This window comes from Myxocyprinus asiaticus, chromosome 8 (assembly GCF_019703515.2).
Source record: "Myxocyprinus asiaticus isolate MX2 ecotype Aquarium Trade chromosome 8, UBuf_Myxa_2, whole genome shotgun sequence".
Taxonomy (NCBI): Eukaryota; Metazoa; Chordata; class Actinopteri; order Cypriniformes; family Catostomidae; genus Myxocyprinus; species Myxocyprinus asiaticus.
Window position 1 is genome coordinate 36,497,207 of NC_059351.1, and position 144,179 is coordinate 36,641,385.

The 144,179-nt window shown below is 38.0% G+C and overlaps 3 protein-coding genes and 1 long non-coding RNA gene across 7 annotated transcripts; 1 reads left to right on the top strand and 3 right to left on the bottom strand.

Annotated features, from left to right (window-relative positions):
- Window positions 1-23,207: 23,207 nt before the first annotated feature.
- Window positions 23,208-75,178, top strand: LOC127444863 (N-acetylgalactosaminyltransferase 7-like). 3 transcript variants are annotated; one of them, XM_051704452.1, is made up of 12 exons: window positions 23,208-23,278; window positions 25,585-26,033; window positions 44,935-45,101; window positions 61,737-61,867; window positions 61,954-62,033; window positions 63,954-64,136; window positions 65,189-65,306; window positions 73,139-73,261; window positions 73,400-73,618; window positions 73,705-73,803; window positions 73,882-74,010; window positions 74,232-75,178. In XM_051704452.1, the coding sequence occupies exons 1-12, from the start codon at window positions 23,222-23,224 to the stop codon at window positions 74,367-74,369; spliced, it is 1,893 nt and encodes a 630-aa protein (XP_051560412.1). In that variant the 5' UTR covers window positions 23,208-23,221; the 3' UTR covers window positions 74,370-75,178. The 3 variants fall into 3 exon arrangements, with proteins under 3 accessions (XP_051560412.1, XP_051560411.1, XP_051560410.1); XM_051704451.1 differs by lacking the exons at window positions 23,208-23,278; window positions 63,954-64,136 and adding exons at window positions 23,326-23,602; window positions 63,585-63,767; XM_051704450.1 differs by lacking the exon at window positions 23,208-23,278 and adding an exon at window positions 23,327-23,602.
- A 914-nt stretch (window positions 75,179-76,092) lies between these two features.
- LOC127444865 (high mobility group protein B2-like) lies at window positions 76,093-78,281 on the bottom strand. Its single transcript, XM_051704453.1, has 5 exons — window positions 78,127-78,281; window positions 77,347-77,505; window positions 77,024-77,172; window positions 76,757-76,931; window positions 76,093-76,671 (listed from the first exon to the last, which is right to left on the bottom strand). Exons 2-5 carry the CDS (start codon window positions 77,491-77,493, stop codon window positions 76,501-76,503), a joined length of 642 nt encoding a protein of 213 aa, XP_051560413.1. The 5' UTR covers window positions 77,494-77,505; window positions 78,127-78,281; the 3' UTR covers window positions 76,093-76,500.
- Window positions 78,282-81,370: 3,089 nt separating this feature from the next.
- Window positions 81,371-95,403, bottom strand: LOC127445105 (uncharacterized). 2 transcript variants are annotated; one of them, XR_007897930.1, is made up of 4 exons: window positions 95,105-95,403; window positions 91,564-91,650; window positions 82,281-82,399; window positions 81,371-82,111 (listed from the first exon to the last, which is right to left on the bottom strand). It is a non-coding gene; the product is annotated as an uncharacterized LOC127445105 (long non-coding RNA). The 2 variants fall into 2 exon arrangements; XR_007897931.1 differs by lacking the exon at window positions 91,564-91,650 and having other exon boundaries at window positions 81,372-82,111.
- Window positions 95,404-99,163: 3,760 nt separating this feature from the next.
- On the bottom strand, window positions 99,164-101,242 carry LOC127445089 (heart- and neural crest derivatives-expressed protein 2-like). Its single transcript, XM_051704857.1, has 2 exons — window positions 100,234-101,242; window positions 99,164-99,840 (listed from the first exon to the last, which is right to left on the bottom strand). The coding sequence occupies exons 1-2, from the start codon at window positions 100,759-100,761 to the stop codon at window positions 99,742-99,744; spliced, it is 627 nt and encodes a 208-aa protein (XP_051560817.1). The 5' UTR covers window positions 100,762-101,242; the 3' UTR covers window positions 99,164-99,741.
- Window positions 101,243-144,179: the final 42,937 nt, after the last annotated feature.

Here is a 144,179-nt window from a genome sequence, read left to right on the forward strand (position 1 = left end):
GGAACTTAACTTTTCCAATTAGTTTGATAGAGATGCTTTGTAATGGCGAAATAGGGGCAAGCACTTCTTGTTCAATAACAAACCAGGGAGGGGCTCTCTCAGGTGGAAGTGACCAATGAGCCAAATGTCTGAAACTGAACGTATAGTAATAAAACAAAATCTTGGGTAGGCCTAGCCCTCCTTTGTCAATCGGCCTATGTAACTTATTAAAATGCAATCTGGGACGTTTACTATTCCAAATGAAGCACTTTGCTATGCTATCAAATTGCTTGAAATAAGAGAGGGGGACATCTACAGGGAGAGATTGCAGCAGGTTGTTAAATTTTGGAATACAATTCATTTTAATAACATTAACCTTCCCAATCATCAATGAATGTAATGAAGACCACCTGCCCACATCGCTTGAAAATCTTTTTATTAAAGGGTCAAAATTAACACTAACTAAATCAGACAAATTTGCTGGGAATAAAATCCCCAAATACTTAATGCCCTGTTTGGGCAATTGGAAGGTGCCCGGCTGGAAAGCCGTTACTGGACAGTACACTGTCAGAGCCAAAGCTTCGGATTTAGACCAATTAACTTTGTATCCTGAGAACTTGGAAAAGGAGTTAATAATTCTGTGGAGGCAAGGCATAGATCTAGTAGGTTCAGAGACAAATAATAAAATATCATCTGCGTAAAGCAGAAGCTTATGCACCACACCTCCCGCCACCACCCCTGGAAAATCATCCTCCCCCCTTATCGTGGCTGCTAATGGTTCCAGGGCAAGACAGAACAATAAAGGGGAAAGAGGGCAGCCCTGCCGAGTGCCCCTATCCAGAGTAAAATAATCTGAAATTAATCCATTTGTTTGTACCGCTGCTACAGGGTGTCTATAAAGTAACTTAATCCAACCAATAAATGTACTCCCGAACCCATACATTTCCAAAATCTTAAAAAGATTCAAGTGAGATGGCAGTGACCAGAGATTGATCATTCGCTACTGACCAGATGATATTGATGAGACGCCTGATGTTATCAGAAGAGCTACGCTGCCCTACAAAGGCAAAAGACCTTAACTTGCTAGAGTGTGGAACTGAGAAAAATGACTTAAAAGTTTTTTAGTTGTCCAGCCAAATGTATTATAGGTAGGACACTGAAAATCTGGCAATTAGATGCTCCAATGCACAGCTCTCTGACTGGTGGACTGGACTGGCCAATCTCAAAGGCTATAATATAGAGTATGTGACTATATTTATTGTTTTTCTGAATCTGACCGTAACTGACATCCAGACAAAAAGTTGTACATGTGGTTGGATACCGTTTTGAAACCAATTTATTTATTGCAGTGTTCACTAACATAAAAGGATACAAGACATAAGTTAGCCTAAGTGCTTTTACATTGAATTGAATGAAAGTAGTCTAGCCTAAAAGATCGACTTGTGGATTGATGTGAATGCCAGCAAGTAGGAATAATGCTCAGAAATCAGAATGCTTGTGGATTGTTGTGGATTAAACATCTGCGATGACATTCATTGCCATGGATTTTATCGAGTTACTAGAAAAGGTAGGACAGATTTAATTGCGAACTGTTACTACTGATTTTATGTGTGATCATGCTACGCTGTCATGGCATTCGAGTCCACACTCGTGCAACTAGTGGGCAGCCCCAGACTCACTGACACTGATGCTGACAGCAGTCACTGATAGGCTGGCACTGACTGAATAATCTGCATTATGAAAAAAAAAACAAAAAAAAACTTTGAGAATATTTACAATTACTTATTGCTGGCAAGTTATCCAGTCTTTGCTTGTTTACAGTGCTTTGTTATATGGAGCAGTTTGGTAGCCTATTCATTGGATAGCCGAGTAGCCTATTTATGCTATAGGCTGCTAGCTAGCTAAATGAAGTAGATTGCGATCTATCTATCTAATTAGCTTGTCTAATGCATCTTTTGTGTTGCACACTTTCTTACCTTGACCTTTATGTCGGCATTTCAAAGCCATCTCAACCATCATTTTCCCTTAAACGCTATAGAAAAAACTCAACAATATTTGTTTACTACACTTTTATTCAGGTATTGTGTGTGTCAGATGACAGATGTATGACAGTACACAGGCTACATCGTAATTTAAACGTGGTAAACTTTAATGTAAAAACAAAGGCAGAGTACAGTAACTCCATGCCGGCACAGTAACTTAATTTTGACGCATGGCTAAACAAAGGCAGAGTACCCTAACTCAATTTGAGTGTTCCAAAACAAAGTCAAAAAGCGGTAATTGGAGTTACGGAGTTCTGCTTTGGTTTCTCTTGGGCTTTTGGAAGTTACTGTTAAGACAACCCATTATTTTCTCGAAAAAACAATGGAATTGACTCAAGATACTTATCCACATGATAAAGGAGGTCTTGAAAGTCTCAAAAATATCAAAAACTCATTTTTTGACCAAAAACGAAGTTACGGCCTTTTGCCTTTGCACGGTAGTACGGCCCCAAATAAACCCCACCTGATCTATACGTATAAGAGATGTCATAACCTTAATCGGTTAGCCAAAATTTTTGACAATATTTTTACATCGAGTTGGATCAGGGAGATTGGACGGTAACTTTTACACTCGCTTGGATCTTTTTAAGAATCAGACTGATCAGGGCTTGTGTCATGGTTGGAGAAAGCTTTCCATTCTTTAATGATTCAGGATAAACTTCTAACAAAAGTGGAGCCAGTTCTGTAGCATAGGATCTAAAAAATTCTGCGGCAAAACTATCTGTCCCCGGAGCCTTGCCAGTAGGTAGGGACTGGTAATTACCTCGTCAAGCTCCTCCAAGTTTATCTGAGAATCAAGAGAGGTTTTTTGCTCAATCATCAGTTTAGGAAGATCTAATGGTTCCACAAAGTTTCTAATATCTTCTTCAGTAGACGAAGACGTGGAACTATAAAGATCAAGATAGAACTCTTTAAAGGCATTATTAATATCATTGGCTGAGATAAAAATTTCACCACCAGCAGATTCCACTGAGGGAATGATAGAAAGAGGCTCTCCCTGCTTTGTCCCCCAACTCAAAGTATGACTGTCTTGCCCTGAATAACCAAAACTCCACTTTCCGTGACAAAATAATATTATATCTATATTTCAGTCGGGTCAATTCTCTGAGGTCATCAGCTGACATACGGAGCTTCAGCTCTGCCTCTGCACTTTTAAAATTCTCTTCCAACTCCACGAGTTCTCGTACTTTGGATACATACTGAGGCATACTGTATAATCCAACCCCTAAGAACCGCTTAAGTGCCTCCCAAGCCACGCCCACAGAGGATACTGAGGACCAGTTGGTCTCCATATAAACATTGATTTCAGTCTTTAACATTTGTTGGAAAACAGGATTTTGCAAAAGGGACACATTAAGGCGGCAACTATATGATTTCTTTTTCTCTGTATATGGCAACACCTCTAAACTCACCAGGGCATGATCTGAGACTAAGATATTTTCAACTGAGCAATCAACAACAGATGAAATGAGGGATTTGGATATTTAAAAAAAAATCTATTCTAGAATAAATCTTATGGACTGATGAAAAAAATGTATAGTCCCTACCAGATGGGCTCAGAAGTCTCCAAATATCCTTAAGACCAAGATTTTTACACATCCTGTGAAGTGTCAATGTTGCTCTAGGGGGTTTACACACTTTTGCTTTACTATGATCAAGAACTGAGTCCATCAAAAGATTAAAGTCTCCTCCCAATATTATATCATGTGGGGTGCCAGCGGTTTGCAGCATCCCTTCAAGATCTCTAAAAAAGCCCTGATCACAGCATTAGGTGCGTAAATATTAGCCAAAATCAACCTTTGCCCTTGAATTTCAGCTAAAACAATAATGACTCTCCCTAATTTATCTTTAGTCTGTTTGAGATGTTTGAATTGTAGATGTTTATTAATCAAAATAATGACTCCCTTGCTCTTGCTTGAGCCAGCACTAAAAAAACATGTCCACCCCATATCTTCCCAAATTTTTTCAGCTTCCTGCGGGGAGAGATGTGTTTCTTGAAGAAACACAATATCATTAAGGGGTGCACCAACCCATTTACATTCCATGTGGAGAGAGATAGTATACTCATATTAACATTTGACATTTTGATATAGTAGAAAAAATAAATTGTGTGTCAAAAACAAAATTATCCAGACCACATTCCCCATTAGTGAAAAAATCAAACCCCGAACTTCCCCCCGAACAAAACAAACAGAAAAAAGAAAACGTGCGTATTAACCCCGTGCACGAAAGTGCCAACCGGCGACAATCCCTCTAAACTCAAAAGGTCCATGAACGCCCACGAACCCCCACGATAACTTTGCCATCGGATTGCTCAATTTTGCCTCACAAATTTGTGAGGCAAAATTATATAACAGAAAATACTTTGTAAAATAAACCCCAGCCAATAGGAAGAATGAACACAAAAAACGTGTAGATTCATTAACAGAACTGTCTCAAAGGTGTGATCTTCCACAAAACAAATTCCAGCTGATATAAAACCGTTCAGATTCCTCGGACAGACAAACAAATATTCAGTGAGCCGGCTATTATGAGTTCAGCGGATGACGTAATCATTCCAATGTCCCGTAAAAATACTCAATAAAACAAACTCCAGCCAGCAGGAGGAATAAGCACGAAGAAGGAACAGATTAATCCACAGCTGTTCCAAATGAGTGTTATTCAATAGAACAAGCTCCAGCCACTAGGCAGAACCAACACAAAAAGAAACAAAACCGGCATCCCGGTTCCCCGGATGGTTGAGTCAATTCACTCGGAGGCCACATAAAAGTATATACCATGACTTACAAAATCCGTCAACTTTATAAAAGATATCCTTTGTGTGAGCTTGTAGATATTTTGCAGTCATCCATAGTGTCCACTCTCAAACTGGCCGGGAACTTCAATGCAAAAGTAATCTTGGCGGAGCCAACGCAAAAAGAACAAAGAAACCAAAATGACGACCAGCTTCCTCAAAAGCCAAAGTAAGTACAGCGAGTTGACCCACTCACATGAGAAACACCCAATGGTTTACTCACCCATTGATTCAATAAAAGACATTGCCTGATTGGGACATGTAAATACTTTGCGACCGTCCTTCATTTCTATTCTCAGTTTGGCCAGAAACATCAGAGCAAAAGTGATCTTTCGCTGATGTAAGAGTTTCTTACATTCCTTGAACCGATCGCATTTCTCTCTTGTCGAACTCGCAAAGTCCGGGAACAAGAAAATATTATGGTTCTTCCAAGAAAGCTTCCCTTTGCTCCTCGCCTGGTGCAACACAAGATCTTTATCGGATGATCTCAGAAATCTGGCCAGAATCGATCGGGGCCTATCTCCCTCAGCAAATCTGTGGCTGGGACTCTGTGAGTTCGCTTGATTTCCAGTTTATGGCCTGTTATGTCGAGCAGACTCGGGAAAAACTCGTCTAGGAATTTCTCCATATCTCTGCCCTCCTCATGCTCAGGAATTCCAACAATTTGAACGTTATTCCTGCAGCTTCTATTCTCAAGATCTTCAAGCTTTTCAGGAGATGTTCCAAATCAACTTTGGTCACGGGCGGATTAGTGGTTAATTCCCTCTCCGAAGATTCCAGACAATCGATTTGTCTCTCAACATCAGTCACTCTTGTAACTAATTCAGAGAATTTTATTTCCATCGCCGTAATCAATCGACGTATTACAGCGAGATCCTCCAAGTCAGCAAGAACCTTCATCAATATCACCGACATGTTGGACAACTGATGCTGGATCACCTCTCCCGCCACGCCATCCAAATCGAGTCCCAGGTCTGTAGGCCTGTCGGGGCTTTCATCCTGAACATGTAAGTGTCTTACGAAATGTCTCAAGAGCCTGAGGATTTTGACTTCTTTGCCATGTTTTGCCTCAAAGAGCAAATGTGTAACTGGGTGTATCAAATTTCACCAGATTATAACATGAAAATAATTAAAAATTATGTTGTGTGAATGTGCTCTAAATGGTATATGCACTGTATGTTTACTGTGCTCAGTTTTCATCAATAAAGGCATTTGTTTAAAACTGTTTAGTCTTTCTTTTAATGCACTTTTCCTTAGTCTCTTTACTTTGAAATACATCTAAGGTCTCTTCAGTATGTGTGTAGGTATACTGGCTGACACTATTGTACCGGGTAGGTCCATTGAGTCATTGAGTTCATTCCATACAGCATGGGCTCATACTGGTTCGGCATTGTGTTTGGGTGCTCTATACTGTAGCATGCTGGAGTACCCAGACAGTCAAAAGTGAAAGTTTTTTTTCTTTTTTTTTTTTTTTTTTGTCATCAAAAATACAAATAAGTGAATGTCTTTGGCGGTCTTCTTTCTCTTTTAGGCCAAATGTACGCCTGTTCTAATTTACTGTTATCTTCACCCAGGACTGCGTGCACATCTGCTATACCATCAGGTACTTCTGCAGGTTGTTCATCCTCAGTTTCGTTCTCTTCCTGTTGAAATACATCCTCCAGTCGACACTCTCTATTTTCCGTTAGGACTACAGGCTTATCATCATAAATGGTTATCTTGACCAAATTCATTTTCTTCATTTACAGGTTCCCTGGGCTGGACAACTGGTAAGTCTGTATGATCTAACTCACTGCTTTCTTCCACAGGTTGCTGAGGCTGGATAACAGGTAAGTAATAGTAACCATAGACTTCATCCTCTTCTTCTTCTTGACTTGAATGATCTTTGTCTACGAGTGTTGGTTTACTCACTTTTCACTTTGTCCTCAACTCTGTCCTGAGTTCAACTTCTAATGGTAGGTAGTCACAAGGCAACAAGAGATTATGGTGTAGGACTCTGGATCTTCCTCTTCCTTGTTCCAGTTTCACTTCGTAGATTGGGCCATCTTCTCCCACTTGACATCCTACAGTGTGTATGACATCTTCCCAGTGGTTGCAAAGCTTCCCTGTTCCACCTCTGGGTGTTAAGTTTTGCACAAGGAGACGGGCTCTTGGATGCAACACTGAGCTCCTCACGTTTCCATCATAGTTTCTCTTATTCTTTCTGCTGACTTCTTAGTGTTCTCTCTGGTGATTTCATGCACTGCATTTCTTGCCTCCATCTCTTTACATACTCCTTGTGGTCAGTGGTTCCTGTTGCTAAAGTCAAACCAAAGAGCAAGTCAACAGGTAACATTGGTGATCTTCCGAACAGAAGATAGAATGGTGAAAATCTTGTAACTTCACATCATGTGCTGTTAAATGCAAAGGTAAGTTTATTCAGTGACTCTTTCCAATTGGATTTCTGTTTTTCAGTCAAGGTCTTTAACATCTGGAGTAAAGTCCGGTTGAAACATTCGAGTTGTCTGTTTCCTTGGGGATGGTATGGTGTGGTTCTTGATCCAGCAATTCCACAACTCTTCTTCAACTGGGCGAATAGTTGGTTTTCAAACTCCGCTCCCTGATCCTGATCAGTTCTTTGAGGGGAATCTGAATTTTAGTGTATAGTCATTGAATATTCAATCAGCAACTGTTTTGGCAGATGTTGGTGTGGTGGCATAAACTTGTGCAAATCTTGTGAAGTGATCAACTATGACTAAGATATATTTGTACCCTCCTTTACATTTATCCAGAAGTAAGAAGTCGATGGAAACAATTTCGAATGGTGAGTGGTAACAATGTTTGTGAATGGTGCTCAGGTTTCTTTGCTTGGTTTCTTTTGTTTCAGACAATTGCAACTCTTTGTTACAATGTTCAATTTCATGTTGCATTTGTGACCAGAAAAATCTGTCTCTGATCAATGACAATGTCCTATCCACACCTTGATGTCCCATTTCATTGTGCAACTCTTTCAAGACGCATTGTTTGTATTTCTCAGGCAACACAAGTTGTGTTCTGGGGACTGTCTTTCTGCAAAGAATACCATCAAGACAAAGCTTATCCCAGTTGTGCAGTAAACATTTACTCTGTGCACTGAATGTCTTTAGCAGGTGCCCAGTGGGTTTTGTGTCTGTCAGCTTGCATTGTACTACTGGTCCAATGTGGGCATCATCACTTTGTGATTGTTGTATTTTGTTGACAGAAAATGACTCACATAACTTTGCACACTCTGTTGAATCATAGAGAGAGATCATTGCTGTCCATGACACATTCGAGTCTTGAGCTGCAACAGCCTGGATGGTCGCTTCAACACAATCAGATGACAGTTTTTGTACACTGCTTCATTATTGTCTCAAAGTCCATGGGCATTCTGGATAGACTGTCGGCATCTACATTCTCCTTACCAGGGCGGTAATCTGATGGTGAAATGAAAGTCTGCAAGTTCCGCTACCCATTTACATCTAGTCACGTTGAGCTTGGCACTTGTCAAGATGTAGGTGAGCGGGTTGTTGTCACTGTATACAGTGAATGTAGGTGCAAAGTACAGATAATCACAAAATCTTTTGTGACAGCCCACTTCAAGGCTAAAATCTCCAATTTCCCTGAGTGGAGATAATTCTTTTCAGAAGCTGTCAGTGTTTGAGAACCTTAGGCAATTACTCTGAGCTTTCTATCCTGTTTCTGGTACAACACAGTGCCAAGTCCCTGGTTTGATGCATCCGTGTGAAGTATAAAAGGCTGAGAGAAGTCAGGGGACCCAAGTACTAGTGGCTCTACCAAACAGTCTATCAGTCTCTCCAGTATCCTTTGGTGCTTGTCTGTCCAGATTATCGACTTGTGAGAAGGCACTCCATTATTCTTCCCTTTAGAGTGTCTGACTCTAGTCTCCTTACATCCTTCTTTGTCAATCTCAGCTGTCCTTTTCAGCAGGTTATAAAGCGGACCAGCAATACATGATAAATCTTTGATGTATTGTCGGTAGTAACTTAACAGACTGAAGATTGCTCTCAACTGTCCAAGAGTGCATGGTCTTTTGTCTTTCAGAGCTATTACTGAAGCAGTATCAGCAGGGTCCATCTTACTTAATTCGGCGGATACAATCCTTCCCAGGTAACACACTTCACTTTTAAACAGCTCACATTTACTAGGTTTTAGTTTGATTCTATATCATCTCAAATTTTGCAGCACATTTCTTACATCATTGACATGATCTTCAAAGGACTTTCTAAACACTAATGTGTCATCAAGGTATGGGACACAGATATTGTCTCTGAGGTCCTCCAGGTACTCTTTCATACAGTGTTGAAAGGCTGCGGGAGCATTCATTAATCCAGAGGGTACACAAATCCACTCATATAATTCCCATGGCTTTACAAAGGCTGTCAAGGGTCTGCTCTCTTTGGCCATGAACCCTGATGGTATGCTTTTCCTTGGTCGAGTAGTGAGAAACAGGAGTTGCCTCCAAGACTGTCCATAATATCTTGTACATGGGGAATGGGTTGCTGGTCAGGATTTGTTTTCCGGTTCAGTTCTCTCTAGTCGATGCACAGACGCAAGCTGCCATCCTTTTTACAAACACATACCACAGGTGAGGCATAAGGTGAGTTTGACTTTTGCACCCATCCTTGTGCAATGAGATCATGCAGGTAGTCCTTCATTTCTTTGTAAAAGGGGATTAGGTACTGACTGGTACATGTGTGCAACAGGAGTAGTGTCTTTTAGTGAAATGGTCAACTGCAGTTTATCTGTGCAACCAATGTCATCATCAGATTTTGAGAATGAATCTGCTTCCTCTTTCAGCATTTGTTGTACAATTTGTTTTTCAGACTCACTGAGATGGTTCAAGTTCACTGGCAGATCCCAAGCAGTGTTTGGGTTTGGTTGGTTTCATTTGTAATTTGATTGATTTTTACAGGTGTGAGGCATGTTTCCTCAAAAGCAGTAGTTGGATACACAGCATGAACTGGGTGCACTGGGTGCACTGTGCCTATGACTGTCTTGCCTGCTAACATTATGTCATGGTTAGTGGTGTTTTGGACAATGACAATGATGTGTTGCGAAGTTTGTTGCAGCAGTTTCACAAGAGTCTCACAGAACTCCAATTCCTCAGTCCCTATGTAAGACCGTTTCTTCAGGTGCATCAATTGCCTCTGAAACATCTCTCAGTCTTTCATTTGGTAAATGCTAATTTTTTCACAGTTCATCTAAAATGCACACTTAAGATCCTGTATCCCATAATGCATCTACAAACAAGCCTTGAATGTAGCACTGCACAAGACTCTGTTTCCCTACAAGTGCAGCACAAGTAGGTTTGTTTGATTTCAGTTTCTTTTTAGATGATGCAGAATTTACGTTTGTATTTGAATACTGTTTGCATTGTTTTCTATGGTTAGTCCAGTGGTCAGCTTGACACGCTTTTGAGCAGTACAATGTTTGCTTACAGGTTGTACATTGTCTCAACATGAAGTCAGGATTTGTGATGCCACAATATGCACAGCTTTGAGGGGACATTTTTGAATGACTGGTCACTCCATGTCCCGCGGTCGTGACCCTGTCTCATTTAAAGAACTGTCTCTGTATGTTGTTGGCCCTCGCACTCTACAACCGGCCAGGAAATGGTCGCTGCTCCCACATCTATAACAATGAGTAAAGTACATATCCAATCCACTTTGCTGACATGCCAGGCATTTCCTTACACGATTTGAAGGAGGATGGTAGCGTTGTGCTGGGAGCCTTTTTTGCCATTGAACTGTCTCCTTTCTCTTGTTATAGGGCTGCCAATAACCTTAAGGTGGGTATTGAGGCTGGGGTGGCGACATACCAGTTTGATCTCTCACGTGGGTGGAACACTGTGCAGACATGAGCTGAGGTTATTTAATGGACTCTTTAATTTGAGAAACCTCTGCACTGAGATTGTCTAACAATGCCATGCCTGAGCACATTTCCTTTAAATCACTCAAAATGTCAGGTTCAAGTTTCTCTGTGTTTTTCTGACACTGTATCTTTCTTTTCGACAGCAACTTCACTGGACTGGACTGAATGTGTTTTGGTGGGATACTGTTGGACTAGGAGCTTGTTTTTGCTTGACGCTCTGTTTCATTTGCACAAGCAAATACTGACTTTGTCAAAGAGCAGTTCAACACTCACATCAGTTTGTCAGGTAAGGTTGCAGGTCACTTCTGATACTGTCATTTTGTAGGCCAGCAAGGACGGTGTGGAAAACATGCTCTGAACTAGAATTGGGTCATATTTCAAACTGGATTCAGCTTCCTGGGGTGCTAACAGTATTTTTTGCCTTAAATCTAGACAACAGACAAGAAAGCTTTGTGGAGTCTCTTTGCTGATCTGCAGCTCTGAAGTAGGGTTTTCACCAAGTAGTATCACTATACCACATGATAGTGTGTTAAAACACAGTTTATCATAGCAAAGGTGGTTCTTAGAAACTAGCCATTCCACTTGTTGCTCCAGAAGTGGTAAAAATAACTGATGGATGAACAGGAAGAAGACTCCAATGGACTAACTTGTTAACAATACATTCTTAGTTTGATGTAATATATATATATATATATATATATATATATACACACACACACACACACACACACACACACACACACACAGGATTGGGAGGGTTACTTTTGAAATGTATTCCACAACAGATTATAGAATACATGCTGTAAAATGTCATTTGTAACGTATTCCATTAGATTACTCAAGGTCAGTAACGTATTGTAAATACTTTGGATTACTTCTTCAGCACTGGTAGATTTTTTTCACTTGTCTGCAAGTACAGTAAGACAAAATACACTTTTTAAAAATACATTCTCTGAAAAACCTAAATATCTTATGCAGTGTTGTTTCTAAAACAAGATAAATCAAATTGATCTTGTTTTAAGGATTTTTAGATATTTTTACAGGAAAACAATAAAACAAATTATTTTAATTATAATAATTTTTACCCTAATATCAAAGGTCTTACTAGAAAAAAAGAAATTATGATCCAACGTGAATTTTCTTGATAAAAAAATATGATCGTGTCTGGTAACGTGCATGTAAAATGGCTAGAAATAGCATTTTAGCTTAGCATAAAGCTGACAATTTACACAAGGTTGATTTCTGTTTCTTGTGCTCCAAACTTACTTCAAACTTACTTCTCTGTCTGCTCGTATGAATGTAACACATCATAAGAAAGTGTTTCGCCACTGTTCAAATGCACTTTGGATCGCATCATTTACGTATATGTATAAATGTTTTCCATCTGAAAGAACTAAATATTAAATGAAACAAATGACAATAAAATGCAAAGTAATCTTTTCAGTGATCTAAATACTTTTTGAATGTAACTATTCTAAACACCAATGATTTAAATTGTAACTGTAGTGGAATACAGTTACTTATATTTTGTATTTTAAATACGTATTCCCGTTACATGTATTTCATTACTCCCAACCCTATATATATATATATACAGTGCATCTGGAAAGTATTCACAGCGCTTCACTTTTTCCACATTTTGTTATGTTACAGCCTTATTCCAAAACGGATTAAATTCATTATTTTCCTCAAAATTCTACAAACAATACCCTATAATGACAACATGAAAGAGTTTGTTTGAAATCTTTGCAAATTTATTACAAATAAAAAATGAAAAAATCACATGTACATAAGTATTCACAGCCTTTGCCATGACACTCAAAATTGAGCTCAGGTGCATCCTGTTTCCACTGATCATCCTTGAGATGTTTCTACAACTTGATTGGAGTCCACCAGTGGTAAATTCAGTTGACTGGACATGATTTGGAAAGGCACACACCTGTCTATATAAGGTCCCACAGTTAACAGTGCATGTCAGAGCACAAACCAAGCCATGAAGTCCAAGGAATTGTCTGTAGACCTCCGAGACAGGATTGTATCGAGGCACTGATCTGGGGAAGGGTACAGAAAAATTTCTGCAGCATTGAAGGTCCCAATGAGCACAGTGGCCTCCATCATCTGTAAATGGAAGAAGTTTGGAACCACCAGGACTCTTCCTAGAGCTGGCCGCCTGGCCAAACTGAGCGATCGGGGGAGAAGGGCCTTAGTTAGGGAGGTGACCAAGAACCCGATGGTCACTCTGACAGAGCTCCAGCATTTCTCTGTGGAGAGAGGAGAAACTTCCAGAAGAACAACCATCTCTGCAGCACTCTGCCAATCAGGCCTGTATGGTAGAGTGGCCAGACGGAAGCCACTCCTCAGTAAAAGGCACATGACAGCCTGCCTGGAGTTTGCCAAAAGGCACCTGAAGGACTCTCAGGCCATGAGAAACAAAGATTGAACTCTTTGGCCTGAATGGCAAGCGTCATGTCTGGAGGAAACCAGGCACTGCTCATCATCTGGCCAATACCATCCCTACAGTGAAGCATGGTGGTGGCAGCATCATGCTGTGGGGATGTTTTTCAGTGGCAGGAACTGGGAGACTAGTCAGGATCGAGGGAAAGATGAATGCAGCAATGTACAGAGACATCCTTGATGAAAACCTGCTCCTGAACGCTCTGGACCTCAGACTGGGGCAAAGGTTCATCTTCCAACAGGACAACGACCCTAAGCACACAGCCAAGATAACAAAGGAGTTGCTACAGGACAACTCTGTGAATGTCCTTGAGTGGTCCAGCCAGAGCCCAGACTTGAACCCGATTGAACATCTCTGGAGAGATCTGAAAATGGCTGTGCACCGACGCTCCTCATCCAACCTGATGGAGCTTGAGAGGTCCTGCAAAGAAGAATGGGAGAAACTGCCCAAAAATAGGTGTGCCAAGCTTGTAGCATCATACTCAAAAAGACTTGAGGCTGTAATTGGTGCCAAAGGTGCTTCAACAAAGTATTGAGCAAAGGCTGTGAATACTTATGTACATGTGATTTTTTTTTTTTTTTTTTTTTTTTAAATACATTTGCAAAGATTTCAAACAAACTTCTTTCAGGTTGTCATTATGGGGTATTGTTTGTAGAATTGAGGAAAATTATGAATTTAATCCATTTTGGAATAAGGCCAAAATGTGGAAAAAGTGAAGTGCTGTGAATACTTTCCAGATGCACTGCGTGTGTGTGTGTATGTGTGTGTGTGTGTGTATATATATATATATATATATTCTTCACTGCATCAAAACAGCCAGTTCAAACAGCATGGCTTTAAACTTTTATTCCATTATTTCTGTGATTTTTTTTTTTTTGAATGTTGGCAACATAAAAATAAAGATATTGTAACATTGAAAAGACTGTTTTGAGCAGCTGTTTCATTATTACAACCGCTTCAGCCCCTTATAGTAAACAGCAGCACAAGTGCAGATTACACACACACACAGGTTTGATTGCATGGCTCAGGGACATGATCTAATCATAAGTGCGAACGTGCAAAGTTACCACCACCATGCATTTGTAATTGGAAAAAAAGAGTGCAACGTTCGATTTTTCAGAGAAACGGTACATCTGTAAATGATAAGATAAAGCGTTTAGGTTAAATGAAGTGGCACTAACCCATGTGTATTCTGCAGAGGCAGTGGGATGTGTCCGAAGGTGTTTAATAATGTTGCTGGTGTTTCCCCCTTTGGCTTGAAATCTCTGTTGACATTCATGGCAGATGAGTCTCATCAGGCAAAACCCAAAATAATTTAAAATCTCGTTATGTGAATCGTATTTTTTTTTACGTTTCTCACTCTCCAAAGTTTTACTTAAATCCATATTATCCATAAGGAGACACGACCACCAAATTAACATGTTGGGATTCAGACGTGTGTTTTTGAAGCATGGGAAAACTCATTGAAAAATAAACAATCCCATGTAAGGGGCAATTAAATTCTAAACAGCATTTTGTGCTCTTAAAGGCCACTGCGTGAAGGGGAGGCCTAAATTTATGTTATTGCATATTTAGGTCTGATTCAAATGAAGGTTTTAGCGAAAATTATATTTACTGCCGCACATACTACCGTATTGATGGTACTAGCGTTTAAAAAATACTGTGGTACAGCCAGTATTTTGAAGCTTTAGTATCGCGATACTACCGTAGCACCCGTCTAGCGTGCAAACCCAATCTGAGGTAATTTTCTTAAACAATTCAGTTGCACCCCTTTCTTGATAAGAGCTCGTAGTATGCATCTTAACGTAGGCAGGGTTAGGTTTGTTTTTCTTTCCAGGTACCTATGCAGCTGCATGCCTGGTACTATTGTTCTTATTACCACATCTACTATTTCAAACTCAGAAAACCCTCTGTTCAGTCCATGTTCAAACCAATCTGGCCTGATATTTTGAACTCTTTGTTCCATGTTGGCATGACTGGTCGGGCTGGTGCTGGATGCAGATTTGAACTGGTGTTTTGCTGTGTGTTTGAATTTTGCTGTGTGTTAGGGCTTGGTTGTATGTTTAGGTGTTTCGGTGTACTAGTGTCTTGCTGCGTGCTATTCACTGTATTCTGTTTTTGCTCAATGAGCTTGTTCAGGGCTAACTGTAATGTCAGTTTCTTTTTGCAGTTTTTCCTGCTCTGCGGTCTCTGCTACTGGATCTAAAGTCACTTTCTTAAGGGTCTGTGTGTTCTTCTGAACCATTTTTTAAATTAGTCTGCTGAATTTCATAGATTTTGTCTTTTAGAGAAGTTCTGACATACCCTCTTTTTCAAGTTCCTCTAGCACTTCACTCATTAGATGTCTCACAATCGCAGAAATAATAAATGAGCGGCTTTTGCTGATGACATTTTCATACTCTACAATACTTAGAAATTCACACAATTCCACAAGATTTTCTTTTGACAGAGCATACAATGCTCCAATCACCTCAAGTTTCAAGTCCTCTAATTGATCCATGGTTTACTCAGACTTTGGATGTGCGCAGTGTGATACCGAAAATGTCCTTAGCTGGTTGGGATGTTGCAGCGCTCCTGGTATCAACGATCAACCTCAGACTGCATGCACTTTTCTCCCTGGCACAACATGGACACTGGATGTCCTCACTCTGCCACTCTCTTAAGCTGAGTTGTAGGCTGAATGACATTGGAGGTAGACTGTTGTCACTAGAGGCCAACCCTCACTGCATTCATCCTTGCTGGGCCTCCAAGATGTAGCACCCTCACTGCCTGATCAGAGGAGATATTCATATTAAATTAAAAAACAGGATATAGAGCTTATGCTTCACTGCCAGAGTCTCTGTAATGTCTCAAAATCATTAAAAGCATATTAAATATTTTTTTGGTTTACATGGATCAATATTGGTGAAACATGAGTGACAGAGTATTGTTTTTAACTTACATGACAACATTAGAATTACAAAATATTACATACATATTTGGCCTTCACTTTTACTTTGTAAACTAATACATTCCTTTTAATACATGTATTTTTAACGTATTACTCCCATTCGTCACTAGCTATATCTTTATACAGGGATGTGTAATGTTTAAGTGTGTTTTTGCTCATGTTTTGTTTTCATGTCTTTTATTTTATAATTAGTTTACCTCCTGTTTCTGGTCATGTGTGTTAGTCATGTGGTTTCCTGTTTCCCTCATGTTTTATGTGTCTTGTTCTTTTTGGTTCTTGGTTTATTAGTCTTGTCTTTTCATTGGTTCATATTTATTAGTCTTTATCTTGTTTATCATTTCAGTTCTGTCATTGGTGGTTTTGTTAACTTGTTAACCCTAGTCTAAACCCTCATGTTTGCCTTTGTCCTTTGTTGAGTATTGTGATTGTATTATCTTGTAATGTTGTGTCATAGTCTTTGTTTTCATTAGTCATGTTCAGTCAAGTCATAGTCTATTCCTGTTTGGTTCACATTTAGGTTCAGTTTTGTTTCTTTCACATTTTTTTTTTTTTTTTTTTTTTTTTGGATACCAGCAGTGTAAATAAAACTGCACTTGGGTTCTCATACATCTTCGTCTCGTCCTGTCTTCAGCCTGTCCTGCCTGCTCTGTAACGCTTCAGAAATGAGTTCATATTTCACTTATGTGCATTTAATACCTGATGAGGGGAGAGATTAATGTGAATATGTTCATGTTTAGGACACAGAGCTGCTGCTTCACTGCCAGAGTTTCTGTACTGTCTGAGCAGCAAACTGTGTGCCCCCTCCCCCTACACATGAACACTCCCAATGGAAAAGCAATCATTTCCTCCACTGGACAATTCTGAACAGGAATAATCAATTAAATGTTAATAAAACAAAAAGATTACTTTATACCCGTTTTTATCACCAACACATTTTAATCAGTATAATAAAGAAATGTTTTCCTCATCACTTTACTGTTTCGTCTTATTCTTTAATGACCACCACACTGACATGTTTAGGATGGGGCAATAGACACTTGCGGATAAATCTGTAAAGAGGGTGTCAATATATTGCGAACATACTGCACAGTCCTGTAGTGCGAATACAACTCTTGTAGACACCTGCTGAGAGCAATATACCTCTGTATATTCACCTATAGGTATGTGAGAAGCTGTAAAGATGGCTGCATGAACATCTGATAATTCCTTACATTTATATAGCATTTTTCTAGGCACACAAAGCACTACATTGTATAGGAGGAATCTCCTCAACCACCACCAATGTGCAGCATCCACCTGGATGATGCAAGGGCAGCCATAGTGCACCAGAACGCTCACCACACACTAGCTATTGGAGGAGAGTAGAGTGATGTAGCCAATTCAGGGATGGGGATTATAGGAGGCCATGATATATAATGGCCATTAGGAGGAATTTGGCCAGGACAACGGGGTACATCCCTACTCTTTACATGAGGTGCCATGGGATTTTTAATAACCACAGAGAGTCAGGACCTCGGTTTAACATCTCATCCAAAAGACAGTGCTTTTTTACAGTATAGTGTCCCTGTCACTATACTGGGGCATCAGGACCCACACAAACCACAGGGTGAGCACCCCCTGCTGGCCTCCCTAATACCACTTTCAGCAACCTTAGTTTTCCCCAGGATGTCTCCCATCCAGGTACTGGCTAAGTTCAACCGTGCTTAGCTTTAGTGGACAACCAGGCAAGTGCTGCCAGGTGATATGGCTGCTGACAAATCAGAGAGAAAAGTAGAACATTTTAGTGAATTGGGTTTAATGTTTATATTTCAGTACCAGCAGCAAACAGAAAGCGAAGTACGGGCTCAATACACCATTGAAGGACATAGTCATAAGGAACCTAAAAAGGAATCAAGCCTCTTCAAACAGTATTGACGCTGTATGGCACATTTGTTGCATTGATGGAGAGAGGAAATTGATCAGTGTACTGTCTGCTTATTTAGGAGTAAATAACGGGACCCTCAGAGGCCTGCCGGCCATATTGGGAATAGAACATTTAATACAGTTGTGTAACAGAATCTACATAAAGCAGCCACCATGGTGATCAGTAGGTCAAAGCAGACGAACAGATAGAGGCTTGTTTGCAGTGGAGCTATATTGTTCTCATCTCCTTACAATTAAGCATGGGCAGAGGTTGCAGAGGCAAAACATGAATTGATGTTTGCTGGATTAAATTTCTGGATATATTCTTAAATAAATTTAAATAATTTCTAAATTAAATAAATAATGTAATTATTCCAAGTGGGGCCCTTGGAGATGGTAAATGTTTGGATTTGGGGAGGTGGTTATATATAAGATTTTTTAATCACTTCATTATTTTAATTGCTTTTTTCGTTTCGTTTAAAGTGCATTTTGAATTTAGAAATGTCTTTTGTTTAAGTTTTTCATGTTTCAATAAATTAATTAAATTTTTAAAGCAAAATCAATAAAGCAAATAATATTCACTGACCCTTGGCGGGGGGTTGACCTTATAATCGGATATCGCGATATTTTAAAGGCGATTATCTTTAAAATATTTTTTACATATCGCCTAGCCCAAAAGGGAAGTAAAATTTTTCATGAACAATTGTAAAATGAAGTAATTTTATGGAGACCCCCACAAACACATGTACTCAATTCCAGATTGCAACATGTTACCTATTCATTTTTGCATATTTGTTTGTTTTTGTGTTTTTGAGTAGTCTATGGGCAATATAAACATTTCATTTTATTGAAAAACTTTGTTTTTGAAAATAGTACATTATTCGTTTGTGCTATGGCTCTTTCAAAAAAATGCATCAACCAAAAATTTTAAAATTGTCTCCTTAATGAAAAAAGTTCCTGACCCCTGCTCTAGTGGTTAAATCAGTCTTCAGAAGCAATAGGTGTGGGTAAGAAACACATCAGTATTTATGTCTTTTTTACTATAAATCTCCACTTTCACTTCCACATTCTTTTTTTGTTTCTTTTTTTTTTTTTTTTTGCCGATTTGCATTCTTAGTGCATATCGCCACCTACTGATCAGGGCTGGTCATAGGTGGCGATTTATAGTAAAAAAAAAAAAAATTCAATAAAAACGTAAATATTCATCTGTTTCTCACCTACACCTATCATACTGCTTCTGAAGACATAGATTGTATGGATTTACAGAGATTATATATTCTTCAAAAAAAAATCTTAATTTGTGTTCTGCAGAAGAAGGAAAATCATACACATCTGGGACAACATGAGGGTGAGTAAATGATGAGATACTTTTTATTTTTGTGGGAACTATCCCATTAAAAGTGTGGGAGAGAGCACATGTGTTTATACACAATGTGGTAAATCCCATCATGCAACCCTCCAAGAAGAGATTTTAAGGAATTAATAGAGTAGCCTATGTTGTTGGCAGTATGTACTGTGTGTGCTCAATGCACACAGGCAAGAACTATATACTTGAGCTCTGTACTTTTGCACTCAGGACTACATAAAATTGATTGATATGATCTTGATTCATAAGATCTTATAAAACAGATTTCACATTTTCAGTTCATATTTGCTTTCAATTACCTTCAGCGTGAACAATGGTTTAGCAATGTAACTAGATAAACAGCTATCAATTATTAACTGATAATGTTTGTGTGTGTGCAATATCATTATGGTACATCATAACTAGAGGACAGTGTTACACATAATCAGGGTAGTAACAGATTACATGTAATCTGGATTACATAATCAGATTACAAATATAAGTACTTGTAATTTGATTACATTTTAAAATACTCATAATCAGACCACATTTACTTTTTTATAGATGATTACATATTAACAAGGCAATGGCAGTTAATTGTTAATAATTTATTGATCATCCTAATCATTCCCTTTTTCAGTCTTTAACATTTTTCATTCTAAATCAGCACACCGCTGATATACGTTCAGTAAATCTTTAAGTGTTTTCGGAAGAGAGGGGTTGGGGGAGGGTTGTGAGTATTGCACTCAGAACTGATACTCGCTACTAGCCAGCCAGGTGAAGATGGAGCAGTCTACCTCAGCATTTAACCACTGGATCTATAGAGATAATTTCATTTTTAAGAATGAAATTACACCAATGGTGTGCAGCTCACACACTGAACTTAATTGCTTCTAAGGATCTAGTGTATGCCATCTCTAAGGGTCCTGCCTGCAGGGTACACAATAGTTCAACTGCAAAATGTGCAGCAATATGAAACAAAACCTATTGATCAGCTGTTGCTGCTGATGCAATGGAGTCCACTGCATGAAACTTGACATATAACTTGACACAATTGTTCCTTGTGTGACTCGGTAGAACTCTGCTGTTTTAAATATTCTGCTCTTTTAGATGTTCAAAAAGTGTTTCAGTGTTTTTAGATGAAAGCTTTGACCTAGCAATGTCATAAGGAGCTCTTTTTCATAAAAATGTCTTTAGGAGCTCTTTTCATGAGGCTCTTTTTGTTAGTAATAAAGAATGGAATACATTTTCTTCCTCTTTGTACTTTTATGTTAAAGGAGTACCCTACTCAAATGCATGTAACATAAAATAAAATAGAATTAGGTTGAAAGTAATACAAAAGTAATCAGATTAGATTACCCTAAAATGTAATGTACGAGATTACGTTACTGATTGCATATTTGTCATGTAATTTTTAATCATTACAGGATTACAATTGACAAGTAATCCGCCCAGTATAGCACATAATCCTGTTCTCTCACATACACACACAGCTCTCACACTCAGAAATTTTTTTTGCCACCTCAGCCTTAAAGGAATATTCCGGGTTCAATACACACTGTAAAAAATTACTGTAAATTTACAGCCAAATTCCTACAGCAATCTACTGTGATTCTTAAATACAGTAGTTTGCTGTTAAAAATGTTGCATTCTGGGAGATCAAGAGCAGGCTCACTGTGAAGTGACTAGTTTTACGATAAATAGCTGTTCTATGTAAGGCATTAAGGGAAAATGAACATTTAAAATCGTGATATCATCTTGGTGAAAGCTATAGTGACATTTTGAAAAGTATATTTTAACCCCCACCCCATGAAAATTTTAGTTTGTGGCACATGGTTACTGTTCATGATGTTTCTGACCAACTCCTCTGTTCTTTATCATCTCACATCAGCCTAATGAGAAGTCAAATAAAAAAATTTAAAAAATCAACCTTTGAAGCAATGTACATATTAAATGTACAATTTTGCCAGGATTGAACAGTGTGTTTTTTTTATGAAAAAACAAAAAACAACAACAACCTGTACACAGTAAAATAACAGTATAGCACTGCATTGTGGGTTATAATGGTGAAATACCCATAAGCCTTTGCGCTTGAATAAGTATGTATGCTTTGGCAATGCATTGGGGCAAAAAAATATATAAATAAAAATAAAATAAACATGTACAAAAGTTTTTATTCAGACTTAATAGAAGTCTTAGTTTAATTAGTTTTGTTTTGTTAACAATAGTTGTGTTTTGTTTGAAGTCACCATTATGGTGATTAGTGATCTCTTGAGCTGGCATGGACCTACATGGACTTTCATTATTATTATGTTATATTCTTCTAACCAGTCAGTTTGTGTTTAAGCGAAACACAAGTTGTTGCATTGTGCTACTTGGAAAACAAAATATAAGATCAGACTGTATGTCTGATCCAACCTAATAAATAGTACTATATGTGGCAATAGTGATGCATTATACATAAAAGCAAAAACACTAAAGGAATTTATAGCAAAATGATATCAGCATATTCAGTGTTGAGAGGTGTTGTACGGGACAAGGAGACCGATTGCGCCATCTTTAGTGAACTGCTGGCGGCCCCCTTTACATGGCACCCCTGTGCGTTGCATAACATGCATAAATAGTTTTTGCACTTCTGCAAGTCACACACAGAAATCAACTCTCGGCATACAAAACGCAACAATGTTGACAATTAACAAACACACTTTTACATAAAAAGTAAAAGCTGAACATTAAAATACAAGTAACTTAGACTACAACAAAAACAATGTCAAAATAAACCAGCAAATAGTAAAAAATTGAAGTAAATTCTTCATGCCGCAATGCATGCTGGGAACATAGCTGTTAATTTAAACAACAGTAGACCGTACGTAATTTAACAGTAATATGCTGCTAAATTGCAGTTGTTTACTGTAGCTGTCAAAAACAGTATCTTGCTGTTAATTTCAAGAATGGTAACACACCATATTTTTACAGTATAATGCTGGCAACCACAGCTGCCAGTAGTGTACTGTTTTTTTTTTACAGGATTATTTTTTACAGTGCAAGTTAAGCAAAATAATAATAATAATAATAATAATAATAATAATAATAATAATAATAATTTAAAAAATCTAGGTTACAGCAGGCACTTACAATGGAAGTAAATGGGGGCCAATTTTTGAACATTCAAATACTCACTTTTGAAGTATAGCCACAAGACATAAACAATATCTGTGTTAGCATGATTTTAATGTGATGAAATCGCTTACTAACCTTTTCTGTGTAAAGTTATAGACAATTTTACAACTTCGTTGCCATGACGATGTAATGTCAACAAACTCTAAAACCCTAAAATTACTGTGAAATGACGTTTTAAACAACTTTACAGCACAAATAATACATGAGTTTTAACAAAAGAATTAAGTGCTTTTATAAAACTATAAATATGAAGGACCTGACAGACAGCTGTGTGTCTTATGTATTAGGAAATGGACAAAATTTAACACCAGAATCAAGGTCATGCACAGACACTGATTTTTGACCCATGTTCATCTGGGTTAAGAAAAACATCGGGAATTTGCAAGTCTTCATGCATGCTTGCTTAAGAGAGGCAGACTACAGTGAACTCATTTGAAATAGCTGTCCACATTAATGTTTGTCTATGCACTTGTGGAAGTCTATTTTACACGTCACCACAAGCAATCGCGTGTTTTTCAACAGGGCATTTTCATTTGCTAATCAATCATGCTGCACGTCCGTGTGTGTTCATTCACATATCCGTGTGTGCTTTGACCTCATGGCTGCGTGGCGTGCGCGCGCGCACACACACACACACACACACACACACACACACACACACACAAAAACAAACGTTCCGCCCATGATTTTTGTCGGGCTGTCCTTTAACATCTTTCTTTTCGATCAGAAACAGAGGACGGTGAGAGTTTAATTGAATTAAATAAGGGGGCAGAGAGAGAGAGAGAGAGAGCGAGCGAGAGAGAGAGAGAGAGAGAGAGAGAGAGAGAGAGAGAGCGAGCGAGCGAGCGAGCGAGAGAGAGAGACTGGACGGCGCTAGCTCTGGTAGCTAGCCCCCTTTTCTTTCTTTTCTGCTTATTTTTCAACTGATTTATCCAAAATGAGGTTAAAAGTTGGATTTCTCCTTCGAAGTTTACTGGTCATCGGCACATTTTTGGGGCTGGTTTTGCTTTGGTCTTCCCTGACACCGAAAACAGGCGACGATGACACATTTGCAGGCGGACTGGTAAAGTATCGCATTGATGATTTTCAGTTATCGTGATAAGTGTTTGTTTTCACTACGATTGTCGTGTGGATAATGAAGTCCTGTGTTAGTATTCAGGGACACTCGGCTAGCATGATGATTAGCATGCTAACTGCTGCGGTTGTCATGGAGATGAGCAGCTAGATCGATTTACCACTGCATTTTTACAGCCCAGAAATCATTTATATTTGTCACACAGAGACGTGTCCATTTTAATCAAACATTAAAGACAGATCTGAGTGTAAGCTACTAGCATAGAGCTAAATGTCTCTTTACATCCTCATTGGCAGCAAATGTATCACAAACCCTGAAGGTCGTTACTGTAGTTACTGTTTGCTTATCGCGCATTATTATAGTCTGATCTGTCAATTTCTGTAAATCCATCTGTATTCAGTGTATCAAATATAGATATGAGTGACTCAAAAATGGGTCTTACATATTGAGTTGGGGGTCGTTATACTTAGCTTACTGCTAGCAGTGTGAATTAAAAGCCGACTGTTAGCCAGAGATAAGTTATTGGACAACAACACACTTTGTATCTCACAAGAGATTGTATATAGACATGTAAGTTACCGTACTCAGTGACACGTGGCACACTTGACAGCTTTCTGTCACTGCCAATAACAGAGAAAGTGGCATTAAACAGTATGTGGAACTTTTGGCTGGAAGGAATGTTCCTGGTTCAATACAAGTTAAGCTCAGTCGACAGCATTTGTGGCATAATATTGATTACCACAAAAAAAAAAAAAAAAAAACATTAAGGCATTTACCTGATTACAGGGTTTAGCAGCGTTAAGTTGTCATGTCAAGGAAGTTGTAAAATTGGGTATAACTTTACACAGATAAGGTATTATAACACGTATAAAGTTTACATCTTGTGGCTATACTTGTTAAACAGTGTGTATTTTAATGTTTATGAACCGGCCCCATTCATTTTTGTTTTTGTGGTAATTAGTGGTCGACTGATATGGGTATGGGACCGATACCAATATCAAGAGAGCAGGATGACTGATATAAATGCCGATACGTATTGCAATCAAATAACAAAATTTCTAAAATGAAACAAATGCATATTTATAGGAATATCTACTCAAATTTGCAAAAAGTTGAAAAGAAAAAACCTTGAAAAAAGAAAGTGTTGACAATCCATTGACAAACCTTTCAGTAGATTTTGGAATTGACACGAGGGAAAGATAGCACTTCTAATAGTTGGCAAAGCGAACACTGTTATCGGCTGATGCAGATAATCACAAAATGGCCAAATATCGGTGGATTAATCAGCCTTGCTGATATATTGGTCTGTCACTAGTGGTTATCAACTTTCAACATCTTGTACATTATCTCGTCTTTGTTTATTCATTACAGTAGGAAACATTAGTTTTCCTTTTGCATATTTAGTGCTTATATAAATGTTTACTTGTGAAATTGTTCAAACTGCCTCTTTTTCTCCCAATTTGGAAAGCCCAATTCCCAATGTGCTTTTAAGTCCTCGTGGTCACGTAGTGATTCGCCTCAATCCGGATGGCGGAGGACAAATCCCAGGTGCCTCCGCATCTGAGACCGTCAACCCATCAGTCTTATCACGTGGCTTGTTGAGCGCGTTGCCATGGAGACATAGCGCGTGTGGAGGCTTCACGCCATCCACCGCGGCATCCACGCTCAACTCACCACGCGCCCCACGGAGACCAAACCACATTATAGCGACCACGAGGAGGTTACCCCATGTGATTCTACCCTCCCTAGCAAACGGGCCAATTTGGTTGCTTAGGAGACCTGGCTGGAGTCACTCAGCATGCCCCGGGATTCGAACTAGCGAACTCCAGGGGTGGTAGCCAGCGTCTTAACCACTAGCTACCCAGGCCCCCCAAACTGCCTATTTTAATGTTTGTATATGGATGGACTTACTAGCAAATGCCACCACCACAGTTTCCTCTGTGTCTCATTGTTTTGTCATATCATTACAGGCAGGAAGAGATGCAGGTAAACCCTTGCAGCCCAACCCTCCTAATAATGACATGGCTGACCAGTTCAAGCCGGTCATTCCTTGGCCCCACGTCGAAGGAGTTGAGGTCGACCTAGAGTCCATTCGTCAGAAAAATGGTGACAAGCCAAACCCTGGATTCAAAGTCCAGAACCAGCAGAATGTCATCCAGAAGCAATACATCACCTTCAAGCCCCACACCAATGTGTACAGTGAACCTGTGTTGAAGACGGGGATTCTGGGTAACTTTGAGCTCAAAGAACCTGAGCCTCAGGGGGTTCAGGGTGGACCAGGGGAGGGCAGCAAACCGTTCGTGCTCGGACCAGAGTACAAAGATGCCGTCCAGGCCAGCATCAGGGAATTTGGCTTTAACATGGTAGTCAGCGACATGATCTCTCTGGATCGAACGGTGGGCGACTTGAGGCATGAAGAGTAAGTACAAGGATGCAAGTCACTCTAATTGCGAATGCATGTGGGTGTGGCGGTAACAAGTGTGTTAGGCAACTGAGCCTCATTTGTTTGTTTTGCATTGTTTTAAAAAGCTTTTTGCTTCATGAAGTATTCACCACATGATACTATTTTGGTTTAGGATGTGTTGGACTGATGGATTTGAATGCCTCTCATTTTACAAATGCTTTTTATGCTGCTCAGAACACACATAATAGAGACAGTCAGGTTTAACATGTTGGGTTTTTTTGTGTTTGTGTGGTCACACCTACACCGATAAAACGATAAGACCACTCCTTTCTAAGCAAGCAATTTTAATTTCAAAAATAGACAAACAATTTCCAATTTTAGTTTTTGGAGCTCCTTGGTGTACCATGTAAATACCATGTTATATGTATATGTCAGTTCAGTACTAGGTGTATTCAGTGCGCTACACTTGATAACTAACGTTCCAGATATTAAATAGGATCAGCAGCATTATCATCATAATTCAGCCACCCAAATGCTATTTGGCCACGTCACATGTGAATGATAAGCCACAGTCCCTCATTCACTCCCTCCCAGCTGGAAGGCTGGATTATCTGGCTTAAACTACCCGATGTATTATCAACAGGTTCAACCTCATCTTTGATTAGGGCATCCAGTTTGGTCACTCATTCCATTGCTTTGTAAGGTTTCTTTTATGACTTAATTACAATATGGTAGAGTTATATTCTGTGGCCTGATGCCAGACAGGTAGAAAGCCTGATCCCTTCAACCACATGCCCTCTCTCCAAAACCCCACCCACCACAGATATGTCAGCAAAACCGAATGCATAAAAAAATTAAGAGGTTTTCTTATTAGTTAAAACAGTGCAAGCCACTCCCCTTACTCTTTTTTTTAATTTTTTTTTTAATTATTATTATTATTATTAATTTTATTTTTTAGGCTAGAGCTATCACAGAGACGTGTGATTTCAGGACACCTATTTAAATGTGTCAGCTAGTAATGGCATTTTTTGCATTGTATTAAAAAAAATCACCTAAGCAGGGCCAAAAAACGAAATGTTTTAATCTGACCATGCTGGACAGCCGCCTTTGACTGTTGCACCGCATCTCACTTTTTTATTTCGTGTCATGTTTTTATTTGTATAGCACTTTTTACAACACATTTAGTTTCAAAGCAGCTTTACAGAAAAATATACCGTAATGTCTTTTTCAGTGTCTCGTGCCGCCACATTTTTAGGCACCATGTCAACTTAAAAATAACTTTTATAAATGCATCTCAAGACACCTGTGTTCTTTTTTCTGAACTGCATTCAGCAGTGTAACTTCACGCACATGACAATACTAGTGTTCGCTGTCTCATGGAACACTTTGACACTTAAAGGAATGTTCCGGGTTCAATTCAAGTTAAGCTCAATCGACAGCATTTGTGGCATAATGATGATTACCACAAAAATTAATTTCTTTAAAAAAAGCACAAATCAATGTTACAGTGGAACATACAACAGAAGCGAATGGGGCAATGAAAGTGCATGTGGCCCCTTTTTTGAGGGTTTAAACACAGAAATGTGAAGCACTTGCATTAATTATTCTGTTAACTTGTGGATTATTTGAGCTGTAAAGTTGTTTAAATTGTAATTTTACAGTCATTTTAGGGTTTGTTGACATTACATCATCATGGTAACGAAGTTGTAAAATTGGCTATAACTTTACACAGAAAAGGTTTGTAAGTGATTTTATCACACTAAAATCATGTTAACATGCATATCCATTTGTCGTCGCTATACTTTTGAAACGGCGAGTATTTTAACAGTAAAAAATTGGCCTTCATTCACTTCCATTGAAAGTGCCTCACTGTAACCTCGATTTTTGCTTTTTTTTAAAGAAAAAGAACGAGTTGAAATTAATTTTTGTGGTAATCAACATTATGCCACAAATGCTATCAATTGAGCTTAACATATATTGAACCTAGAGTATTCCTTTAAATGGCGTGTTTTCCGTTAGTTAATAATACTATGCAGGCTGTGACATTTTCTTTTGAATGTGAGTGATTTTATCATTTGAAGATCTACTTTATGTGTTGTCAGAGACAGTTTAGCAAAGATGGACCACTGGTCCCACATCACAGGTAAAAGAGCCAATCACATTTTAGATACAGACGTTAACTGTCAGTTAACTCAAGAACTCTGAACCAGTGAACCAGCCTGTAAAATGGTGTTTTTTAGCGTGATCTGAGCTAAAGAAGCTCAATTTATGAGACAATTGTTGTCAGATTTTACTGTTGAGTTGAAATATGTTCTTTGATCATAATCTTGACCAACCGTTTTGGAGATTTCAATCTTTCCCCATTCAAGTAGATAGGAGCTGCACTTTTATGCCGCTTGTATAGAAATAGCTGCCCAGGAGCGTTCCAAAGATGGCTGCTGAGTGGACTGACTTGCCTTGAAAGAGACTGTGGTACTGTGCCATTTAAGGTCATAGCTCACTGTGTACTTAATCCCCTGCTATTTTGAGTAGTGTTTTATGCATTTCCATTGCAATAAATTATCTTTATTCCCGACTCCCAACACATCACCAAATAACCTCGTGGTTAACCAAATATTGCGAATAGTTACATTGCACACCCCTATTGGGAACCTGTTAAAATGAAATAAAAGAATGGTAAATAATAAGGTTCTTTTTAAAATTACTGTGCTAAGGGTGGTTAATTGGTTAGCGGCATAGTTGCAGTGTTGCTAGATATCATGAGAAACAAGAGATGTGGTCTGGAAAAAACAAGCTAAAAAAAAGGGACTTGTGATTCAATTTTTCAAATGTTTGGTAACGTTTGGCAGAATACAAAATTTCATTCGTTATTTTTTTTTTTCTTTCCTTGAACTGTTTTTAGTCCCTGCCTACGTTTAAGGCAAGCAATGAGCACTTTGCATTGTGCAATAGCTGATGGTAAAAGTAGCGAGGAGAGTGATAAAAACAGCAACTTAATCATTGTTGTAGTTTTATAGTGCCTTTGTCAGTGTTGATCCCATTACAGGGCACTGGCTAGAGGAGCCTGAATGGTTGGCTTTGATAACTGTTTAATGATCAGCATGTGAACTTTTAAATAGAAACAAATTCACTTGTCAAAATGTACATGTCAAAGGTGCATTGTTATTTGGTTGTCTCTTGTTTTGATTTGGAGGTGTCAGAATGCTTTTAATACCCAGAATCACTAAAACTCACCTTTTCCAGCAAAACAAATACTTTTCTAATAGAGCAGTCTGAATAGTGTCTGGATCCAGGCCAGTGCTGAAACAATGGGCACCTCTGTTGAATGATTTTTTTTTTGGTAAAAGCAGGGGTGTAAACGTGTGCAACTGCATACAGACTTTGAGTATTGACACTAAACGTTAGTAGGAAAAGGAGACCACACACTCCCAGCACTCTATTTGGTGACATTATTACTGGTGTTGGTATACACCCCAGACAGGTGCTTGTGGGGATTCAGAGTTGAGTCAGATAGAGGTGTGGCATAGGGCTGTCAATTGGGCAGAGAAACTAAATTTGAATTTTTACCTTAAATATTTTCAAAATTTGAATAAAAATCGAATCCATCCATTTTTTTCTATGAACGTCTTTGTTTCCCTTTGTTTTTGTTTATTCAGCGTCTTGTGCAGGAGCGCTGTTCTTTAGATGCTGTGTCTAATTAAAAATAACTTTAAAAAGCAGACACCTGCTTCTATTAAACTCTATTTGTCTAGCCTTTTTTAGCGCAAGAATGCGATCGATCTGAAGTCATTTTGATGAATATTCGAATTTTAATTTGACAGCCCTAATGTGTCAGGTTGTTTTGCTTTTGACAAGCTCTGTACTTGAATAAACCCTTTGCTAAGCCCTGCCTTAAAATGTTACTGACCAATCATACCATCAACTACAGTATATTGTCAGACAAGCTTTTGCTCTTTTCTAATTAATTTTCGATTTAATTAATTATCACACATTATACATTTTTGCACATATACAGTGAAATTGTTTTTTTCACATATCCCAGCTAAGCTGGGGTTAGAGTGCAGGGTCAGCCATGATATGGTGCCCCTGGAGCAGATAAGGTCAAGGGCCCAACAGTGGCATCTTGGTAGTGTTGGGGCTTGAACCCCCAACCTTCTGATCAGTAACCCAGAGCCTTAACCGCTGAGCCATGCAGAAATTGTTTCTGAATCTTTGTCTTAAAGGTAGTTCACTCACAATTTACTCATCCTCATGCCAACTGTGTTTGACTTTCTTTCTTCTGCAGAACTTAAATGAAGATTTATAGAAGAATATCTCTGCTCCATACAATACAAGTGAATGGTGGCTAGATCTTTGAATCTTCAAAAGTTACAAAGTCAGCAAAAAAGTAATCCATACGACTCCAGTGGTTTAATCCATGTCTTCTCAAGCTATATTATAGGTGCGGATGAGAAACAGATAAATATGAATTGGTGCACTCAGTAATTGTTTTCCTCATTTAAAAAGTTGTACTTTTAAAGAAATGAATAGTAATTTTGAAACATATTTATAAAATCATGACCACTCATGTGTGAGGAAGAGTTCAGTCAAATCAGTAACCTTATAAAGCTCTTTTATTCTACATGGGGCAGGGTCCCCTCAGGGTCCAGCCATGTTAGAATCACATGAGCTGAATACAGCTTGCTTAATCTCAGTTAATGCCCTGTTATTGGACACTTTCATTCATGGATTAAATGAATCCTGGTTTACTGTGCATAATACATTTCTACAAGGGTAACTGAAAGCTACGGTGTTTGAATTATGCAGCATCATGCCACTAGGTGTCAGTGTAAGCCATTCTTTGACATACTTAAAAATACTGGTTTCACCTTTAAGTCCTTTTTTTACTTTTTTTATTTTTTTTTATTAACATTTTTTATTGATTCCAAGAAAGACAAAAATAAATACAACAAAATTATACATTTGAAATCAACTTATAATCCTTTAGAAAACCTTTTAATTAAAGGGTCAAAATTAACTCTAACTAAATCACATAAATTTGCTGGGAATAAAATGCCCAAATACTTAATGCCCTGTTTGGACCAATGAAAGGTGCCCGGTTGAAAAGCCGTTACTGGGCAGTACGCTGTCAGCACCAAAGCTTAGGATTTAGACCAATTAATTCTGTATCCAGAAAATTTAGAAAAGGAATGAATAATTCTGTGGAGGCAAGGCATAGATCTAGTAGGGTCGGAGACGAATAATAAAATATCATCTGCGTAAAGCAGAAGCTTATGTGCCACACCTCCTGGCATCACCCCTGGAAAATCATCCTCCTTTCTTATCATGGCTGCTAATGGTTCCAGGGCAAGACAGAACAATAATGGGGAAAGAGGGCAACCCTGCTGGGTGCCCCTATTCAGAGTAAAATTATCTGAAATTAATCCATTTGTTTGTACCGCTGCTACAGGGTGTCTATAAAGTAACTTAATCCATCCAATAAAAGTATTCCCAAACTAACCCATATATTTCCAAAATCTTAAAAAGATAACCCCATTCTACCATATCAAACGCATTTTCGGCATCAAGTGAAATGGCAGCAACCGGAGTCTGATCATTCGCTACTGACCACATAATATTGATTAGACGCCTGATGTTATCAGAAGAGTTGCGGCCCTGAATAAACCCCACCTGATCTATATGTCTAAGAGATGTCATAACTTTACTTAATCGGTTAGCCAGAATTTTTGGCAAAATGTTTACATCTAGCTGGATCAGGGAAATTGGACGGTAACTCTTACACTCGCTTGGATCTTTGTCCTTTTTAAGAGTCAGACTGATCCGGGCTTGTGTCATGGTTGGTGGAAGCTTCCCATTCTTTAATGATTCTGTATAAACTTCTAACAAAAGTGGAGCCAATTCTGTAGCATAAGATCTAAAAAATTCAGCGGCAATGCCATCTGTCCCCGGAGCCTTGCCTGTAGGTAAGGCCTTAATTACCTTGTCAATCTCCTCCAAGGTTATTTCAGAATCAAGAAAATTTTTTTGCTCAGTCGTCAGTTTAGGGAGTTCTAATGGTTCCACAAAGTTCCAAATATCTTCATCATTAGACGAAGATGTGGAACTATAGAGATCAAGATAGAATTCTTTAAAAGCATTATTAATATCAATGGCCGAGTTAAATATTTCACCACCAGCAGATTTCACTGAGGGAATGGTAGAAAAAGACTCTCTCTGTTTTATATATCTAGCCAAAAGTTTTCCTGCTTTGTACCCTGACTCAAAATATGACTGTCTTGCCCTGAATAACCAAAACTCCACTTTCCGCGCAAAATTGTATTATATCTGTATTTCAAACGGGTTAGTTCTCTGAGGCCATTAGACGACATTCGGCGCTTCAGCTCTGCCTCAACACTTTTAATATTCTCTTCCAATTCCATGAGTTCTCATGCTTTGGATTTTTTGATGAATGAGGCATACTGTATGATCCGACCCCTAAGAACTGCCTTAAGTGCCTCCCAAGCCACGCCTACAGAGGATACTGAGGACCAGCTGGTCTCCATATAAACATTGATTTCAGCCTTTAACATTTGTTGAAAATCAGGATTTTGCAAAAGGGATACATTAAAGCGGCAACTATATGATTTCTTTTCCTTCGTATGTGGCAACACCTCTAAACTCACCAGGGCGTGATCTGAGACTAAACTTTTTCCAATTGAGCAGTCAACAACAGATGAAATGAGGGATTTAGATATATAAAACAAAAAATCTATTCTAGAATAAATCTTATGGACTGATGAAAAAAATGTATAGTCCCTCCCAGATGGGTTCAAAAGTCTCCAAATATCTGTAAGACCAAGATTTTTACACATTCTGTGAAGCGTCAGTGTTGCTCTAGTGGGCTTACACACTTTTGCTTCACTATGATCAAGGACTGAGTCCATCAACAGATTAAAATCTCCTCCCAATATTATATCATGAGGTGTGCCAGCGGCTTGCAACATCCCATCAAGATCTATAAAAAAGCCCTGATCCTCAGCGTTAGGTGCGTAAATATTAGACAAAATCAAACTTTGCCCCTGAATTTCTGCTAAAACAATAATGACTCTTCCAGATTTATCTTTAATCTGTTTGAGAAATTTGAATTGTAGATGTTTATCAATATAATGACCCTCCTGCTCATAATTGATCCAGCGCTAAAGAAAACATGTCCACCCCATATCTTCCCATATTTTTCAGCTTCCTGCGGGAAAAGATGCGTTTCTTGAAGAAACACTATATCATATTTCTTACGTTTAAGAAAAGAAATAACTTTCCTTCTTTTTATGGGGTGCCCCAACCCATTCACATTCCATGTGGAGAGAGACAATCCACTCATATTAACATTTGACATTTTGATATAATAGAAAAAATAAATTGTGTGTCAAAAACAAGATTATACAGACCACATTCCAACATTATTGCAACAATCAAACCCGAACTTCCCCCGAACAAAACAAACAGAGAAAAGAAAAACGTGCGCATTAACCCCGCGCACGACAGCGCCAACCGCCGTCGATTCTTCTAAACTCAAAAGGTCCATGTACGCCTACGAGAACCCCCGTGACAACTTTGCCGTCGGATTATTCAAGTCCGGTGCTTCTGCACAAATTTTGTAAGGCAACACCACATAACAGAAAATACTTTATAAAACAGACCCCAGCCAACAGGCAGAATAAACTCAAAGAACATGTAGATTCATTCACAGAACTGTCTCAAAGGTGTGTTCCTTCACAAAATAAACTCCAGCTGATATAAAGCCGTTCAGTTTCCTTGGACAGACAGACAAGTGTTCAGTGAGCCAGCTGTTATGAGTTCAGCAGATAACGAAATCATTCTAATGTCCCTTAAAATTACTCCACATAACAAACTCCAGCCAACAGGAGGCATAAGCACAAAGAACGAACAGATTCATCCACAACTGTCCCGAAAGAGTGTTATTCCACAAAACAAGCTCCAGCCGCCAGGCGGAACTAACACAAAAAACAAAACAGACGCCCCGGTTTCTCGAATGGTCAAGTGTGTGTGTTGAGCGAGTCAAATTCACTCGGAGGCTGCATAAAAAAAATAATAATAATAAAATAAAAAAAATACACCATGACTTACTGAGTCCGTCAACTTTATAAAAGACATCCTTTGTGTAGGCATGATGATATTTTGCAGTCTTTCCTAGTGTCCATTCTCAATCTGGCCAGGAACTTCAGTGTAAAAGCGATCATCCGTCCATGCAAAAGTTTCTTGAAGGAATCATTCCACAAAACAATCTCCAGCCTCTAGACGGAGCCAGCGCAAAAAGAAACAAAAATGGCGCCCAGCTTCCTCAGACAGCCAGAGTAAGTACAGCAATCTGGAGCTCTGGAGCTACATGAAAAACCCCAAATGGCTTACTCGCTCATTGTTTTTACAAAAGACAGTGCTTGCTTTGGACACGTAAATACCCTGCGACCATCCTCGTTACTATTCTCAGTTTGGCCGGAAACATCAGTGCAAAAGCGATCTTCTGTTGATGTAAGAGTTTCTTACATTCCTTGAATTGATCGCGTTTCTCTTGTCGCATTCGCAAAGTCCGGGAAAAAGAAAATATTGTGATTCTTCCAAGAAAACTTTCCTTTTCTCCTCGCCTGGCGCAACACGAGATCTTTATCGGATGATCTCAGAAATTTGGCCAGAATTGATCGGGGCCTGTCTCCCTCAGCAGATCTGCAAGCCGGGACTCTGTGAGCTTGCTCGATTTCCAGTTTATGGCCTGTTATGTCGAGCAAACTCGGGAAGAGCTCGTCAAGGAATTTCACCATATCTCTGCCGTATTCATGCTTAGGAATTCCAACAATACGTATGTTATTCCTTCAGCTCCTATTTTCCAAATCTTCAAGTTTTTCCAAAGATTTTTCCACTACTATTTTGGACGCAGGCGGATTAGCGGATAATTCCCTTTCCGATTATTCCAGATAATCAATCCGTTTCTCAACTTCTGTCACTCTTGTGACCAACTCAGAGAATTTTGTTTCCATTGTCGTTATCGATCGACATATTACAGCGAGATCTTCCAAGTCAGCAACAACCTTCGTCAGCATCACTAAGATGTTGGACAGTTGACACTGGATTTCTTCTCCCATCGCGTTTTCCAAATTGAGTCCCTGGTCTGCAGGCCCAGAGGTTTCATCTTGAGCATGTAAGTGTCTTTTAATGTCTCCAGAGCCCGAGGATTTTGACTTCTTTGCCATGTTTACCTCAAAAAACAAATATGTACAGGGTGTATCGAATCTCACAGGATTATAACATGAAAATAATACTTCTGCTTCTCTCATGGCGTCACGTCCCTTTTTTTTTACTTTTACTATATATAGCCACATAATGGTCTGGGCTTGTCAAAGGTGGAACAGGGTTCCCACACGTCTTGGAAATCCTGGAAAACCTGGCATTTTGCAATGCAGTTTTCCAGTCATGGAAAAGTTATGGAAAATGAAAAAAAAAACAAATAAAAAAAAATGTCCTGGAAAATATTTGTTGGAATTTTGTTAAATTTTTTTATTATGATTGTGTCGTTGACAAGGTTTTTGTTACATGTACAAGTACTGATATAGTGCAGTTTTTTTTTTTTCTTCGTTCCAACACATTAGTGTATGCAAAACATTTGAGTTGTAAACTTTAGACAACAATGATGGTCGGACCACAGATTTTTTGAAAATGAATTCACACCCCGAGGTGGTAGCATGGTGATGTGGCCTTCAGTGTTTCCCACAAGATTTTGTGAGACTGTGGTGGGTCTCCCCATAAGAAAAGTGTTGTACATTTTAAAGTTATATGCATCAATCTGGTGCACTTTGAGAGCAGAATTAAGAGGCTAAACCTATGAAGAACTTTGTGCTCTTGTAAACAATGTTGTGCTCTAGTAGTAAGTTAATCATAAACACACTGGTTGTATAGATATGAATGGTGATGACACGGCAAAAACGTCACACCCACAAAGCATAAACGAGACGTTACACAGTTCACAAATGGTCAAAACACAAAGTTGAATAGAGCATACTTTTGAGCCAGGGCTCGACATTAAGCATTGTCATGTACTTGTCCGGAGAGAAAAAAAGGACATTTAAGTTACATGCTCAAGTAACGTCAAAAACACATTGTATATTTTTCTAAAATTATGACCGATGCCCAACCTAATAGTGTACCTATGCAATCAACTCAATTCTTTGACAGAAATGTAAACTGCACTGGGTAGGAGAGGAGGCTCTTGTCATATGGTAATTATTTTATGTTACATATGGAAGTCAAATAAAGAAAAGCCTCCATCGCCACCATTTACAGCAGGGGTGATCACACTTCTATGGAATGAGATCTACTTTTTCATCATGTTATTGCAGCAAGATCTACCATGTCCAATAAAGTCGTTGTGATAACAATACCAAGTATTGTTATCATAACACCAAAATTTCAGTAGTCTGTAGTGAAATTTGCCGATTCTCAATACCAGCTTCCAGATCACAACAAATAATAACAATAACTAATATGTTAATTATGGAAGAGTGGTGTCAAGTTCTTAAGTAATTTATTCAAGACTAGTAAACAGTCAGTAATTAAATAACAATAAAAACAGCAATGAATAGAAATAGATTAAAAATAATAGAACAAAAAATACAAATTAAGAAAATGCTGTGCTTTTTTTAACAGCTTTAAAAGTTTTTAACAGCAGTAGGCTATCAAGTATTCAAGGAAACATTCAGAATGAAATGCAACAAAACTGCTACTGGTCTTCACTGTATGATTATAATACATTAATACTTTTTAAAGCTACTAAAGTTATTCAGTCAAGAGCAGTGAGTGTTTTCTCGTTTTCTTGTTATAGTTGATTGATTATTATAATGACACACTAGACAGCAGCAGGTCTATTATCTTACATTTTTACTTACAAGTCTGACATTTTAATACAAACCTGCTCTTTTTCACTTTCTGTGAATACATCACCAAGACGGGCATTTTGGTGGAATTTTGAAGTGTATTTGACTGTGCATTAGCGTGAGCATTTTCAGAACACACGCGCATGTTTAGCACACACACATACGCCGCCTGTCAATCAAACAGGGTGCAGCTGTTACTAGATCACTTGCGAATGATAAAATGACATGCTCTTCATTACTTTCAACAGCAGAATAAGAATATTAACTTTCTAATAAGTGACACAGGCCTAGGCTATCACAGATAAAGCTGTTTTTTTTTTTTGTTTTTTTTTATATTGACAAAGAAATAACAGTCTAGGTAATTATTGGGAAACACTGGCCTTTATACCTTGGTATGTAAATTCATTTTCAGTATTCAATTATCAGAGTCTGCTTGTAGGGCCGTTGCCACCTGTAGGGCCCCATGATTATGTAAAACATGGATGGAATCACTGAATCCAGTCATACAAATTGCATCAGCTATAAAATGCAGAATGTCACTGAATTTGACATATTTGGGGACATTTGTTTTCTTTTTTTTTAATGCACAATAAATCAAGTATGTCCTAGTGTGATTGTTAAACTGCAAAACTGTGATTTTAATTAAATAAATATATACTTTGCATGTGCTGCATGCTTCAAAATTACTGTGTGAAGCCGGCCGCTTGTACGCTGAAAAAACCTCTCATGAGCATCACACATGCTCTTGGTGTGTGTTCAGAGCACTCTGAAGCGTGCAGCACATTCAAACTATCCTGTATATTTATTTTAATGAAATCAGCTTTTTAGGGTTTAATAATCACACTGGGACATGTAGCAAACTGCTTATGCAGAGGTGAGAAACTACTGTCAAAAAACACTGAAATGGCAAAATAAAAGCTAGATTTAAATGGATGCATGAAATGGGTAAAAGATCATGTATAATGCATTTAAAAAATAATAATGTTTTAGAGCAATATCGCACATCTGTGAAGTTCTGTTGTGCAGCACTTTTCAGATTCTGCTGTAAGGATTTTGAAGAAAAGCACTTCATTTGATAAAATAATGTTATGTTATGTTGAAAATTGAATGAATAAAAAGAATTTTATTTTCCTTTGATTAAAGTTTTAGCAAATTTATTTTATTAGACACCATTTTGATGATGAAATTTAATTAAACTGATGAATATAAATATAGAAAATTACTCTACAATAACCACAATTTTAATGGCCTTTTGTGTGTTTTTGCTTAAATATTACAACTGTGTGACACACAAAATGTCCTGGAAATGTCCTGGTAAATTGTACGTTGAAAAGAGTGGGAACCCTGTGGAAATTTTTGGAGATTCAAAGTTCTGGCCATCATTCACTTGGATTGTGAGGACCTACAGAGCTGAGATGTTCTTCTAAAATCTTTGTTTATGTTCTGCAGAAGACAGAAAGTCTTACTGATCTGGGATGGCGAGTATTCCTTTAATGTTGTGAGGTGCATGCTGTAAATTAAACTGTGTCATCTCTCATTGCCAAATGAATATGTAGGCTACAGCTTCAATAAGGACACCTACATTTTCTCCAAGGTAAATTAATGCAAATAACTTAATGTTAATCCATTTATGTACTGATTCAGGTTATTGCAGAGGGTATAAAGTGTTGAAAGTACCATAGTGAGTAGGCTATAGGAATGTTAGGAATCACCTAAATGTTGAAATTGCTAACACGTACAAATTTTCACTTTTTAGTTGACTGTGATTTCACTATGGCTGTGATTCATTTGCTTCGATTTTATATCACAGTCGCCACAGTTTTTCTTCCTGCTGCTGTTTAATTTAACAATTTATTTCTTGACAAACGGCATATTGAATTGCCTCTTTATGAGCACATTTTACTAATAATATTTGCTGTTTATGGAAATCTGCAATTTATTTCTATGATATGTTTTTTAAAGTTTGTCTGAGTGAGCAACAGTACCCAAGGGTGGGCGGAGCTTTGTAATTGGGCATGTGTAGTTGGTGATTGATTCCAACTTTTGTCAAAAGATGTCACTGTTCACACATTAGTGGTCTCTTAACCTGCGCTATGATTTGCTTCAGTTTATAATCCAGTCATGCTTTTAACACAAAACAAACACTCATTAGTATGATATCGGTCAAGTGTTGAAATGAATCCTGCATGCTTTACCCGAGGGGCAAGGCCAGTTTTCCCTGAGGACTTCTATGTCCAAGTGTATGTGCTTCTTTTTGCATGAGTCACTGCATGTCAATTAAGACAGTTAAGGACTCGCCTGTGGCCCTCAGTTAAAAGTTTTAGGAACAGCAAGTGACATGGGCATGCATTTCACAAACGGGATGAGCAGGCTTGTTTCTTATGTGCATGTTCTGAAAAAGTTTTTTGTTTTTTTTTTTACAGTTTCTTTAAGATAGAAAGCTTAATTATGTACAGTATACTACTTAAAAGTCAAATCTACTCATTCTTTAGTGAATATGTTATACATTTTAGATTAGCCAGATAGTAAAGTCATCAAAACTAGGAAATGATACAAATGAAAATGTGATCTAGTGATTGATTTAAAAAAAATATATATATATATATATATATATATATATATATATATATATATATATATATATATATATATATATATATATATATATATAAAATTGTAGCTTTTTATTGTGCAGTATTTTTGCCTAGATTACAGCTCTGCCCACTCTGAGTATTCCACCTGGGATACCTTTTAAACCATATTGATTGAGGGTACGATTACATGACAACGATCCGCGGATCCGCGAAAACAACTAATAACGTTTCTTTACAAAGTGACACTATGCGCCTGCGCACATAAGCATTCTTCCACAGAGCGGTGAATACAAACAATGAAGATGGCGAAAGCATCGAGCAATTTTGTCTGAACGGACGATGAGGTTGCTTTATTACTACAATTACTTTGCTGGAGAAGCATCAATAAACTCAAAATCTTGAGCAGCACAAACACAGTCCTGTAGTCCGCCATTGTAGTTTTGAATGTCTCGCGCGTTGTTTGAAGTACTCGCGCGCATGCCTATAGACTGAACTCTCAAGATTATTCAATATGCTCATTTTTACCATCACTTCATCTCCTGCCTTCTTCTGTGTTCCCCCTGCTGACTCTTGGGCTGGTAGGAGAGTAAGTTAACATAACAAGCTGTTGATGTTGACTGGTTTTGGATATCAGACAGAACTCTGATATATGGATATCTTCTGACGGAGAGAGAGATCTTGTGTACACTGGATCTAACATGCATTTTCACTGCCTCATGTTTTCATATTCTAAGCATATCATTGAATACTCTACATGGCATCACATCTTTGTCTATAGGCTATATACAAGCGGTGGGTGAATGAATTGCAGGGTAAAGGTACATCAAATAAAATTAAGTAAATAAATAAATAACATTTAAAATACAAATACATTTTTCCCATCTGAATCATACATTAATTTCAAGATTTTCAAATCTGCCTGCTGTACAATGTTCACACTCCATACAAAACACTCCAAATGGATAAATGATTGATTATTGTTATTTGCACAGACACCAGTATTCATATTGATAATTATACATCTCAGATTGATGCCTATCAATCCATCATTCTTTATATAACATGTAATACGTGTGCGCATGATGTCATCGTTTTCACCAATTCGCGTTTTTGTATGTTTACACGGAGACGATAACGGCGTAGATTTCAAAAACTTGCGTTTTGAAACCCGTTTTCAAAAGTTTGCGTTTTCGGGCCCCAAAACGCCATTGTCGTGTAAATGAACAGCCAACACGCATACAATTTTTTCCATTTTTAGTTGAAAACATTGTCGTGTAAATGGCCCCTGAGTGTCAATCATGTATGCTTGGAACGTTTTGGCTGCTTTTCCTTCACAATCCAGTCCAACTCATCCATTTAAAACAAACAAATAATTAAAATGTTGGTTTGTAAAGATATTCATACAGAGGCACAATTTATATTTGTGTAGAAAAACCATTTTTAAGTATTGAAGCATTAACCTTTAGTTGAAAAGATTTTAGGATCATGAGAAACATTCAGATAATTGTGTCCAAACCAGCTTTTTTCTTGCACAGAGATTCGGTACTAAAAGTAATTAACACATAAAAATAAATAGCATCTTTATTTTAAAGTTTATAAGAACAGTTAACATTAGATGGCAGTAGCATGGTGAAGTCCTCAACATGTTTATGAATAATGCAACACCCTTCATCTCCAGTGTGACTGAACATCAAGGGAGTGAGTTGCTCTTCCAGTTGAGTGGCTTTACTGCACCATGTAACACAGTTAGGCCTTTATGACACTGCTTACGCGAGAACATTGAAACCTAAATCCGGCAATGAAAAAAACTAAACAAGAAAGCATTACTCTGGCTTAGTGTGTTGCAGGCTCGGGCAAGGAAATTTGTATGGTATTGGGAGGGAAATGAGTGTGTGTTTTCTGCAAAATGCCTATGTCATATTTGCTGAAGGTAGCCGGAGTTTGTTTAAACACATTTTCCTACCTGCTCAAGCCCTTACTTTAAACTTTTTGTTTGCACTTTTAAAGAACTTGCACATAAAAGTGCTGCATTGAGCCCTAATGCAAATAACCCACCTGTAACCTACAAACAGAGGCAGTGTCTTTCTATTTCATTACATCATTACAGTTTTGTTTATCCTTTAGGTTCATCGCTCAAGCGGTTCTCTCAGTGTATGTTGTTTTCACTGTCTCTCTCTATGTTTCTAATGTATGAGATGTGTCTGTGAACTCAAACCTTCTAAGAATAGCATCAAGCTGGTGCAATTCATAGTTTAAGTACCATCTTTCTGCCAGTCCTGCATGCAACTGTATAAATACTTTTTGGAACTGGATTAAACTGGATGAGGCTACACTTTTGCTTAGAGCTTAGCTTAGAAAAAGAGCATGAGGAAGTGTTGGTTTGCATTGCTCACCCCTGTGCAGAGGAAGCTGTATGCAGAGTTGCTGTTTCCTGTCTATAAAATGACTTCCACTGCATGGAGGGATGTGTGTAAGAATTTACCACTGATACAAACGAATAGCTCACCCCCTTAAAAATAAAATCTTTTGTCATTTAGAATCAGAATCAGAATGAGCTTTATTGCCAAGTATGCTTACACATGCAAGGAATTTGTGTTGGTGACAGGAGCTTCCAGTACACAACAATACAAAAACAGCAACAACACTTTAAAATATAATTAAAATTGAATAAAAAATAGATAAATATTGAAAAGAAAAAAGTATATATAGAATACACAATAGACAAAATATATATATTTACTACCGGTCAAAAGTTTTGAAACACTTGACTGAAATGTTTCTCATGATTTGAAGGCGTATGCTTAAATGTTTGAAGTTAGTTTTGTAGACAAAAATATAATTGTGCCACCATATTAATTTATTTCATTATAAAACAAAAATGTAATTTAAAAAAAAAAAGTTTTTGAAATTGATGACTTGGACCAAATAATAAAGAAAAGCAGCCAATAAGTGCCCAACATAGATGGGAACTTCTTCAATACTGTTTAAAAAGCATCCCAGGGTGATACCTCAAGAAGCTGGTTGAGAAAATGTCAAGAGTACATGTCTGCAAATTCTAGGCAAAGGGTGACTACTTTGAAGATGCTAAAATATAAAACAGTTTTGATTTATTTTGGATTTTGTTTAGTCAGAACCTAATTCCCATAGTTCCATTTATGTTATTCCATAGTTTTGATGACTTTACTATTATTGTAAATGTGAAAAAAAAGGAAAAAAAAGAATAATATATATATTATATTATATATCCGTTTTCGTAGCTGAACCAAACCAGACAGTTACTGAAGTGCAGAGGACAGACTCAATGACTGCTGAGTAGAACTGTATCAGCAGCGCCTGTGGCAGGTTGAACTTCCTCAACTGGCGAAGGAAGTACAACCTCTGCTGGGCCTTTTTCACAATGGAATCAATGTGGGTCTCCCACTTCAGGTCCTATGAGATGGTAGTGCCCAGGAACCTGAATGACTCCACTGATGCCACAGTGCTGTTTAGAATGGTGAGGGGGGACAGTGTTGGGGGGTTCCTCCTGAAGTCCACAATCATCTCCACCGTTTTGAACGTGATCAGCTCAAGGTTGTTTTGACTGCACCAGACAGCCAGCTGTTTAACCTCCCTTCTGTATGCAGACTCATCGTCATCTCGGATGAGGCCGATGACAGTGGTGTTGTCTGCAAACTTCAGGAGCTTGACAGAGGGGTCCTTGGCGATGCAGTCGTTGATGTAGAGGGAGAAGAGTAGTGGGGAGAGCACACGTCCCTGGGGGGCACCAGTGCTGATTGTACAGGTGCTGGAAGTGAATTTCCCCTGTCTCACAAGCTGCTGCCTGTCTGTCAGAAAGCTGGTAATCCACTGACAGATAGACGTGGGAACAGATAGTTGGTGTAATTTAGTCCAGAATATAGCTGGGATGATGGTGTTGAAAGCCGAACTGAAGTCCACAAAAAGGTTCCTTGCATATGTCCCTGGTCTGTCCAGATGTTGCAGAATATGATGCAATCCCATGTTGACTGCATCATCCACAGACCTAAGCAAATTGAAGGGGATCTAGAAAGGGTCCAGTGATGTCCTTCAGGTGGGCCAACACCAGTCTTTCAAATGACTTCATGAGAAGTCCTGTGATTTTTGGTTTCTTTGGGATGGGGATGATAGTGGAATGTTTGAAGCAGCATGGGGCTTCACACTGCTCCAGTGATTTATTGAAGATCTGTGTGAAGATGGGGGCCAGCTGGTTAGCACAGGATCTAAGACATGCAGGTGAAACGTCATCTGGGCCGTGTGCTTTCCTTATCCTTTGTTTTCGAGTAGCTGGAGGGGGGTTGCAGGAGGTGTTGGTGTTTGTGTGAAGTGAAGGTCAGAGTGGGTGTGGGGTGTGAGATTGGGCCTTTCAAATCTACAGTAGAACACATTCAGGTCGTCAGCCAGTTGTTGGTCTACCACAGGGTTGGGGGTAAGAGTCCTGTAATTCTTAAATTGTTTCGACTCTAATGTTGTTTCAAATGTGTGGCTCGTATGAGCCATTCACTTTTATTTTATGGAAAAGTCATAGGAAAGTCATAGGTGTTTCAAACAACATGAGGGGGAGTAAATGATGATAGAATTTATTTCTTGGTGAACTATATCTTTTAAAGGGGTAGTTCACCCAAAAATGAAAATTCTCTCATCATTTACTAGACCCTCATGTCATCCCAGATGTGTATGACTTTCTTTCTTATGCAGAACACAAACAAAGATTTTAAGAAGAATATATCAGCTCTGTAGGACCATACAATGCAAGTGAATGATGGTCAGATCTTTGTAGCTCCAAAAATCAGAAAAAGGACACATAGAAGTATTCCATAAGACTCCAGTGGTTAAATCTATGTCTATATAAAAGATTTGGGTGAAATAAAATGTAAATCCTTTTTTTACCCTAAATGTTCACTTTCACTTTTACTTCTGAAAGTCACATGTGGTGCCTGTTTCACTTTCACATCTGAAAGTGAAAGTTAAAGTGGAGATTTAGAGTGAAAAAGGACTTAAATATTGTTCTGTTTCTCACCCACACCTATTATAATGACATGGATTTAACCACTGGAGACTTATAGATTACTTCTGTGTCCTTTATGTGATTTTATTTTTTTTTTTAGCTACAAAGGTCTGACAATCATTCACTTGCGTTGTATGGACATACAGAGCTGAGATATTTTTCTTAAAATCTTTGTTTGTGTTCTACAGAAGAAAGAAAGTCATACACCTCTGGGATGGCATGAGGGTGAATAAATGATAAGAGTTTTCATTTATTCGTGAACTATTCCTATAAGCTGTGTGTGTGCTTGTGAGTGTGCGCACCCTGACCACACTCTTGTATGCCACATCGCAATTCACTTCCAGTAAAGAGTGTATTTTCTAACTGTATGTTTTCCTCAGGTGTAAATACTGGCATTATGATGACAACCTCCTCACCTCCAGTGTGATCATTGTTTTCCATAATGAGGGCTGGTCCACCCTGATGAGAACGGTGCACAGTGTCATCAAACGAACTCCCAGGCGATACCTGGCTGAGATTGTCATGATTGATGACTTTAGCAACAAAGGTAAAACTGACCATGTTTTCATTTATTTAATAAATAGCATGCTTGTATTTTATTATTTTTTTTAAACTGTTTTCTCAACCGATTGGTAGACCATAGTTTGGTAGCAGATTAAAAGTAAAAAATAAAATAAAAAATAAAATAAAATAAGTCCAGCTCTAATTTGCTAGCTTTCTGACCCATGATAATCAAATTCCCACCCTTAGTGTAATGAATCAGGGGACCATCTTGTTTTTTGGGTCTTCTTAACGTCACCTCATTGAAGGTAGAGCAAAAGCAAAAAAGCATTCTCATAATATTACATATTGCAATACATCTAAACCGATTGGATGAGGTCAGTGTTTGTTTTTTTTAATTTAAGGCCTGAGCATGTTTGGGACAACAACAGAACAATTCAAATGTTGAGGTAAAGCTGTATTTCGCTGCAAACATCACACAAAAAAGGTGTGGTATACATGAGGAGGTATACATGTATTTACAACTATCACAGTCGCAGGAAACAGTGCATCATGTGCTAGAATGCTAATTCATGCAAAACCGGCAGAGGACAAGATCAGTTTAACTTGTCAGAAAGAAAAAACCTGGATAAGCTTCACCTCATTCCTCAAAATCTGACTTCAGCGCCTTTATTTTTGCTTTTTTAATACCCTTCATTCCTCTAAAATTCTTTGATAATTTGATAAAGTTCCCAATGCTCTGTGTGATTTTCATGTGCTGGCTGTTTTGTGTTGTCACTGTCTTTTTGCAGTTACTGGTTTTTCAGGTTTTAGGAAGTGAAGAATGACTTTTTAGAAATTTTGTGACTCTGTTCTGCACTCTTAAGTGAAACAGTCTTCCCGTTGCTACAACCTGTAGGTAGTCTGACTGAAGTTGAATGCTGAGCCCTTTTTCATTATTATGGGGCATGCAGGCTGTGTGGAAGGGGATTTATGAATGAATCCAGTGCAGCAGAATCAATAAAGGATATGTAGACTTTTATGTCATTGGATAAAATGTTTCAAGCACTGGGTAGTTAAGGCTAGTAAGGCTTTGTTCACACCGCATACAATTATGATTTGTGTTTTTTAATTTTTTTTTCTCAAATCTGATCTTTAGGATTGTCTACTCTGCACTGTTATTTATTTATTTATTTGTTTAATTCAAATTGGATAGATTTGTTCAGACATAATCAATATCTGGTATAACTGTTTCTATACATATGGGACATATAGGCCCATATGGAAGACTTTTCATTTTCTGATTGTGAGGGATAATCTGCAGAGTCCTTTGCAATGTAATGCAACAGGGTTTCTTAAAGGAATGTTCCGGGTTCAAAACAAGTTAAGCTCAGTCAGCAGCATTTGTGGCTTAATGTTGATTACCACAAAAATTTTCATTTGTCCTGCCTTTTCTTTAAAAAACAAAAATCTGGGTTTTAGTGAGGCACTTACAATGGAAGTGAAAGTGGCCAATTTTTGGAGGGTTTAAAAGCAGAAATATGAAGCGTGTAATTTTTAAAAGCACTTGCATTAATTCTTCTCTAAAAAAACTTTTTATTTGGTCTGTAAAGTTGTTTAAATCATCATTTTTACAGAGGTTTTAGGGTTTACGTCCTCATGGCAACAAAGCTGTAAAAATGGATACAGTTTTACACAGAATAATAATGATAATAAGTAGAGCCCGACCGATATGGGATTTTTGAGACCGATACCGATTTTAGAGGGGGAAAATTCACAGATTACAGATATGGTGGCCGATATAGCTAATTTTTGAGTTGGAATGAAAACAGACCTTTTCTATGTGGATTGTGCACCGATTTTACACCGATATGACTATGCAAAGGTACACAGAAGGCTGTTTCTTAGACAAATATTTTTATCAAAGAATATTTGACATTATTATTATACATTGTCAACAAATTCTAGAATTGAACACTGAGAAAATAAAGAATAAATACAATAAATAGCTTAACATCAGTACTGTATGTTTAGTATCAGTCAATTGCTGACCATTAAAATAAAGAATAAATTCAAATAAAATAAATAGCTAAATAAACATCAGTACTATTTAGTATTAGTAAATGCTGACCATTTAAATAAAGAATAAATAAAAATAAAATAAATAGCTAAATAAACATCAGGGGCCGGTTGCACCAGCTATACGTATGTTACAACTTAGTCTAGTTGTGGCGTAAATGGGCACTAAGTCAGAATTTATGTACTACTAAATATTTGAGCGTTTCGCCATTACATTTATGTAGGACGAAACCCTACGTATAAACTCAATATTTATGGAAGCCTCCAACCAGGAGTAACTGATGGAATAAAAAAGCAGATTCACTTAATGACATCAATGAGCTCATGTTTTGGTTGAGAGGCTTCAGTCCTTTCGACATATATGATGGTGTTGGCATTTACACTCGTTTACATTTATGAGAGATAGGAAAAAAACGTACTTTTAAGCGGCTCTTCAGTATGAAACCAAAGTTTCGCCCGGTGTCAAGTTTCAACACATTCAAAATATATATAGGATATTAAAATGAATAAATGTCTATTTTTCTAGCCTGTTGTATTATTATTTATCACCCATTATTTATTTAGATACAGTTCCTATATATTATTTACACAGGGCAAATATACTATTTATTAAATATACTTTTATTACGTATCCTATTTTAATGTCTGGAAAACCAGACTTTTAAATATTACATTTTATAAATGCAACGACTGGAATTGTTCGGTTGAAGGGGGTACCAAACTGTGAATCCTGAACAAAACAGTTTGGTGAATACATGTTTACATGCTGAGAAGGTATGAAAGTAGCTATGTGGTTAGCTAGTTAGCTATAAGCTCGTTGCCACGGAGAACAAAAGATGGACTTTTTACTTTCCAGCATTGTGTCTCACCAACTAGGTAACAACGTAGTGTGAAATCAACACTTAATCCACCACTGCAGCGTTGTCTGCTGAGCTGCAAAAAGATGCTCTGATGTTTACCTTTCAATCTGCTACATTACTGACTGCACTGACAAACTATAGCTGGCTAACATAAACAGATGTGATCAACATGAGTGACATGGTTGTCAGGGACAGGGTTAACGTTATATTAGTTATATGGGGTCATTGTTTATTAACTCTCCATTATGTATTTCACAAACTAGTTAGCAGCTTATCAAGAAGACACTGCTGAACTCCGCCCTGTCTTCAGAGCCACCGTCAGTTCAGCTCTGTAAACAATGGAGTTGGAGCGCACTCTGCTGGACAAACTATGTTATGACACCAATTCTAAAGCATTGTTTTCTGCATTATATGTTCTGAATATACGGCGCATATCGGTAAACATGTACGTCGATACCGATATATCGGTAAGGCACTAATAATAAGTGATTTTATCACACTAAGACCCATATTTTTTTACATCTTGTGGCTATACTTTTGAAACCGTGAGTATTTTAAAGTTTACGGATTGGTCCCTTTCACTTTCATTGTAAGTGCCTCAGATTTTTGCTTTTTTAAAGGAGGGATGATTCGAAATAAATTTTTGTAGTAATCAACATTATGCCACAAATGCTGTCGATTGAGCTGAACTTGTATTGAGCCTGGAATATTTGTTTAAACATTCTTGGTCCAGGGCTAGAAATAACAGATTTGACTGGTGACCCACACTTACAAAACCGTGTAATGTGCTGTATTTACTGTATCTGTTTGTTTATATGCTTTAATTACTAATAGTAATTACAGTCAGTTATGTTTAATTACAAGCAACTAACCCTAAACCAAACCCTTACCCTAAACCTATAGTAAGTAAATGTTGCTAATTAGTAATAATCAGTAATTACTTCTGTAATTACACTGTAACAAGGACACATTAAAATAAAGTCTAACTAAAAATTATAACAAGCGAAGTATACAGTAGCCAATATAAAATAATGTCTTTTAAAAAAAAATAATAATTTGAATATTAAATATATCCCCAAAAATATTTGAAATATTTCAAAAATACATTTAATAGCCAAAATCTCTCTCTCCTGCATGCATGTACACACTGCTTGGCCATGTTTGGACTAAACGGCATCTTATGTTAATTTATCTAATAACCCCAGTTCATTTCAGAGAATACTGGGTTTTATGGTGGCTGCATCCGCCGCCATACCATTAGGTAACTTTGGTCCTAAAAGTGCTCACGGGGCCTCTGGACTATGTTGGATTTTGTGTGCTTTCTCTTAAGACTGCATTACTGCTGGCTTTGGCCTCAGTCACACAGGTCGGTGATTTGCAAGCACTGTCAGTTGACAATTCATGTCTGGAGTTTGGTCCGTGTCTGTCAAAAACCACTGTCAAACCCAGAAAAGGCTATGTGCCTAAGGTTCTAACCACACCCTTCAGAGCGCAGGTGGTTCACCTTCAAGCCTTTTTCCCTCCATTTAATTTGGATGAGGATCAGTCCTTGCATTTGTTATGCCCTTTGCAAGTGCTACACACATACGTTGAGCGCACCCACCAATTCAGACTGTCTGACCTGCTGTTTATGTGTTATGGAGGACGCACGAAAGGAATGTCCGTCTCCAAGCAAAGACTTTCTCACTGGATCGTTGATGCAATTGCCCTGGCTTACGAGTCACAGGGTGCGAATTGCCCAATTGGTGTTAAAGTACACTCAACTAGATGCGTGGCCTCTTCATGGGCTTGGACGAACGGTGTGCCCTTACAAGACATATGTTTTGCAGCAGGATGGTCTTCTCAAAACACATTCGCAAGGTTTTACAACCTAGACGTAATGTCTCTCTCATAGCAAGTCATATCTGTCTAGAGCGCTTGCTATTTCATTGGCCGAATATATACTTATGCCCCTCTTTTTAACTACAGTCTCCCTGACTTTTTACACAACTGCTTGCATTCAGACCGATGTATTTCCCAAAAGCCACAGGCACTTTCATTACAAATAAACATCCTTCCTGACTGGGTTCTTGAAGGGGTTAATTCATACTATATACATATATACATTCTGAGTGTTCCCTTTCTGGTCCACCATGAGGGTTATTCACTTGCGGCATACTCACGTAGGTTGGCGTCCCGCGGGACTGCTGCGTCATGTTTCCTCTCTGGAAGGTTATGTCGTGTAGTGCCACGTGATGGGACTCTGTTCCCCATAGCGTCAGATTCCTGACGCAATGTCAAGTGTACTGAATCGTAAGGGAACGTTTTGGTTACGTTTGTAACCTCGGTTCCCTGAGACGTTTTCTTCAGAATCCAAGCACGTGCTCATGACGTTTAACTAAAAAGAGTGAAGCCTTTTGTTTGGGGAAATAGGAAGTGGTGTAATTCTGAACATTTACAGTGATAAACCATATAGACTTTGGTTCCATGTAAAAAATTATCTTAATGGAAATAACCGGTTCTTAAAGCTGATGTATGTAATTTCTGTGCCTCTAGCACTACCAAATGGAAATGCAAAAATAAACTGTTTCAAAACAGCTTTCTGAATACGGCCCATCTGTTGGTCAAACAAAGAGATAGACCTGCCCCCAACCCACACCATTGGTTGAGTCAACGTCATTGTGCTTGTATAGATGGGTCTCGCAAAAAAACAGAGGATTTTCATAGCACCACAGAGACAAAGTACTTACATATGAATGGCTTACTTAGAGTTTTATCTGCATATTAAGGTTGGATAGGAGAAAGTATTTTAACTAGTGCTGTCAGTAGATTAAACATTTTTAATTTCATAGTTAATCATGATTAATCTCAGATTGTGCTGAAATTTGACTTTGTGCAGTGCATTCATAAAGTATTCAGACCCCTTCATTTTTTCACATTTTGTTATGTTGCAGCCTTATGCTAAAATGCTTTAAATTATGTATTTTTTTCACATCAGTCTACACTCCACACCCCATAATGACAAAGCAAAAAGATTTTTGATAACTTTGCAAATTTATTAAAAAGAATAAAACTGAAATATCACATTGACATACAGTAAGTATTCAGACCCTTAATTCAGTACTTAGTTGTAGCACCTTTGGCAGAGATTATAGCCTCAAGTCTTTTTGGGTATGATGCGACAAGCTTTGCACACCTGGATTTGGGGATTTTCTGCCATTCTTCTCTACAGATTCTCTCAAGCTCTGTCAGGCTGGATGGGGACCGTCGGTGGACAGCCATTTTCAGGTCTTTCCAGAGATGTTCGATTGGGTTCAAGTCCGGGCTCTAGCGGGGCCACTCAAGGACATTCACAGAGTTGTCCCTAAGCCACTCTTGCGTTGTCTTGGCTGTGCTTAGGGTCATTGTCCTGTTGGAAGGTGAACATTCGGCCCAGTCTGAGATCCTGAGCGCTCTGGATCGGGTTTTCATTAAGGATATCTCTGTATTTTGCTGCGGTCAGCTTTCCTTCAACCTTGACCAGTCCCCCAGTCCCTGCCGTTGAAAAACACCCTCACAGCATGATGCTACCACCACCATGCTTCACTGTTGGGATGGTATTGCGCAGGTGATGAGCTATGCCTGGTTTCCTCCAGACATGACGCTTGCAGTTGATGCCAGACAGTTCAATCTTCGTTTCATAAGACCAGAGAATCTTGTTTCTCACAGTCTGAGAGTCCTTCAGGTGCTTTTTTTGCAAATTCCAAGCAGGCTTTAATGTGTCTTGCACTGAGGAGAGGCTTCCGTCTTGCCACTCTGCCATAAAGCCCAAATCGCTGAAGTGTTGCAGTGATGGTTGTCCTTCTGCAAGGTTCTCCAATCTCCACACATGATCTCTGGAGCTCAACCAGAGTGACCATCAGGTTCTTGGTCACCTCTCTTACCAAGGCTCTTCTCCCCCTATTGCTCAGTTTGGCCGGGTGGCCAGCTCTAGGAAGAGTCCTGGTTGTTCCAAACTTCTTCCATTTAAGAATTATGGAGGCCACTGTGCTCTTGGGAACCTTCAATGCAGCTGAAAGTTTTGTAGCCTTCCTCAGATCTGTGAATCGACACAATCCTGTCTCTGAGCTCTGCAGGCAGTTCCTTTGACCTCATGGCTTGGTTTTCGCTCTGATATGCATTTTCAGCTGTGAGACCTTATATAGATAGGTGTGTGCCTTTCCAAATCATGTCCAATCAATTGAATTTGCCACAGGTGAAATCCAATCAAAGTGTAGAAATAGGGCTGGGGGATATGGCAAAAAATATTATTGCGATATTCTTTTTCATATAATTCGATATCGATATTTATCACGATATACATTCACATTTGCACATTGCACATTTTTTTGAATTTCCAATAGAGCCCGATTTTTGAGACCGATACCGATTTTAGAGAGGGAAAATTCACCGATTACCGATATGGTGGCCGATATATTTAGTTTTTGAACTGGAATGAAAACAGACATTTTCTATGTGGATTTTTCTCAAATTTTGCACCGATATGACTATGCAAAGGTACTCAGAAGGCTGCTTTCTTAAACAAAGATTTTTATCAAAGAATATTTTACATTATTATTATACATTGTCAACAAATTCTAGAAATTAACACTGAGAAAATAAAGAATAAATAAAAATACAATAAATAGCTACACTACCGGTCAAAAGTTTTGAAACACTTGACCGAAATGTTTCTCATGATCTTAAAAATCTTTTGATCTGAAGGCATATATTAAAATGTTTGAAATTAGTTTTGTAGACAGAAATATAATTTTATACCATATTAATTTATTTCATTATAAATCTAAAATTTAATAAAAATTTAAAAACATTGATGACTTGGACCAAATAATAAAGAAAAGCAGCCAATAAGTGCCCAGCATATAGATGGGAACTCCTTCAATACTGTTTAAAAAGCATCCCAGGGTGATACCTCAAAAAGTTGGTTGAGAAAATGTCAAAAGTACATGTCTGAAAATTCTAGGCAAAGGGTGACTACTTTGAAGATGTTAAAAGATAACACAGTTTTGATTTATTTTGGATTTTGTTTAGTCACAACATAATTCCCATAGTTCCATTTATGTTATTCATAGTTTTGATGACTTTCTATTATTCTAAAATGTGAACAAAAATTATAACAAAGAATGAGTAAGTGTTTCAAAACTTTTGACCGGTAGTGTAAATAAACATCAGAACTGTTTAGTATCAGTCAAATGCTGAACGTTTAAATAAAGAATACATAAAAAATAAAATAAATGGCTAAATAAACATCAGTACTGTTTAGTATCAGTCAAACGCTGACCATTAAAATAAAGAATAAATAAAAATAAAATAAATGGCTAAATAAACATCAGTACTGTATGTTTAGTATTAGGGATGTGCGCTACGACTAATTAGACTGTCGTTTAAATGGAAGTTCCGTAACCGACTAGTCGACTAGTCTAAAAAGAAACCAACCTTCAGAAAACAGTCAAAAAGAAATGTTTATGCGATGCATTTAAAATACTTAATCTATTCCAAATCCGATGCTAAATTCCACTGAAAAGGGGCATTTATCTGCAACGTGCTCGCCTTGAATTATGATCATTGTACATTAAATATAGAACATGACACACATTCACTGAATCAACGTTAGCGAATATTTAATAGACATATTTATTGAAAACAATTGAATGAATAGTGCAGGATCAATGGAACAGCCCTAAAAGCCTGTTCTAAATGGAAATCATTAAGTAAAAGTTACTTAACATATTAAAACAGTCAGGACATTGTTGAAAATAATTAACAGGTAGACTAAGCCAAATCTGTGAGAGAGAAAAAATGCGCTGAAAAGTTGCACGTATTTCACAATGTGCAGTCGGGCATTAACCATTGATCGAATATGACAGCTGTTCGTTAAAAAAACTTTAACCAACAGTTACGATATAAAAAATGTAGCTATAGGATAGAAAAAATAGGCCTGTGATGTGCAATAAACCTAATGTATTCTAAACATGACGTGCATACAGAATAATGATAGTTTAACCTGTTAAGCAGTCAGCACCTCGTTGAAAATAGCCTTCTTAATCAGCAGATTTAAAAAATTGCATACCTAGCCTAAAACAGTTACTTTCTAGGCTACTTACTCAAAAGCATAATTTTTTGGATGAGCAAAATTAACAGGTCGACATGGTCCAGTGAAAGACGGGACTTGACTCACCTGAGGTGGCTATCCTGCGCTTGAAAAAGCCCGCTCAGCGGAAAAATAACATCCAAGCATGCGCAGATGTAAAGAAGACTCAAATGTGAAAACATCCATAGGGACTTTCAAACATTTGGAAAGCCGATTCCCGCACCACCGAAGTGATTTCATAATTACTTTGCTGAGTTTGCTTGTCAAGCACGAGGACACTTTCCTGCACGCGCCGCGAGTGAGAGAGGGAAGAAGCATGCGCAGCCTGAGGTGAAATTAAACTCTGTATCTGCTCCAGATATCCTCTTTTTTTTAAATAATATTTGTATTATTCTATTTAAAATATGTAACATTAATATGATATTAATTTACAGCCTCTGTAAAACTATAAAGCCAAGCGTAAATGTGTAAAAATGATGATCAGTTTAATGGGGGAAATATTAACCGACTAGTCATTCCAGTGTCGACTAGCAGCATCAGAACCGTTTAGTCAACTAGTCTCGCACTTCCCTGTTTAGTATGTCAATTGCTGACCATTTAAATAAAGAATAAATAAAAATAAAATAAATAGCTAAATAAACATCAGTACTGTTTAGTATCAGTCAAATGCTGACCATTAAAATAAAGAATAAATAAAAATAAATAAATAGCTAAATAAACATCAGTACTGTTTAGTATCAGTCAATTGCTGACCATTTAAATAAAAAATTAATAAAAATATAAAATAAATAGCTAAATAAACTTCAGTACTGTTTAGTATCAGTCAAATGCTGACCATTAAAATAAGGAATAAATAAAAATAAAATAAATAGCTAAATAAACATCGGTATTACTGTTTAGTATCAGTCAAATGCTGACTATTTTAATACTGCCGAGACAAGAGATGAACAGCAGCGGTGGTGTTACACCGTATTCTGCTATACAAGTTCAGGGGAAACTTTCAACGGTGGAAGACCAGACTTTTAAATATTTTATACATTTTATAAACGACACGACTGGAATTGTTCGGTTGAAGGGAGTACCAAACTGTGAATCCTGAATAAAACAGTTTGGTGAATACATGTTTACACATTAGCTTCCACTCAGCTGCAAGGGATGAAAGTTTCTACGTGGTTAGCTAGTTAGCTATAAGCTCGTTGTCACGGAGAGTAAAAGACGGACGTTGTTTATTTCACTTTCCAGCACTGTGTCTCACCAACTAGGTAACAACATAGTATGAAATCAACACTCATCAGACACAATCCATCACCACACCGTTGTCTGCTGAGCTGCAAAAAGATGCTCTGATATTTACCTTTCAATCTGCTACATTACTTACTGCACTGACAAACTATAGCTGGCTAACAGCAAACAGACATGAGTGACATGGTTGTCAGGGACAAGGTTAATGTTATATTAGTTATATTGAAAAGGGAAAATGATGGGGTCATTGTTTATTCATTTTCCAGTATGTATTTCACAAACTAGTTAACTTACCGAGACACTGCTCAACTCCGCCCTGTCTGCAGAGCCACCGTCAGCTCAGAGTCAGCTCTGTAAACAATGGAGTCGGAGCACGCTCTGCTGGACAAACTACGTTATGACACCAATTCTAAAGCATTGTTTTCTGCATTATATGTTCTGAAAAATGTTTTCATATCGGGTCATATCGGTAAAATATACGGCGATACCGATATATCGGTGAAAGGCTAATATCGGCTGATAATATCGGTCGACCGGTATATCGGTCAGGCACTAATTTCCAAGTTGGCAGAAGAAAAGGAGAGAAAAAAAAATCCTAAACAGTCAAAATAGTCTATACAAAACTGCATTGGGGGCCCAGAGACAGCCAAAGCAGTGGTGTCTGAGGGATCTTCTACTAAAATATTACAATATTTTATAGAGTTTATCAATCGAGTGCAGTTGAATATGGATGTTAAAAGATGATCTGTTCATTTTGAATCATAATGACAGTATTTTATTTTTTTTACATTCAAATTATTTTCATATTTTGTTACATTCAGATAGATGCATAGAAGCCCTCGTGACTGAAGAATGATACTGTATGGGGGTTCAGCGGTTACTCCTGAGAGAAAATGTAGAAAATGTAAAAGTCTGAATGGACCATTTTTATATTTTCATTAAAGTAAGAAAGACTAGACTACAAACTAGTAATTTTATTGTCTTTCATCCTTGTCAGAGATAATGACTTCTGAATAATTTCACAAAATTAGAACAGAAATCTATTCGTTTATTATTAAAAGCTTGTAACATGCAGATTAATAAAACTAAATTTAGAAAGAAAAAACTTTATGGTGTAAAGGCGCTCTGGAACCATGATAAACTTGCCTCATGTTTACTCACACGCGGGGAAAAGAGGAAATGCGTGACGAGCGGGACAGGGCATAAATGAAGCGTGTTCAGTGCTAGAGAAATATATTCAAGAATGCAGCACAGAAAGATCAGATAGGCTATGATGTAACCAGCACTGTTGTTTCGTCACGCTGCTCACTAGAGACGATGAGAGGGCGCAACCGTCGTCATGATGTCTTGCAGTCCGGATGGAATCAATCCAGGGTCCGGACCCGGAACGGGACATTAGCAACTCCATACAGTCTGAGGCTGCGTTTCCACTGACGTGGAAGAAATCTGCTCAAAGCCACTCCCAATGCTAGGGAACAGCTTGCCCCACGCTGCTGTCAATTCTTCAATCCATCTCGCGAGTGTGGCGCTCGGCTTCCGTAGAAAGGAATTGAAAGCGCTCGCTCACATTCGCTCACCACACAGCAGTGCAAACGTACGATAAGAAAGCCGAACTGCTTGCGTTTTTAGCAACACGCACCTGATCGTCTAGATGTAGAACACAGGCTAAATATCGAAAATTACTCAAGCTTATCATCGATATCGTGGAGTTTTCTTTATCGCGATAAATTTCAAGATTTATCGGCCAGCCCTATGTAGAAACATCTCAAAAGGGGCCTGGGTAGCTCAGCGAGTAAAGATGCTGACTACCACCCCTGGAGTCAAGAGTTCGAATCCAGGGCGTGCTGAGTGACTCCAGCAAGGTCTCCTAAGCAACCAAATTGTCACAGTTGCAAGGGAGGATAGAGTAACATGGAGTAACCTCCTTGTGGTCGCTATAACGTGTGGTTCTCGCTCTCAGTATGGCGCGTAGTGAGTTGTGCTTGGATGCCGCGGAGAATAGCGTGAGCCTCCACACGCGCTAAGTCTCCACGGTAATGCGCTCAACAAGCCACGTGATAAGATGCATGGATTGACGGTCTCAGACGCGGAGGCAACTGAGATTCGTCCTCCACCACCCGGATTGAGGCGAGTCACTACGCCAATACGAGGACTTAGAGCGCATTGGGAACTGGGCATTCCAAATTGGGGAGAAAACAAAAAAAATAGAAAAAAGATAGAAACATCTCAAAGATGATCCAGAGCAGAGGTTTTCAATTGGTGAGGCGCGCCTCCCCTGGGAGGCGCCAGAGAGCCCCAGGGGAGGCGCAGCGCGGGGGAAAAAAACATAACTGTTCACGTCTGTACACATCTGTCCTGCTAGCTTGCGTGTTAAAGTGCGTGTTATGCATATGCGTGTTGCAAAATTGATCGCTTTGTAGTGTCTACAATACAAAAGTCTACAGGAGAGGAGGCAGATTCCCTTCACCTCCACTTACTTATGTGAGTACGGGTTTTCCGCTTTGACCCTGCTTAAAAGCAAATACCGATCAAGGCTGCAGGTGGAGGACGATTTACGTTTATTCCTTTCTACCGTGCAGCCCCGCATCGATCACCTGTGCACATCAAAAAGTCGGACTCATTGTTCCCACTGATGTAGGGGCGATGAAAATGAAGAGGCAATCAGATTTTTTTTTTTTTTGCTTAACGTAGGCCTATATGGAAGTGATTTTTATGCATTTTATACTGTGACAAAACAGCGCTGTTCATCTTGCTGATGTTGTTTGATGTCTGATGTTGATGTTGTAGCCTAAAATCTCCAATATAGCTCTTATTCAATTGAGATAACGTTAGTAGCCTGTGGCTGTTAATGAACATGTTTCCAGTTTAGTTATTTGACCATCGAGGGTTATCTGTTCAGTGATCAGAAAATAGAGCTGTCCATCGTGCTGATTTCGTTCTATGTCTGATTTTGTTGGCTTTGGTTATAGGGCTGTTGAGAATACTTTTAGTTTTTTGACTGTGGAGGATTCTGTTTTGAAGGCTAATTTTAACAGTTTACCAATTGCATGAATGTGGTAAAAATGTGTTGCAAAGTATGTGTTCACAAATGTTTTAAAAAGAAAGACAAACATGTTTGAAATGTTTTGAAAAAATATAACCCATTTCAAAATGAAACTGAATTTAAAATGGAATGTTGATAGCTTAATAAAAAAAATAATGTATATTGATGAACATAGCCTAAAAGCAATACTAATAATAGTATTACTACTACTAATAGTAGTAGCCTAGTAGTACCAATAATAATAGCCTAATTAGTGGTTGTGGAGGTGGGGTGGGGGCACGGCTGTCTTCAAGTTCTCTAGGGGAGGCTCACTTTCACCCAATTTGAAAAACCCTGATCCAGAGAATTGGTATGCACCTGAGCTCAATTTCAAGTGTCATAATAAAGGGTCTATATACTTATGTCAATGTGATATTTTAGTTTTTTCTTTTTAATAAATTTGCAAAGTTATCTAAAATCTGGTTTTTGCTTTGTTATTATGGGGTATGGAGTGTAGGTTGATGTGAAAAATAATTTAAATGAAGGGGTCTGAATACTTTATGAATGCACTGTATATACTTATTTCCTGTAAAAATGCATTTATTTCCTTCTTTGGAAAGAACAACACAATAGAAACAAAAAATATGTAACAATAATGGTTTAGTAACATTTTCCAAACTCCACAGTACAAAGACAGAAATTTACTAAAATAGCACCAATTCAAGCAACATTAAACATTTACCAAAGTCTAAGTGGGATGTTGACTGATTGACATAAATACTATTCATTGCAATGTGCATTAAATCTCTTAAACCCTCATCCTCCACAATATTTATCGTCATCAGGCTGTCTTTTGTCTTTGGAAATGGAATGTACATAATTTGTTTCAGGGCAGCAAGTGCCGTGTTAACACATTAACTCTGACAGCACTAATTTGAACACAGAAAAAGTTACATACTACAGCTTTAAATAGCTAACAACATTTAAAAATAGCATTTCACTCCGAAACAATTGAGAGGGACTTCATTTACATTTTATGCTTAATGATGTTGCGGATTGATATCATCATTAGACAGTTTCTATTGCACTTAGTCCAGGTTAGTTCTGAAACAGTCACACGACTGAGTAAACCACTTGGAAATAATTGCACATTTATTAAAACGCATTGTGACCCAACATTTATGGCTACTCATGGTTTAAGATATGCTGGAATAAAGCATGGTAAAATGTGTTAAATGGATGAACTATAAATGGAAAGTTCTTTTGTCTTACTCGTAACTAAAAGTTGAATCAAATTAGCCAAAATATTTAATAAACAAACACGCAAGGGGTGATTAGTTGTTGAATTTTAGGAATGACAGACAGATCACTATGAAAAGTGCAAGCAGTAAACTGGAAAGTTTGCCTCTGCTCATGCTCCTCATGGCATTGTTGCTACGCCATGATACTGAACTCATGAGGTTCATCAGACAACATACAGTAACTGTATTTTACACCTTCATGCCTGAATGACGGACAATCTACATTAAATCTGATCTGACAGTTTTGACTGAAACAGATTTCCAAATATTTCATTTCAAAGCATAATTCAAAACATTTAATGCAGTTTTAGCCTAAAGTATAGATTTTGACACGAACGCTCAGCATCTTCGTATAGTCGAACGCGAGCCTGTCAAAGTATACTCCATGTGACTGTACGTGCATTCACAGGCATTTGGCACATGCGTGCTACGAGTGCTATGAGACTCTGTACTATTTCTCTTCAGGAGTTCAGATCCATAAAGGTGTCTTTTAGAGATGCTCCGATCGATCGGCCACCGATTGGTATTGGCCATTATTCACGTCCTTTGACTCGATCGGTAATTTGGCTGATCGCTCATGTCGCAAAAGACGCTTCTTTAAGACTTCAGCAGCACTGTCATTACTGTCATTTCACATCACTGAGTGTGGGGAATACTGGCATAGTGTAAGACAGCAAACTTGATTCAGCAGTTAAGAACAGTGCAGCGGGAGAGGTATGGCGAATATTGAAAGTTTGTGTACTGCATGTTTCACACGCGACAAGGCAAAGGGAAAACAGCACGAGCTGTGAAACGGTCCTTATAGACCTTATTCATGCTAGCGCCATCTTTAATTTTTAATGGGTATGACAACGAGGCTGTGAGGGATATACTTACATCTATTCAGTGGCACAAACAGTATAAAGCTCCTAGATCACATCTGATTTTCCACAACTCATGTTGTCTGATGTTTTATGTCTACTGAATGTTCTTGAAAATACGTTTTTCAATGTTTTGTCCGCGGAACGATCCAAAATCACTTTAAACTGTAATACAACCCATTGAAGAGACTGTACGTCTATCCCTCACAGCCTCGTCGTCATTCCCGTCAAAAATCAAAGATGGCGCTGCTGTGAATAAGGTTTGTTATCGTTCATGGCGGATCAACTGGGGATCATGTTAACTGGGGATGTGCACGTGAATAATTTTACTTGGATTTTCAGCAGGTTCGTTCAATGTGAATTGCCAAGGAGCCAATAAAAGGCGTTTTACACATCATAAAAAATTTTCGCTATCATTATTAACCCGCTTTATATGATCGATGTCTGTTCCAATGAATTTGACACAGTTTAAGAGCGATTTTAACATGGTTTCACAGGGTAACAGGCCCATGTGACATGGGACATTGGTTTGAATGGGAACTGGCGATTACACTCGTCAAGAGCAGTAAATCGCATGTGGAAGTCTTTTATTTGCAACACTAAAGCATCATAAGCTTATATGTGTCAACTTATATGTATAACAATACTCTTAAATTTCTTATATATTATTACTTATGCAATATTTTTGGTGGAGAGCAAGAACAAAGGCCAAATTGACCATTGGGAAAGAATAAATTGTACTCTGAGAAAGCATGAGAAAGTTCTTCAGAAACATAATGACTTTGTTTGTTAGGCAAAATGTTAAGATTGTCAATTTTAAATCTTAATATTGTTTGACAATTTTAAAAAGCCAGTAAACTTTGAAAAATGTAGTTCACATTTTTCTTCTCAGTAATTCAACCATTCTCGGAAAATTCAGTAGAGTATACTGTAATTACTGGCTGTTATATTCCGTTGCCATTTTGATTTATTTATTTAAACAATATAATAAATTATGTCTGTGTATGTGATTTACAAAATTGCTTTTAATAGACTTCAAAACATGACAACTCTCTGCATGTGCAGAAGTTTAGTTCGGAATACAAATATTTGTACGTGATTACAAAGTTCAGGGTACACATAAACAGTACTGCAGTCGGATAGAATTTATTCAGATTGACTAAAATGAGTGCATGTAAATGTACTCCGTGTGAACAAAGCCTAAGGGTAGTTTGTTTGTGTTCTTTTAGTTCATCTTAAAGAGAGGTTGGAAGAGTACATAAAACAATGGAACGGACTGGTCAAACTTTTCCGCAACGAGAAGAGAGAGGGTCTGATTCAGGCCAGGAGCATAGGAGCCCGCAAAGCCACTCTGGGACAGGTTTGAGCCCCATAGTCTACACACTGTTTAAAGGTTCTGTATGAATGTATGTCTTTGTTTGTCTCACACAGTGGTTCTGTCCTCAGGTGCTAATCTACCTGGATGCTCATTGTGAAGTTGGGTTGAACTGGTACGCCCCACTGGTGGCCCCCATTTCAAAGGACAGGTATGACTTGTTTATCTCTAGGCTGACTTTATGCCCACTGAAAGAGACTTGGAGTAAAGTTTTATTTTGTTATATTCAGATTTATAGATGAATACAGGGTTCCCAAAGTCATGGGAAAACCTGGCAAAATCATGGAATTTTGAAATTGTTGTGATTGCCAGTCATGGAAATTAATTGAATCTTAAAGGGACAGTTCACCCAAAAATGAAAGTTCTATCATCATTTACTCACTGTCATGTTGTTCCAAACTAGTATTAGTTTTTTTTCTTCCATGTAACACAAAAGGAGATGCTAAATTGTTTTTTTTTTTTTTTTCACTTTAGTCACCATTCACTTTCATTTTACGGAAAAAAAAAGTTGCAATGAAAGTGATAGGGTGACTGAGGCTAACATTCTGCCTAACATCTCCTTTTGTGTAACGTAAAAGAAAGAAAGTCATACAGGTTTGAAACAACATGAGGGTGAGTAAATAATGTCAGAATTTTCATTTTTGGTTGAACTTTAAGACAAAATGAAAACGTTTTAATGGAAATTTCTATATTGAATATATTTTTTGTTTCTGTCATACTATATTTTATTAGCTAGAAATTGCTCTTCATAGAGTGCACAATCGATATTATTATTATTTTTTTTAATACTTAAAGGAATAGTTCACCCAAAAATGAAAAATCTCTCATGATTTACTCATCCTCATGCCATCCCAGATGTGTATGACTTACTTTCTTCTGCAGAACACAAATTAAGATATTTAGAAGAATATTTCAGCTCTGTAGGTCCTCACAATACAAGTGAATGGGTGCCAACATTTTGAAACTCCAAAATCCACATAAAGGGAGCATAAAAGTAATCCATATGACTCCAGTGGTTAAATTCATGTCTTTAGAAGTGATATGATTGGTGTGGGTGAGAAACAGGTAAGTACTGCAGTAATTTTTTGTCATAAATTCTCCTCCCTGCCCATTAGGGGTGATATGCAAGAATGATGTGAATCACCAAAAACGGAAGGAGAATGAGAAAGTGAAAGTAAAGTGGAAAGTGACTGAGCAAGGAGGAAAATTTATAGTAAAAAAAAAAAAACGGACTTGAATATTGATCTGTTTTTCAAATCGCTTCAGAATATATGGATTTAACCACCAGAGTGGTCTGGAGTACTTTTATTATGCTTTTATGTGGATTTTGGAGCGTCAGCCCATTCACTTAGTATGGACCTAAAAAGCTGAGAAATTCTTCAAAAATCTTCGATTGTGTTCAGCAGAAGAAAGAAAGTCACACATCTGGGATGGCATGAGGGTGAGTAAATGATGAGAGAATTTTCATTTTTGGGTGAACTATCCCTTCAGCAGGTAATCAGCTGGTTAATTAATGTAAATTTATATTTATATGAATATTCTTTTTCCAAAAATGAGAATGAAAAAAGATGATGATATAGCAATATAAAGAAATATAATTTAATTAAATTTTTGTACAGTATTATGCTACCCACGTAAAGTGAATTTGAATTGATCTTACCCTTAAGTATATTGTTAATATTATGTTGTGTTAATGTTGCAGAACGGTCTGCACAGTACCGTTGATAGATTACATAGACGGCAATGATTATACCATAGAGCCACAGCAGGGCGGGGACGAGGACGGCCTGGCGCGAGGCGCCTGGGACTGGAGCCTCCTGTGGAAAAGGGTCCCTCTCAGCAGCAGGGAGAAGGCAAAGAGAAAGCATAAGACCGAGCCTTATCGGTAAACGCTGACTCCACCCTCCCTGAAGCATGATCATTAAACCCATTCTGTCTCTCTCCTGTTTTGTGTGTATTATTCCCCCCCCCGTGTGTGAGAATGTGCGTGTTTGTGTATATGTGTATGCTTGTGTTTGCTTGCATGGACCTCCCCCTTGCCCTCTCGTCCATCCTCTGTGGCTATGCTCAGAACGGTGTGCACAGTGCCTCTCATAGACTCCATTAACGGCAAGACTTTCTCCATCGAGCCCCAGGGAGGCGGGGACGAGGATGGCTTTGCCAGAGGAGCATGGGACTGGAGCATGCTTTGGAAACGCGTGCCTCTGGGTAGCAAGGAGAAGCAGAAGAGAATAACTAAAACTGAGCCCTATCGGTAATTTAGAGCCATAATTGCAAGCTAGGGCTGACCACAACACATATAATGGCAAAGACTGGGCAATGATTGTCTCTCTCTTATAAAGATTGGTGGTGGTGTGCTTACCTTTGCTTCTTTATCAGATCAGCTCTTTTAAAAATACTTACTGTAAAGCGCAAGCACTTTATACTAACTGCTATGAAGGGGTTATAAAACAATGAAGTGATTTTAAATAAAATACTTCATAAACAATGACTCCATATGGCTCTTCTGTTCCCTCAGCTACTTACGCACTACTAGAATTTAGAATCTCACAATCCTTGTTCCTGCCTCTCTTTGCATGCAGTCATCTCAAATCTGTTGTCGACTAATAAATAATCACCATTGTCTTTGTGGTAATGACTTTGCATAACTGCCTCACAAAGGCAAAATGAAGTAACTACATCAAGACAGAAGCTAAAAAAATGACTAGGTTCAATTTCAGGCTAGGTTAATTTCAGGGTAAAATCCTAACCCTGAATTTTGTAGTTACTGTAATTTCAACACTGTTTTCTCTGAATCTGAGCATAATTGCATCAAACCCAGCTGTCACAGGACGGATCATAGCCTAAGAAACCCAATTTCACTCATAACTACATTTTGATAACATGGGTAGTTACTGTGTTTTGCCTTTAAGTGTACTGCAGTTTTCAGGCACTCATAAAACGGAAAAACATGTATGCTGCTTAAATTGTAAAATGTCATTTTCATTGCACTATGCTGTACTGTTTTCTGTGCACTCAAAATGATGTTTGTTGCTACAAGCAATGTAACACCTAAAAATGTACACTGTAATTTTGCAGATTTATGTAGACTCTGGAACAGGACATTGTCCATTTTAAAGCATAGAATGTATTTCATTGTATTTCATTACTTTTATTATTATTATTACTACTTTTGCCATCTCTTTGTGTCTTAATGCTGTAAAAGTGTGTGTGGGAGTGTGGGAGTGTGTGGGAGTGTGTGTGTGTGTGAGTGTGTGAGAGATAAGTAAAAGGGGCACATTCCTGACAGGTAAATTTGTGTGTCAGGTCTCCTGCCATGGCTGGTGGACTCTTTGCAATAGAGAGAGATTTCTTCTTTGAGCTGGGCCTCTATGATCCAGGCCTTCAGATCTGGGGAGGAGAAAACTTTGAGATCTCTTACAAGGTAAAAGTTTAGGTCAAATTGGTAATGGTCTTTCAATTGTAAATATAAGTTTTTGTTTTGTTTTTTTTCACCAGAGCTTGCATACAAGGTTCACCCTCAATCCACACCAGTATGAGATTCTTTATTCTGTGGAGCACAAAAGATGTTCATTAGAAGGTTCATGCTTGCTTTGCCATACAATAAAATTGGATGGTGACCAGCTTGCATAAAACCCCTTACTTGAATAAACCCCTTAGTGACATTACACTTAGTTGTAACTAAGTGTTTTTGCAACTGGACCCAAAGGCTGCCAAGTCTTCTAAAACTATGTAATAGCTTTGTTTGTTGGAGACCGAAGTTCAAGTTGTTTTTCAGTGAAAATCTTGCCCTCCGCCACAGCTCTCATGGTAAACAACTGCATTACCCATGGTCCAGCAGAGAAAGCTTCACCAATCATTGAACCGTGGCCAACGAAGCACACAAAACGCCCATTGTACAAAGGGGCCAAGATTTGTGCCTAGCGGGAAGCAGATGCCCTAACCCCACCCGAATCCTAACCATAAGGAGCCTATAAGGCAGAGTAGCCTGCCAGGAATAACATATGGCACCTTTCTCACATCGCACCACAAAACGTGCCTCAGATGACCGCCCACTCCAATGACGCACTGTGAATGACGTAATCGAGTCGTTCTCCCTTCACCCTTAAACTACTTATATATTTGTACATATCGGAATAAACGTAAAATATATTTTTTTTTATACTTCTAATCAACAACCTAAAATCAGTAGTTTTATATGTTCCCATAAATTTTTTTTATTCAGTGACATCATTCGCATTTTTTCGGAGTCACGTGACGCCATGCGAGTGTCAGATGTGTAAACGACGAGCTCTGCGCACTTTGCTAGTTTTTAATTATTTTATGTCATAAACCGGTGAGATTCAATACATCCTGCTACATATCTGTTCTTTGAAGTCAGCATGGCAAAGAATTCAGAATCCTCGGGCTCTGGAGATATTAAAAGACACTTACGGGGGCCTGGGTAGCTCAGTGGTAAAAGACGCTGGCTACCACCCCTGGAGCTCGCTAGTTCGAATTCCAGGGCGTGCTGAGTGACTCCAGCCAGGTCCCCTAAGCAACCAAATTGGCCCGGTTGCTAGGGAGGGTAGAGGCGTGAAGCCTCCAGACACGCTATGTCTCTGTGGCAACACGCTCAACAAGCCACGTGATAAGATGCGCAGATTGATGGTCTCAGACGCGGAGGCAACTGAGATTCGTCCTCCGCCACCCAGACTGAGGCGAATCACTACGCGACCACGAGGTCTTAAAAGTGCATTGGGAATTGGGCATTCCAAATTAAGTGAAAAAGGGGAAACCCCCTTCCAGCGGCAACTGGTGAGCATTTCTGGGATGCTGACGAAAGTTGTTGCTGACATAGAGGATCTTGCTGTAATACGTTGATTGATTACGGCGATGGAAATGAAATCCTCTGAGTTAGTTACAAGAATTGGGAATGTCGAGAGACATATCGATTATCTGGAGTCATTTGAGAGGGAATTAGCTGCTAATCCATTAGCGACCAAGGCAGATTTACAACGTGTTTTGGAAAAATCATAGCCAGTGAAATAATGTCCAAATTGTTGGAATTCCTGAGCATGAAGAAGGCAGAGATATGGTAAAATTCCTAGACGAGCTTTTCCCGAGTTTGCTCGACATAGGCCACAAACTGGAAATCGAGCGAGCTCACAGATCGGCTGAGGGAGACAGGCCCTGATCAATTCTAGCCAAATTTCTGAGATCATCCGATAAAGATCTTGTGTTGCATGAGGTGAGGAGCAAAGGAAAGCTTTCTTGGAAGAATCACAGCATTTTCTTGTTACCAGATTTTGTGAATTCGACAAGAGAGAAATGTGATCGTTTCAAGAAATGCAAGAAACACTTACATCAACGGAAGATCGCTTTTGCTTTGATGTTTCCGGCCAAATTGAGAATAGATATGGTCGCAGGATGGCCGAAAATATTTACATGCCCACAACAAGCATTGTCTTTCATAGAGTCAATGGGTAAGTAAACTATTTGGTGACTTTCATATGGCCCCCGAGTGGGCTGTCTCGATGTACATACTCTTGGCTGTCTGAAGAAGCTGGGCGCCATTTTTGTTGCTTTTTGTGTTGGTTCCGCCTAGCGGCTGGAGTTTGTTTTGTGGAATAACACTCCTTCAAGAAACCTTTTGCATTGACGAAGGGATGCTTTTACACTGCAGTGTTCCCGGCCAAATTGAGAATAGATACTAAGGATGGCCGCAAAATATTTACATGCCCACAACAAGAGATGTCTTTCATAAATCCAATGGACTGAGGAAGTCATGGTGTGTTTCTCACGTGCCTCCAAGTGGGCTGTCTCGCTGAATATACCCTTGACCATCCGAGGAAGCTGGGTGCCTTTTTTGTTTCTTTTTGTGCTGGTTCCGTCTAGCAGCTGGAGTTTGTTTTGTGGAATAACACTCCTTCGGGACAGTTGTGGATGAATCTGCTCGTTCTTTGTGCTTATGCCTCCTATTGGATGGAGTGTGTTTCGTGGAGTATTTTTTGCAGGACATTGGAATGATTACGTCATTTGCTGCACTTATGAAACAACCGGTTCACTTAACATACATTTGACTGTCCGAGGAAGCTGAACTTATTTATTTTTGTGCTGGTTCCGCTAGCGGCTGGAATTTGTTTCGTGGAGGAACACACCTTCGGAACAGTATGTGGATGAATCTTCACGTTCTTTGTGTTTATTCTGCCTATTGGCTGGAGTTTGTTTTATAGATTATCTTTTGTTTTGTAATTCTGTCTCACAAAATTTGTATAGAAACACCGGACTTGAGCAATCCGACGGCAAAGTTGTTGTGGGGACTCTCGTAGGCGTACATGGACTTTTTGAGTTTGGACGCCAGTTAGTGCTGTCGTGCACAGGGTTAATGCGCTCGTTTTTATTTTTTCTATTTGTTTGGTTCGGGTGGAAGTCCAGGGTTTGATTGTTGCACTAATTTGGAATGTGGTCTTTATAATTTAATTTTTGACACACAATCTATTTTTTCTAACATGTCAAAATATCAAGTGTTAATATGAGTGGATTATCTCTCTCCACGTGAAATGTGAATGGGTTGGGGCACCCCCATAAAAAGGAAGGTTATTTTTTTTCTTAAACGTAAGAAATATGATATTGTGTTTCTCCAAGAAACATCTTTGCATGCAGGAAGCTGAAACATTTGGGAAGATATGGGGTGGACATGTTTTCTTTAGTGCTGGCTCAAGTAAGAGCAGGGGGGTCATTACATTGAAAAGTAAACATCTACAATTCAAGTGTCTCAAACAGATTAAAGATAAATTAGAAGTCATTATTGTTTTAGCAGAAATTCGGGGGCAAAGGTTGATTTTGGCTAATATTTACGCACCTAACGTTGATGATCAGGGTTTTTTTTTTTATAGATCTTGAAGGGATGTTGCAAGCCGCTGGCACCCCTCATGATATAATATTTGGAGGAGACTTTAATCTATTGATTATAGTGAAGCAAAAGTGTGTACGCCCCTTAAATCAACACTGACACGTCACAGGATGTGTAAAAAAAATTTTATCAGTCCATAACACTTATTCTAGAATAGATTTTTTTTTATATATCTAAGTCCCTCATTTCATCTGTTGTGGATTGCTCAATTGGAAACATCTTAGTCTCAGATCATGCCCAGGTGAGTTTAGAGGTGTTGCCACATATGGAGAAAAAGAAATCATATAGTTGCCGCTTTAATGGATCCCTTTTGCAAAATCCTGATTTCCAACAATTTCTGTGGGCATGGCCTGGAAGGCACTTACGGCAGCTCTTAGGGGTCAGATCATACAGTATGCCTCATTCACCAAAAAATCCAAAGCACGAGAACTCGTGGAGTTGGAAGAGAATATTAAAAGTACCGAGACACTACTGAAGCGCCGAATGTCGTCTGATGGCCTCAGAGAATTGACTCGATTGAAATACAGATATAATATTATTTTGTCACGGAAGGTGGAGTTTTGGTTATTTAGGGCAAGACAGTCATATTGTGAGTTGGGGGACAAAGCAGGGAAGCTTTTGGCTAGATTTATAAAGCAGAGAGAATCTTTTTCTGCCATTCCCTCAGTGAAATCTGCTGGTGGTGAAATTTTAACCTTGGCCACTGATATTAATAATGCTTTTAAAGATTTCTATCTTGATCTTTATAATTCCACGTATTCGTCTATTGATGAAGATTTTAGAAACTTTGTGGAACCATTAGATCTCCCTATACTGACGACTGAGCAAAATAATTCTCTTGATTCTGAGATAACCTTTGAGGAGCTGGACGAGGTAATTAAGGGCCAGCCTACGGGCAAGTTTCCGGGGCCAGACGGTTTTGCCGCTGAATTGTTTAGATCTTATGCTACAGAACTGGCTCCACTTTTGTTAGAAGTTTATACAGAATCATTAAAGAATGGGAAGCTTCTGCCAACCATGACACAAGCCCAGATCAGTCTGATTCTTAAAAAGGACAAAGATCAAAGTGAGTGTAAGAGTTACTATCCAATTTCCCTGATCCAGCTAGACATTAAAATTTTATAAAAAATTCTGGCTAACCGATTAAGTGTTATGACATCTCTTATACATATAGATCAGGTGGGGTTTATTCGGGGCCATAGCTCTTCTGATAACATTAGGCTTTTCATCAATATCATGTGGTCAGTGGTGAATGATCAGACTCCGGTCGCTGCCATCTCACTTGACGCCAAAAAGGTGTTTGATATAGTAGAATGGGATTATCTTTTTAAGATTTTGGAAAGGTACGGGTTTGGGAATACTTTTATTGAATGGATTAAGTTACTTTATAGACATCTGGTAGCGGTGGTACAAACAAATGGATTAATTTCAGATGATTTTACTGTGGATAGGGGCACCTGGCAGGGTTGCCCTCTTTCCACATTATTGTTCTGTCTTGCCCTGACCCCATTAGATCTATGCCTTGTCTCCACAGGATTATTAGTTCCTTCTCTAAATTCTCAGGTTACAGAGTCAGTTGGTCGAAATCCGAAGCTTTGGCTCTGACAGCGCACTGCCCAGTAACGGATTTTCAGCTGGGCATCTTCCAGTGGCCCAAACAGGGCATTAAGTATTTGGGCATTTTATTCCCAGCTAATTTGTGTGACGTAGTTAGAGTTAATTTCGACCCTTTAATAAAAAGGTTTTTGAGTGATGTGAGTAGGTGGGCTTCATTACATTTATCTATGATTGGGAAGGTTAATGTTATTAAAATGAATTGTATTCCAAAATTCAACTACCTGCTACAATCTCTCTCTGTAGATGTCCCGCTCTCTTATTTCAAGCAATTTGATAGCATAGCAAAGTCCTTTATTTGGAATGGTAAACATCTCGGATTACATTTCAACAAGTTACATAGGCCGATTGACAAAGGTGGGCTAGGCCTACTCAAGATTTTGTTTTATTATTTAGCATTCTGTCTCAGACATCTGGCTCATTGGTCGCTTCCACCTGAGAGATCCCCTCCCTGGTTTCGTATTGAACAGGAAGTTCTTGCCCCAATTTCGCCATTGCAAAGCCTTTCTAGCAAACTATCTGAAGAAGTTAAGTCACATCCCATTATCATGCATTTGCACGTGGTTTGGACAAAAGTGTCCAGAGTGTTTAATTCGGACATTTATTTAAATGTTGCCTCAAGCATATGGCTGAACCCTAAATTATGTATTAATAAGTCCCCTTTCTGTTGGTCAGAGTGGATTGTGAGGGGGGTCACTACATTCGGTGACCTATATGAGAGTGGAGAGATCTTTTGAGAATTTGGTTAATCATTTTGGGATTCCCAGATCTTAGTTTTATAGGTATTTACAGCTGCACCACCTGCTCTGTGTTGTTTTTGGGAGTAGCACACACCCCCCTAAAGTGGCAGATATTTTGGGAGAGGTGATTACTGCTTTTGGAAAAGGACATGGGGCATCAGTGTATTACTCCCTGCTAATTCAGAGTTTGGGGGACGGAGCTTTAACTTCTATTAAGAGATTATGGGAGAAAGATTTGAACTTGGAAGGATTGTGGACTAGGATTCTAAAAAATGTCAAGTCTGCATCTAGGGATGCAAGGGTTTGCCTTATGCAATTTAAGATTTTACATAGAATTTATTGGACCCCCTTAGATTATATAGGCTTGGTCTTAAAGACACACCCACCTGCTGGCGATGCCAATCAGTTGGAAACACAACTCATGTCTTTTGGGGGTGTGTTAAGATTCAAGATTTTTGGTTGAGGGTTTTGAGTTACTTGTGTGACGTTTTGGGCACTCAAGTTTTACTCTGCCCCAGACTTTGTATTTTGGGCGATGGGGCGGTCATAAATTTGGGGGACAAATTTATAAAAAATTGGGTTCTGACTAGTGTTATGATTGGCAGACAAGTTCTTTTAAGGGGTTGGAAGTTGGACGGAGTGGTGATTTTCGGAGTGGTGTGCGGAGATGGGTAGGGTGGCAGCTTTTGAAGAAGGTTGATCTAGAGGATTGGGAAATTTGGACTTGTTTGTCGGAAAGTGGGGCAAATATCTGGTGTTTTTGGAGGGCTCTTGGGGAGGGACAGTGGAAAAAGAGGTGTAGCTGTTATGTGTGTGATTTATTATATTTTATTTTATTACATTTTTTTCTTTTTTATTATATGTTTTTGTGTGTCTGTAATCATGTGGGACGACTGGGGTGTTCTTGTGGGTGGGGTTGGGGATTGGGGGGGGGGTAATAGAGGGGGTTAAGTATTGATTCTGTTTGTATATGTTTTTGCTTTTGTTTAATATATGAATCAATAAAAAAAATTTAATCACAAATGACATCGTTCGCAATGCTTCATGGAATTGTAGTCTGTGCACTCATGAAAGACAGTAAGTACCTGTGTCTTTTTGTCTGATTTTCAAAAACCTCTTTGACTCAAAACAAAGTGATGTTGTGATTTACCTCTGAGCTGGTTGGTTTGGTTCATGGCTTCCAACTCTTAAGAAGCGTTTTTAGAAAATTTGATGTAAGAAATGAATGGGGAAAATACTTCCGGAACCCAGACGGCTGAATAAGTTGATGGGCACTGTTGCACTCTGTTGATGTCAAACCTGGCATGATGCCTTTTTTTAAGTACCGTATATTTGTGTGTATGTGTGCAGATCAATAGAGGTGTAAATCGGACGTTTCATCACGATACGATCTTGAATCGATTCTCTTGGCCTGCGATCCGATATTTGCCGATACTTCAAAGTCTGCCGCGATATGATTCGATTCAGGGGCCTGTGATCGATATTCTGATATTATGTGCCTATTTTATACAATCAATCAATTTTGAAAAAACATTTTTTCCCTCAAATGCAACCAAAATACAATTTGATTGTTTTATTCAGTCCTCTGTATACACATTGGGACATTCACAACAAAATAAGGTACTTAAGATTAAAATTATACAGATGAATAACATAAAAAATAAACACACAAGTGATCATCACTCGTTTCATGACAGCAAATTTTTCAGTTTAGTCCAATTCAAAATACATACCCATGACTTTCCAACTGTCCGTGCTAGCCATGGTTTTCTTGGCTACAACTTCCACAGTTATATGTAGAAGTTATTATATTATTGTAATATTATGCAGTCAGAGTCATTTGGCCACTGTCATGATACTTTTTTTTTTAGCTTACCAGCCCTTGGTGACCACACTCTTTGTATGGAAAAGGGCATAATTTTTGGTTGAACTATTCCTTTAAAAAGTTTGTGCGTGCGTGTGTGTGCACACTTACTGAATCCCTGCCATGCTGTGTGTCCTTTGCAGATTTGGCAGTGTGGTGGGCAGCTTCTGTTTGTGCCTTGTTCTCGGGTGGGGCACATCTACCGTCTGCAGGGCTGGCAGGGAAACCCACCTCCTGCTCATGTAGGCTCTTCCCCCACACTTAAGGTCTGCTCAAACCCTTTTTTTAATCCATGATTTACTCTGTTGAATTTGAAAACCAAGATTTTTCTCTGTGAGTTTTAATCTGCAATGGTGATACACTTTAGATCCAGTCTCTAACCTGCCTTCTTTGTCTGTGTTTAGAACTATGTGCGGGTGGTAGAGGTATGGTGGGATGACTATAAGGACTATTTCTATGCCAGTCGGCCTGAGACTCTCACGCTGGCCTACGGGGACATCAGCACCTTGAAAAAGTTCAGAGAGGAGCATCGCTGCAAGAGCTTCAAGTGGTTCATGGAAGAGATCGCTTATGACATCCCCTTACACTACCCACTTCCTCCAAAGAATGTAGAATGGGGAGAGGTGCGTATATCAATTAAAATGCAGCTAAAAGATTGCAGTGCAAGTTATGGCGTTTATCATCGTTCAATTGCATTCTCTTTCAATAGATTCGTGGGTATGAGACCAGCTACTGCATAGACAGCATGGGCCACACCAATGGTGGCAATGTCGAGATTGGGCCTTGTCATAGAATGGGAGGCAATCAGGTAAAGGGATTTAACACCAGTATTTTGCTTTGAGTTTCCTTATTTCATGTCTTATGCCCATTTTTGTTGCTACTCCAGCTTTTTAGAATTAACGAAGCCAACCAGCTGATGCAGTATGACCAGTGCCTGACAAAAGGTGAAGATGGATCTGCCGTCATCATAACACACTGCAATTTGAACGAGCACACTGAGTGGAGGTATTTTAAGGTATGTGACAGCAGGTACTGAGCAACTTTTGTAATGCAGCCTTGGTGTAATATATCGTATATCGCCCCAACAATTTTACCACAAATCAGTCATTTTCATTTTGCTAGTGTTCCACAAAACATCAGTCAGTCAGTAATCATCAGTTTAATCAAATCACTTATTTTTACCTTGCGTTTACCATTCTTCAGTGAACATTTTTCAATTCCTCCTATTTCTTCTAGGATCTACATCGATTTACACACATTCCTACAGGGAAATGCATGGATCGCTCCGATGTCTTGCACAAGGTTTATATCGCTGACTGTGACAATGGCAAGAGCTCCCAGAAGTGGGAGATGAACAATATTGTGGCTGTTTGAGAACCAGGCTTTACTCTCAACTGTGCTTCAAGGAATAAACACTGACTTGTCTACAGCAACAGGTTTTACCAGTATACATATGACTAATGGAGGCACATGCAGTTTTAGTCATCATCAGAATAACTCTGATAATTAACTTTTTTATTCTCCATTGAAGACAATGTTTACATCGGTTTATCCCCATTGCATGGGTTTTCTTTGGAATCTGTGGATTGGAGGGATCTACTGTACCTAACAGAATGTTTTTCCTATTTCAAAGATGAACGTGCAAATATGAATGATCTAAAACCACTTGGTCTTTTGTTGCTGCTCCAGTATAAAGTACAGGTTGTCCGGCAAATACTAGAATGCAATTTTTTTTTTTTTAAACACTGGACCTTCATTATGTGTGAGAGGACATCCTGCCACTTGAAAAATTTTGGTCTTTGGCACAAGTGGCATATTTTCTTGCCATGTTCTATGGGGTAAAGCATGGGAGTGGAGCCAAAAGGAAAACATGATATACATTTATTTTTGTCTACTGCATAGATGTCTGCTTGGTTGGGGGGAATGGATGTTGACTTGTTTGTGAAAATCAAGGATTGATTTGCTATAATTAATGGACAAATGTTACCATCCATGGCCAAAAAAATCTGCTTGAGCAAGTGGAGCAAAATTATGTCTTAAAAGAATTGCATTGTGTATATTTTTTTTTGTACAATGTAAATATTTCTAAATTTTGAAATACTGTGGGCTTCCCAATGAAGGTGTAAATATCTAACTTATAACGGATGTTTTCTCAAGAAAGTAAATGTAACATTTTTACTATTCGTTGCTGTATTATTCAGTTTTACTGGATTGTAAATATCAGCCTATGGCAGGTTGAAGCACTTGATATTTACTGACATGCAGACCTTTTAAAATAACATAGGGATTCTTTAAGTTTGCAATTCTTGCTCCCTGCCTCATGGAAACAAACGGTTACAAACATTCTACTAAAGTTTGGCTTCGTTACATTTTTTTCTTCATTTGAAGATGCACACGCAATCAAATAATAAGAATATAAGTACAGATAATTTTGCAAGTACTTAAGTGAAAGGGGAGTTGATGCTACGTGAGCAAAGGTCTGTTTTACAATTTATTGTAAATGTGATTTAGTGCAAGTACACAGGGCACAACCTATATGCAGGACTACCTTATGTCCTGCGGTTGCATGAGGCATCATGACACCTGAAAAAAAAAAAATAAATAAAAAAAAAAAATGCCAGTTCAAAATAACGGAATATCATTAGTGCATTTAATACTAAATCTTGCCCCAGGTGAAGTTACTTGTGCATTTATGTTTCTTCACTCAAGAGAAAAGATTAAAAGATTATTGCTGCAAGAGCTCATCAACCCAGTGCTAAATAGTACCTTGGTATAAATTTCTCAACTTTTACTCCATAGTTTTTGACCATCTCTTATATTGTGGCTAAGTCAGGAGAACCTAGTTTCATGGTACAAAAGCAGATTGGTTTAAGTTTTTGGAGCATAGGTCTCATAATATACAAACATTAATTACTTTTAGCATGTTAACCTACTTGCTAAGCCATTAACGTCATACTTTTTTTAAACGGTCATCTTGAGTTTGAGGTAAGCTTCGTACCATGTAAGCCAGTATAGCATGCCAACACCATGATTAAGTTATTGAGTTTGCACATCTCAAAAAAACTGATACTTAATAACTATGCTGTCTGACACAATATGGAACGGATTCTGCAAAATTCTTTTAATAATTTCAAATGAAGTCAAAATTGCACTCAATGAAAAGGGGAATTGGTCATAATATACAAAAATTACATAAACAAAATCTTCAGTCTACAAAACTTTTAAAGCTCCTCGTTTAAAAATTGAGACACTACATAAGTTAAATTGTTCATTTCATAAAACAGCAGTAGAAACATCAAACAGGGAATGATAAACCAAAAGCAACCACAGCTATCAGACAAAAAGCAGTGCTTTAAAAAAAAAAAAAAAAATTGCTTTTACAAAACAGCACATGACCTCAATATGTATTCAATTACACACATTTCTGTACATGTTTCAAAACATTTAAATGCAAAAAAAGCATTCATTGTTTTGGAAATAACTCAGCTCAAGCTTTCCTGATAGTTTAATCGTCATCCTCATCGTCTTCCTCATCTTCCTCCTCATCCTCTACATCATCATCGTCGTCATCATCATCATCATCCATAGCCACTGCCTTCTTTCCTGCCGACCGGCCTGGTCCACCCTTTTTGCCACCATCTGCATTTCCTCCTTTGGCACGATATGCAGCAACATCCTGGTACACAAACACTTGCTAAGCAAAAACCCAACAACAGCAAAAGCCATCAAAAACTGAAAATTAGGATAAGGTCAGCCATTACCTTTTCATACTTCTCCTTGAGCTTCATGGCCTTCTGCTCATACGGAGACTTTTCCTTTGGTGAAAGCTTAGACCACATCTCCCCAAGTTTTTTTGCGATGTCACCAATAGAAATGCCAGGGTTGTCATTCTTCACCTTTGGGCGATGATCAGAGCAGAACACGAAGAAAGCAGATCTGATGCAATAAAAAAAAGAAACTATTAACTATGACAAAACACCAGATTAACAAGCAACTACTAAAAGTGGGGTATATTGTGTGCTGCTTACGGTGGTCTCTTGGGAGCATTCGGGTCTTTCTTCTTTTTCGCTCCCTTTGCACCTTTAGGAGGTACGTAGGTTTTCATCTCCCGGTCATAGCGGACCTTGTCGTTTTTGGCCATTTCCTCAAACTTACCTTTCTCTTTAGAGGACATGGTCTGAAAAACATAAGACTATGATTAGATGCTGCCAGGACCAGCGTGTGGCTCTTTATCCTCCCGCCCACATTTGCCTCAGTCACTTGAGGAACAGATGCAGAGGGTAATTCTGCCCCACCCCCTCCCTAACAACAACTACTAACCCCCGGAAAAACAGTACAGACCTCAACTCACCTTCCATCTTTCAGAGCACTTCTTGGAAAACTCGGAGAAGTTCACCGAAGTCCCTGGATTTTTCTTTTTATGTTCCTCCCGGCAGGTTTGCACGAAGAAAGCATAAGAGGACGTCTTCCCTCTGGGCTTATTAGGATCTTTACCCATGGCTGCAACACCCTACAAGTGATATAACACACAAAAGTAAAAATAAACAATTTGCACTATATTCCACTGTGCGCGCGCGCGCTAGTAAACAATGCAGAAATGATGGCTCACTAAACGCGTGTTAATCCGATCAAGTTCCTGCTTCCTTTCTACCAGATCACTAGAACAATAAGCGTCCCTCCATTTTGTTTTCCCGCCTAAACTGCAGGAAATATGTTCTACTTCTGTCGAGTAGAAATTATTTAAGTCTTAGTCATGTAGAAAATATTCCAACGAAGTTACGGAACTTTTTTTTTTTTTTTCCCTTCTTCCTTCAGTTGTTTAGCCTCTTCAACACGCATTGCATTGCGAAATAAACCCAACAGCCAGTCATGGCTGCTTACACGCTTAACAAGATCACTAAGCTGGCAAAAACAAATAATAAAAGTATGTCAGAAAAAGATTCTTAAGAGTTGGGGAAACTGTTAAAAACATTTTTAAATAGCATTTCCTTGAACACTATTTTCCGCAAGATTATAAAAGTTAAGAATATCTTAAAGTCTTGATTAACGTAACGATTAAAGCATATCAACTTTTTATTCATACTGGCTAAAGTCTTCCCAAACAACAACGAATACGTTAAAACACGCTTACCTGAAATCAACCTCGACAGAATGTACGTGATCTCGCTGTAAACTGCTTGTCTGTGTTTCAGGGCGCACAAACTTGATTAAATGCCCATAGACTCCACCCTCAGAGCGCACATCTGATTGGTTAGGACACATTCAAATTTGAACCAACAACTATCTTGATGCGGTATCCAATTCCTATTGGCTGTTCTTGACAACTGTTGTGTTTCTTCGAGGACATGAGATCCAGATGACGACGCCACTGATCTCGCCAGCTATTGGTTGCAAGGGGGATTTAAAATAGTGAGCGGTAAGTCTTTTGAATCAACGAAAATATGTCGGTTTTATTTTCATATTGAAATAGCTCTGAGACACATATGGCGATGTCACAGAGAAATAAGGCACAGTTTGTCTTAGTGATGCTCTCCATCCAGAAAAGAGAGAGGGAGAGAGAGAGAGAATTTGAAGGTATTAAAGTTTAAGGGGGCAGAAATAATGTCGCAACAACCTATATTACAGTGGGACAAAAGCTGACGGCCGATGCGATTTTTAGAGATGGTACGCATTTATGGAAGCGAAGCGGATAGCCATGATGCAATCGCCTCATATTTTGAGTCTTAATATAAAAACACAACACAACAATTTTTTTCATGTTTTTCTTTTTTTTAAATTCCCCTGCTTTTTACCTATTATGTCACTTAAGTCACTTTACATAACAACAGTCAAACTGATTTCTAAGTGTATACCAATACATTTTAGTTTTAGATTTTAATAACATAAAATCTATGGAGAAAAAAAACAGTATCAAAACATCTCACAATTACACGCAACAGATCCACACACGCACACGACAATCCACAAATGCATGCAACAGATCCACACAAGCACAATGCAATCCACAAATGCACACAACAGATCCACACAAGCACAAGGCAATCCACAAATGCACGCAACAGATCCTCACACGCACAAGGCAATCCACAAATGCATGCAACAGATCCACACAAGCACAATGCAATCCACAAATGCACACAACAGATCCACACAAGCACAAGGCAATCCACAAATGCACGCAACAGATCCTCACACGCACAAGGCAATCCACAAATGCACGCAACAGATCCACACACGCACACGACAATCCACAAATGCATGCAACAGATCCACACAAGCACAATGCAATCCACAAATGCACACAACAGATCCACACAAGCACAAGGCAATCCACAAATGCATGCAACAGATCCTCACACGCACAAGGCAATCCACAAATGCACGCAACAGATCCTCACACGCACAAGGCAATCCACAAATGCACGCAACAGATCCTCACACGCACAAGGCAATCCACAAATGCATGCAACAGATCCACACAAGCACAATGCAATCCACAAATGCACGCAACAGATCCTCACACGCACAAGGCAATCCATAAATACATGCAACAGATCCACACAAGCACAAGGCAATCCACATATGCACACATCAGATCCTCACACGCACAAGGCAATCCACAAATGCATGCAACAGGTCCACACAAGCACAAGGCAATCCACAAATGCACACAAGGCAATCCACAAATGCATGCAACAGATCCACACAAGCACAATGCAATCCACAAATGCACACAACAGATCCACACAAGCACAAGGCAATCCACAAATGCATGCAACAGATCCTCACACGCACAAGGCAATCCACAAATACATGCAACAGATCCACACAAGCACAAGGCAATCCACAAATGCATGCAACAGGTCCACACAAGCACAAGGCAATCCACAAATGCACGCAACAGATCCTCACACGCACAAGGCAATCCACAAATGCACGCAACAGATCCTCACACGCACAAGGCAATCCACAAATACACGCAACAGATCCACACAAGCACATGGCAATCCACATATGCACACATCAGATCCTCACACGCACAAGGCAATCCACAAATGCACGCAACAGATCCACACAAGCACAATGCAATCCACAAATGCACACAACAGATCCACACAAGCACAAGGCAATCCACAAATGCACGCAACAGATCCTCACACGCCCAAGGCAATCCACAAATGCACACAGCAGATCCACACATGCACAAGGCAATCCACAAATGCACTCCATGTATCCATACACACACAACAATCCACAAATACAAGTAACAGATCCACGTATCTGCTCAATCCACAAATGCACGCAACAGATCCACACACACAGAAATCCACATATACACACAACAGATAAGCACACGCACAAGACAATCCACAAGTGCACGCAACAGATCTGCACATCGGCTCAATTCACAAATGCACGCATCAGAATGCGCAAATATAAGCTAACCTTACAGTCCTCAAATGTGCACACAAATACTGAGACCTTTACCATTGGTATTCTGCCTCAAGGATGTCCATGAATGTTTTTTTGTATTTATGGATTGTTTTGATACTCTTGTTCCGTGGCCTTGATTCACAAATATAAGTGTAACAGGCAACAGTGTAACAGTGTGTGTGTGTATGTGTGTGTGTATATATATATATATATAATTGGTGCAAACAATATGTCATTTAGATGTAAAATGGATGACTAAATGAGAACATTAGCACAAATTAGCATTACACTGTTACCAGTCTCTATTTGAAGATAACAACACCTCCCATTCTCCTGTATCCCCATGCTCCACATTTTGCCATTGGATTTTAATAGGGAAGGACAATAGCATAGACAATCAGAGGTGATAAACAATTCTGTAGAATTGGTCAAATGGTTCTTTAAGTGCCCTGAACGCAATATGTTTGAGCACAAAAGGCACGACTGGGGGAGTAGACTCAGTGTCTGAATTGTGGTCAAAGAAGAGTAGGCCAGTCTAGAGCAGGGGGTTTCATACATTTTGATGCTAAGTACCCCTAAATAAGATGATCCCTTTGCAGGGATCCTCTTCCTAAAATATAATTTCATATACATTTTCGTGTATAAAGAGCCATTTCATGTGTCAGAATAATAGTAAGCGTGGATTTTGTATTGTCATTGTACTAAAGCCAAAACGTGGAAAATCTGGAAAATAGTTATTTTGTATTAAATTGACAGTGCATCATTAGACCATGATTTGGAAATGGTGTTTAGAAAGAAAAATGAAATGGTTAGCTAATATTTAATTGAGAACACTGTGTTAAAAAAGCTTTATATTTGAAAACTGTGTAAAAATCTAACAAATTTGAGTAATATTTTAAGTTAAATTTAACAGACCTAAATTCGTCATTTATTTTATTTTTTTTTTTTTTTTGTATAGAACTTTTCACAACACACATAGTTTCAAAGCAGCTTTACAAAAAAATAATTAACAGAAAATGAAAACAGTAATATCTATAAAGTCTTAGAGGCATCATTGTGTAGTTTGATTAAATGTGATTGTAAATTGTGTATAAAAATAAATAATTATATAATAACTGTATTTAGAACCACTGTGAGCAAGCTGAAGGCGACTGTGGCAAGGAACACAAAACTCCATGATGCTGGTTAATGAAGAAAAATAACCTTGGGAGAAACCAGGCTTACTGTGGGGGCCAGTTCCCCTCTGGCTAGCCAGCATGAATATAATCCCAGTATTAGTTATTAATGTACAGTGCAGGTCATGGTTTAAAAATAGTAAACTAAGTGTTAAGGGCCAGTGTTTATACAAAGATTCTGTATGAACAGTAAGATTAATGACTAATGTCTATGAAGTTCAGCCTGGATTAACTGCAGAAGTTCACATTGATGCATTGTCCTTTGATAGTTGGCCAATGAAGGCTTTTGTTGGCAAATAATTGAAAGTCTATGTATTCTATTATAAGGAGGTATCCATCATTAGACCAAGGTGATGAGGTGCATCGCAGTTCAACCAGCAGGCCAATTCAGTGAGGCCTATCCTAAGTCCAAGGTTCAGTCAGTGGCATATGAAGTATCCAATGTTTATGGTTGGAGTTGGCATCTGTTCATCCCCTGAAGTCCATCGTAATAGACTGAAGTGATGTCTAAAAAATAAAATAAAAAATAAATAAAAATACATTTTGTGAAATCTCTTATTTTCTTTCAAATGTTCCTTGGACCCCCAAGCACCCTCCTGGAGGTCTCTGGACCCCAGTTTGAAAACACCTGGTCTAGAGAATAAGACATACCAACTTACTTTGTGATAATTCATACCTTTAATACTTTACAGATGTCGGCAAGCTGTTTAAGTTTTTCTATCTTTCTTTCTTTCTTTATAATCAGGAGTGAAGTATTGATGGTTGTTCTTGAGTTTCCCTAATCTTGTTTAGAAACTAGAACAACAAAGAGAACACAACATATTTAATGGGAAAATAGATGCTTCCGTGTAATTGAAATGATTGAGCTTGATATGAATGGCACAATAGAAAAATGTGAGCATTATAACCGTAATGATTTAAAAATAATTGTCAGGGGATGACATTTAACAACACAGCACCTGGCTAAATAAACTGGCAAAACATCGGTCTGTTGCGTTATTCAGCATAAAATAATTATCCAAATTGGCTAAAAATAAATAAATAAAATAATTCACTTTGTTCTGTTCCTCTTCTGTTTAGACTTGTCTTGACCCTCATGTAGCATTTAACTTAGAAATTGTGCCATCCTTCAGACATTCAAAGTATTACCAACCAGATAATTGTCTAAAAAAAGAGCAGGTTTTTAAAAAATTTACAGGTCTAATATGTCCCACATTCTTTCTTTTAGGCTTTTGTACCATGCTCTTCCTTTCAGATTTCTACATGAAGCACATCCTGTTAATGTGTGGTGCAGCACTATGAGTACTCCTCAAGATCTTGCAGAGCAGACACGCTGATACAAACCAAAAGTGATACTCTTATCGGTTAGCAATGGAGGGAAATGTGATGAGTGCTATAATTAGTTCAGGATGACTGAACAGCAAACTCAGTAGCAGTGCCTCTTTGCAAGATTAAATATTTGTTCATTCAAAATGTTGTTGCAATGATGCAAATCCAGGACATGGATTGCAAAGCTCATTTACCTAATTTATAACTATTCTTATTTCCTTATTAGCTACCTAAGCATCTCTTAAGACTCAAGCTGTAGACCCCTACATCATGGTGAGAAGTGCACATTCTGACAGCTTGTGAATCTTGTGATGCCTGCGATGTCCTGTTTTGAATATGCAGGCACGGTCCTTCATTCAAGTGAAGAATCAAGACATTACATAGACACATGCATAACTACAAAAACATTAAAACAATAAAAAGTTATGTTAATGTAAATAATTAACACAACAACAACCTTGACTTTTTTATTTCACTACTTTTTCAAAATAATAAAACGACAACGTTAACTTAAATGAACTTAAATTGTTTCAAATACTGCCCCCTAACGGAGCCTGTGTTGAAAACAGTGCCTGGCACCCTTGGTGTTGTCTTTTTAGCTAAACGGGTTGGTCCTTTACAATACCGTTTTCTCTATAAATATTTTTCGGGAAATAAACCAATAGTCAAAACACTATTTGGGGTAAAACACTAACATTAAACTGGATAATTCCATATTGTCGCACTGATAAAAGAGGGATAAAAGTCTTATTATTCTTCATAAAGTTTATGCCACTGAATTGCCTTGCTTTATAGCCTATCTTCCTATCACTGATTTCCATTAAATTATTTATTTATGTAGGCTTTCTCACTCCGCGAAAAAGCTTAAGAAGGGTTTTTTTTTATATTTATATATATATATATATATATATATATATATATATATATATATATATATATATATATATATATATATATATATTTTTTTTTTTTTTTGTTTTTGCAAAGGATTATAAAGATCTTTGACCCGAAACACATTTAAAACCAAAAAATAACGTAATCTTTTTTTTTTTTTTTTTTTTTACAAATTTCTTAAAAATATATATTTTTTCTTCAGATTATTTACAATTGTACACACCTTCCATTTAATAAATAAATAAATAAAAACAAAAGTCCAGTCATCTTAGGCTAAAGTCTGAACTAATAAGTCAACCACGCTGGCGACACAGACAAACAGAAACAGGCCATGCTGACCATCTGTATAAATAGGTGGCTTAAGTTCAGCGATCGCCATGACCAAACCTAACGCGCCCGTTCATTTTACTTGGCGGGAAATGTGGCGCCCTCTTGCGAGTTCGGCAGAAATAGTAAGTAAATGGTAGTATGCTATTGCGAATTTGGCTGGTTCCTTTCCTACTATGGCGAGGGATAAGCTCATGAATGTTAATTAGGCAATGATGACATTGCTTAGTAGCCTTCCAGTGATGAAGGCCTGGCTTCTGAATATTAATTAGTTAATGTTGCTAATACCAAACCCTCACTACCAAACCTCTAACCACTGCTCTCTAGCGGTTTCCTCGTGTAATTACCTTGCACAGCAGGTCGCTAGGTTAAAAAAATAAAAATATTTTATTGCTTAATTTAACAACAGGATATAACAATACACAAACATGCAAGGATGAAACATACAATAACAAATAAATTAAATAAAAGTAAAATGTATCTAAAATTAATTAAACTAATGGATGTTCTCTTTCCTCAGTTTTTCCGAAGTGAAGACAACAAACAATTGCAAGAATGTTAGGAATAGATTTGAATTTAAGATACCTTTCCTTATGAATATGCATATTTATTTACCTATCATAAAAATAAAATGTAGGCTAACACATTATCTAACCCATAATTACCAGATTCGTAATTTTGGAAAATAATCATAGTGACAGAAAAATTAACAATGTGGTAAAATGCAAGAAGTACAGAAGCTCCAATATGGGAACAAAAGTAGTAATAAAACAAGTAAAACAGATGAGGAATAGTTTCCGTTTCCTCTAGAGAGAAAAAGCACAGTGTTTCCAGTACACACGTATTTATTAAGTAGGCTATTCATTACGGGATATCCTACTAATGATTAACAATTTGTAAATGAAACAGCTTTATTTTGTTATGAAATACAAATTTGTTGGTTGCTGTCTTCTGAAAATGTGTAGTAGGAAATGGCATTTGACATTTGACATAGGCTTTCTGAACAGTGCAATTATTAGCACTAAAGAAGTTTCTATACATTTAGAAGCCTACACTTAAGACTCAAAATAGCGCTAAAGTTGCAGAAACAGACCATGTCACAGCTGCACTCATTGCCCTCCCAAAATTGTTCTGTAAAGTATCAAGTGCCTCTTCTCCACTCCTTTGGCAATGTTATGCAATAACGATCCTTTAAAATTGTTTATATATAGATATATATAGATATAGATATTATATTATATTATATTATCGTTGCGCACACAAAGGACGTTTTGATTTCATTATGCACCCCATATTTAGAACTTTGCACATAAATCGGCAAAACAACTGAATTGTAATTCGTTAAATTCCAGTATTCCAAGAATGTAGAGCTGCTTTTATTATAGCCGTTTAATTTTCTTTAGGCTATATGTTATATATTATTTTTTAATTCAATCATGGAATGCACAAGGACTGTGAAGATTGTGAGTTCTCACATTTGACTTCTAGACTTCCCACAGGAAAAAGCCTATCTGTTCATCAGATTATCATATATTAATAAAAACATCACATTTAGGCTGGGTTTCCAGATAACGTTGCAACTTAAGCTTTAAGGATCATCTTACGTCGCTCGTTATTTTACGATGGAGTAACGCCTGTTTTCCAAACCAGCACCTAGATCGCTCGTTATAAGTTGAACTTAAGTGCTTCATTATGGGAGCTGTCCAGTCCAAAGGTGCTGATCACTTTGGCCAGGTATATGTCCAGGTGTTTGTCTTCTCAAAATGAAAATAAGGTGGAAATACTGACAAACATGAAAGTTGTCTGTAACCTTGTCGAGGCGCCAATGTTTATTATCTAACTATTAAATAATTGAATTAAAGAAATAATTATGGCTTTAGTAAGACGGAGTTTCGGATGTATTGATACTCAGTCATAGAGATGAATGAAAGTGACGCACTCATTGCACACTCTCGCTCTAATCTCCTCTGTTACATTACTCACATATGTCTTCTTAAATAATCTATTTTATAAAAAACATATCGGCTTTCTATTGCCATTACAATTATGCTTATCAAAGAAGTCTAATATAACGTTATACTGTATTATGTGTCATGTAAACTTAGACCTATCACGTCGCATGCGCAGACTGCGGAATCTAATTAATCCTCTGAAATAATTTACAATGGCTTTCCAATGATCAAAATATATTAATACAATCGATTAAATGTCCCATTGTCTTTGATAAACTGAAAGATGCCAGAAAGATATGATTAAGTTGCACTTAATGGACTTAAGTGTGGTTCAAAGCTTTCGTTAATTTACGAACGTTTTTACGAACTACTTAGATAACGATGCTTTTGGGAAACGCGCTTTTAATAATTAATAATTAATTAATTAATAATTTTCTTTATTTATCACATTATACATTTGCACATATACAGTGAAATTCTTCTTTTTTCACATATCCCAGCTAGGCTGGGGTCAGAGTGCAGGGTCAGCCATGATATGGCGCCCCTGAAGCAGATAGGGTCAAGGGCCTTGCTCAAGGGCCCAACAGTGGCAGCTTGGCGGTGCTGGGGCTTGAACCCCCGACCTTCTGATCAGTAACCCAGAGCCTTAGCCGCTGAGCTACCGCTGCCCCGCTGCCTGCTTTTAGAGATTAAGTACTACTTAAGTGCTACTAAGGATCAATTTAGTGCTTCGGCAAACCCAACCTTTAGATCGTACTTCACTCACTGTCAAACATCGTTTGATATTATCTTAATAGGCTATTAAATATAAGCTGCACATATGGAGAAGCCAATTATTTAGCCAGCACTTTTTATTCTCGAATGCAGTGTAGCCTACATTGAGTTTGCAGTATTAGAATGAAAGTTATATTATTTATAATATAACTTTGATTATAATCAAAGTTAGACTAATATGTTTGTTTTTTTCTCTTGTTTTTAATTTTTTTTAATTTTTTTTTATTATTATTTGTTCTCTGATTTCTTCCGACGTTGTACTATAGTGCTTTGGAAAAATAAACCCATCATCTGTTTTTGTCAACGATTTTTTTTTTTTTTTTTTTACTATAGCACGTAACTATCATAAGGTGGCGCTATTAGCCTTCGAAGTCGTAAGTGATGTTCTGTCTCGCCAAGTCTTTCTCGCAGATCGGGATAACCAACGGCTGGAAAAAAAAAAAAAAAAAAAGACTCAGTTTCTCCACTTCTACTTCAGTAAGCGCACACTTTTTCTTGTTGTTCTAAACAGATACCCAGTGAAACAGTAAGTCTATTTATATTCATGGGCACAATATTATATGTTGCAAATAACTTTTACTCCCGCTGCAGACTGTAACTAGTTAAACCAAGACCATTTTAAGCAATAGGTGAAAAGTATCGTTCCAACGTGAAAAAATAAAACGTGTTACCATTATCATAATTTCAGAGTTCACTATCACACATGATTAATCACTGCTGTTGTGGCAATGTCTTAAGAATGAGCTGCTTTTCTACACCAAAGGAAGACAACATTAAGACTCATGCCACCTGCAGTGCCAACGCAAAATAGGTAGACCTATTAGCTCAATAACATATACAGTTTACGTTGCGTTGCTTGCAGTTTATTGAATATACATTGTTATTAAGGGAGAGCGGGGTATGTTGTCATACTTTTAACTCTTTCTTACATTGACTGGGCACAGTACATCACAATGGTATAAATGTGATAGCAAATGAAAGAAAGAGGTCTTGGGTACATGTGTTGTGTTCATTACATCTTCATATCTTATTTCAGTACAGAATTGTAGAGAGTTAAATACAGTGTGCGCAATTGTGACAACTTGCCCCAAAGTCATTGAGACAACTTGCCCCAAACTGACATGTGTGCTAATGTTAGCTAAATCTCAAAGTTAGCTCAACATAGGACTGCAGATAAAGTATCAAAAGACACTTTAATTGTCCTCTGCTCAGTACAGTATAATTTTGAACATTCATATCTAACAAAGTTTTATTCCATAAAATGTAGTGTCATTTTTTTTTTTTTTTTTTACTTTTGAAGGTGAAAAATAAGAAAATTGTGCTCACCTCAGAATAGAGTGACTTTGACCACATGTGAACAGGAAGTTAACCATAGAACAGGTTGTCACACTATGTAGCTATTTGATTTTTTAGATAGCAGCTCATGGAGGAATGAAATGTGTGACAACTTACCCGTGTGACAACTTAGGCTACTTCTATTAACTTATTAACAAAAGGCCTATTAAATACATAAGGTATGGTAGCCTACTTGTAATATCCTTGTGATTGCCTTATCCAGTGATCGGGCCTTCGTTGGTAACTGCTGTGTCTCCACTGAAACTGGCAGCTTGCGCCTCCACGTTGATTAATTTGTGAAAACGAAATATTTCCAACGCACAACAAATAAATAAAGAACGTATATATATATATATATATATATATATATATATATATATATATATATATATAATATACATATATAGATATATAAAATAAAAAATAAAATAATAATAATAATAATAATAATAATAATCAAATTAAACTTATTCTCTGTGGTGTCCGAGAGGAAAAAGTTGTAAAAGAGGAGAAAGATGGCGTGGGAACACGTGTTGACGAGTCGAGAGGTAGGCTACATGGCAGCAAACCATTGATATGCCTTACCTTTTGTCAGCAAATCACAGCAAGTCATTGATATGTTTTCCCCATTTTTGTTCTCAAATCACATTAGACTTTGAGTTTCCCGTTAAAAATCTCTTCTCCCAATGAATTACATAGTAATATTAAACAGTATTCGGAACACTCCCAAGCCCTTCACGTGCAACTTTAAAGGGATTTTCCTCGGATCGTTCACAGTTATAGACAAAGTGAAACTTCAAAAAGTAGGCTAACTGAATGCATTTAAATCATTACAAAGTCATCGCATTAAATGCATTTATCTTGGATCATATTCATTAATTAACCATTAAACTGAGCATCAGTATTCGTTTATTTCTATCACTGTTTCTTTAATTAAATTCAAATATATGCATTTCCCATGTTTGGCAGCATTTTACCATTTCACGCTGTACTATTTTCACTGATGAGACAAAGGAACGTTTCAGCCTTAGTTCAGCAACTCTGGAACTGACATATTCCACATGTACTTAGTAACATCGTACTTAGAGAATAGAATAATGTACGACATAAGTTAAGAGTAGTTATGATCTTAAAAAAGTAAGGCACACATCAATTTATAACACTGTTCCCTACCTGTGACCGCGAATTGTAATCTGAAAAAATGGTAATCACAGAAAGGTATGTGCTAATGCGCTGGTTTTATAATCACTAAACTGTGGCATTTTTATCCAGATAATATCTGCGTTGTGAATGTAGCCTAATTTGCAGTTTTATTTGATGTATATTTTTTAATAATAATAATAATAATAATAATAATAATAATAATAATAATAAATAAATAAATAAAAGTTGCTTGGAGAAGCAATGTCCACTCTATTATAAAAGGCCGTTTTGTCGTTTTCACATACCGTTAGGATATATCTAGCATACGAAGTTGCTTTGTTATCACGAAAAAACTTTCTCTGCACTTAATCTTATATGATCATGAAGCATTATTACATAGAGATTATTTGAATGATATTAGATGAAATTTTGTGCACCATTGTGCTTAAATTGCGCCAGCTACTCTGACCACCCTCACCAGCATCACGGAATCAAGGTGTTGCGCTTTTCTGTGACCATGATCAAAACCATTCTGCGGCAAGCAATGAAAGCGGTGGACTGGCCACCCGTGAGATGCCCTAATACTCCCAGACCTTTGGACTTGTGTGACCAATAAACATGGGGCCACTCCGTCCCAAATCAATCTGCCACCCACTTCCTAAATCAATACGCGAACCCGAGTGGCAATAGCAATGACAGAAGCGGCAAACAAGCACGTTATAGTGGATGCCATTAATGCAGTTTTAATTGTGTTTTACAGTATTATGAGTACTTGCTCTTTTATGGCAAAACATAAGTGCTTGAGCAAATTGTCTATAAAGTTGTCATTATTGCATTGTCATTATTATTATTATTATTATTATTATTATTATTATTATTATTATTATTATTATAAACTAACTGCTATAGGCTGTCAGCCGTCATTTGGTGTTCTTTGTTGGCTGATCGAGTCCCGATCATCTTAATCCTTATCCAGTCCTTTCATTTAACACCTCTCGGTAGAATAAAGTTAGTTATTACATCATCAGTTAAGTCGTCAATTAAACGCATTAATGGCGGACTGATATTCTAGCATGTTGATTGTTTCCAAAAAGATAATCTTTTCATTGGGAATACAAAATGCTCTCTTTCTGGTTTATTAAGGTTGATTTTCCAAGCCTAATGTACTCTGTAAAGATGTAGAAAAAACTAGGCCTACAGTTTTACCTTTGCCTTTGTAAAAATTAAATAAAGAACTTGTTTTTATACAAAATAATAATAATAATAATAATAATAATAATAATAATAATAATAATAATAATAATAATAATAAATCTCCCTAGCTGCTAGTTGAGGTTAACCTTTAAAAAAATATATACAATTTTCTAACTGGCTCAATATAATGTAATTAAATATGCGCCAGTATGATGGTGATGTGTTCATTAAACATAGTTATATAGCCCTCTACTTTTTAGGCCTCTGCCTTTTCAATAGAGCCATAAATCATTCACAAGAGTCATATGTGTCACACTCTGGACAACTTATGTTTGTGCCCTGGAAACACTGATCTGAGACTGACACGGTCTCAAAGCTTTGAAAGTGAAGGGGTGTACAGTTTGAAAACATATGCTCAATGTGATCTGTGCAGGGAAGGCTTTGCAATTTAAGATAGAGGGCACCCTTTGTAAATTGGAATGTCTCATGAAATACTTTTAGCCATTTGATAGAGAGAGAGAGAGAGAGAGAGAGAGAGAGAGAGAGAGAGAAATAAATGTGAAAGTAAATGTACAGAGAGAGAGAAGGGTAGCTCAGAGCAGGAGAGCAGATAGCTGTCATCGCTGTGGTTTAACACAGTCAGCCACAGACTGCTCCAGAAACTCTCCATTACTGCCCATGATGGATGGGAGAGGAACCTATCCCCGGATGTACTGCCGGAGGGGCCCCTGAGTGTCAGGAGAACCTAGGATTGCCATAGTATCACTGTTTCCATGGTTACACCCTGATCTGCTCTTCATTATTGATCCATGAGCTTGCTCTCTTCCTCTGCCAAGTTGTCTTATCCTCAGTAATGAATTTCCTTTTCTTTTTTTGCCACTTTTCCCAAACCATGTAGCATGTTTTAGGGGGACACCGGCTCCATACTCTTAACTAATACTTCTCTGTATTAGCCACAAGCAGACACTGAACTTTTGCATTTTATCACATGCCATATGAGGTTATTTTTACCGTCTATTGCTGCATATGCAAGGTCTGTGGTGTGCACAGCACAGGAACAGATGTTTTCATGATTGGAAAACTGACCGGCCATATGTACTGCAGAGACACAAATAGGTCAGAGAGTTGGTTACTGGTAATTAAGAATGCTTTAGTTTTAGTTTTTGACCCATCTCTTTCTGTTTGAGAAATTCATAAATGCTTTCACACTCTGCAATGTCTAATGACATGCTTTGTGTAATAGTCTGGCCATGGCACATTTATGTGACGCTGTAAGTAAAGGCAAGAAAAAAGTAACATGAAGATGAAGTCATCCTTTCATCACACAATTGATGAAATGCAGGGATAATGCTTGACCTCTGAACCATGAATGACTGGGGGCTAGACATTAATACCTTCCAAATTCATGTTTTGAACAACAATTGATATTCTTCATACATTTTTTACATTCCCATTTACATTTTTTACAGTTATATTAATCAAAATGTCATCAGTCTGTGAAACAAAGCCATAATGCTGAGCTTCTATTTAGTAAAATATTCGACTTCATACTTCATATTAAGGTCCCTATATTGCTACGTTGGCGTGATTTAAGTATAGGGGGTTCTTTCAAGTCGCTTCATTCTTTGCCCAGCCACTAGTTAAAACCACGAAACCAATGACCCCTCCCTATGGGCAATTGCGTAAGTGTCTTCTGACTTATGTCTACCCGTTAGATGCGACAAATGTTGGGTTAAATGCTGTTTTTCGAATTTGGGACAGAAATTAATACTTTGTGCGAGACGATTCATTATCTTATTTATTTAATAATAATAATAATAATAATAATAATAATAATTATTATTATTATTATTATTATACAGGATGATTTGGTTACATTAACTGCAGCTAAAGCTGCAACTAAAATCATTATTTTCGAGGATATCTTTGAAACCTCAACTGATCTTGGCTGAGAGCGCATAATTTTACACCCTATGTGCTATTATCGCTTTTCTCGTATTTAACATAATAATAATAAAAACAACAATAGCAAAAAATAAATAAATAATAAAAAAAATAATATATATATATATATATATATATATATATATATATATATATATATATATATATATATATATATATTATTGCATTATTATTATTATTATTATTATTATTATTATTATTATATTACCTGTTCACATTGGTTTCTATCACACTTGATATGTTAACATGTTTTTTTATTATTATTAATTTATCAGTGTTTATTATTTATTAATGAGAACAAGAACACAAACAGCTGATTACATAACTAAAATTTGAATTAGTTAATTAAAAATAAATTGAATTCAGGTGTGATTGAAATGAAGGCCATAGGTTTAGAACTGTTGGTTCCAACAAGTGGACACAAATTGCCAACCCAAGTTCAAGGTATTAGCGATTTATTAATGTCTTTGCTCTGTCCAGTAGTACAATCAAAAATCGCATTCACCTTTTTATAAAATGCACTGATAATCTATACGATTATTCTTTACAATTTAATTGCAATGGCAATAGCTAACACCCCTACTGAACAAAGGTCAGCGGCTGATGTGGTCAAGCAATATCTCAACATAATTCTTTTCTTGTCTTAACTTTCCTGCATTACACAGATTCGTCGTAAATGAATCCGCTATAACATAATTTGCCTGGCATCGGCACGAATAGTCCTTCGTAGTCCAACAAACAGAAAAGTTTTGCATTCAGAACTTGAGTATAAATTTGAATGCAGCATAGCATTGCGAGAGCAGACTATATTCCAGTTATGGTTTAAACAGACCTGTATTGCGCTTGTTTAATTAGTCTGTTTGAAAGGTTAATACTGTGAATAGTTTGTGTCTGTTATGACTGAAGTCTGTTTATTCAACCCGATGTGAGAGTGTGTTGGTTTATTATTCACTGAAGATGTATTGCTCTACCACTGCAGTTTATCACACACCTCTTCCATGGGTTCCATTTAAATGAATGGGATAAAAAGCTCGAATCTGGTCAGGGTTGGGCAATGTCAATCCGGGGCGTTTAGTAAAACAACAACAACAACAACAACAACAACAACAAAACATTACTATTAGGCTTAATAGATGGTAATATGAGGCATACCCTTAATCAGTTGGAGCCAGCTCCTCAAAAAACCAATGGTATGAATTAGAAGATGAACATGCATGAGATGGGAACATGCATCCTCACCGTTGGAGCGCTATTGAATTCACAACCACAATGAGCATGCACTTTAAATATATCTTTAACAGTAACATTTTACATTACAGTATCCATGTTAAGATATATCACATGCTGTTATACAATAATAATTCCAAGAACAATACATAATTACATGCAGCTCCACACAATAATATCATTATGATGTTAATTAGAATTACCCGGTATATTTAATACATAAATGATACATTGTGCCTCAATGGAAACTGTAATGTACATTGTGACCCTTTTCTACCGGGTGATTTTCCTTTGCATGGACATATTTTTCTGAACACTGCGCCCGTGTTTATTTACATATTTCAAAATTGCTTATATTTGCATACTTGTAAGACATAAATGATGATCTTACCAACTGTTAAAATATCTATCAGGAACGATTCCGTTATCTTTGACAGACTGAATTTATGCTCTCGTTTAAAGGTTTTAAATGTTTATCACCGACAAAACAGAGCAGTCGCCTCCTGCTCTCAGGGATAAATGGAGTGTTAGAAGACTCGCTTGAAATGACACGCATGCCCTGAGCACTTGGGAGGTCTTTCCACCCACAGGCCCAATACCTGAAGGCTTTTATTTAGGTTTTTCTGAAATGTCTGTGAATTAGTCGTTGTGCTCATTGATGAGCTGTTCTAATTAGCACGCGTGTCTTGGGCAGTATGTAATGCTTTCTGTTGGGCAAAATGTTCTTTTTTAGACGTGTTTTTATGTAGTAGGCTTACTACAGCGTAAATCAGTCAAATTCGAATGTATTTATCAATTACAAAAATAAAAAGCATTTTTATTTTAATTGAAGCATTGTTGCATTACGCTATAGCCAAGCGCAGTGCGTAAGAAGTTTGTGTATGCGAAAAGGTGTAGCTACAACATGTAAAACACCGTGCAAAAAGTAATTACATAAATAAAAACGTTTTATTGATGCGCATTCACTGGTATCTGTCCACGTACCTACGTTTTTTTTCTTTTCTTTTTTTTCACATTAATTAATTGTACATTTATTTTTTTATTCGTAAAATAATGAGACACTCATTTACATTATTACAAACGGACACAAGTCGGTTTGAATGTAGCACGAGGACTTTCAAATCAAGTTCAGAAATAATCTCCGTCAGAAGTATTTGCACAGTGGTACAAATAGTAGACTACAAATAGTAGGCCTATTATATAATCAAAAACAAAACAGTAGTAGTAGTAGTAGTAGTAGTAGTAATTAGTAATAATAATAATAAATAATAATAGGCTAATAATAATAGAATAGCGATTCCTTATATAAACTGGCAGATTTCAGGGATTTAAAAACTCCATGCATGAAATATATACGCACCTGACAACAGTGATATTCCAATGATCACGAAAGAATTTTTTTCAGTTGGCTTGTGCCAGTTCTTTCTTATTAAACCAACAATTTACTTTCCACGGTACACTGGAGGTTAAACCAGATTACCGTGATCCTGCAATGGCTCCTCATACAGATGCGTCGCTTAGTCATCTCTTCTTCTCAAGCATGCATTTATTCCTTCAGATCTCGGCTCATTCGTCCCACGTTACCGATGTTTGTGGAGTCGGATCGCGAGAGTGCCTGAAGAACTTTTGGAGGACGGTTTGGAAGTAGAGGGAGTTGTTTCTGTGAGAAACTCAATCTCGCATACAGTAGCGGCCTCCATCTGGGAACTGTCACAACTGACAGCATCACGGGCACAGGCCTGATCTTCCGCACAACATTCAGCAACACACAGAATAGTCTCTCAGGATGTACCAGAATGCACCATTGTCTGTTTTTTTTATAATTTGGGGGGGAAAACAGCTAACAGTTTATAACCAAAATAGAGTGACGCGGACATACGCAGTGTTTGGCTAGTTGGTAGTAGTTAGATAATCTGTCCTAAAAAAATAATAAAAAATGTAGACCTTTTTTCTCAAGTTGTTCTAATATTGTTTTAAAAATTGTATTGATAATTGCATCATGCATTTACAAAGAAACAGACTTGCTGTGAAGCAATTTACTGCTGGATAACAAATAAATGAAACAAGGTATTAAATTAAGATGACATTTTCTGTTAACAAAAGAAAAAAAAAAGAAAGAAAGAAAATAATAAATTATAAAGTCAAGAAGAACATTTTTTTTTCGTAACGTCATTTGTCGCATTTTTATGCCATTTAATGCGAAACACAATCAGTCTATTTATGTCTAGCTACTAAAAATCAAACATAAAAAAACAAAAAATTAAAAAAAAAAATGTTAACCTAAAAAATGTGCTGCATGTGGTAGCATCTAAATTAACCGGTCAAGTCAAAAAAAGGATATTTAACATTACAGAACAACATTACTCAGCCTGCAATTAGGTTAAACCAAAACTATTTTAAGGGTTAGATCGGGTAAATGGCTCATCAAGGTAACAACTGGTTGCCAATTGTTTACAATAGAGTAGTATGCATATAACCGTTACCTCTGTTTTACTTCACTTATTGAGAATAATATTAACAAGTATATATATATATATATATATTTTCTTTTTTCTTTTTTTTTCTTTTCAGTATCACACATAGGCCTGTCTTTAAACTTCGATCATAATTTATGTAAATACGGGCACGCACCCATAACTCGCATAATCCAATGAAATGAAGACTCTGTCTGTTATCTGTGTTATATTGGGATCCCGTGAGCATGTTGGGCAAAAAATAAATATTTTATTAAATATAAAATTAAATCTAATTACTCTGAATTGGTTTAATCTCATTGTTACGTCCTTGTATTAAAACATGGAAATTGCCTTTTAATAATGCTGTTGGCGAGAGAGAGAGAGAGAGAGAGAGAGAGAGAGAGAGAGAGAGAGAGACACACACACACACACACACACACACACACACACACACACATAACAAGAGCTGTAGTGACTTTAAGACTTGAACATAGTCCTATTAGATTTTGGGCCAATACATTTAGCTGAATTGCATTTTAAATTAAAAACCGCGACTGGCCTTTTGCACGATCCTTTAAACCTACGCGTTGGCTACTTGTGAGACGTGTAAGGCATTTTATGAAAAAGCTTAGATAATTCTTAATAAAAGTATTTTCATCTGAACATTTTGATACGGGGCATTTTGGCTTTTTGCGTGGTTACGTTTACCGTATAGGCCTATGACTCTGCCCATACGTCAGCATGTCTACCAGATGCTGCTGCAGACTGAACAAATGGAGGAGGGCCTTATGAACTAATGGCTTACAGATGTCTGTAATACCAAGAAAAATATTATATTTGGTCCGTAATTTTAAATTTATTAGAACCTTATAAGTTCGATCCAGTTTATGACAATTGCACAAATAATAATAATAATAAATAAATAAAAACACCCCAGCCAACCCAAACAATTGTTTATTCAGCTGATGAGAGGCGTGTGCCATTGTCTTTGCATGATGAAAAGATGAACACCGGAAAACTGAAGAATTAGCCTAGATTTATTTAGTTATATGACACATGCGATGGTGGGATATGAGATATAAGGAGATCTGCTATGGAATTGTAGGCTATATTGCAGATCGGACGCCATCGTTTGTTTTAGTGCCAAAGAAAACGAGGGATTCTTCTTACTACTTTGGGCCTTCAGCAATCATGGTGTCGAAAGTAAGATATGAGGTCTGTGCAGCACTGTCCCATTGGAGAGATATTCATGTAACAGCAGCAGCGGGTCATAATGAGGTCACAGAATTATCTGTATTCTTAATCAAGGGAGTACGGACGGTTACTTTTATCAGAGACGCCATCTTGACACACACAACATATTATCTGCAATCATTAGCCTACAGGACCTGTGGAATTAGACAATGCAATGTAAAGTAAGTCTTCCTATCTGAACAGATTCACTCTGCCGGAGATGTCAGCTTAATTGCATGCCTTTGCGACGAAAGGCTTATACTGTCTTCCAGTGGCTGAGGTACAAACAAACCTAACATTTAACTTGTAAGCCTGAAAAGTTCTCCCAAAACTCAGAATAATAACAATAAAGAAGAAACATGTGGGAATAAAAGAGAAAGACGGGCCTGTCTGAAGAATTTTATATTTATTTGGCCCATGTTTCCTAATTATCATTTATTTTGATTGCGCGTCTAACTAAGATTCCAGTAAAAATATCTGTCCCATTTTGACCTTAGAATTTTTCTTTGATTCTACGTAGAGCGTCTTCTACGTGATGGGGCAATACAACTCTGTTGTTATGGTCATTGCCAAACCACCCATTTCAACTGCACATTATCATTTGCACATCCGATTGTTGGCCTTCATTACTGCTACAAAATCTACCTTGCTCTGACCTTCCTCCGTACTTTGCTGCCAACGTCATTTACGTATTTTACACAGGCTCAAGTGAGTATACTCGCTGATTTTAGCAGTTCACCACTGGAATACACTCTTTGCGCCTTTCCATTTATATCGAGATCAAGTTATTAATTTTTGTACCACATTTTTTATTTTATTTTTTTCAGTTTCAGTGTAACTGGGTTTATTTAAAAATACTTTTTATTTATTTATTTTTATTTTTTAAATGTAGCCAAATTAACGTCCTCATTATTTTAAAGGGATTCAGGTATTTCCCTCAATCAGCAATATACACCCATGTTAAATATTTTTGTATAATTACATGCACCATGAAAATAATACCCTTTACATGTAATAGCCATTGTACCAAATCAGCGTTTTTTATTGACCTTTTTTTGCACTTGAATAAATGTATTAATTTAATGTTGTAATAAATTAATTTATGTGCAGATCTGTTCATTCCAAATGAGATAAATGAAAAGCAAATCTTAAAGATTAAAATAACTATTTTTATCGCTTCACTTTAGAATTTCAATTATTACAGTTTCATTAAATAACAGTCAGTGTTGTTGCCTGAAGAATCCACCTCGATTGGCAGGCCTCCCCATAAAAAGGTAGTCTATATACCTGCTATGTTAGGCAAATACCGACTGCTGGCATTAAAAGTTTATTTGTAATTAATTTTAACAAGTGCTTTTTGGAGTATCCCAGTGTTGCACGCACTGTGCACAACACATTACCATGCCATCCCACATATGCATTCAGAGCTACAGACAGTTTGGGCTGCGTGTGGGAACCACTCTGTTTCTGCTAGAGAAGCTGCTGGACGTATTGCGTAAGTGCTGTTTAATTTGACTGTCACGTCAAAGTAAGTAGGCTATATTTGAAAATATGTACAACAGCCTCTCTAGGCCCAGAAACGTTGGTAACCTATCATTTATTTCTATACTGCAGTCTATGTTCTGCTTATAATCAACACGTATACTCTGTGAGTCATTGGGGAAAAAAGTGTAATTTCCCATTGCTCTTTTAAGGTAATTAATATAATTACATCAATACAACAAAAGGTCTAAGATCGTTTAAAACACAGTGGTTTATTGAATTAATTACATTGCTACATCTCCAATATTATTTAAGGTTTGTGTCTCTGGACCGAAGTGCACTGAGTGGACTCAACAGTTGTTTCTGGCACCAGCATTCTATATGACCACAAAATGACATAGTAACACTTCATGACATTTTCAAAAAAAACATTTACTATATTATAACATCGACTAATCCTCTTTATAATTAAAGAAGAATAGAGAGAGAGAGAGAGAGAGAGAGAGAGAGAGAGAGAGAGAGAGAGAGAGTGTGTGTGTGTGTGTGTGTGAGAGAGAGAGAGAGAGATAATGTAAGTGATAGAAAGACAGAAAGAGACAGAACTTCACGCACTCCTTAGTGGCAGATTCCATTTTGATTCACAAACAATGTCAGACAGCAACACACAATCTCTTACCAAGAGAGTATCCTCCTAAAATGGAATGATTTTTCCTCAAAAATCCACTGTCCGTAGCAGGAAATTGCACATAAATATTCCATTAAATAAAGTGAGAGAACAACTGAAAATGAGTTCAGAAGGCCTCATTTCATGTCTTTTGCATTAGTCTCATTGCTTCAGTTCCAGTGCCCAGACATGCTGCGGCCAACCAGTTCTCCCTTTGGTTTTCTTGTCATTGCTGCTCCCTGAACTTTTCAAAACGTCGTTCTGTAAAAAGCAAACGACAAAAAGAGGGGTTATTCCTAAAAAGGATTATCCGTATACCAATAGCACTTTGCCGATTTTTATCACATAAACGTAGTAAAGCTAGTAATAGTTCTTTATGCAAAAATAGGCGCAGCAGCGTTTACAAAATGGTAAGTTTCTAAAGTAAATGGGCAATAATATTAAATATATTGTATGAGTGTCATTCGTGACCTCTGAAGAGCAAATTTGCATTATGTATTTCTTTAACATGTCAATGCTTTTCACATGTTGTTGACTTTTAATCGACAGTTATGCCTAATAAACTGCTGCATTATATTATTATAAACTATATTATGTTGTCCAAGAAATAAAACGTATGTATTTAAGATATACATCAAAGTAATTCATTCTTACCATTTCCTTCTTTCGCCTGTCTTCTTTGGCGTCTATCTTTTTGAATTCCGCTTTGAAGGCCTCTGCTTCCCCGTTCTGATCGTCTTTGTCCAGAATGTCCATTAGGTAAGCAATATAACTGGTGGCCAAGCGCAGGGTTTTGATTTTGGACAGCTTCGTATCCGCGGGCACGTTGGGAATGCATTCCCTGAGTTCTGCGAATGCGCTGTTGATGCTCTGAGTCCTGCGCCTCTCCTTTCGGTTTGCCGTGGGTCTACGTTTCACCGTGCGGGGCCCCATTCCAATGGCGCCAGCCCCCGGTACTCCTCCGTAGTGCGAGTGGTCGAGCCCGGGGGCTCCGGTTGAGTAATCGGGACTGTACGAAGGTGCCATAGAGTAGTCTGGAGGAGACATCTCAGAATGGCTAATAAGCCACCCATGGAAATAGGGACTTTCTTCGTGACAGCGACTGGCGGCTGCTGCAGCAGCGAAGGAATAGCCGTCATGATGCATCGCCGGGTGGTGGGGAAAACCTCCAACTAAACTCATGGCGACAGACTGATCTTCCCTACGGCGAACCACAGACGGAGTAGTCTACGCTTTTGCTTTCAGATTGTGTGTAATTTCACTTGAGGATTTAGGCACTGGTTGGCTCCCCATAAAAAGTACTCACTTGGTACTTTTTCCAGACAGAAAATAATGCTACCTACTTATTTGTCCATAACAAAGATACTGCTGAAATTATAGCAGATTATTAACGGATGAACAAAACAGGCTTCGGCGGTAACTGCAGGCTAGCTATTACTTAAACTCATTTACTTACACTTATATTCTCCATTGCAAATATCCATCAAGAGAAAGTTCCATCACCAATCGTGATCAACTCTGCATTTCAAACCAGCGATGGAATCAATGAGGTGGAGCTGATGGAAAAAGTTCCAGTCGATGTTGTGCACGCAATTCGCAGCCTCACTCTGTAGATGCAGGCGAATTCCGCCGTTTGATCTCCATGTCAGCTACATCTTTAGAGCTGTTTGGGTTCATATATGTCGTCAAAACTGTTCTCAGCCAATAACGTTGTAGAGGAGGAGGAACACGAACTGCATAGTTAGGATGGTTGAGCTTCTAAATTGCACTAACCTTTACAAAGATACTTTATATATGTATAAAATAAATATGAAATAGACTCAAATGTAGCACTGTATGCCAATATATGCTGCCACTGCATATTTATTTTCTATTTAATTTTATAGTGGGCAGGTTTAAGTGCTTTACAAGGATTTTTTTTTTTTTTTTTTTTTTTTTAAGGTTACAAACTGGTAATTACAAGGGTATTATGCAATAAATGTGGATTATGAGGGCATTTCTAGTGTCCCCCATAACTCAAATCGCTTAAAAAAACATACTAAACAATGTGAAAATGCAGAAAGTTTTTTTGTGAGGGTTAGGTTTTGGGGATAGAATCTATAGTTCGTACAGTATAAACACCATTATGTCTATGGAGAGTCCTCATAATGATAGCTGCACAAACGTGTGTGTGTGTGTGTGTGTGTGTGTGTGTGTGTGTGTTGTACCGTATACATTTACTTTAAATATTATAGTATAGCCATGAATACCCATTTGTATTGACGAGCCAAATATATATATATATATATATATATATATATATATATATATATATATATATATATATATATATATATATATATATATATCTTGATATATATATATATAATTACAAGGTAGTTTGACATTTAACACAGTACATTGGCGGTCAGATATCTTTAGCAACAATAAGAGAAGTTAATCCGAATTAAACGTGTATAAATTGCAACTTTTATAAACTTTTCTTGATTTAAGGAGGCTATAAATACACCTTTACTGAACCTACATATTTTCAAGTTTTGTCTGCGTTTAGGGAATATATATATATATATATATATATATATATATATATATATATATATATATATATATATATATATATATTTGGCTCGTCAATACAAATGGGTATTCAAATATAGACGTACAGTGCGTAATTATTAAAATTAATTATAAGTCAAATGTTGTAATTTAGAATAATAGAATAAAATAGAACAGAAAAATAGAGTAATAGAAGTCTTTCGAACTCTTGACATAAAAAAAATAAATAAATAAAAGAAATAACGTACTCAAATGCACATGCAGTATATGAAACGAAAATGGTTTTCATTACGTTGAATGGACCCCTTTCCGAATATCAGCTTTGTTTTTTGATTAAAAGACTTTCATGAACAAATGAAAAACACAAACTCACACACATGAACAAAAAATAAAAATAAAATAGAAATAATGTTTGCTTTGACTATAATCTCTGACTGATCAGATAAATTGATATATATATATATATATATATATATATATATATATATATATATATATATATATATATATATATATATATATATATATACATTATTTGATAAACCAATATCCATATTGTAAAGTCCAAATGAGTAAATGTTAAAACATTTTAAATTGTAAATGGTAAAAATGGTAAAAAATGCGGGCTGGATCTAGAATATTGTAATTCTAAGCAGGGTTGGTTGTAATGCCTCTTATACCGTGCAGGTATTAGTGTTGATTGAGAACCCTTTCTGAGGACTGACATTCCTCCAGGTGCCAAATTGAACAGCTGTGTTGAATAATGTGTGAATATATATATATTCCCTATACTGTATATATATATATAGCTATTCTTGTGTAAGTTTGTGTGTGTGTGTGTGTGTGTGTGTGTGTGAGAGAGAGAGAGAGAGAGAGAGAGAGAGAGAGATGAGGGGAGAGGCAGAAGAAGGAGAAGGAGAGAAAGAGGGAGCGGAGTAACTGCTTGTGTATGCGTGTAATATTTCACAAATTTTACAAAGCAAGGTTCATGATTTATTCGTGTTTAAGTGTTGTGTTTGGGGTTCAGGCGTAATTCATCTGTCTGAATGGAAGTTCTCGAGTAATTTAAATAGGCCGAGTCTCCAGTTAATGACATATAATCAGCCCATAGGTCACTTGGTCAGACTCCTGGTACAGACCCCTCCTCCTCCTGATCTCCTTTCAAACTGAATTTTGTAAAAATAAATAAAGTTATGCAGAACCAAATATTTGAGCGTGAGAGAACTTCTTATTAATCGTACAGCCTGAATGAAAACGTGATCAGAAATTGTGAAGATGTTTTTTCCATTAGCAGAACTGAAGTAAATAAACGAGTGAACGAACCGGAAGAAAATAAAATGCCTGCATGGCTAAAATTTTATATAATTGTAAATATCGATGTAAAGGGCATGTTCTCTACAAATAATCTAGAAACATGTAATGATAAACAGATCTTTACAACGTAAGGATTTACAATTCACAGTCCTTACAATATAGCTAACGATTTAAACCCCCGTAAGCGTCTTGTCAACAGACGGTGTATTTTGATGTATATCTACATTTTAGTCTACTGATCCTCGTCAAATCCAACCTCTGCTTTCAATTTTGCTGTTCAGTTCTGAAATTAGATTATGTTTCCCTGAATCAGGTAACTTGATAAACTCCTTTATTATTTTTTTAAATTTTTATTATTATTATTTTTTAGACAGTCTAAATTACAGTAAAATAGGCTATGTTAAAATAATTTTTTTTTATTAACCTACCTGATCATGAAAAGGGCTAAAACCAAATGTCCCATCCCATCCATTCAGTCCAGTGACCGGTGGGTTCCTTCTTTCCTCTGAGGACTCATTAAGAGAGTCTTGTGCTATTTTCAACATTTCCTCAATCCAGTGACTTAAAATAAAGCCGCCCAGTCACACCGGCGGAAAATTCACCCAAATCACCTCACCCAAATTATCTGCCAGACGTTTTTTTTCTTTTCTCTCTCTCTCTCTCTCGTTTTAGTTGCGATAATTGAATGTCTTTGAAAACTGACATGTTTTTCCCACCTCTCCCCTCCAGTAATACTCAGGCAGGTAAGCCGTAACAAGCGACTCAGTATTAAGCCCATCTGATATGTCAACTGATAGGGAACAGGCAAAAGGCAAGATTTAGGGGACATTTACGAGACTGTAATACAATTCGTCTGCCCTCATGAATCACAGTCATAATAAACATGATATTCTAAAGATGCGACGAACTTTCTTTCTTTCTTTCTTTCTTTCTTTCTTTCTTTCTTTCTTTCTTTCTTTCTTCTGTAGCTGAAAATAAACATTAAAAGATATAATTAATGCTATATAATAATACAACAATAAGACTAATTCATTGATATTGAATATTTATGATATTTATGGTTTCCAGTAATTAAAATGTATCAGAATGATCGAACATAAATATGAAAGATGCGTATTTGGACGGAGCATCCCTTTGTTGAATAATAATAATAATAATAATAATAATAATAATAATAATAATAATAATAATAATAAAACATAATTAGGGTGTGTAAGAAACATCCCAATTAACTTATAATTACTTAATTGATCAGCATTTTGAATAATTATACAAAATAAAATATGATTTAATACTAAAAAGTATTGATTCATAAATGTATTAATTAGGAATAATCTGTTGATCAGTTATCATCATAATCAAATGTTTAATCAATAAACAAATAAACCAACGTTGCGCTGACCTTATGGTTAAGAAATTAAAGAATTCAATTATATTTCATAAACTATGGTGGGATACATTTTGACTGCTGGACGGCCAATAAAACAAAGAGGAAGAATGGTCCTTCAGTGCTCTTGAATTAATTCAATACTCTTTTTATTTATTTATTTGTGTGTGTATGAGAGTGTGTGTGTGTGCGCGTATATATGTATTTATTAAATTATTTAACTACTACTACTACTACTACTACTACTACTACTAGTAGTAGTAGTACTGAATAAAACTGTAGTAATTGTGGCTTGCAACTGTAAACTGAATAAATCATGGCTGCTCCTCACAAGCTGCCATTCATTTTATTAATTTTTAATTAATTTATGTTTCGACATTTTATGATTTTTAAGCAAACAGCAATCAAAATCAAAATCTGTTTACATTTATGGGTGTCATACATTTACATTAACCACCAATGCCTGACAAAATATTTAAATTTCACATAACTGTAAAGTTGTTTTATACCCATCTAGGAAGCTTTTGTATGATTAGGACAGAACTCATATAACAGTGTGACAATATAGTGTTAATTTCCAGAGACAAATGGCCACTGGTGGGCCACTAACACCAGGTAGCAATGGTGTCTGTTCCCTTTTGATTCAGTCTAAATTCTGATGTTCCCAAATCTCTCAGGCTGTGCTCACACTAACGTTCTAATGCACCATGGATACCTAAACACATCACATTTGTCAGATGCTCTTATGCTTGCAAATTCCATGCTGTCAATTTTCTAACATTCATCCTTGAGAACCCTCCTCTCTCTTTCCTGTCACTCTCTCCTCTCTTTCCAACCCATCCATAATTTTTATCTATACTAATCATCACTCAGAAGCCCATGTCCAATAACACCTGTTCACCCCCTAACACTTAATATCTCATCTTCACTTTCAGAGCCAGCCTGAATGGTGCACTTTGGAGCTCCCAAGGTTCCATAGTCAGCTTAAGTCAAAGCTTATTTAAATAAAATTCCTGCTTTCGTGTCCCTGGTGGAAAAAACGATGCCAGGAATTTAGCCAGAATGGGTATAGTTCCACAATGAACTGATTTCAGTTCAGGTACTAGTTCCACAATTGTGTGGAAAAACCCCAATTGATTCCAGCGGAAATTACCTATAAAGTCTGAGAAAATTGTGAATTGGTTGGATGGTTGGTCTGATAGTTAACTCTCTGTCTGATCAGAAACACTGCCACTACCCCCCCCCCCCCCCGACATGCAACACAGGGTCAACATTTCCACTGTTTCTTGCCTTACTGAGTTACTCTATGATTACGTAAAGCAATAACGTGTGAGAAAAAAGCCAGTCTGAATGGAGGGTTAATCTCCCTGTTCCTCATGATCAGGCTGCTGTCCATTTCATACCATTGAGGTCAATGTTGAAGCCCTACAGACAGTAATATGAGGAGCACACCTGACACATGTGGGAAATACAGGCCTCAGAGCCAAAGTGGTCAGACAAGCCCCTGTGTAACAGACACGTACGAATCATCTATTCACACACCAAGCTCAAGTTCATGATTTCCAGCCATGCAGCCATTTCATCCTGAATACCATTTGCAACCACATTAAGTGTTATCACCAATCAATCTCCGCCCAAATAAAATGAGAGCAAAAAATCATTACACTAATGAGGACAGCTTGTTTTCAGACATGCTCACTTTTTCAGTCATAATTAGTCTGCCCTCCGGTGTCTCTGCTATGTTGCTGTAATACAGCTCCACCTTCTAAAGCAATTTCACCCCCCAGAGTCTCTGTCTAACTTTTTTTTCTCCCCAGCTCAGAGTAATTTCAGAGACAAATGAGATTCATAATTCACAATCTTTACACAATCCCTAACACAATACTACTAACCAGTTTATGCAATATATCCCAAATCCAATGAAAAACAAAGAATCTGGCCTTTAATCAGAGCCATATGTGAACATGCTTGCAGTGCACATTATATGCACAACAACATGACATCTTAGGCCTATCAGTAGAAACCGCAATATGCTGTAAATGACCTCTTCCCCAATTTCAGTCACAGCTTTTGCAAGACAACAAGGTTTTTCGAAAATGGTTGTGGCAGCATGACTATTATTCTTTGAATAAACTTGGGAGTTGTTTGGAAAGAATCAAAATACAAGACCCACAATGTCATATGTATTTGAGTTTACAGACCAGTGAACCTCCAACGTAGACAAAACAATTTGTATGAGATGGCAAAATCGTAAGATATTTTATGACTTGGCTTGTACGAAAAGTTTTTTTATTCTCAGAGACCAACAAATCAACAAACAGAATTTCACATCAATACAATACATGCATAAAATTTCAGCTAACCCCATATCCAACACTTTGTTTTAAGAAAGGAAACATCTGTAAACAAATTTAGTTACTCATTCAATATTATTAATGCAATACAAATGACTCACGTATGTCGATAAACTGTAATATTCTTCCTTCGCCTCATTCTAAACTCCAGTGTTTTCTTTTGTCCCTGGTACACACAAGTTAGGGTTTGGGTAAGGGTTAAGACATTATGGTTAGGTTTAGCTCTGGATTAGGGGTTAAACTTAGGAAAAATCATAATAATGCTTGCTGAAAACCCTGATGTTTCTCTTTCTTCCATGGTACATAACATTTCCTATTAAAATTCTGGTTAGATTTAGGGTTTGGGTAAAGGTTAATACTTTATGATTAGGTTTGGATTAGGGGTTAAACTTAAGAAAAATCATATGCACACTTGCAGAAAATCCTGATGTTTATCTTTCTTCCATGGTACATAACATTTCCTATTAAAATTCTGGTTAGGTTTAGGGTTTGGGTAAAGGTTAATACTTTATGGTTAGGTTTAGGTTTGGATCAGGGGTTCAATTTAAAAAACATTATATGCACACTTGCAGAAAACACAGATGTTTATCTTTCTTCCATCGTACATAACATTTCCTATTAAAATTCTGGTTAGGTTTAGGGTTTGGGTAAAGGTTAATACATTATGGTTAGGTTTAGGTTTGGTTTAGGGGTTAAACTTAAGAAAAATCATATGCACATTTGCAGAAAACCCTGATGTTTATCTTTCTTCCATGGTACATAACATTTCCTATTAAAAGTATGGTTAGGTTTAGGGTTTAAGTGAATTGTTAAACTTTATGGTCAGGTTCAGGTTTGGCTTAGGGGTTATATTTAGGAAACCTCTTAAAAACATTGTTAGTTTGTTCATAAATGTTTCTCTATGAAAGTAAATGTCGTAAAAAAATCTTTGAGCTAATTTGTATAATTACTTGCAATTTGGCCATCCCTTACCATTATTAAGACATATAATGAGATCGGATTGGAACCTCTCTATTCAAAACCCATAATATTGTCTCTGTTAACAAGATTTTGCTCACTAGGTCCCTCAATTAATCATATACTTGTGGATTTCTCAGCTCTGCATCACATTCTCCTGGACTCTTAGCCACACATGTCTGAAAGTCTAAGTTATCCAATCATGTCTCATGGGTTAGAGGAACTGTTTGATGATCGGCTCATTTGTTTAGTGTTACTACAGCTGGTATATTCCCTAGAAGATTATCGACCGTTGCATGTCTGATTATTATCAAAACATTCTGAATGAATCGTGAGGCCATGAATCATTTTTTCTAATACAGCTGTTTTAAACTTTTCAAATTCTGACACTCTATTTGTGGAGCCGGGATGTTGTAATTTTCAATTAAACCTCTGTGTGCATGTGCCAAGACACCAGCTTCCTCTTTTGGGCAGATGATGGATGGGAAATGCCAAGCAAAAGTATGACCTATTCCCAATTTACTTCTTTTGCAATGGCTGTTATATGCCAAGCAAAACTGGACCTTCACCTTACTAGCCATTGGGTGTTCTCTTAACAGGTGCACATGTTTGCAGTTGAGGGTGGAGGACAGGATGGTTTGATGCAATGTTTGGAGTTGTCTCTGTGTATGACCTTGCACCAGGATTTGCAATATGTCCTCTTCGGGGCTCATTTGGCACTGCTTGTGTTTGTGGAGCTGAAAAGAAGCAGAGCTAATCTTATTCAGAATGGAACAAAATAACAGTTACAGTCCAGACTGAGCCTTCTGTATGTGGGGTCATTGCTAATAAGTTATTGTTTTCCTTTTGGATGTGTGTGGAAACCACTTGTTGCTCCTATAGTGCATGAAAAGACTTACAATTGCTGTGTCTTCTCAGAAAGTTTTAGCTGAGTCTTTCTCCCAATTTCTTTTTTCTCTCATGGGGAAATGAAAACAAACATAAATAATCTGATAATTAGTCTGTTATTGCACACTTTCACAGCTCATTGATATACCTATGTTTCTAATGCACCTAATTTAGTTGCAAGACAACAACAACTTATTTCCAGCATTAATTTGACTAAACATTGGGCATATGTCAGTGCCTTTATTTTCTTTCCCTCTAAGTGGAGCCATTATGCTTTGTGAGACTTCTACTGTGGGCCATCATATCAAACCGTAATGGACAGACACCAGGCACACAGAACACCCAGTACATTATTAATATGAAGAGGGTAGACTGTCACAGTGGCTTTGATGGAGAGCTTTTCTTGGCTTGGCAGTATTTCACCTTAGTCCATCCCTGCCTCCACCAATAATGAAGTGTGTCTCTAGGTTTACATGGCATGGTCTTTTTTCATGAAGGAAAGCATGTGTGTATGTCTAGGAAAGAGAGACAAAGGGGTCTGCAGTGGAATTCCAAAGAGATAAATACCTAGATATGAGTCAAATCCCAAGGACATCTTTGCCAGACTGTTTGGGCATTACTTGGCCTGCGTTTGTGGTCTAAGCCGATTTATAGTAGTTCTGGTCGAGTCAAAACTAACATATATCATGCTGGGGCTCTCCTGGCGGCCATTATTCCACCCCCCCCCCCCCCAACAATGTAATCCATGCACACAAATGTGCCTAGCGTTAATTTACGGCACACTGATAGATTTACACCGCTCTCCCCATTAGTGTGTACATTACCTTGGGCATGTTATGTAATGGTGTTAGGGAGATTTGGAGAAAGGATAACAAGTAATAAATTTTAGATCTTCTACGGTGAGAACGAAGAGTCTTGGTTGGTTCAGAGTGGTCAGAGTTGAGATCTTGCTGGATCTAGCTGGAAAATGACCAAGACTGTGTTGTAGAACAGTTCTTTCTTTGTGAAATGTGAGAAATTCAGCATTATTTAGGTGTTTGAGGTAAACTGAGAACAACTATATTCAGAGGGTAGTGCTGAAGCTAAAATAATCACATTAGCTCTCTAAAAAACTATAATTGGTTTTGATAGATTTATGCTGGTTGACAATTACTATCAGATGAAAAAGTGAAATAACTGGTCACCAGTTGTATTTGAATCCATTACTGTTCTCTTGTTTTGAAAACAGAAAGAACCATCCCCACAAATTAGCATGTACCGCCCTGATATATAGGTTTACGTTCTAACCTTCCTGTGGAGATGTGCCATATAAAATGAGGCCTATTCTGTAATTCAGGTTAAGCAAATAATATAGAAGTAATAAGCAGCTGATATAGCATAATCATTTATGATAATCATGCTAATAAGCAAAATAAGCAGCAAAGTAATCATGCTAAGAGGATGCAGGGCAAATTAGGTCACAGTCATATGAAGGTCACAGTCACACATCACATCAAGGGGATGCTGATTGTTGCAAAAAAACTAACTTTTGGATCTATTTCTAAAAGAAAGCCATATCACGGCATCAGAAAATCCAGAAAACAGCACATTAATAGCATGGATTACTGTTATGATCATTTTTATGGTCCTTTTCTCATTGTTTTGAGCCACAGCATGCAAAGGCATCGGAAGTCGATGACCCTGATCAATAGTTTGCATATGCATGTTAAATAGACCTCAATTATTTGCGTACACCAGGCAGTTTTAATGTTGGCATATTTGAGGTGCCAAGAAGAAACATATTACGCATGCCCGTTGATTAATTTTTTCTAATTGGCAAACACTGTCAGAAACACGACAAATATGTTGGCAAGAGTAAACACCCTGTAACATTCAATAATGGGAGAAATGGCATCCACCTAGGTCGCTGAACCAGTAAAGTAATATTTGGTGTTTTTGCGAGGACTTAAAACATCCCTGCTGAATGATGAAACAATGTTCCAGATACTTCCAGTTAGATCTTTGTTGATACAACGACACAAGCCTTAGTGCTAATTTGGCAGAGATAATGGGGAGGAAAACTCTTTGGCCATGCATCAATAGCATAAATTAGAGCATGTCTTTGAAACACTGTTAACCAATGGATGGCATTGGGATCTGGAGTGAGGGGAGGTGAATAATTCTTATTACTGCAAGGGGAGTGTTTTAATTTGTGAAGATGAACACGATAATTTATGATCCAATCCTACGCATTTTGGAGAACACAAAACTGCCTCCAGTGATTTAAATCCATGGCCATAACTTTAACCAATGTGCTAAAAACTTTTGCGGTGAGGAAGTGTGCATATTTATGTTGACATCTCCCCAAAGATATGGTGACAGAAATAATCTGTTCCGGTTTCCAGAGACATATTTTCTCAGGATATAGAACCCAAGCGAAGGTCATGCGCATGCTAAAATATTGTGAACAGGAACACATACATCAGTGCAGTGGAGCAACACCCAGGAAGGTGTTTTTGGGCATGCTGGACATTCTTTCTCAGGGATTTAAACCCAGAGCTGTTTTGTGACTGCCTTGAAAGCAGCACTTTTAGGAGTGTGAGCATATAATGGCATGAACTTTAACGAGTCAGAAAGAAGGAGGGAGAGAACTACAAGTGTAAATAACTGCTGGGATTGAAGATAGTTTCTTTGGGAATTAGGTTCACATTGATGGTGTTTGCATGAACCACACTGACACAACGTTGCCTAAACTGGAGATGCCAGACCTCTGGGATCTTTTCTATTTTAGTATTTGGACATTCACTTTTACCTTTGTGTTGAAAACAGTACTAATGAATGTTCCGTTTAAAAAATTGTGCTAAATATATCTCTCTATATATATAAATATATGTTATATAGATATGTACATAGGATGGATGTGTTTATTGATAGACTACAGTTAAAATTTGTATCATGTATTGTTCTTTTTTTTTTAAAGTATTATTGTTATTATTTATAAGTTCTTTGCTGCTCACAATAAAGCAAACAAACAGGGATCACAATTTAGAGTATTTGTACAAAGGTAAGGTCGCACTTGACTCACACTTTGAGACGATAGAATTATTAGAAATTGTTGCACTCACGATTTTGAAAATGCCACTCATCATCCAGACCACTTCAATGTCCCAAGTCTAAACGCTTTCTGTGTTTACATCTGAATCCCTTTTTCCAGGATTTGATCCAACTACATGTTCGCTCAAAGCCGAAAGGGGGAAAGATATATTTTTTGTTTTGCCACAAATCATAAAATTTTGAGAAGGCTCAGGATGTGGAACTGTAAAGACAAGTTCCAGACTCTGATTATTTTAGTGTTGTCACCACAGTGAAGGAATGTGCTGCTGAAACTTTACAATAACAATAGCTATAAATAAGTGTTTTAACAGGGTACAGTGGAATGTAAAATCCTTCTTATTTGAGAAAAAAATAAAAGAGCTTTTAAGGGTACATACAAACTGATTCATTGTATAATGTCACTCGGAAGTAGGGTTATAACTGCATGAATTAAACAATTTTGACAACACAAATTGACAGTCAGACAGAAAAAAGATTGATAAATAGATAGACAGGTAAGTAGGTACGTGTCACGTTTTCACGTGTTTTTGTTCATGTCTATTTTGAAAATGAAGTTCCTTGTTCCTCTCATGTGATTTCCTGTTCCTGCCATGTTTTCATGTGTTTTGTTCTTATTGGTTCCTTGTCATGTTACTGTCATGTGACCCTCTTGTTCCACTATGTTTATTAGTCCTGTCTCTTCATTGGTCTATGTTTATGAGTCCTGTTATCAGTTCTGTTTTATCATTGGTTCCTTGATTCATTGCCTTGTTATCATGTTCATTAGTTTAGTCTTGTCATTGGTTGTCTCTGTCTTGTAGTTACCCATGTTCATGTATTTAAGCCCTCATGTTTGCCATTGTCTGTTGTCAAGTAGTGTGTTAATGTAACGTTGTGTCAAGTCAAGTCAAGTCAAGTCATTTATGTTTGTTTTGTTTTGGATTGATGTTTTTGGATATATCACTCTTCATGTAAATAAACTGCACTTGTGTTCTTACACTTCATCGTCTTCATCTTCGTCTGCTCCTGTGTCTTCAGCCAGCTCGGTAATGTTACAGAATACTTGACCCACTATGAACCCAGCAGTTGCACTCCTGAGTCCTGCCAGGGGAATAGTTCCCTAGAGGATTATGCGGTGGACTTTTGTGATTTGGCTAACGAGGTAGACCTTAATGATGTTGCTTTGAAGGACATTTTCTGTTTTGGATTGGAAGAGCCTATCAAGTCTTGTTTGCCTCGAGGCCAAATTACATGGACTTTGATGGAATTTATTGATTTTGCCTTGCTGCTGAGTGGTTCCAACTTCACTGTAGGAGTGGCTGATGAGGAACTATACACTCCTACAGTGGCTGCCATGTCAGAGGGGTCCCCCGTCATGGCTCCCACGCCTGCCACGTTCGACGAGCCAGCGCCCACGCCTGCCACGATCAACGAGACAGCGCCAACGCCTGCCACGGTCAACAAGCCAGTTCTTGAAGCCTCGTCCATCCCAGAGCCAGCGTTGCAAGCCTCGTCCGTCCCAGAGCCAGCGTTGCAAGCCTCGTCCGTCCCAGAGCCACCGTTGCAAGCCTCGTCCGTCCCAGAGCCACCGTTGCAAGCCTCGTCCGTCCCAGAGCCACCGTTGCAAGCCTCGTCCGTCCCAGAGCCACCGTTGCAAGCCTCGTCCGTCCCAGAGCCACCGTTGCAAGCCTCGTCCGTCCCAGAGCCACCGTTGCAAGCCTCGTCCGTCCCAGAGCCACCGTTGCAAGCCTCGTCCGTCCCAGAGCCACCTTTGCAAGCCTCAGCCACCATGTCTGCCACATCATGCCATGTTGCCATGCCTGCCATTCCTACCTCGTCATGCCATGCTGTCCCATCTGCCTCGTCATGCCATGCTGTCCCGTCTGCCTCGTCATGCCAGGCTGTCCCGTCTGCCATGTCAAGCCAAGCCACTACGCCAGCTATGCCTAGTCAAGCAGCCCCGCCTTGCCATGTCACCACGTCTGTCCCACCTTGTCAAGTCGGCACACCTGTCCTGTCATGCCAAGTCGCCATGATCCCTGAACCTGCCATGGCTCCGTCCCCTGAGCCTCCCATGGCTCCGCCTTCCAATTCTCCCACAGCTGTGCTCACGGCCATCTGGAAGCGGAGGAGGAGAAGAAGGACTCCTACTCCCCAGGCACTGCCAGTGTTCACTGCCACGGAGACTGTTCCCCTGTTACTGCCAGTGATCACGGCCACAGAGACTGTTCCCATGTCACTGCCTGTGCTCATGACCACGGAGGTCGTTCCCCTGCCACTGCCACTGTTCACGGCTATGGAGACTGTTCCCCTGTCACTGCCTGTGCTTCCGACCATGGAGACTGTTACCCTGACACTGCCTGTGCTCACAGCCACCACGACTATAACCCTGTCGTGGCCAATCCCTGAAAATTCCATGGCTCTGCCCTCTGAGCCGCTCCCTCCTGACCCTGACCCTGTCCTGTGGCTGCCTCTCAGGCCTCCTGACTATGTCCTGTGGCAACCTCTCAGGCCTCCTGATCCTGCCCTGTGGTCACTCCCCAGGCCACCGGACCCTGCTCCCTTCCTGGAGCCACCACCCAAACCGCCAGACCCGCTCTCTTCCTGGAAACCACTTCTCTGGCCACTGGCTCCACCCAGGTCTCCTGTTCCATGCCTTGTCTCGCCAGGCTGCGCCCCACGCCCTGTCTCACCAGGCCATGCCTCAAGGACCACCCCCCCCAGCTCCCTATTGAACTCTATTGTGTGATTATGTTTGGGCATCAGGAGCTGCCCCGTGTGTGTGTGTGTGTGTGTGTGTGTGTGTGTGTGTGTTTGTTCATGTCTTATATTTTGAAAACTAAGTTCCTTGTTCCTGTCATGTGATTTCCTGTTCCTGCCATGTGTTTTTGTTTTTATTGGTTCCTTTTCATGTTACTGTCATGTGACCCTCTTGTTCCACTATGTTTATTAATCCTGTCTCTTCATTGGTCTACGTTTATGAGTCCTGTTGTCAGTTCTGTTTTATCATTGGTTCTTGTTTCATTGCCTTGTTATCATGTTCATTAGTTTAGCCTTGTCATTGGTTGTCTCTAACCCTGTCGGGGCCAATCCCTGAAAATTCCATGGCTCTGCCCTCTGAGCCGCTCCCTCCTGACCCTGACCCTGTCCTGTGGCTGCCTCTCAGGCCTCCTGACTATGTCCTGTGGCCACCTCTCAGGCCTCCTGATCCTGCCCTGTGGTCACTCCCCAGGCCACCGGACCCTGCTCCCTTCCTGGAGCCCATGTTCATGTATTTAAACCCTCATGTTTGCCATTGTCTGTTGTCAAGTAGTATGTTAATGTAACGTTGTGTCAAAAAATAAACTGCACTTAGGTTCTCACACTTCATCGTCTTCGTCTGCTCCTGTGTCTTCAGCCAGCTCGGTAATGTTACAGTAGGAAAAAAAGAAAAAAATTGCTCTCAGTTTATGGCAGTGGTTCTCAACCTTTTTTTTGATGAACGCGCCCCTACTTCATTCCCGTCATTTATTATATTCCCTCACTCCCCTAATGTAGCATATGACAAATTTAGTAGAGGTGAAGTAATGATATGATAATATGTATTATGAGCCTATAGTACAGTTAATGTTACTATAGTAAATTCAAGGGTGATCATGTAGAATTCTGTGCCAAATTCAAATGGTTTCTGCGTCATGCTTCTCACTGGTTCTTGCAGCGCTACAATGATCAGAGGTGTGCGTTTAAGAGCTCAAGACCGGTCTGTGAGTAAAAACGCACCTGCTTTGTGCTCACGCTGCTCTGTCCATTAAGCCGTATCCACCTACATAGCCATACAGGTGCACTAGTGGAGGTTGTGACTTCACCTGTCTATTTGATGCTGCTAAAGCAGATACTTGTACAGATGTGTCGCTAGACTTCAGAATCAGATGAACCACAGTACAAATGCATTCCAACCCGTATAATTGAGTCTACATAAACATTTTAATGCAAACAGGAACTTGATGATAGATTTGATTAACATGATTGATAAACGCACCCCCCCCCCACCACCCATTTGTAACCTAAAGCCCCCCTCTCTACTAATTTGCTTTCTGCGCATCCTGACATCCTTGGTACCGCCCCCGTTGAGAACCCCTGGTTTATGGCGAAAGACAAATTAAATATTAGACTTGTGAACTGCTCCAAAAAACTCAAACATTATACCATTATATAAATACCAAGCATTGTTTGACCATGACCAAATAACTCCTATTAATGCAACATTGTACATATGTTTACCATAAATTAGTCCACAATGGGCACCAATCATGTAAACTATACACTTAAAAAAAAAAAAAAAAAAAAAAAAAAACCTATAGAATTTACCCCCCAAAAATTAGGCAGCAATTTGCACCCAATGTCTTGGTGTAAATTTTTTATCAGTGTTAGCATGCAATATAGGATAAGGGTATATTTTAACCAATGAATAGTGTATGAATAGTAATATCATTTTTTATTTTTCACTGTAAAAATCTTTTTGTTTTTACTGTAGGTCTAAATGAACTTCACAAGTACATTCACAAGCTTTATTTAGCACCATTAACAAAACAGAGACACTATATTGAGGCCTTCATCAAGGGCACATTTGTTAAGCGTGAGATAGATTATTGCACTCAAACACAATTATGTTTAATTTCCTTCATTTTGTCTGGAATTTAATAGTGGCTTAGTAGATCTGAAGAATCAGAAAACATGACTGGCCCTTTAAGAATGTTGTAAAGTTTATCACCAACCTTTTGCAAAATCTGATTTGCAACTAAGAGCATTTTTGAAATTCATAGTAGGTGATACAGGGATTTCTCAAATATTGTTAGTATTAGTAATAACATATTAATAAAGCTAATATTACATCTTCATCATATTTAGATGTTTTGAGAATCAACGAATTCAGAATAAACAACTTTACTTGGAAGACAGAAAAGAACAACTATTTGAATCTAGTGATAATTATGAAAAAAAAAAAAAAGAAAGAAAAAAAAAGTCTGTCCTGCCAGATAACTGTCATCAAAATTGCAAAATGTATTGGCTTTGGCTATGGAGTGATTCTGTTAAATTATCTGTATAAAAATTCTCCCTTCCCTTTGGCTATGATCAGATAGTTCCTTTTGCTGATGAGGCTTTAGGATGTTAACAATCAAGGATGTTCACAGTTACCAGACGCTCTCCCCTGAACGTGTTTATGTTCACATTGAAGTTCAGAGAGCTGTTTGAAGAATCTTACGCAGATAAACCATTGGGCTGCATTCTGGAATAGTGTGATAGCCATAGCCAACTTGTCCAACTTGTAAACAAGGCGGCCCTTCATTTGTGGATGAAGAGGGAGTACTTTCTCTTTTCCCTTTGTCTCTCTCTGCATGAACTTTTCTCCTCTCCCTGGAGGGCTGGAGTCATCTGCAGCAAATCTCTGGTTGAAGAGTTCCTTTAACCAGGAAATGGATGGCCATGTTCTAATTCATTATAACTGATAAGCCCTTATTTGTTTGGAAGTTTTAGAGGTTAGGGAGGAAAACGTGACCTCTTGAATCACAAGAAATTTGGACTACATGAAATGGCTTGTTTTAGAGTTCCATGTAGTAAGCCCATATGTAGGTCTAATGCATGGATTCAATACAGTAAAGATCAGGTACATCAATGAGGGCTTACTGTATACCGTATCTTCCTTTGAAATACAGAAAAGAGTGCAATTTGTGATAAAACCAGGGCAGTCTCATAAAGGAAATGTTACCTTAGCTTTGCCTGCACAATGAAAACCTCACTCTCATAATGTTTTCACCTCAGCGTGGAGGATTCCCTGATAGGCTAAGCAATCTTCGAATATTATTGTGTATGTTTAACCTCATTAACTTTTATTATACTTATAAATATATTAGGTTAGTTATATTATACTATTATATAGATATTTAAATATTAAGGTATTATTAAATATTAGAAACCTAAACCTAACCACTTCTCAACAATATAAAACATACATTTACATAAAAGGCATGTTCATTTACAGTCACAAATATTTTAAGTTACATTATATTATTATATAGATATTTTTGAGCTCCTCATACCTCTAAACCTTGAAAATCTTCCATTCTTTGAAGTCAGTCAATATGATTAATAAAATACAACCGGACTTCAGCATGTCACAATTGGCACAAGACAAGTGAGAGCCAATGGCATTTGACATCACTGATGATTTCATATGGCTTCTTGGAATACTTTATAGCACACAAATAACTCGGATGTTCTGAAAATTCCCTTTGCGTCCCACAGCAAATACAATCAAAATTAAATGATAAGTATATTATGGCCAAATTTTGTATAAATTTAATTTTACAATTTAGCCTTGGGTAAAGTAATGGAACCTTCCAAAACCAATTATATATGGCTCCTGGGTGTCTTTTAACATACAGATGGGTGATGTTTTGGCCAGAGACTATAAATGGTTTTAGGAACAAAAACAAATAAAGTACTTTGCAGAACTTTACTGAAAACAGGTGCAAATTTCCTTTCAATTGTTTCAGAGTGAAATTTTTATATATTGTTTAATGAATTACTGGTTAATAACAGTTAATTTAGTAAATTCACAGTATATTTTTAGATTTAAACTCTATGTTGCCCCCAATATAAGACTTTTCTCTTTTTGGGACAACATAAGTATGTGCTTTGATCCCAGGAAACCCATGCAGTTCTTTACCTAATTGCATGTTATGGATGTACAGTAACCTTTTTCTATATTATTTATTGTATCTGTACATAATAAACAGAGAGTGTGAGTAAACTGGAAAAGGTTTACAGAGTTAGCAAAAGTTTAGCAACCATCGATTTAGGTTGTTAAATATATCTAATTTACCATTATGCTATTTATAATATTTACTACTTTGATATCTAATTAACAATTAACCAACTAATTCATTTCAATATTAAAATACATACATTTCTCAGTTGTTCCCATATTGTATATTAAAAGGCTCTCAGGTGATTTCCATTTTGGGCACTTCAGAAATCTAGTTTGTGGAAAAGAAAATGGGAAGTGTGGACATTGCCTGTTATTTATATAATTATGTGTTAGCTGAATGTACTGTGTGAACTTCAAAGGAACAGTGTATGTTGTAAAATGAGTTATTATTACATTTTGGGACTTCATCACTTTTAGAGCTTTTATTCCAAAAGTTATTGCATTCAGCATCTTCACCATTTTAAGGCAAAAAACAAAAAAAAAAAAAAAAGGACCATCAACATCCACGATGCATAAAGTGACATTTAGTCCCAATGTGCCCATGCAGTGTGTGTGCAGGAAAGAGAGATTTAGGCTAATAATTGATTTAATATGACCAGGTGTATATTTGAAATACATATATTTGGGGTTATAATTAAAGGAATATTCTGGGTTCAATACAAGTCAAGCTCAATTGACAGCATTTGTTGCATAATATTGATTGCCAAAAAAAAAACAAAAAACAAAAAAAACAATTCTTTTAAAATACCATAAATCTGGGTTGAAGTGAGGCACTTACAATGAAAGTGAAATGGGGCCAATTTCTGAATGGTAAAATACTACTTCAAAAGTATAGCAACAAGACATAAAAAATATGCATGTAAACATAGTGACAAAATCACTTACTGACCTTTTCTGTGTAAAGAAAAGAAACATTTTAATACTTCGTTGCCATGACAATGTAATGCCAACAAACCCTAAAATGACTGTAAAAATTACAACTTAAACAACTTTACAGCTCAAATAATAGTTTAACAAAATAATTAATGTTAGTGCTTGTATAAACTAACTAAATTACAAGCTTCACATTTCTGCATTTAAACCCTCAAAAAATGGTTAAGAATACATTTATTGAAAAGACGTTATTTTATATAGGTATACTTGTTATGTTTTCTTCGCTTATAATTCTCCCACATGGGAAAAAAATGAATCATTTATTTTTGCAATTTTTTTTGGTGATGCAACTTCCTTATTTTGTGTTTGTTTTTCAGACCAGGTAGCTTGTTTCTCTTGCAAGATCTGGCAACACTGCAACTGGTATTTCATGCACCCTAAAACTTCTCGTTTTTAGTCCCTGGCTTTGGTGGTTGGTTTCGTTATGAGAGTGTGCTGTTAAAACACTGCAAATATATCTAACATTATGGAAAATTATATTTCCTACATTATTTGGTTTGTGTGATGTCAGTGCCTGACACACACTGGTGCTTTTGAGAGCTGGTGTTTGCCTCTTAACATTAATTAATTAATTCTTGCTGCAGCAAGAGGAATGAGGCTGTCGCTAGTGACTCCTTTATTAAGCTGCCAAAAGATGAGATGAAGCATTCTGCAACACCGATCCAGACAGGATATATTGCTCATGTGCAGCGAGAACAAGAAATAGACTCGGGCACTTTCCAAATACTGCTTTAAAACTTTGCACCCCCTTGATTTATTCAAACTTCTGTCCTTAGAACACCATCCAATATGAGCCAAGAGGCCCATATAGATACAGGTATATTGTGCTTGTTGCATACAGATAGTGATTCATATTGTGATACACACTGTAAGTCTGGTGAAAGTATATCAGCCTCATTGGGTGAATGAAAAAATATGATATGGAGAGATCCAAGCCCAAAAAAATCAGTCCTAAGGAAAAAGGCAGTCCACATACTTGTTAAAAGCAGAGGCCTAATGCCACCACTGCATCTCTCTCTCTCTCTCTCTCTCTCTCTCTCTCTCTCTCTCTCTCTCTCTCTCTCTCTCTCTCTCTCTCTCTCTAAGGCGCCGGTCAATCTCTGTGAGTTCAGGGCTCCAATGATGTTTAAGTGTTGTTGTGCGCCCAGGCTGAGAGGCCGCCGTGTTCATCTTGCTCAAGCGGTTTTATGATGACTTTATTTCTAATGACTTATTTGGTTGGGGGTTTATAGAGCAGCGGTCGGCAGAGAGAGGAAATGAATTAACCTCTGCACAGATGGCTTTTAAGGCAAAAGACTGCATGACAAATGTTCCCTGCCCTCCAGACCCTGAGCCTCAGTACAACAAATTGAAAACGACGATGAAAAAAACAGTAACAGGACACTGACTTCACAGTGCCATTGTATCTCGCGTCTCACTACACAACATAAATAATATAATAAAACAGAAGCCTTTAATCTTTTAATACCCGTCCACCCCCCACAGCCTTTGTGCCTGAGTGTGTATGTACTGTATATGTGTCAAGTCTGGCTCATGCTGAGAGGAATAGTTGAGAAGATACCATGTGAGCAAGCTCAGCAAGTTTCATAGTCACATGCTACTTGTATGGTGCATTTGACCTGTGTTAAAGTATGAGCTGTCACCCAGATTCAAATATGCAATGATAGAGCTGTCGTGTGATGTTGCCGTGGCCACTAGGCACTTGGAGATAGAATTCATGCCATTCTGATCTTTTCATTATTCATAGCTATTTGTACGTATCATTTAAATGTAAATCTTTGGATGTTTGGACAGTAATTTTTGTTACTATGTACCATTATATATATATAGTTGTTGAAATATGCTAGTACTGTACATTTCAGAGTTCGTAAAAACATAAGCAAATGTACGTGTGCTACTGTACAGCCACAATTTATGCAAGAATAGCTATGAATGATCATGTCTGTGGAGGTTCCCCATGGAGAAGAGGTTTTAGCCTGGAGCTGTGTCTGCCATTTCCACCTTCTGCATTTATTTACTGCCTGGTTCTCATTTAGAATAACGATGGAATCCTTAAAACTTGAAAGTTCTTCATGAGAAGGATGTTTTCAAGTTTGTGGTCTAGGGATAGATCACTTGATGTCAACCCATATCCACTACAAGGTGCAGTAACCTTTCATTGACTTCAGACATATTGCAAGGACTGTTCTTCCCCTCCTGCCTGGTCCAAACCCACAGACCAATTCACAAAAACATTAAAAACAATTAGATGCCCAAATCATAAGGTTTTTCATTTAAATTGCATGAGTAAATATCTGGCCATTCATGTAGCTTCTTTGGGAATGTTCATCACTAGCTCTGATGTTGAGTTTCATCTCCCCCCTGCTGGTCTCTGGCTGTAGTCTCACCAAGGTTGAGAGAGTGCTGGACTTGTGTGGGGCTTTAATGCTCCACTGCCCAGGAAGAGTCACTGATAATGGCTCTTGATATATAAGGCTGTCTCTGCCTTGTTGTCTGGATGAGAGGCTGACTGGAGGCCGTAGACTTATCCTAACGACCCAGTTGCTCCTGAGGGACCTCCCACTTGCTCTGTGAAGCCTTTCAAACTCAGATTGAGGCTGGCATTTTTTCACTTCTCTTTACTATTTATCACACATTTATCCCAACCAAGTGAATGATGCCATTATTTCCTGGCTTTTTTCGTATCTAATGTAAACCATAGTTACAAAAGTAAGCTTCTGTAGTCAATCTAAAATGGAGACCTCAAGTATAGAGGCAGGTCAAAGACTTGCCATATCTGTGCTCTGGACGAGATTTGACGGCTATTATTATTGTATCACTGGGCTCTCCTCTGGTGCTCAGAAGGGCTACATTAGGGTCTCTAGCGCCTGCTGGGATCATTAGCAGAGTCCTGCTGTTAAGCCACATGCAAGGAAAGCACCGTAAACCCATAAACAGATTTTCAAAGGCATTGCTATGCCCATGACACAGGTTCAACCTGAAAAAGAGTGCAATGATGGAAGGAAAGAACATAGTGAAGGGTTGAGGAGGAGAGGGAAGGACGAGGTATTTAATTTGACACATTGCGATTTGCTAAATAGTCTCCAATGCTCTTGTTAACTGCTGCACAAACACAAGGTGTAATTTTTAACACAGATGCTGTCAAATTAGCCAATTTGTCCAAATTAACACTTGGCTAGGCAGTATTGATTAGGCAATGCTAATTGAGACATCTTAGCAGGTCTGCGGTGGCAGGCAGTGTTGTCAGTTTTATGGTTCAGACTTTATGGTTTTATTGCTAAATGGACTAAACATGATTGTTCTATTTTTGGATATTCAAATTTTAACTTGAATGTTACAGGGGCCTTTATAAAAACATCATATTTTTCCCAGAGAAAAGCATAAACTCAACATGTGTAGCTGGACACATGTACTCTATAACTCAGTTCATACACACAGTTGGCCATTTCACAGCAGGAGTCTAAGGACAGCAAGGACTTGGATTAAATAACCATATCTGACTCCACAGGGTTCTGTGTTCAGTCCCATGGCTGTTACTGTTTTGCAACCAACTGCAGGTTCAATCATAATTATTACAGTACCTACACTTATTAACCAATATTTTCTCAGTTGAGTGTTGATATATTTAAAGGTGCACTCAGTAAAATTTATGTTTATGTTCTCTGGCACCTAGAAGCGTAGATGCAGCGTCATTCAAATGCAGCACTATGCAAACACAGAATTAATTTATTCCGTGAGTGAAAGCATCAAATTATCGTGGATTACTGAGATAAAGCGAGTAATATTTCAATGGTCATATGATCTCAGCATGGTGGTACTCATGAATGTGCACCTTGCACCATATGTAGAATAAATCAGCTTTATCTCTAAGACCAATATGATTAGAGTCTTCTAATGTGGATGAAATTTATTATTTTAAACATATTTTTCAAAAATACCGTTCAACTATTACTTAATATTTCAGTTAAAAAGTTTAGCAATTAGCAAAAAATTAAAGTGATAGTTCACCCAAAAATGAAAACTCTCCCATCATTTACTTTCTCTCTTCAGCAGAACACAAAGATTTTTAGAAAAATATCTCAGCTCTGTAGGTCCATACAATGCAAGTGAATGGTGACCAGACCTTTATAGCTCCAAAAATCACATTAGGAAACATAAAAGTAATCTATATGACTCCAGTGTTTAAGTCCATACCTCCAGAAGCAATATAATTGGTGTGGGTGAGAAAAAGAATGATATTTAAGTCCCTTTTAACCTTTTCATGAGTAAGGTCTAAATTCCTCTGCAGTCCCCCCCTGGAGTGAGATATTTTTGCATGTGACACTGCACAGCCGGTAGAGGAGGCAGAGTGTAGACCAGTATTTTTTAAAATTATTTTATTTTAATTTGTGAGTTCTTGTTATTAAAATATACTGTATATAATATAGTAAACGTGAAAAAATGGGTTATGTCTGCTGTATTGTTTTTGTTTTATTTATTTAATTTTTATAGCTGTAAAAAACAAATGAACAAATAATATCAGCAGTCCGGTTTGCTTATGCACTGTTTGACATGTCAGACAGTGTGTGTGCATGTGTGTGTGTGTGTGTGTGTGTGTGTGTGTGACAAGCAATAATTTAAACAGATTTAGCTGCGTGCATGGATAATTGCGCTTGATCAGCATCTGTAAGTATACGAGTTTTAAACTGTTATCATGGTGCTTTTGTGATAGTCTCTTTCAGAAAACAAATGTATTGTATGCCTGAAAAGACTGTTTGAGTGAATGAACCTCATCTGCACCTAATAAGTAGACATGGCTGGTGCATGGGAAGATCGCATTTAGATATGATCGCTGTGCATATACAAGCTGTGAACTGTTATCATGGTACTTTTGTTTTTTTTACATACTTTAAATAACTGTTTGTTTGATGAATGGCAACCGCTGCTAATGTAAACAAATGGCAGCACGCATTGGAGGAAGATCGCGTTTGATGTTTGACTGTACGTATAAGAGCTGTAAACTTTTTATCATGGTACTTTGGTGAAGAGTTGGATGTATGTATATAAAATAAATGTATTCTGTGGTTTAAAAGACTGTGTGAGTAACTGTTTGAGCAAATATAAATAACAGACGCTTGACTAGTGCAGCCTGTGTCGGCGCGAAAGCCGATATGAATCTGGCAACTTGTAACGAAACTGGCTGTTGCAGAAACACATATGTGTGACGCTACTCTGTGACGTTACATATGATAGAGTTAATCTAAATCTTCACTTTAACTTTGTGTTTTGCTGAAGAAAGAAAGTCATACACATCTGGGATGGCATGAGGTTGAGTAAATTGTGTGTAGACAAGTGGAAATATTTAATGTAATTTAACTCTAGTCATAAATTGGACGTGGTCCCTTTAAGAGTTTTGCAACACCTGCTTTCCAGCACTCTCTCCTGTTAGGAACATGAGAACATGTATTGTGCAAGAGAGCTCCCAGTTTTGTTAATCAATTGAGAATTCTTTGGGTAAATGTCAAATTTTACACAAAATGCTCATAAATTGGATTAAATATGTGTTTAGAAGAGTCATATATTAAAATTGAGTGTTTGTTATGGGTTATTTTTGAAGGATGCATATGGATTGCATGTGTGGAGTTTGACCACATTTTGATGCACATGCAAGGACTGGGTATGTAAATTTTGAATGAATCAACACTTATTTAATGATTTATAGCCCAGAGTGTTTTCCAGTTTAGTGGATAAGTATAATATGTATTATACTGGTGGCCAAAAGTTTGGAATAATGTACAGATTTTGCTCTTGTGGGAAGAAATTGGTATTTTTATTCACCAAAGTGGCATTCAACTGATCACAATGTATAGTCAGGACATTAATAACGTGAAAAATTACTATTACAATTTGAAAAAAATGTTCAGAATGTCTTAAACTACTTCAAAGAGTTTTCATCATATCCATGTGCAGCAATGACAGATTTGCAGATCCTTGGCATTCTAGCTGTCAGTTTGTCCAGATGCTCCAGTGACATTTCACCCCATGCTTCCTGTAGCACTTGCCATAGATGTGTCTGTCTTGTCGGGCACTTCTCACCCACCTTACAGTCTAGCTGATCCCACAAAAGCTCAATGGGGTTAAGATCCATAACTCTTTTTTTCAATTATCTGTTGTCCAATGTCTGTGTTTCTTTGCCCACTCTAACCTTTTAATTTTGTTTTTCTGTTTCAAAAGTGGCTTTTCTTTGCAATTCTTCCCATAAGGCCTGCACCCCTGAGTCTTCCTTTTACTGTTGTACATGAAACTGGTGTTGAGTGGGTAGAATTCAATGAAGCTGTAAGCTGAGGACATGTGAGGTGTCTGTTTCTCAAACTAGAGACTCTGATGTACTTATCCTCTTGTTTAGTTGTACATCTGGGCCTTCCACATCTCTTTCTGTCCTTGTTAGAGCCAGTTGTCCTCTGTCTTTGAAGACTGTAGTGTACACCTTTGTATGAAATCTTCAATTTATTTTATTTTTTTTGGCAGTTTCAAGCATTGTATTGTCTTCATTCCTCAAAACAATGATTGACTGACGAGTTTCTAGAGAAATCTGTTTCTTTATTGCCATTTTTGACCTAATATAAACCTTAAAACATGCCAGTCTATTACATACTGTGGCAACTCAAAAACAAACACAAAGGCAATGTTAAGCTTCATTTAACGAACCAAATAGCTTTCAGCTGTGTTTGATATAATCGCAAGTGATTTTCTAGTACCAAATTTGCAATTTAGCATGATTACTCAAGGATAAGGTGTTGGAGTGATGGCTGCTGGAAATGGGGCCTGTCTAGATTTGATAAAAAATGACTTTTTTCAAATAGTGATGGTGCCGTTTTTTATATCAGTAATGTCCTGACTATACTTTGTGATCAGTTGAATGCCACTTTGGTGAATTAAAGTACCAATTTCCTTCTGAAACAACAAAATCTGTATATTATTCCAAACTTTTGGATGCCAGTGTATATGTGAAAACGTGTAATGAGAATTCTATTGTTTTAAAATGTTGTACATGTCCTTAAAGCCAGGTTAAAAATGCATAAAATGCTTTGAGTGATTTAAGCATGTGTTAAATGCATAAGGTGCTTTGAGTGGTTTGAGCAAGTACTTAAATGCATAAAATGCTGTGAATGATATAAGCATGTATTGAGGTGATGTATGCTGAAGCATATGGGTGGGCTAATGCCCTGTTTGTATCTTCTTTTGACATTTGCCTCTGCGTATTTAGTTGTACCTTATTTCATTTTTGTATTTAATTCCCGTTTTCCATTTATTTAATTTTTTTAGATATATTCAGCCCCATTGACCGCTGTTTTTGTTTTTATTTTTTTTTTATACAGCCATTCGGAATAAAACCCCAAACGATATTTTTGTATTCTGTGTTGTTTCTTTACAACCACCGCTACAGGTGAGAGAATATTCTTTTTTTGGGTGAACTAAATGAGTGCAACTTTTAAAAAGATTTTTTGTTTTTTACTTTCTGAATGCCATTTCTGAATGTAATATTCATTTACATGTTTTTATTTACATTATTTATACTAGGAATAAGAACAACTCTATAAAATGGAATTCATTATTTTATTACTTTTTCATGCTATCTTTTGTGACTAGAATTATGTCTAATTTTATGCAGAAGTTTACAGATGTAGACATTTTTATATTATGAATGTGATAAGCACATTTATATTTTTTGGAACAGTGCAATAAAGGACAAGTTCAATGGGAGCACCAGAAAAACTCAGATGTAGAGGAACAATAATCAAAGAAGACATTGTGTTTTGTCTGCTGGTCTTTAGCTTTTTGAGTGCACTAATGGGAAACCATAAAAGTGCTCTTGACTTGAACAGCTGCTTTACAATTTTATGAGATTGTTTTCATTCATGTAATACCACAGTAAACATGCAATCCAATCATCTTGGTTGAAATTCAATAAACACAGTATGATTTTAAGGTTTTTGCATTTTTTACCCTGCACATCATACTACATATAATTACAGTATTTGTACTGAGGCAGCTATGGTTTTTAATAGTTTTAATAGTTTAGAACATACCAGGTAGGCTACTTCAAATGAAACCCTAATTCCCAAATATTGTAGGGAGTCTTTCTAACAACAAATAACTTTCAATTAAGTACCGAACACCAGTAGAACACATTCAGATGTATCTTCTTCAATATCTATTTTACACAATGTATCGCCAGCTTTTCCTAAATGTTGAATATTTTCACTAACTGTTCCACGTGCATATTTGAAAGACTGGCACCGTTCAACAAGATTTGTGGTGCTACACAAATGTTCTCCTGTGCAAATCAACTATATTAAATAGCTTTCCACTCCACTCGTCCACCAATGCTTTTCTAATTAGTTTTTATGCAGATTAAAGCAGAACATTGCAAACTTGTGATGGTGGGAATAAAGAATACCTCAGAACTCAAGACATGATTAATGTTCCACAGTACAAATGGCAAGTCAGCAAGAAACACATTGAAAACGCCATATGAGATATGTCAGATTCAACAGGGCCTGGAGCCAAGCATGTCTGAAGAGCCTGGAGAGAGAAGTTAGATTATTAATTTGAATTTCAAAAGATTATTTATCTAAAAGCTCTGGCTAAATATACAGACCATCATTTATTTAAATTTATCTTGAAGTAAATCATCAGCAAAGATCTTTGCACTACATTTATGAAATACTGCTGTATGTTTGTGACTGCTTAATCTATCATGATAATTGTGAATGGGGGCTGTATTATAATGTAATTGCTCATTACTTTGCAATGTCTAGTAATGAGGGTAAACCTACTCGGTGACATTCTTCTTTAAAGTTGACGCTCAGACCTTGGTTCTCACCTCTGACAAGTCTGGAACATGTGAAGTGTTTCCAGATGTGTACCTTTCAATTCTAGACCCGGAAGGTTCTATTCTGACATATTGTGAGTATTATTCCTTGTTATTTTAGGTACAATACCAAGTCGCATGTCTAAATATGGAAAAGGGAAAATGCTGACCACAATTGTAGTGTCAATGTGATGAAACAGCTCTTTTATAGTGATTTAAGTTGGTTTGCATTACCTCATTGGTTTGCATCCTCACACATCCTACAAAATACTTATATTTGCATGTCTACTGTATTCCAGCATTCACAAATTTGTAATCTCCTAGATTCAAAGTCAGCAATTTCCAAAACAATTATGACTAGTTACTATGCAATATTATGCAATCTCCAGAACCTTGACCTGTGAACAACTACAGTTGAAGCCAGAAGTATACATACACCTGAGCCAAATACATTTAAATTCAATTTTTCACAATTCCTGACATTTAATCGTAGAAAACATTCCCTGTCTTAGGTCAGTTAGGATCACTACTTTATTTTAAGTATGTGAAATGTCAGAATAATAGTAGAGAGAATGATTTATTTCGGCTTTTATTTTTCATCACATTCCCAGTGGGTCAGAATTTTACATAAACTTTGTTGCATTGCCTTTTAATTGTTTAACTTGGGTAAAATGTTTTGGATAGCCTTCCACAAGCTTCTCACAATAAGTTGCTGGAATTTTGGCCCTTTCCTCCAGACAGAACTGGTGTAACTGAGTCAGGTTTGTAGACCTCTTTGCTTGCACATGCTTTTTTAGTTCTGCCCACAAATTGTCTATCGGATTGAGGTCAGGGCTTTGTGATGGCCACTCCAATACCTTGACTTTGTTGTCCTTAAGCCATTTTGCCACAACTTTGGAGGTATGCTTGGGGTAATTGTCCATTTGGAAGACCCATTTGTGACGATTTTTAACTTCCTGGCTAATGTCTTGAGATGTTGCTTCAATATATCCACATAATTTTCCTTCCTCATGATGCCATCTCTTTTGTGAAATGCACCAGTCCCTCCTGCAGCAAAGCACCCCCACAACATGATGCTGCCACCCCCATGCTTCACGGTTGGGATGGTGCTCTTCTACTTGCAAGCCTCACCCTTTTTCCTCCAAATATATTGACGGTCATTATGGCCAAACAGTTCATTTTTTGTTTCATCAGACCAGAGGGCATTTCTCCATAAAGTAAGATATTTGTCCCCATGTGCACTTTTTTATGCCAGTTTTGGAGCAGAGGCTTCTTCCTTGCTGAGCAGCCTTTCAGGTTATGTCAATATAGGACTAATTTTACTGTGGATATAGATACTTGTCTACCTGTTTCCTCCAGCATTTTCACAAGCTCCTTTGCTGTTGTTCTGGGATTGATTTGCACTTTTTGCTCCAAACTACATTAATCTCTAGGAGACAGAATGTGTCTCCTTCCTGAGCGGTATGATAGCTGCGTGGTCCCATGATGTTTATACTTGCGTACTATTGTTTATAAAGATGAACTTGGTTCCTTCAGGTATTTGGAAATTGTTCCCAAGGATGAACTAGACTTGTGAAGGTCCACAATTGTTTTCTGAGGTCTTGGCTGATTTCTTTTGATTTTCCCATGATGTCAAGCAAAGAGGCACTGAGTTTGAAGGTAGGCCTTAAAATACATCCACAGGTAAACCTCCAATTCAGTACACCTCCTATCAGAAGCTAATTGTCTAAAGGCTTCACATCATTTTCTGGAATTTTCCAAGCTGCTTAAAGGCACAGTTAACTTTGTATATGTAAATTTCTGACCCACTGGAATTGTGATATAGTCAATTAAAAGTGAAACAATCTGTCTGTAAACAATTATTGGAAAAATTACTTGTGTCATTCACAAAGTAGATGTCCTAAATGACATGCCAAAACTATAGTTTGCTAATATTAAATCTGTGGAGTGGTTAAAAAATTTGTTTTAATGACTTTAACCTAAGTGTTTGTAAACTTCTGACTTCAACTGTATATCTAGCCAACTCAGCAGTATATACATTTTTCATTCATCATCTTTTATGACGTCTTCCATGACTCTATAACACCTGAAAATAAAATAGAACCGAGCCTATAAAACATGATATGATATGCAAAATTAAAAGGAAAATTAATAAAGTTGTGGAGCAAATGCAGTTTCATTCCATTTACTTGAATGAAGCAGCTTGAATTATTGCTGTAAACAAGTGCCTAAAAATGAGTGTTTTATATAGACATACTCCTATATTCCCAATATTGTAACAGGCTCAATCATATCCATATGTAGGTCTATAGTATTTTTCTATATCACTGTGCATCCCTTGGTAAAATACAACTATTTTTCAGCAAGAGTGAAGAAGTCTTTCAGCAAGGTGCAACATCAACAACATTCCTATAAGTTGGTCTGCTCCACATAGTTCAACATCTCACAATAAATCACAGGCAAGACAGTTCAAGTTAAACTGAGGTGAAAGTTTGGGGTAAATAATCGGAGTGAGACACCCTCCCTTTTTAACTCTCTGTTGACTTGGCAGCCAGTGTTTCTGGGATAAAACTTATCGTTGACTTCTGTATTGAAAAAACATCGCTTTACATGCTTTTCTAAATAGAGAACACCAGCATAGTCTTATGCGTTGCAGGATCCGAGAGCATCCTTTTGCAGTCAAGAGCAGATGGATATTTTTAGACTTGTAGATTTGAGAAGAAAAAAAAATCTCTTCTAATGGTACAAATTTGTGGTTTTTGAATGGTAAAGTAAAACATAACATTTAATATGGTAGCCACTGCAAATATGATTTGGTAACAGGATGTCCTCTCTGAAACACTCTGTCCCGCTATGGGCCCCCTGAGGGCAAACAGTGTTCTACTGGTGAATAGTTAGTCCAACACTCATATATGGCCTTTCATAAACACTACACCAATACCTGTCATGTGAGCCCATCATTTTTCCTCTGGCTGCTCCATTGTTTATACTACAAAATTCTAACATCTATTCAAACATTTGCTTTTCAATAAACACCTATGAATAGGCACGACCTGTGCAGATTCATTTATAATTTGTCTCCTGATATTTAGTCCACACTTTATCCTTCATTTGGGAACTGAACGAACGTAAGAGAGACCTGTATGCTTCAATTCACTGGTTTCATTCAGCCATGTAGTCAGCAAATTAGTGGATGTTGCCATTTGTGGGATTGCACCCAAACCAAAATTTGCTTTAAAAGCAGTTTAGCAAGAAGTACTTATCTGTGTTTAACATGCATTCAGTTTAATCTGTTGGGGGCATAAACATCCCATTGATAAAAAGTGCTTGGCAGACAGATTGCAAAATAATTAAAGGGAGAGTCTGGTATGGAATGTAAACTTTACAAGGGTCTCCATCTCTGTTTATTTTGAAACAGCTGTGAAGAGCCAGCTTGCCTGCCAAGTGTAAGCAGCTGTTTGTCACTTTCATTTTACCAAATAGCCACTACAAATGGAAAATCCACTTCAGCATTCTGCTGCTCTCTCTTATTTTCTCTCCCTTTTTTTTCTTCAACATTTTCTTCCTGTCATTCCCTCCACCTAAATTCATACAATGAAAAGCTTTTCACTTCGTACCACTGCGTGATACTTCCTTGACATATCTCTGACTCTGTCCTGAATCATTGATGCAATTAAAGGCCACTTTAAATTTGAAACATGATAACAATATTAATACTCTACTGAGTGTGCGCTAGCAATAAAAGGGCTTGATCGAGGATTTGTAAGCTTGGAGTTTGGAGAGAAAAGAGGAAAAAGGGAAAGAGCAAGAGAGAGAGAGAGAGAGAGAGAGAGAGAGAGACAGAGGAAAATGGTTGCAGATAAAATTATTTAAGTCCCTTTCATTTATAGATGTCTCTGGTGCGGCGGATTGATATGGTTCCATAAAGTCAGTCTCACTGTAATCCCCTAAAATTACTTCCCTGTTTGCAGTTTTCAACTGAAATGGACTGTGTAGACAATCTATGAAACAGCACTACAAAAACAACACTGAACAGTCATCAGGGCTCAAATCTGGCATAACGTGTTATAATACAGTAACTAGATAAATCTTGTGGTTGATACAATCTAATCATTGAATGTCTAAGGAAACAACCTGCTCCAAAGGGAAGTCAGTCTATAATCTGCTAAACTCAATGTGGAACAAAACAGTCCGTGACTGTTTACATACCTGCCCACTGATTTATTTTTGTATATGACGAGCAGTCTTGTGACTATCACCCGCACATTTTATTACAGCTCTGGAATGTTCAATCTCGAAGGGAACAAGGTTACCATTTTATCTATTTGTCTCCAAATATGGTATTCACTTTCTTTCAACCCCATCATCCATCATAACCTTGTTCTAATGGCTTTAGGGATAGCTTTTACCATAGAGAGTTCTAAAACTCTAAAGGCAGTCGAGATGCATTTAGAAATGATCATTCTAAGTGTTTGTACCTTTTATTGTTTCACAGCTATTTGTTTTTCTGTGCCCATGAAAAAAAAAAAAAAACTTGTTCCTGTAAACAAGGCCAGATATTTTAGTGTTGTCCAATTTCTCACAGATTTAACAAATAGATCCTTAAAGAGATAGCTTACCTCAAAATGTAAATCCTTTCATCATTTTCTCCCCAATTACTCACCCTCTACTCACCCTCCTCTGTTTTCCATACAATGAAAGTGAATGGTGACAGGCTGTAAGTCCCTAACATCTTATTTTGTGTTCCACGGAGAAAATATGGGTATGGGTTTGGAACACTGATCCATAGGCTATATAGAACTGGATTGCTGACGCAACAGTAAACTGCCAGCAGGAGGTGAAGCCACCGGAAGTGTTCCAGCGGCCATCATGGTATGCCCAAACTGTCATAGAGCATAACCAACAGGCAAAACTACCCCCTTTCACCTTCTCTGATGTCCTGATATGTGGCATTTCGCCCTCTAGTGACAATCATGGTTAATGTTTAATTTGCTTTTTATGGATAATATTCTTATGAGGGAGAAGATATATGCGGATTGCGATGTCAGAGCATTCACCTGCCCCAGTGTGCATCTTTTCAGTACAGCACAATGATCACAAAAAGGAAGGGGCAAAACTGACCACAAGTTGTAATGCAAGTTAGAAAAGGTGTAATACCTGCATGTTTTTGGGTGACAACACACCCTTCCCCAGAGGAACTTTAAAAAGTCAGACTGGGATTTCTAAATCACCTAAAATACCTGGGATTTGCCTGTTTTTTTTAGTAATGTACTCTCTGTAGTCATACATAGATACATGTCATAAATATGTGCTCATTTGCCATTTAAACCTAGCATATCCATTTAATTTTAAGCAGCTTTGCTTTGCGTGTCTTCCTCCATCTCTGTGCGCCCACTGCGCTTGTGTGATAGAGGGAGAGAATGTGCACTCTTATCAAGTGACAGCGAGAAAAAGGCACTTTTTGATGAAAACATAAAACAAGTAACTCTGACCAAACAATTTAATGTTCACAATAAATAAGTCTGACTACAGTTTGTATCTTACCTCAGTTTCAATGAACTTGCTGATCTGTTCACCGATGAAGTTTGTTTGAGGTATACTGTTTAATATAGATATACATAACTCACTCTTTCAAGAAACAGGAAAAATTCCTGATTTAAAATAAATAATTAATTACATGTGTAGGACGTTTGCGGTGTAGGGATGTACATGCAGATTTCAGATATAAAATCTGTGATTAATGTTTACTCACTGAAATTAGATGATTTTCTATTAAATCAATAGACACAGTGGAATGTTTGGGCATAGCAATATGGCTGCACTGTGGCTTCACTGTTATGATGTCATCAGCAATTCAGTTCTATATTACAAATCAGTGGTTTGGAATGATGACAAAATTAACATTTTTGGGTGAACTAACCCTTTAAACATTTCTTATAAAATATGTAATCCGCAGTGTTGGGAAGTAATGGATTACTTGTAATCTGCATTACATATTTAGATAATTATTAGTAGTACATAATTAGTAGGCCTACTTGTAATAAGAATACATATTCATGTGCTTCTGCATAGCGAAGACAGAACACTTGAAACCTTTGCTATTTTGGATGATGGCGCTGAGCATACTATGTTTCTATCTGCCGCTGCTCAACAACTTAAGCTAAAAGGAAAGGAATAGACTCTAGATTTATGTACTATTCATCCTGATATCACATTCCTTGTTGGTTCAGTCATTACCTTTGAGGTGTCCCCCAAGATCAGTCCAGGCGACAGACAGAATCCAGAATGCTTTCACTGCCACTGGTCTAGATCTTGTAGAACAGAGCTACCCAGTCAAGGCCCTTCAACGTTGTCATGCCCACCTGAGAGGTATTCCATTGCAGTCATTTAGCAATGTTCAGCCTCTGCTGCTGATTGGATTGGATAATACCTCGCTAATCACTGCCGTAAAGCCGGTACATGTCGACACACAGGGAGGACCAATTGCAGTGTGCACGAAACTTGGCTGGGCTCTCCAAGGTCCCGAGCCCAGCTCAGGACCTACGTCTCTGTAGAGGATCACTCTACAGAGACGTAGAGTGATCCTTTATACTTTGACCACTCTATGGACAGACTCCACAATGGTACTGGAAAGGAGTCTTGCTAGTTTAAGGTGTATGTCAGCACACATGTGTCAGAAATTAAGGAGCTGACTGACCTGCGATCATGGCATTATGTTGACTCACTAAATTATCTGGCTGATGACCTGACATGAGGTAGGAATCTCCATGAGCTTACCAGACATAGCAGATGGAGTGGAGGTCACCCTTCCTTTCTCAAGCTCCAAATAAGTGGCCTAAGAGACAACACACTTCCCAGCCACCTAACTCTATTGAACTAAAAGGTGTGAAGTTCTGCAGTTTGGCATCTGTGTCACCAAAAGATTATTTCCCAGATGCTAACCAGTTTAATTCCTGGAAGGACTTGGTCGAAGCTCTATGTCAGCGATGTCATGGGGCAGCTGAGCAGGACCAGACTCAACCGATCAACAGTTACCCTGAAGCAGAAGTTTCTCTTCTGAGAGCCTGTCAGGCACAAAGTTTTCCAGAGGAACTCGCTTCTCTGAGGGTGAGCCAGCCTGTTCTAGACTCCGGAGCCTTGCGCCATAGTTGGATCAAACAACAGACCTAATCAGAGTGGGTGGAAGGCTTCGGTGGTTACTGCAGATCAATGAGGTTGAGATTCATCCCTTCGTACTTGACTCTCGTCATCCTGCCACCAAGCCTCTAACCAAAGATTATGATGAACAGCTGTTTCACCATGGCTCTGAGAGAGTATTTGCAGAGGTCAGGAGGCATTATTGGATCTTAAGAGGTCGATAGGCCATAAAGAAGCACCAATGTAGCTGCACAGAATGTCAGAGATGGAGAGGTCAACCCAGAGTTCCTCAATTGGCAGATTTACCATCAGCCCGCCTTCGACACTTCTGCCCACATTTCTTTTCTACGGGTGTTGATTGTTTCGGGCCATTCATTGTGAAGATGAAAATGGCTATTTGGTAAAATGAAAGTGACAAACAGCTGCTTACACTTGGCAGGCAGGCTGGCTCTTCACAGCTGTTTCAAAATAAACAGAGATGGAGACCCTTGTAAAATGAGAAACGCTGGGGAGTGATATTTAAGTGCCTAACAATGCGTGCAATTCACTTGGATCTCCTGAATTCTATGGACACAGATACCTTCTTGCTTGCCCTCCATAGACTCATTGCCCGGTGAAGCAAACCATCAGAGATCTTTTTGGATCAAGGCACAAATTTCAGGGGAGCTGACAGGGAACTCTGAACAGCCTTCGAGAAGTTAGAACCAAAGCTCAAACAGCAACTGGCAAGCTATCAGATTGAGTTTAGATTCAACCCCCCTAATGCTCCGCATTTTGGAGGGATCTGGGAGCGGGAGATTCCTTCCACTAAGAGTGCTTTGCAGGTTGCTGTGGGAAGTCAACCATTGTCAGAGGATGCACTTCACACCATCCTAGTCGAAGTGGAAGGAATTCTAAATTCAAAGCCTCTTGGATACGCTTCAGGTGATGTGGCCAGTCCAGATACCATAACTCCAAATATGCTCCTCATGGGGCGGCTGGATGCTTCTTTACCACAAGCCGTATATTCTCCTAAAACAATAGGATGCTGTAGATGGCGACATTGCCAGAATTTGATAGATCAGTTCTCGTTCGATACCTACATTATTACCAGCCAATGCTTCAGTCCCACTACAAATGGCAGCAGCCAGCAGAGTCTCTAGCCCTAGATACAGTGGTAATGGTAATTGACCCCAACTTACCACGGGCCTAATGGCTTGTAGGTCGAGTGGCAAAGCTCCTGTCAAGCAAAGATGGATGCGTCTGAATGGCTGAGGTTCAAGTAAGGGATAAAGTGTACACCAGACCTGTGGCCCACCTTATCCCACTCCCAGGACTTTCAAATATTGAAGAAACTCTACAGCCTTAAAGAATTCCACAAGTTACACATTTGCTGCTCAAATGTGGGGGCGGCTGTTCAGAATTCTTCAAGTTTGGCGTGATAGCAAGTTTGCGTTATTAAGCGCCACAAAACACTCTAAAATTGTGCTGCATGAAGCCATGCACAAAATGCGTTGCTACAGAAACAGAGTAATTGGTGAATAGATGTAGCAACAGGAAGGTGCTGTATTAACACTTCACAAACCTAGAGATGTTTGTTTGCTCAAGTTATGAGGACGTTGTATAAGGAAAGAACAAAACTGCTTGCACATGTCCAGTTCTGAGCAATCATTAAAGGTCTTACATATCACCTAAACCTGGCTTCAATTTCTCTAATAGGAACACTGTAGTGGTCAGTGCATATCTAACTGGCATTCACTTCAAATTCATTTCAGGATTTATTAACAATAAATTATAACTTCAGCAGATCCAGGTGAAGTGTGGAGATCCCGGCACCGACTGCAGTAGAAGGTGATGGGTGTTTGGTGATGAGTGCGCGCCGACTGTGCAGTGAGCAGATCTGTAAGGAATCCTTCGTGAAGAGTGTGTTTGCAGGCGAGTGTAAGCATTGTGGTGGTCAGAAGCAGATTTGTGAGGAATCCTCCGTTGAAGAGATGTGGACGAAGAGAACAGGCATACAGCAAACTGGAAGGCAACCACACTGGAAGGCAATGACACGCAGGCAGAGATGGGCAACCAAAACAAATACACGAGACAGGACTAACTAGGCAGAGATATCAAGGCGAGTTACTTCGACACCAAACAAAAATCTAGCAAAGAACATGACACAAAAAATAAATGGGCAGTGAATTAATGGAGAGACAGGTGCTGCTAGCATGCTTATTAGTGGCGTGATCAGCGTTCCCATGGGAACAATCAGTGTTCCCATGGAAACTCTGATCACGCATGCCGACAGCGCCAGAGACACATGAGGGAGAGAAATAACAAAACAGAACAGACTGACGAACTCACCAGTACAGTGACAGAAGGTCTATCCCTCACAGCCTCATTGTCATTCCCATTAAAAATCAAAGATGGCGCTAGTGTGAATAAGGTCTATAGCTGCCTGAGTCTTACTCATCGCTTTCAGTACATTTAAAAATAATAATTAAAAAAAAGAAAATGAACTTACTTTGCACTCGGGGGCCCTAAGCGGCCGCTTTTACTGCTTATAGCTAGAAACGGCCCTGGCCTCTAATAACCATGCATACACTGTGTGTGTGTATATGTAGGGCTTTACTGGTTGTTTAGATCAGTGTTACTATCAGAAATAATTAATAATTATTTCTTTAGTTATTAATTAATATTTAAATTAATTAATTGAATCTAACTCATTAAAACCTCATATGGGGCTCCAGTAAATGTAGTGTGCTACATTTAGGAGCAAGTTTGGTTATTAGCAATAATTAATAATTATCAAAGATAATTATTAATTATTAAAATCAATAGAACATTGATGAGAATCAATGTTAGCTTTTTTAAATCCTTTAAATCAACAATTATCAAAGATAATCGTTAATTGTTAACATCGATGAAACATTAATTAAAATTAACACTAGCTTATTGATCATTCAAATTCAATCATCAAAGATAATTATCAATTATCAAAAATCAATAGAATATTAATAAGGATTAACATTGACGGGGCACCACCCTGAAATCAGGGACTAATAACCAGATAGTAAAACAGTCTCAATATTAGATCGTTTTCTTAGGAAAATCGACATCTGAAGAATATCGATTTTCGGGAAAAAAAACAATGAATGAAGATTTGATTCCGAGCACTGACATCCCGTCAGCATGACACAGGCGTATGCAAAACAAACCAAAACACTTCTCTTTGTAATATAAACAAGGTTTATTTATGCAGTAATATCAATTAATAATTAATACAATGCAGTCAATAAACTTCCGACTTACAACTACAAACTAAACAGTGATATGATTAGATATGGAAATAAAATAATCCTATAACACATAAGGTGTGTGTGTGACAGTGTGTGTGTATGTGTGGTTAGTACGAGAGAGAGAGAGATGACGGCCCTAAAGCCGATTTCGCGATAGTGGGAGAGAAAGCAGCTGTCAGTTTATCACTCAGAGACGCGGTGGACGGCTCGTAAAAGTCCCGCGTTATTAGACTCTTTAATGGATGAACTCAGTTTCTGTCTCACCCGCGATGGCGAAATTGCACAACAATCCAATTTGGTTGGACCACAATACAGCGAAACAAATTTGTGATAATTAATACCCTGAGTATTAATAATGAGCGGACATGGCGGTCCGTAAACTGTACAAGCAAAAACCTTGAAACACAAGAATAACACACTATAATATTCTATCTCTGCCCAGACGTAAACCTCTTACTTGAATAAGGTAGAATGTGTTTTACTCCATCCTTTAACTCTGACCCGGTTCCTTGAGGCTCGGGTGATGACAGGAGGCCGTTTCCTCGCTCTGTCGGCAGGCGGTACGGCTGTTGATTCTCGATGGGCTGGTGGAGAACTCAGAAATGTCGACTTGATTGAAGATGGAAGAGAAATCTTTAATCTCTTCACTTCTGTAGGCAAACAGATGAAGATGCGAATTGCTTGGCGGTCTCCTTCGGATCCGTTAGAGTGTTCGGTTGAACACAGAGTAATCTCAACTTGTCCAGCGAGATGGAGATCGTATGGCCACAGTTTCAAGTCGGACGTTACTTCCCTGTGCCACGAGGTTGCACCTGAGAGCAGCGATAAACTACGTCTCTACTCGGTGAACAAAGTCGCTGGAAGCAAATCTCGAAAGCATTTCAGAGGTATTTCAACTCCTGATGATGTCATGTTTGAGGGACGTTCTGTTGTGTGCCTTATCCAATAGGAGTTGAGAGTTCGATCCTTTAGTGAGCAAGGCTTCATGGGATTTGCAGTCTGTTTTGGACTCCCTTTGTTTGATTTTGGCGCGATTTTTATCAGTAAGATTTACGACTTGGAATGTGGGGGCTTGAGTTAGGTTTTTACGACTGTGTTAGGCCTGCCTTTGTCTTCTATCTGAGTACATGAGGCCCAACATATATATATATATATATATATATATATACACTGTACATATATATACATTGAACTTTGGCACCAAAATCTCAATGTTCTGTCTTTGCACAGTCAAACAAACAAGTGATAGCTAGTGCTGAAGCATTTTACTAATCAGAAATTAGCATAATTAATTCTGATTCAAAATAATGGCCAGCATTGTCTAATCACTGCCAACCATGTTAAAATAAAATGATACATTCTGAATTCTGAATCAATATATTGATTACCATTGTCCCATTTCTGCCAACCTTGTTGTAAACATCATCTGCAGCCTGAAACTTAACTTTTGACTGGAAGTTTGGAGTGTATGCTATTAGCTGCATAGGAAAGCTGTAGGATGCTCCCTTGCTCCCTATTTAATGAATGACTTAACCTCCAGTGTGCTGTCTGTCTGCACTGGAAATGCACCTTATTTTCATCCTAACTCCATATACAGCCTCTGAGAGCAACATTTTCCATCTTGTGAATGCACCCATTGATTCTAAGTGTGATAATGCACAGTGAATATAGGATTTCTAAGGTAAATTAGCTCCATAGTCCTCATTGGAGGTCATTGTGTTTAACAATGTGCTGTTTTGCGATAAATCGCATGAAGCTAGAGACTCTAGTTTTTTGGTTTAAATGTAAAAACTTAATGAGGTTTCTTACCAGATGTAGTTTTGTTGCCGTTTCTTCCAAAGACAATGCAATTTAATTATTCATAGCGTATAGCAAAGATAAAACATAATGTACACGCATGAGGAAGCAGGGTCGCACCAGAATATATATAATGCTATTTACTTTATTCTATAAATTATAAGTCCTTATAATTATCCATTTCTGTATGGTTCTTAAATGTGTGCTTTGAATATTTGATCTTATCCTTTATAGAGGGGACAAGCTAATATCCTTATCAGCATTAATGTAATGCATGTCAAAAAATGCTAATGCTAACTTACAAACACAAGGCGTATTGTATTGTATGTGGTGTGCTTCAGAGGTCAATCTGTGGTCCTCTAGCTTGTTGGAGCCTTTTAGCCCTCTGCCCCGTCTGAGCACTGAACCATCCACTGGGCTGGGTCACAGCGGAGCCAGAGTGTTAGCCATCGATCAGGTCTTATCAGCTCACAGCTGACAGTTCAGAAGCACAGTGGAGGGGCTGAGTGAAGAGAAAGAGCCCTGAGAAAAAGGGAGAGAGAGAGAGAGAGAGAGAGAGAGAGAGAAAGAGAGAGGAGAAAGAAAGATTATGCTCTATGCTGTCTGCACTGTCAGCTGCCTGCCTGAGCTCTACTGTCAGGCCAGGGCCTAAGTTATGGGTGCCTCAGGGCTCACTGATAAGTCCACAGTGGTCTGAGGAAGACAGAGAGAGCAAGATAAGCACTGAGGTAGAGCCTTTTGAGAACAGATGACAAGCTCTATTCAACCCATGATTTTATGTACTTCCAAAACCAGCCAACCTGTTTACACACACTTGTATTTAACATCTGTTGTCATGCATTTATACTGAACACATTGTGCGTAAACCCATAAGATAATTAACTCTTTTACTTTAGGTAGGTGCTACAATTAATAGGATGACAATTAGGTGTTAGTTTGAGGGGCACACCTTGTGAAACAGACTATTTGTGTTCTTGTCAAAAAATTTGCACAGCTTAAACAAAAGCACTTGATGCTTGACTAGGGTTGCTACCCATTCTGAAAAATATGGAATAGTCCCGTATTTAAAGATTAAATTATGCGTCCCGTATCGAATGAATACGGGGCGCGATTTGTCCCGTATTTAAGCTTATCATATGCCTGTTCCAGATCGTTAATTTCACCTTGATATTTGTTGGAAATTTTGCCTACAGTAGTAAGGGGCGGCTGAAAAGTCCACACATTGTGCTAAAACTGTGGAGGGTGTGTTAAAGGACCATATGAAAACGTCACCCAAAAACCAACAGACCTTATTCAATGCAGCGCCATCTTTGATTTTTGACGGGAATGACAATGAGGCTGTGAAGGATAGATTTACCATCTCTTCAATGACATGCACTGTATAAAGCTATCAAAAATCTCCTAGATCACATCTAATTTCCCACAATTCATGTTGTGTGGAGTTTTTTGTCTACTGAAACTTCTAGCAAATATATGTTTTCATTGTTTCATTAACGGAACGACCCAAAACACTTTAAACAATTGTACAACCCATTGAAGAGCCTGTACATCTATCCCTCACAAACTTATTGTGATCAAAGATGGTACTGTCATTCTTAATTGCTTATCCAATGTACGCAACTTTTGTGCACATGTACATTTTGAAATCAAAAGCAAAGAATAATGTGAAGATTTTAAATCATGTGTAAACGCTGGTTCCTTAAGTTGTTTTGTCATTGTTTATTTATTTATTTATTTTTAATAATAAGCTTATTTTTCCACCAAAATCACTCTGAGAGTAGGATGTGCAATACTACAGGAAGTTTCAAAGAATCCCATAGATGGCCGAGCAGGGGCATGTCCAGATGGGGGCCATGGGGTGGCCCTGGTCCCCCCATAATTTGATTGGCCACCCCAGGTGTCACCCCAAATTCTAAACTATAATTGGTCATTTCACAAATCGGAGGCGGACCTTCAAATAAACCAGGTAGAACCTGGTATAAATAACCCTTATTTTTAGCTTAGTTTTTAGTTGATTATATTAGTATGACATTAAAAGCTAAAGAAATATGTGTTTTTATGTTATTTCCCCTTTTTGAGTAATTTCAACTATCAGGACTTTTATTTTGTAGTACCTCTGAAAAACAGGAGAGTGAATGGAAGAGGAGAGAGCAATCAGCACACCCACATACATAACAGTTAATGAGCCACAGTGTAGTTAAAGGAGTTGTAAAGTGGAAATTTTTTTTTTTTTAATTTTTGATCTAGTACCTGGACTCAAGATGGCACCGAGTATGGCTGCTGCGTTGCGAGCTCCGTTCACAATTCTTATGTTTTTTGTCTTGGATGTTGTCTGCCTTATTGTCTATGACAGACAAACACTTTTGGACATTGGTTCAGCGATCTCACACCGAAAACCGGATTTCACATTCCTCAATGCCGACCCTCTGTTTACAAACACGCAAGCAGAGCCCTTTGTCTGGGCAGCACGGCCGCGGAAACGCAGGAGGAAAAGAGGAAACAGAGCCGGCGTTCTCATCAGAGTAAGACGCCGCGCAAATCGAACCCCGCTACCCACTATTCTACTGGCAAATGTTCAGTCTCTGGATAACAAGCTCTGCGAGCAGAAAGCGCAGATCTCTTTCCAACGAGAGACGAGGGACTGCTGCATTATCTGCCTAACAGAAACTTGGATGTCTGCGGAGATTCCAGACTCAGCTATTGAACCCGCGGGGTTCTCCGTGCCCCGAGCGGACAGAGCGAAAGACCTCTCAGGTAAAAGCAGAGGAGGTGGTGTATGTTTTATGATCAACAAATCCTGGTGTGATCAGAGGAACGTACATTCCATCAAGTCTTTCTGTTCTCCTGATCTGGAATTTCTTATGCTTCTGTGTCGACTATTCTGGCTACCGAGGGAATTCACAGCGGTCATTATCACTGCTGTGTACATCCACCCACAAGCCGACACAGACCGGGCACTCAAGGAACTGTATGGAATTATAAACAAGCAGGAAACCGTGCACCCTGAGGCCGCGTTCATTGTGACCGGGGACTTTAATAAAGCCAGTTTAAAATCAGTCACACCAAAATATCACCAGCACATTAGTTTCAAAACACGAGGAGACCGGGTTTTGGATCATTGCTACTCTCCGTTCCGGGATGGCTACAAATCCCTCCCCCACCCACCATTTGGCAAATCGGACCACTCTTCCATTCTGCTTCTGCCCGCTTACAGGCAGAAATTGAAACAGGAAGCACCCACCCTCAGAACGATCCAGTGCTGGTCAGACCAATCAGACTCTATGCTACAAGACTGTTTTGATCACACGGACTGGGAGATGTTACGGTCCGCCTCTGA

Excerpts from the sequence above, each read along its gene's own strand:
- LOC127444863 (XM_051704451.1), top strand. The coding sequence starts at position 23,477 with ATGAGGTTAAAAGTTGGATTTCTCCTTCGAAGTTTACTGGTCATCGGC. Across the intron at positions 26,034-44,934 it reads GGCGACTTGAGGCATGAAGA|GTGTAAATACTGGCATTATG; the intron begins GTAAGTACAAGG and ends TGTTTTCCTCAG. Across the intron at positions 63,768-65,188 it reads CATAAGACCGAGCCTTATCG|GTCTCCTGCCATGGCTGGTG; the intron begins GTAAACGCTGAC and ends TTTGTGTGTCAG.
- LOC127444865 (XM_051704453.1), bottom strand. The coding sequence starts at position 77,493 with ATGGGTAAAGATCCTAATAAGCCCAGAGGGAAGACGTCCTCTTATGCT. Across the intron at positions 76,932-77,023 it reads AATGCTCCCAAGAGACCACC|ATCTGCTTTCTTCGTGTTCT; the intron begins GTAAGCAGCACA and ends TTATTGCATCAG. Across the intron at positions 76,672-76,756 it reads TCAAGGAGAAGTATGAAAAG|GATGTTGCTGCATATCGTGC; the intron begins GTAATGGCTGAC and ends TTTGTGTACCAG.
- LOC127445089 (XM_051704857.1), bottom strand. The coding sequence starts at position 100,761 with ATGAGTTTAGTTGGAGGTTTTCCCCACCACCCGGCGATGCATCATGAC. Across the intron at positions 99,841-100,233 it reads ACAGGCGAAAGAAGGAAATG|AACGACGTTTTGAAAAGTTC; the intron begins GTAAGAATGAAT and ends TGCTTTTTACAG.